Genomic DNA, 144,179 nt, shown 5'->3' with positions numbered 1-144,179 from the left:
CATATAGTACTGCCTCCCTATCCATAAATATATATTACAGGCACAGATAGTACTGCCTCCATGTCCATAAATACATATTACAGGCACAGATAGTACTGCCTCCATGGCCATATATAATTATTATAGGCACAGATAGTACTGCCTCCATGTCCATAAATACATATTACAGGCACAGATAGTACTGCCTCCATGGCCATATATAATCATTATAGGCACAGATAGTACTGCCTCCCTGGCCATATGTAATCATTATAGGCACAGATGGTACAGTCTCCATGTCCATATATAATCATTATAGGCACAGATAGTGCTGCCTCCATGTCCATATATAATTATTATAAACACAGATAGTACTGCCTCCTTGTCCATAAATACATATTATAGGCACAGATAGTACTGCTTCCCTGTCCATATATAATTATTATAGGCACAGATAGTACTGCCTCCATGTCCATAAATACATATTACAGGCACAGATAGTACTGCCTCCATGGCCATATATAATCATTATAGGCACAGATAGTACTGCCTCCCTGGCCATATGTAATCATTATAGGCACAGATGGTACAGTCTCCATGTCCATATATAATCATTATAGGCACAGATAGTGCTGCCTCCATGTCCATATATAATTATTATAAACACAGATAGTATTGCCTCCTTGTCCATAAATACATATTATAGGCACAGATAGTACTGCCTCCATGTCCATATCTAATTATTATAGGCACAGATAGTACTGCCTCCCTGTCCATATATAATCATTATATGCACAGATAGTACTGCCTCCCTGGCCATATATAATCATTATAGGCACAGATAGTACTGCCTCTCAGTCCATAAATACATATTATAGACACAGATAGTACTGCCTCCTTGTCCATATATAATTATTATAGGCACAGATAGTACTGCCTCCCTGTACATAAATACATATTATGGGCACAGATAGTACTGCCTCCTTGTGCATAAATACATATTATATTACAGGCACAGGTAGTAGTGCCTCCTTGTCCATATATAATTATTATAGGCACAGATAGTACTGCTTCTCTGTCCATATATAATAATTACAGGCACACATAGTACTGCCTCAGTGTCCATATATAATCATTATAGGCACAGATAGTACTGCCTCCTTGTCCATATATAATTATTATAGGCACAGATAGTGCTGCCTCCCTGTCCATATATAATTATTATAGGCACAGATAGTGCTGCCTCCATGTCCATATATAATTATTATAGGCACATATAGTACTGCCTCCCTATCCATAAATATATATTACAGGCACAGATAGTACTGCCTCCATGTCCATAAATACATATTACAGGCACAGATAGTACTGCCTCCATGGCCATATATAATTATTATAGGCACAGATAGTACTGCCTCCATGTCCATAAATACATATTACAGGCACAGATAGTACTGCCTCCATGGCCATATATAATCATTATAGGCACAGATAGTGCTGCCTCCATGTCCATATATAATTATTATAAACACAGATAGTATTGCCTCCTTGTCCATAAATACATATTATAGGCACAGATAGTACTGCTTCCCTGTCCATATATAATTATTATAGGCACAGATAGTGCTGCTTCCCTGTCCATATATAATTATTATAGGCACAGGTAGTACTGCCTCCATGTCCATATCTAATTATTATAGGCACAGATAGTACTGCCTCCCTGTCCATATATAATCATTATAGGCACAGATAGTACTGCCTCCCTGGACATATATAATCATTATAGGCACAGATAGTACTGCCTCTCAGTCCATAAATACATATTATAGACACAGATAGTACTGCCTCCTTGTCCATATATAATTATTTTAGGCACAGATAGTACTGCCTCCCTGTACATAAATACATATTATGGGCACAGATAGTACTGTCTCCTTGTGCATAAATACATATTATATTACAGGCACAGGTAGTACTGCCTCCTTGTCCATATATAATTATTATAGGCACATATAGTACTGCTTCTCTGTCCATATATAATAATTACAGGCACACATAGTACTGCCTCAGTGTCCATATATAATCATTATAGGCACAGATAGTACTGCCTCCTTGTCCATATATAATTATTATAGGCACAGATAGTGCTGCCTCCCTGTCCATATATAATTATTATAGGCACAGATAGTGCTGCCTCCATGTCCATATATAATTATTATAGGCACATATAGTACTGCCTCCCTATCCATAAATATATATTACAGGCACAGATAGTACTGCCTCCATGTCCATAAATACATATTACAGGCACAGATAGTACTGCCTCCATGGCCATATATAATTATTATAGGCACAGATAGTACTGCCTCCATGTCCATAAATACATATTACAGGCACAGACAGTACTGCCTCCATGGCCATATATAATTATTACAGGCACAGATAGTACTGCCTCCATGGCCATATATAATTATTACAGGCACAGATAGTACTGCCTCCATGGCCATATGTAATTATTATAGGCACAGATAGTACTGCTTCTCTGTCCATATATAATAATTACAGGCACACATAGTACTTCTTCAGTGTCCATATATAATCATTATAGGCACAGATAGTACTGCCTCCTTGTCCATATATAATTATTATAGGCACAGATAGTGCTGCCTCCCTGTCCATATATAATTATTATAGGCACAGATAGTGCTGCCTCCAGGTCCATATATAATTATTATAGGCACAAATAGTGCTGCCTCCATGTCCATAAATATATATTACAGGCACAGATAGTACTGCCTCCATGGCCATATATAATTATTATAGGCACAGATAGTACTGCCTCCATGTCCATAAATACATATTACAGGCACAGATAGTACTGCCTCCATGGCCATATATAATTATTATAGGCACAGATAGTACTGCCTCCATGTCCATAAATACATATTACAGGCACAGACAGTACTGCCTCCATGGCCATATATAATTATTATAGGCACAGATAGTGCTGCCTTCTTGTTCATAAATACATATTATAGGCACAGATAGTACTGCCTCCATGGTCATATATAATTATTGCAGGCACAGATAGTACTGCCTCCATGGCCATATATAATCATTACAGGCACAGATAGTACAGCCTCCCTGTCCATATATAATCATTATAGGCACAGATAGTGCTGCCTCCATGGCCATATATAATTATTATAGGCACAGATAGTGCTGCCTCCATGGCCATATGTAATTATTATAGGCACAGATAGTACTGCCTCCATGTCCATAAATAGATATTATAGGCACAGATAGTACTGCCTCCATGTCCATAAATAGATATTATAGGCACAGATAGTACTGCCTCCATGGCCATATATAATCATTATAGGCACAGATAGTACTGCCTCCATGGCCATATATAATCATTATAGGCACAGATAGTACTGCCTCCATGTCCATAAATAGATATTATTGGCACAGATAGTACTGCCTCCATGGCCATATATAATTATTACAGGCACAGATAGTACTGCCTCCATGGCCATATATAATTATTATAGGCACAGATAGTGCTGCCTTCTTGTTCATAAATACATATTATAGGCACAGATAGTACTGCCTCCATGGCCATATATAATTATTATACGCACAGATAGTACTGCCTCCATGGCCATATATAATTATTATAGGCACAGATAGTGCTGCCTCCTTGTCCATAAATAGATATTATAGGCACAGATAGTACTGCCTCCATGTCCATAAATAGATATTATAGGCACAGATAGTACTGCCTCCATGGCCATATATAATCATTATAGGCACAGATAGTACTGCCTCCATGGCCATATATAATCATTATAGGCACAGATAGTACTGCCTCCATGTCCATAAATAGATATTATAGGCACAGATAGTACTGCCTCCATGGCCATATATAATCATTATAGGCACAGATAGTACTGCCTCCATGGCCATATATAATCATTATAGGCACAGATAGTACTGCCTCCATGTCCATAAATACATATTATAGGCACAGATAGTGCTGCCTTCCTGTCTATACCGAATATTTCGGACGGTGCATAGTTTTTGCTATACTGTACAGAGTTTATATGAACAACATGTATTTCTTGGTGCACAGTTCAGAAATCCTCTTTTCCTCCATAATTGCCCCATTTTCTGCCTTAATGGCTGATGCATGAATCCCGCGATGTCATTCAGCTCAGCAGAACGGCATTAGAAGGAAAGTGAAAAAGTCATCTCCGATCAATAAAACTTTAAAAGGCACTTAAGGTCTCGGCGCGAGGATTCTCCTGAGCGCATGGAGTAAACTCCAGCGGAAGAGGCGCCGCAGCGATCGGTGCGGTTTCCTCCTCAAGTAGTTTGAAAGCTAAATTGCTTCTCTATATTAAGAAGCCGCTTTAGTGCTGCGCTCCCCGGATCCATGGCAACTGGCGGACCCCCTCCATTCAGGGGCTCAATACGAAGACTCGATGACAAAGCTCCCATCTCCAGCAGATCGTTATATGCGCAGCCGGCGGCAGCAGCAGCACGAGCCACCGGCAGCGAGAGCCGGAGACGGGAGGGTCTGGGGTGTACGGAAAAACTGCATCCTTATCAGCCTGATACTATCAGATCAGCACCAGAAACGGCAGAAAAGTAACTGGTGGCAAGATCACGTCCCGGCAGCACAGCCCACCCATGCCGCCTTTCTGGAGGCAAATATACGCACTTCCTAGTAGTCACAGCCACCTCCCACTTCCTAGTAGTCACAGCCGCCTCTCACTTCCTAGTAGTCACAGCCGCCTCTCACTTCCTAGTAGTCACAGCCGCCTCCCACTTCCTAGTAGTCACAGCCACCTCCCGCTTCCTAGTAGTCACAGCGGTCTATTACTTCCCAGTAGTTACAGCAGTCTCTCACTTCCTACTAGTCACAGCGGTCTCTCACTTCTTAGCAGTCACTGCGGTCTCTCACTTCCTAGTAGTTCCAATGGTCTCTCACTTCCTAGTAGTAACAGCAGTCTCTCACTTCCTAGTAGTCACAGCAGTCTCTCACTTCATAGTAGTCACAGCGGTCTCTCACTTCCTAGTAGTCACAGCCACCTCCCGCTTCCTAGTAGTCACAGCCGCCTCTCACTTCTCAGTAGTCACAGCAGTCTCTCACTTCCTAGTAGTCATAATGGTCTCCCACTTCCCAGTAGTCACAGCGGTTTCTCACTTCCCAGTAGTCACAGCGGTCTCTCACTTCCCAGTAGTCACAGCGGTCTCTCACTTCCCAGTAGTTACAGCAGTCTCTCACTTTCTAGTAGTCATAGTGGGCTCCCACTTCCTAGTAGTCACAGCGGTCTCCCACTTCCTAGTAGTAACAGCGGTCTATTACTTCCCAGTAGTTACAGCAGTCTCTCACTTCCTACTAGTCACAGCGGTCTCTCACTTCTTAGCAGTCACAGCGGTCTCTCACTTCCTAGTAGTTCCAATGGTCTCTCACTTCCTAGTAGTAACAGCAGTCTCTCACTTCCTAGTAGTCACAGCAGTCTCTCACTTCATAGTAGTCACAGCGGTCTCTCACTTCATAGTAGTCACAGCGGTCTCTCACTTCATAGTAGTCACAGCGGTCTCCCACTTCCTAGTAGTCACAGCTGTCCCCCACTTCCCAGTAGTCACAGCGGTCTCCCACTTCCTACTAGTCACAGAGGTCTCCCACTTACTCGAAGTCACAGCAGTCTCCTACTTCCTAGTAGTCACAGCAGTCTCCCAATTCCCGAGTACATACAGCTGCCCCCCCCCCCCAGTTCTCCTGTAGTCACGGCAGTCCTCTAGTACTAAGTCAAAAGTCTTAGTATCCCCTAGACCACCTAACCAGTCGTGGTTTCTTCCAGGCTCATTCCCCTATAAATCACAACAGCCTCCCGATTGCTCAGTAGCAGTCTCCAACCTCCAATTTGGTCAGAGCACCCCCCCATTATATCACCTGTGGTCTCTGCAGCCATCTAGCACTAAAGTCCTAATATTCTGCAGCCTCACCACCTCCCAACAGTTTCATCATGCCTCCTTATCTCCCTAGTAGTCACAGCAGTCCCAGCTTCCTGCAGAGAAGCCAATGTCGTCCCCTCACCACCTTGGTGAATGGCACTAAGCTGCCGCTCCAAGTACCGCTGCCCGGGCAGACGAGCTGCCCAGCCTGGTAAACTGGAAGGGATTGTCCTGATTGCTGGGGCAGCGGGAATGTGCGATTCCTGGAAATCCTCTGTAACACCCGAATAAAGGGAGATAAATGGCCGCCATAGTAATACACGGGCGTCCACCGCTGCTCGCAGTCTGCTCTCCATTCTGACTAATAGGGAGCGCTCCAGACATCCAAGTGCTACACGTTTTCTAATAGGGTCCATGGAGAGGGCTAGCCTTGATGAGACAACCCCTCTTAAGGGATCCGTCACATTCATCCATCACCGCCCCTTTATTGGGACCAGCGTGTTGTTATGCAAAAGTTTAAAAAAAAATTCTGCATTGCCAAAAAAAAACACGTTCTATTCTGTTATGCGTAGGAAGTAACCTCATATGTAGAAGAAACAGCGCCACTCCTGTACACAGGCTGAGGCTGGTATTGCAGCTCAATTACATTCACTTCAGTCAGGCTGAGTTGCAGTACCCGGTACAGACCAGGGTGGCGCTGTGTCTGAGAGAGAAAATAAAACCATTTTTCTTCTTGGACAGCCCCTTTTACCCCTTCATGACCAGACAATTTTTCTTTTTTTTTTCCAATATCCAGAACTGTTATTTTTCCGCTGAGGTCACCGTATCGGGGGCTTTTTTTTTTCAGGGACGAGTTCTCGATTTGATTGACACCATTCACGTCACCATAAAATGTTCTGGAAACAAGGAAAAAAAAAATCCCAGTGGGGTGAAAAAAAACACAATTCCCCCGTTGTTTTTTTTGTTTTCTCTTTACCCGTCCGTTGTACGGAGATTCTCTGGGGCGGCGCGATGACGGTGACTTTCTTTATTTTTGTATTTTACTGGTTAAAAGAGAAAAAAAGAGTTTTCCGTTCACTTTTACGGATGCGGCGAAAACTGAACGTTTATTCATTTTGGAATTGAGAAATGGGATGAGATTTAAGCTTTTATTTTTAAACCTTTTTTTTATTTTTTTATTTTTCTTTAATTTTTTAGGTCTCTAATGGGACTTGTACCTGCAATCATTTGATAGCGGCGGTGGCTTTTCCTCTCCGGGCCCAGCGTGGATCGAAGGATCGCAGGGCGGCATCGGAGGGGCCCAGTGCGGCATTGGAGGAGCGTAAGGCGGCATAGGGGACCCAGGGTGACATTGGAGGGGCCCAGCGTGGCATCGGAGGAGCGCAGGGTGGCATCGGAGGGGCCCTGTGCGGCATTGGAGGAGCGTAGGGCGGCATAGGGAGCCCAGGGTGACATCAGAGGGGCCCAGTGCAGCATCAAAGGAGCACAGGGCGGCATAGGGAGCCCAGGGTGACATCGGGGGGACCCAGTGCGGCATCAGAGGAGCACAGAGTGGCATAGGGGGGCGCAGTGCGGCATTGGAGGAGCGTAGGGCGGCATAGGGGGCCCAGGGTGACATCAGAGGGGCCCAGTGCGGCATCAAAGGAGCACAGAGCGGCATAGGGGGCCTAGGGTGACATCGGGGGGCCCAGTGCGGCATCAGAGGAGCACAGAGCGACATAGGGTGCCCAGGGTGACATCGGAGGGGTCCAGCGTGGCATCAGAGGAGCGCAGGGCGGCATTATAGGAGAGAGCAGGTGGTATCAGAGAGACAAAGTATCTTACACCATCCTTATTGAAAAAATAACCAACTATGGAATGGACAAGGCTATAGTGTTGAGCGAGCACTAAAATGCTCGGGTGCTCGAAGCTTGGGCCGAGCTCGCCGTGATACTCGGGTGCTCGACCCGAGCAACGAGCCCAATGTTAGTCTATGGGAGACCCGAGCATTTTTGCGGCGGCACCCCCGGCAGTCTGTAAAAAGCCTAAAAAGTGCCCAAAACGATAGGGACAGCATGGGAATCGCCCCAGGAAGCATTTCTGACCCCCTGGTCACTGCTGTCAGCAACGTGGTCAGAGGTATTAAGCCACTTTTACGGGCTCATAATAAAACGTTCAAAAATGAAAGTGAAACTTTTTTCCTGTGAAATATGTGAAGGAACTTCCTTTCCAGGGTAAAGACTTGTGTATAAGGTAAAATAAATGACCAAAAACGAAAATACTCCTCCACACCTTGGGCTCTGTTCACAAGTAGCATTTTTTATGCGTTTTTGCTGTAGCACCCCGAGGGCTCGGTTGCTACAGAGGTATTGCATCTCATCCAAATGTGCGATATCTCACTCTCAGGTAAGGATGGAGTGTGGATCAGGACCCCGACACCTGCATGCTTTACACCACATTTCCGGGGGGCAGGACGAGCGATATGCTCCAGGCAGAGCACGACAGTCCCTGTCCCTGGCTGGAGTGGAGGGAGGGAACACCGAGGAAGGGGGAACCCTGTAGTGCAGGAGCAGGGAGGAAGTAGTTCCTGGGTGCACCTAGAGGGAGGTATATAAGGTGGGCACCATCTTAGATCAGTGTTGAGTCCGAGTAGAAGGGACCGGGAGCAGAGGCTCTGCATGAGCTCTGCTCCACAGGCAGGCCTAGTAACTGAGGCCCAAGCCTGGAGAGGAAGAGGAAGGAAGAGGAGCGGAGAAGGCTCCAGGAACAAGGAACAAAGGGACCCCAGGGGTGTGGACCGGCTGGTAGCCACCACACGCCCGAATCTACCTGCGTAGAGGGGTCAGGCCAAAGGGGGGGACCGGTCCCCGAAATGAGTGGAGGCGGGGAACTACCCTCAGCTAGAAACCTGAGGCTGTGACATTTTATGTGGCGCAGCCCCTCGCTACACCCGCTAGGAAGGCACCACATAGGGTCAGGGAGACGGAGGCCAACGTTTACACGCCAAGGCCCGAGGCAGCCGGACAGAAGCGTGGTCACTGGTGGGGTATGACAGGCCAGAGGAAGAACACACAAAGGGGGTCCTGGGAAGCGCTCCAAAGTTATCTGGGAGTTGGCCGAGCCCCTTACCTGGTGAGCACAGTGTGACGCGGGACGTTATGACCAGCTGGAGTAACTCGGATAAAGAACTGTGATAAAAGATCCTGAACTGCATTACAGAGACTCTGAGTCATTACTCCCGCGCACCATCACTCCCAACATCCCCACTTGCTGCCCTGAGGTTATACTCCGCCCGTGGGGAGTTATACTACACTCTGCTGCGCCCACGACACCAGCCTCAGCGGTCTGCCCTGCAGCGGCGGTTCACTCTGACCGCAATCCACGGGTGGCGTAGTCGGACATTCAGAACGAATAGACTATCCCCTCTGGTTTGACCGCCCTGGGCACGGACCGGGTCGCCGCCACGAAGACTACAACCCCCAGCATCTCACTGAGGCCCGGCTCCGGGTATTCCCCTACACACACGGCCCAGGGGGCGCGTCATTGCACTTTTGTATTGCTTTCAACTGTGACAAATGCATTCACCGGGAAATGTCATTTTAATGTCATATTAACATTTTACAACCTTATCTGGCCATGTGCTGTGTAACACATGCATACAGTGCTGAAAAGACAAGGGAACAGCATGGGGAAGACCCCTGGAAGCATCTCTGACTCCCAGGTCACTGCCTAAAAGTGTGCCCATCAGAAGTGATCCTTGCCGCATCAGAAGATGCAGACTTGCAACTATCCCCGTGCAAGTTCTTGTCCCAGGGCAGTGTTCAATTGTACCTCCCCCATTCCTTGCAATGCAAGCGCAAATATGCAGCCAAGCACCCACCCACCCCCAGGCTGCAATACCATACTGCTAGGTTGCACTTGAAATGGGGCCTTTTAGTTTTGAGGAGGCCGAAGCTGGCCACTACCTCATGGCTGCTTCGGCAGCGAGGTATCCATACTCAGTCCCCAGCCGCCCGGCGGCCGGGTGTCCACGCTCGGTCCCCAGCTGCCAGGGGGCGGCCGGGTGTCCACACTCGGTCCCCAGCCGCCCCGCGGCCGGGTGTCCACACACGGTCCCCAGCCGCCTGGGAGCGGCCGGGTGTCCATAAACGGTCCCCAGCCACCCCGATTTCTCTGCGGAACATCCCCACACACTTTTCTTAGCCCGGCCTGCTTTAGGGCAGCATTGGACGAGCCCACCAGAGAACCAGACTCCTCCGGTGGGCCCTGGCTTCTCCATCAGGGGAGTTGAGAGTGCCAAGGTGAGGAGCATGATGAGGATGATAGAAGTTAGCATCTGCTTTGTTTTCAAGGAATGCAAGCGCATGTGTGACGCCCAGCTGTGCTTGGTATCACAGATCCTAGAAGGGTGTATTGATGGATTCCTCCACAAGAGGCCCCCATAACCATTCACACATCTCCACCTTCCACCTCAGACCACCAGAGGGAGCCCGTTAGGGATAGATAAATAGGGAAGGTGGAGCCAGGCAGCAGTCAGTTGGAGACAGAGTCTAGTTCAGTCTGGTTTAGCAGTGAGTCCAGTGCAGTCTGAGAAGAGTTACCTCAGAGGACAAAAGCCTGCTCCAGCTCCTGCAATCGCTATCCTGCAGTGGAGCTTATCCAGATCAAGACTCCTGGTAGCTCAGAGAGGTGAGCTTTAGGTGTGCCGGCGCCATAAGATCGGTGAAGCGCGGCGAGCTGCCGTTAGTGTGAGTAGCCTAGTGAGGGCCCGAGTAGGCCGAAGGCAAGAGGAGAGTTAGTACATAGGGGGCAGAGGAGCTTAATTGGCTCACCCCAAAGCAGTTACCAGACACCGGGTCCGAAGTTTAAAGGGATCTCTATGACCCAGTAGGATATAACCGGAATCCCTGGAGAACTACAAGTCCCAGGATCGCTAAAGTGCTGATACGTAACAGAGCCAGGAGACACATAGGCCCCGCAAGCTGAGGAGCGTGTACTCCAAGGAAAGGCCCTACCACAAGGTCAGCCAGTGCAGGACAGAGACAAAGTTAGGCCTAGCTCCAGGCAGGTCAGAAACTTACTACGCAGAGGCAAGAAACAGGAGGCCCAAAAACCCGCTCATTGGGGAGGATCCTGACATGCATCCTTCACCCTACAGTGCTCCGGGACGTGCCTGAATTTCCATCAGTAAAAGGTACTGAAGTGACTATCGTGTCTGTCCCTGTTCTTGCTCTGACCCGGCTCGGTCTCGCCTGTCCTGCATTCCCCGTCATACACTGCCCTGAGGCCCAGCTCCACCTGTGGGGAGCTATACCATCCAGCTGCCTTATCATCGGCCTTAGTGGACTGCGCAGCGCTGGTGATTCTCACCAGAAGCCACAGGTGGCGTCACAAACTCTTTTATTAACTTGACAAATTATCCACCCCTTTTAAGGAGCGACCCCAGGGTACGGGCCCGGGAGCCGACCATCGCGACATCCCTAAAAGGCCAGGCTAAAGGCCCAGGTACCGAGTCATCCCCATTCCCCTGGGCGGGTCATCTCCAATTGGCGTCACGAACAGGATTACGTGCCCACTGCAACGACGAAGTGTTATGCCCGTTGCCACCGGGTACTGTGCGCCTTTATTCTGAACTGTGTACGTAAAGTTGTGGTGAAGGTTGCCGCCATTGTTGGGACGCTGAGCGAGAAGAAGGGCGTAACCGCGGGAAAATTAGGGGCGTACCTGCAAAAGAGCGCGAAGTCCCAGACACGCCCCACGCCTAGATGTCAAATCGGGAAGCGCCAGGTCCTGTAAGGAACGTCGCTGAACGCTCTGACGTAGGACACAAGCGACGCAAGGTCCTGAAGACAACCGTCACCTGCGGAGCTGCGGCCTACCGGAAGAAAAGACAGAAGGTAGGCCACGGTTAACTAGGGGGGCGCCAAGATGTCCGATGAACAGCAGAACGCCGACCTGCCAGTCAATGTCCCTGAGGTTCAACCCGCGCCCGATGATGAGCAGGCCGAGGCCGCTGCTCCACCAGCAGCGCCTGTAACACTTGTTATTCCTATGACTTTACCGTACATTCCTGGAGCAAAGTGGCTCCCCCAGTACAACGGCAAACCAGATACCCTGTCTGGATTCAAACGGAAGATATGTGGTATCTTGGACATGTACTCTATGACCGGCAAACAAAGAGCTGCCGTTGTATTAGGACAACTAACCGGTGCTGCGGAACGGGAAGTGGAAACATGGTCGGCCGCAGACCAGGAGTCAGTGTCCACAATCTTTCAAAAACTACAGACTGTATTTGAGGACCTTACTGAGGCGGACCTCCGGATGAGGTTCTACAGCTGTTCCCAACAACCGGAGGACAATGTTTGGGACTATGCCTGGCGTCTTCAAGGGGCCCTGCGGGCTCTGAACCAAGTTAGTCCAACCAGCGTTAAGAATGAGAACAAAATGCTGAAGCAACAGTTTGTCCGGGGACTGAGGTCTCCAGAGGAAAGCAGGACTGTGCGTTGGTGGTCCCTGGATCATCCAGATGCCACCTTTGACAATCTCAAGGACATGGCTATAAAAGGACTGCAGCCCCTGGAAACCAATGCCATCCAATGTTACCAGGGTGGGGCTACCCCAGTGCCTGCTACACCCACCTTTTCCCCAGTGGCTGCTGAAGCCAAGGTTCCAGCAACGTCCCCTAGAGAACTGGACAGTCTGCGCTCTGAAGTGCGTCAGTTGAGCAAAACCCTGACCACTGTGCTGAGTGTTCTGCAGCTGCGGACGGAGCCCGAGGAAGGAGGGAAAATCCTGCTAGCCGATAGCCCTGAGGATGTCCCCTGGATACGAAGGAGGAGAAGGCCAACACCACCCTCACCGAGGACCAGTGACCAGCGCCGTCCACCGAAGGACCCAACCTGCTGCCGCAAGACCGGACACCTCGCCCAGAAGTGTCCTTTAAACGAGAAAACCCTGGGTCCGAGGGCCGACACCCAGGAGTAACCTCACCAGGCCCATCAGACTGGTACAACAGGTTCGTCGGAGGAAGACCTTTCCTGTCCATTGTGTTGGATGGGATCCCGACGCATGCCCTGCTGGACACAAGATCTCAGGTAACCATCATGCCTGATGTCCTCTACAAGAGGTTCTGGTCCATGGACGACCTACGTCCGCCAGCTCCAAATTTGTCTGTATATGCCTCAAATGGACACCCCCTTAACCTACTCGGGGTTAAGAATGTGACTGTAAAGGTGGGGAGAGTGGAGTTGAAGGACCAGGGACTAATTGTAGTAGAGACGAATCCTGATGACACTAATCCGTATATGGTACTTGGCACTAACATACTTGGTAACTGTTTGGGAGAGGTTGTGTTCTTGCTCCAACTGATAGCCGACACTGCCAGGCCGAGACAGAGGAGGGCGCTGCAGAAGGAAATCCGAGTCCTGATGTATCAACAGCAAGTAAGGTTAACAGACGGTGAAATCGGTAACGTGCGGGTGACGGACCCAATACCCATTGTCATCCCCCCAATGAGTGAAATGCTCATCTGGTGTAGAGCTGCTATAGGTCTTAGAGGACAGAGCTACCAGGCGGTAGTAGAACCCCTTTACTCCGAGCATAGACCCACGCTCTTAACCGCCAGGGGAGTGGTGGATGTACGTAATGGGAGGGTGCCCGTCCGTCTTCTCAATTTAGGGGAAGATGAGGTCAGACTGCCACTTTATGCCACTGTGGCCAAATTACATGCTGTCGATAACAACTGCATACATGAGGTGGAGTCCTTAGCCTCACCAGATGAAGTAGAGGATACTGACCCTGCAACCCAGGTGGAGGATTGGTGTCAACAGCTCCATGTTGGGACAGACACCACTCCTGCCCATCAGAAGCAGGGTGTACACCGGGTGGTTCAGGAATACTCGCAGGTGTTCAGTAAACATCCACTTGACTTTGGGAGGATTAAGGGGGTTCAGCATCATATCCCCACAGGCGACCAGTCCCCAATCAAAGACCGTTATAAGCCTATACCCCCAGCTCGCTACCAGAAGGCAAAAGAAATGCTGCATAACATGAGGAAGGCGGGAGTAATTAGGGATAGTTGTAGTCCCTGGGCACCTCCCCTAGTGCTGGTTAGGAAAAAGGACGGGAGCATGAGAATGTGTGTAGATTACCGACAAGTAAATCGCATTACACATAAAGATGCATACCCTTTACCACGCATAGAGGAGTCCCTAGCTGCCTTAAAGTCTGCAAATTACTTTTCCACCCTTGACCTCACTAGTGGGTACTGGCAAGTCGCTGTGGCTGAGGAGGATCGGGAGAAGACGGCCTTCACCACCCCGATGGGACTCTGCGAGTTCAACAGTATGCCGTTTGGACTCTGCAATGCCCCCGGAACGTTCCAGAGATTGATGGAGTGCTGCCTGGGACACCGCAACTTCGAGACTGTGTTACTTTACCTGGATGACGTGATAGTGTACTCCAGAAGGTACGAGGACCACTTGAAACACCTGGCAGAGGTATTTGAGTCACTGTCCCGGTACGGGATGAAGTTGAAGCCCTCAAAGTGCCACCTGCTCAAGAGGAAGGTACAGTACCTGGGGCACATTGTCAGTCCGGAAGGGGTAGCACCAGACCTGGAGAAAGTCACAGCCATCCAGAAGTGGCCGGAGCCGAAGAACCTCAAGGAGGTGCATCAGTTCTTGGGACTAGTAGGATACTACCAGAGGTTCGTAAAGGACTACACTAAGAAAGCAGCTCCTCTGCAAGACTTCCTGGTAGGACAGTCCCCCAAAGGCAGAAATCCCCCATTCCACTGGGGTAAGGAGCAAGCTGAGTTGTTTCAGGAGATGAAGGAGATCCTGACAGGTGATGAGATCCTAGCCTACCCTGACTACAGCCAACCATTCCTGCTGTATACAGATGCCAGCAACGAAGGGCTGGGCGCTGTTCTAAGTCAGAAGCAGAATGGCCAAGAAAAACTGATTGCATACGCAAGCAGAAAGCTCCGCCCAACTGAGAGGAACCCAGAGAACTATAGCAGCTTCAAGTTGGAGTTCCTGGCCTTGGTCTGGGCCATCACTGAGAGGTTCAAGCACTATCCAGCCTCCAGTAAGTTCACTGCCTTTACTGATAACAACCCCTTGACCCATCTTGAAACAGCTAAGCTCGGGGCACTTGAACAACGATGGATGGCTCGGCTGTCAAACTACCAATTTACAATTAAATACCGGGCGGGCCGCAAGAACGCCAACGCCGATGCCTTGTCTAGGATGCCTCACCAGTCAGACACAGAAGAAGAAGTGGATGACTTGGAAGAGATAGAGCTACCTGCCTTTCACCGGAGTGGGATGATCCATGAGCAACGAGCCTCCAGGAAGCAGCGTGGAAAGATGTTAAACCCCCTTCCTCACCACAGCTAGAAAGAGACCCAGGACAGTGACCCGGTTGTCAGCCGCATCAAGGAGCTGATAACCCAAGAAGGTGCCTCCCTGGAGAAAGAAGCGTCTCCGCAAGCAAAGCAGCTGTGGAACGAGAGAAGCCGGCTGTTTATCTACCGTGAGAAGCTGTGCCGGAGGTACGTTAATCCAAGAACTCATGAGATGGTATGGCAGATAGTGGTCCCGAAGACAGACATCCAAATGGTATTAGAGGTTTACCACGATCAGGTGGGGCACTTTGGCTGGAAAAAGCTGGAGACCCTGCTGAAGTGTCGATTCTACTGGGTAGGAATGCGCAGCTCCATTGAGAGGTGGTGCTGAGACTGTGGACCCTGTGGCCTCAGAAGAAAAGACTACAGCAGCCAGAAGGCACCCCTGCAACCCATCAAGACGACTCGGCCCCTGGAGATCATTGCCCTGGACCATGTCAAGCTGTCAAGCAGCAGGACAGGGTACTCCTATGCCCTGACCATGGTGGATCACTGCTCACGTTTCCTGGTGGTCGCCCCGTCAAAGACCTGATGGCAGAGACAGCAGCAAAGACATTCCAAGCGTACTTCTGCAGACCCCACGGATATCCTGAGCAGGTGCTGACGGACCAAGGCCCGGCCTTTGAGGCTGAGTTATTCAAGGAGTTCTGCCATTTGTATGGTTGTAAAAAGATAAGAACTACACCTTACCACCCACAAACAAACGGTCTCTGCGAAAAGATGAACAACATCATCATCGACCTGCTAAAGACCATACCACTTGAGGAGAGAAACCAGTGGCCAGACCTACTACCAGACCTAGTGGATCTGTATAATCATATACCAGTGAGTTCCACCAATTGCACTCCGGCATATCTCATGCGGGCAAGGCCAGGAAAGCTGCCCATGGATCTGGAGCTTGGTGTTGTTGAGCCTGAAGCTGATATGACCACTGAGGACTGGGACAAGACCAGACAAGAGCAGTACAGAAGAGTACAAGCTTGTGTCAAGGACAGTCTTACTTCGGTAAGAGAAAAGCAGGAGGTGCACTACAACAAAAACGCACCCGCAGAACCTTTCACACCTGGTGAAACAGTATTGAAAAGGAAAAGACGTAACCACAAACTTGATGACCAGTGGGAAAAAGAACCCTACACTGTGCTACCGTCAAGATTTGACAATAAGAAGACATGCATGATCAGTCGAGATGGAGGAAAAACGTCTACAACAGTGTCCAGGGACCACCTAAAGTTGTGTCCAGATTTACTGAAACCCCACGAAAATGAAGTGCCTCTCACAATCCCAGAAGAACCCAAAGAAACAGTGATCCACACTGACCTAGGAGACTTCCCAGCAGATTGGCCCCAGATAGGAGGAGCAGTAATCATCCCAGTACTCCAATTCTATGAACAGCCAGAAAACCCTCCACAGCAAGTTGAACCTGTAAGTGCTGCAGAAGAGCCAACTCAAGAAGTATCCCCGGATGAAGGATCCCAGGTAGGAGCAGAGCCAGAGGGCCCAGCCAATGGTAGACTTGCCAGTCCAAGAGAGAGGTTAAGGCAGTTTTACAACATGGTCACACGTAGAACTGGTAGAGTAACTGAGAATGCAGACACTGACACCCCACCAACCACCACACTACGCAGATCAGCACGTAGCACGAGAGGTAAACCCCCTGCTAGGTACACTCAGTAAGTAGTCAAACTGTTGAAAATGTAGATAGTTACCCCTGGAGTATTGTGTAATAAATTGAAATGTATTGAATTAATTGTGTATTTTCATGCATGTTTATCAATTTGTGCTTTACCTCATTAATTACTTTCTTATTCACCTAAGAACTGCGTGGCTGAGGACTGTGTGCAGCTCAAAAACTCTTTTTATATATAATTGCACTCCTTGGAGTGCCCTTTTTAGGTGACCTCAGAAGAAAAACCTGTCTGGAGTGGCTCTTTTGGAGGTCCAACTCGGGATCTTCATGCCCTGCAGCCACCCCAGGGCCTACGTAGAGGGCTTAGGACAGGTCCCTCAAAACCACCAAGTACTCTACTCTGTGAGATGGACATCCTTCTTGGGAACCTCACCATAGGAGACTTGGATTCTGAGGACACTCTGCTTAGTTATTGTTATGCAACGTTTAAAATTCGTGCCTTCCATAAAGGGAAGATTGTTTTTGTATTGCTTACGTTTACTATTGTTATTGTTATATAAAATGTACTTCATCCCGGGAGTGCTGAGTTTAACTAGGGGGGAATGTGACGCCCAGCTGTACATGGTATCACAGATCCTAGAAGGGTGTATTGATGGATTCCTCCACAAGAGGCCCCCATAACCATTCACACATCTCCACCTCCAACTCAGACCACCAGAGGGAGCCCGTTAGGGATAGATAAATAGGGAAGCTGGAGCCAGGCAGCAGTTAGTCAGTTGGAGACAGACTCTAGTTCAGTCTGGTTTAGCAGTGAGTCCAGTGCAGTCTGAGAAGAGTTACCTCAGAGGACAAAAGCCTGCTCCAGCTCTTGCAATCGCTATCCTGCAGTGGAGCTTATCCAGATCAAGACTCCGGGTAGCTCAGAGAGGTGAGCTTTAGGTGTGTCGGCGCCATAAGATTGGTGAAGCGCGGCGAGCTGCCGTTAGTGTGATTAGCCTAGTGAGGGCCCGAGTAGGCATATGAGATAGGGAAAGGGGAGAGTTGGAAAAGTGTGGATATAAGAAAATTAAATTAAAATACATAAACTTTATTGATTAGTTAAAATCCTATAAATGTGAAATTACTCATGCATCTATAGATGCATATAAGGTAACCACTTACTAGTTGAAAAAGTGGTACCCACTAATAGATCTGGCTGGATGTAGTGTAGGGCAAATTATGGGACACCTCAGTCAAGTCCCTCTAATGTAGGACCGAGGTTATATATATATGTTAACCCCATATATTGGAATAGCCTAAATATGAATGTCAGGTGAAACAACTAAAGACACATATAGTTGCTATAATAGCAAAATGTACATGTATCAATCTGCCATAGGGCATTACTATTCACCACCTGACAGACATATATATGTATATATGTATAGGCTCGCTTAAATCCAGTTGTTTTAAATATTAACAATGGGAGATGTCAGAAATCAGCACTCGCCTTCTGTTCAATCACACAATTGCACAGTACGTGTATTTAGGCTGCTATTAATGAGCCGGCACTGTTCAAAATCATTAGCAGGAGGAGATCACACTGACAAGCGATTGTCTCCTCTGTTACACTGAGGGGCCGTCCGCTGCACCGAGCGGCTCCTCACATGTCAGAGGTTAACGATCACACTGTGATTCAGCCTGTCCAGCTGTACAATTGATCGCCCGAGTGAGGAATAATATATTATCCCCTGTCTCATTCCCTGCACGCACGTGCCGGCATGCCCAGCACAAACAGCTGATCGCTGCAGTGTTGAGCAGTCCGCTGTCTCGTAGCTGCACACGTGTTTGATGTGTCCGACTCAAACAGCCGAACACTGCGGCTATACTCTATATAATCCGCTACAGCTAAGGGTGCTGACACAGTTCTCCCTTATTATAATGCTGCCATATTATGCATATTCCTAGGGTAGATTCTCATTCCCCCCTACACTATCATGCAGCTCAGATAAATTCCCTGACGCGCGTTTCGCCGGTATACCGGCTTTTTCCTAAGTTTATGTATTTTAATTTAATTTTCTTATATCCACACTTTTCCAACTCTCCCCTTTCCCTATCTCATATGACTACTTTGGTGGTGTACACCTGTGGATATAGATCTGATGAGAATAGACTATTCTTTTGATTAGGGCCCGAGTAGGCCAAAGGCAAGAGGAGAGTTAGTACATAGGGGGCAGAGGAGCTTAATTGGCTCACCCCGAAGAAGAATTTACCAGACACCGGGTCCAAAGTTTACCGGGATCTCTATGACCCAGTAAGATATAACTGGAATCCCTGGAGAACTACAAGTCCCAGGATCGCTAAAGTGCTGATACGTAACAGAGCCAGGAGACACATAGGCCCCGCAAGCTGAGGAGCGTGTACTCTAAGGAAAGAAGGAAAGGCCCTACCACAAGGTCAGCCAGTGCAGGACCGAGACAAATTTAGGCCCAGCTTCAGGCAGGTCAGAAACTTACTATGCAGAGGCAAGAAACAGGAGGCCAAAAACCCGCTCATTGGGGAGGATCCTGACATGCACCCTTCACCCTACAGTGCTCCGGGACGTGCCTGAATTTCCATCAGTAAAAGGTACTGAAGTGACTATCGTGTCTGTCCCTGTTCTTGCTCTGACCCGGCTCGGTCTCGCCTGTCCTGCATTCCCCGTCATACACTGCCCTGAGGCCTAGCTCCACCTGTGGGGAGCTATACCATCCAGCTGCCTTATCACCGGCCTCAGTGGACTGCGCAGCGCTGGTGATTCTCACCAGATACCACAGGTGGCGTCACAAACTCTTTTATTAATTTAACAAATTATCCACCCCTTTTAAGGAGCGACCCCAGGGTACGGGCCCTAAAAGGCCAGGCTAAAGGCCCGGGTACCGAGTCATCCCCATTCCCCTGGGCGGATCACATGTATGTAGTAGCGGCTAGGCCTGAGGTGGTCAGTGTTTTGGCGCATATCCTACCTCCTGCGAGGATTGCTGGATGTTTTCCTGCTACTATCCCAGTTCTATGACTCCCGTTAAAACAAAGCTTCAAGTGATGAATGATGGATGAGGTGGTGGCAAAGGAGAAAGAGCAGGAGGAACAGGGACCATTCACATCAATATCAGGCCAGTCAACCACACATGTCTTGTAGGATATGTTTCTGTAACAAAAGGAGCGGTTCGGCTACACAGTTATAGGGCATACAGTGAGTGCAATGCCTACCAAAAATTTTGAGGCACTCCAATGCCCCTTGGAAATGACATGGAGGTCAGAGGGCCTTAACTAAACCTGTTTTTCCATTTATAGCAACTGGGTCTCCTGTGCACTGTTGGCCTAAGCAGTGAATGGAAGGCTTTCCAAAAATTACGAGGAACTGCAATGCCCCTTGAAACAGATGTGGATTACAGCATACTAAAAACCTTCTACCCATTATTGGGGAGTGGGTCTCCCTTAGTTTTCGCCTTTGCATTGAAAAGCAAAAGCTGACTAAAATTAGGAGGAAATGCAATGCCCGTTGGAAGAGTCGTGGAGGTTAGAGGTAATTAAAAACAACATTTCAATGCCCCTTGGAAGAGCTGTGGAGTTCAGAGTGGCTTAAGAAGACGCTTTTAATGCCCCTTTGGAGAGACGTGGAGGTCACAGTAGCTTAACAAGACGGTTTTAATGCCCCTTACAAGAGCCATACAGTACAGCATCTTAAAAACATTATTCCCATTATTGGGGAGTGGGTCTCCCATAGTATTTGCTTATGCCTTCCAAGCAAAAGCTTCCAAAAATTAGGACGGAGCAACTTGCAATGCCCCTTACAAGAGCCATGCAGTACAGCATATTACAAACATTATTCCCATTATTGGGGAGTGGGTCTCTCATAGTATTTGCTTATGCCTTCCAAGCAAAAGCTTCCAAAAATTAGGACGGAGCAACTTGCAATGCCCCTTACAAGGGCCATGCAGTACAGCATATTACAAACATAAGTCCCATTATTGGGGAGTGGGTCTCTCATAGTATTTGCTTATGCCTTCCAAGCAAAAGCTTCCAAAAATTAGGACGGAGTAACTTGCAATGCCTCTTACAAGAGCCATGTGTGGCGCCCCTGAGGGTTCGGTCGCCACAGAGGTATTGCATCTCACCCAGAGATGTGGTACCTCACTCTCAGGTAAGGAATGAGTATGGCTCAGGACCCTAACACTACATCCACTACACCACATTTCCGGGGGACAGTGCAAGATTGCTCCTGCAGGAGAGCACAGTCCCTGATTCCTGGCTGGAGTGGGGAGGAACCACTTAGAGAGGGGGAACTATGTAGTGGATGGGTGGAGGACGTAGATCCTGGGAGCACTGGAGTAGGAGTATAAGTACGGGAGCCATCTTAGAACAGTGGGTTGAGTCTGAGCAGAAGTGACAGGAGCAGAGGCTCTGCATGAGCTCTGCTCCAGAGGCGGGCCGAGCCAGGAGGCCTGAGCCTGAGAGGAGAGGGAGCAGGAAAGGCTCCAGGAAAGAGGGGAGAAGGGACCCCAGGGGTACGGGCCGTGCAGCAAGCCACCCGTACGCCCGCCGCTACTAGAAAGTGGGGTGGTCAGGCAGATAAAGGGAACCGGTCCCTCAACTAGCATGGAGCTACAAGGCCCAACTAGGAAACCGGAGGCTGCAGCACTTCAAGTACCGCAGGCTACAAGTCCACACCAGTACACTAAGAAGGTAGCCACATAGGACCCAGGGGACGGAACACACGTCGCCCGCCAAGGCCCGAGGATACCGGATAGAAGTGCCACTGGGTGTGAGGTGCAGGGAGCAGGCCAGAGAGAGGACACACAGAAGGGGGTCCTGTTAAATGCTCCGGAGTTACCTGAGGGTCGGCCGAGCCCCTCACTGCGTGAACACAGGACGCCGTGGGCCCTTACACTGGCCCTGTATCTGGAACTGCTATAATCGTGAGTAAAGACCCTAGGACAGCACAATCTGACTCTGTGTTCATTACTGACTCCCTGCACTACAACTACCATCATCCACGCACACTGCCCTGAAGCTACACTCTTCCTGTGGGGAGTTACACTACCTTAACTGCTATACCACCAGCTTCAGAGGACTGTTCCGCAGCGGCGGTTCCTATTGACCGCATTCCACAGGTGGTGTACTCGGACATTTAAATTCATATACAAATACTACCCCTTGGATTGACCGCCCTGGGTCACGGACCGGGTCACCGCCACGGTGACTACAACCCTCAGCGTCTACAGGCCCGGCTCCGGGTACCCCATGGCCCAGGGGGCGCGTCACATGCAGTACAGCATATTACAAACATAAGTCCCATTATTGGGGAGTGGGTCTCCCATAGTATTTGCTTATGCCTTCCAAGCTAAAGCTTCCAAAAATTATGAGGAAATGCATTGCCCGTTCGGAGAGTCGTGGAGGTCCCAGTAGCTTAACAAGACGGTTTTAATGCCCCTCAGAAGAGACGTGGAGGTCAGAGTGGTATAACAAGAAGGTTTTAATGCCCCTCAGAAGAGACGTGGAGGTCAGAGTGGTATAACAAGATGCTTTTAATGCCCCTCAGAAGAGACGTGGAGGTCAGAGTGGTATAACAAGATGCTTTTAATGCCCCTTAGAAGAGACGTGGAGGTCAGAGTGGTATAACAAGATGCTTTTAATGCCCCTCAGAAGAGACGTGGAGGTCAGAGTGGTATAACAAGACGCTTTTAATGCCCCTCAGAAGAGACGTGGAGGTCAGAGTGGTATAACAAGACACTTTTAATGCCCCTCAGAAGAGACGTGGAGGTCAGAGTGGTATAACAAGATGCTTTTAATGCCCCTCAGAAGAGATGTGGAGGTCAGAGTGGTATAACAAGACGCTTTTAATGCCCCTTGGAAGAGCCATACAGTACAGCATCTTAAAAATATTATTCCCATTATTGGGAAGTGGGTCTCCCACAGTCTTTGCTTATGCCTTCCAAGCAAAAACTGACAAAAAAACAGGATGGAGGAACTTTCAATAATGGCAACACGGACCACGGTCACCCTGGTGGTATAGTGGTGGTGGAGGCTGAGGATAAGGAGAAGAGCATAAAACAGCCGAAATGAGGAAGCGTATACCCATGTGTGGGTGTGAAGCGGTGCATGTGAATACACCTCCCGAAATAACACAGTGGATTTGACTTTATGCTACTCTGCTGTCATTTGGTGGTGATGAGAAGTCTGGCCCAATCCAGCCCTTGTTCATTTTGATAAGGGTCAGCTTGTCAGCATTGTCAGTTGACAGGCGAGGGCGCTTATCAGTTATAATTCCCCCAGCGGCACTAAAAACACGCTCCGATAACACGCTAGCGGCAGGCCAGGACCTCCAAGGCGTACAGAGCGAGTTCATTCCAAGTGTCCAGCTTGGATACCCAATAATTAAAAGGCACAGAGGAATCACGGAGGATGCTGGTACGGTCGGCAAGGTACTCCCTCACCATCTTTTGAAACTTTCCACTCCTTGTGAGAGTACCCCGCGCCTCAGAGTCTGTCCGAAGGGAGGGTCTGAGAAAACTGTCCCAGAACGTTGACAGTGTTCCCCTGCCTCTGCTGGATTGGAGTTGAGTCTCTCTCACCTGTACGCCTTGGTTGGGCAACAACGAACTGTGACCTCTGCCGCTAGCGTGTTCAAATGTGAATTTTTTTAACAGTTCTGCAGCAAGGGCCTTCTGGTACTGCCCCATTTTTGTAGACCTCTCCACCTCAGGAATAAGAGAGTGAAAGTTCTCCTTGTAGCGGGGGTCTACAAGTGTCACCAACCAGTAATGACTGTCACCCAACATTTTGACAACGCGAGGGTCATGGTTAAGGCAGCGTAACATAAAGTCAGCCATGCGTGCCAGACTGGTAACGGGCAAGATTTCCGTGTCCTCACCAAGATGACGACTGACCATGCTCTCCTCCTCCTCCTCCTCCCCCCTGTCCTCAGGCCACCCACGCTGAACCGACGGTATGACAGTTGTACAGGTACTACCGTCTACAGCGCATGATACAAGCTCCTGTTCTTCCTCCTCCTCCTCCTCTCCCTCATTGTCCCCCAATGCATGTTGGGATGAGATGAGGCTGGGCTGTGTGTAATCGCCCACTACGGCTTCTTGATCCATCTCATCATACTCTGGCTGCAATGCCTCCTCTTTAATTCTCTGCAGAGAGCGTTGCAAAAGACAGACAAGTGGGATGCTGACACTAATGATGGCGTCATCGCCACTCACCATCTTGGTGGACTCCTCAAAGTTTGTCAGGATGGTACATATGTCAGACATCCAGGTCCACTCCTGTGGTCTTATGTGTGGAGTCTGACCTGAATATCGAAGGGGTTGTTGCAGCTGGTACTCCACAACTGCTCTCTTCTGCTTACAAATCCTTACAAATCACACACCAGTCGGTGTGCCGGAAGCTGCAAACGCTGCTGCAACACAGCAAGGGCGGCGGAAGCTGTAGCCGACTTGCGAAAATGAGCTGACAGGCGGCGTACTTTCACGAGCAGATCTGGCAACTCGGGGTACGATTTAAGAAACCGCTGAGCCACGAAGTTAAGCACATGAGCCAGGCATGGTATGTGTGTGATCTCGCCTCGCCTCAGAGCCGCCACCTGGTTACGGCCATTGTCACACACGACCATGCCTGGATGTAGGTTCAGCGGTCTCAGCCACAGATCTGCCTGCTCTTTCACAGCTGTCCACAACTCACAAGCAGTGTGAGGTTTCTCACCTAAGCTTATGAGTTTCAGCACAGCCTGTTGCCGCTTGGCGGAGGCAGTACTGCAGTGCTTCCAGCTTGTAACTGATGTGGTGATATCTGAGATGGAAGCTGAACATGAGGAGGAGGAGGAGGATGATGCGCAGGAGCTGTACACTGTGGAGGCAACTCTGACTGACATAGGGCCCGCAATCCTCGGTGTGGGGAGGATGTGTTCTGTCCCAAGGTACGACTGGGTCCCGGCTTCGACTATGTTTACCCAGTGTGCCGTCAGGGAGATGTACAGTCCCTGGCCACAAGCACTTGTCCACGTGTCCGTTGTCAGGTGGACTCTCCCAGTAGCTGCGTTGTTGAGGGCACGGCAGATGTTTTGGGACACGTGCTTGTGTAGTGCGGGGATGGCACGCCGGGCAAAATAGTGTAGGCTGGGGACCGAGTACCGAGGGACGGCCACCGCCATAAGGTTGCGGAAGGATTCCGTCTCCACCAGCCTAAAAGGCAGCATTTCCAACGCAAGCAGTCGTGAAATGTGCGAATTTAGGACTGTGGCCTGTGGGGCGTTAGCTGCGAATTTCCGCTTTCGTTCAAAGCTCTGGGATATGGACAATTGAACGCTGCGGTGGGACGTGGACGTTGATGCTGTTTCTTGAGAAACTGCCATAACAAGTGAAGACTGAGAGGAGGGGGCATCTTTACATGCAGTATGGACAGGGGATTGCCTTGCACTCACAACAGGGGGTTCTCTTACACGCACAACAGCAGAAGAAGCAGAGGTGACACCCGCTGACACTGGTCGTGGACCCTGGGGTTCGCCCCACAAAGTCGGGTGCTTTGCTGCCATGTGCCTGATCATGCTGGTGGTGGTCAGGCTGGTAGTTTTGTCACCCCTGCTGATGCTGGCATGGCAGGTGGTACAAATGGCCTTTTTGGGGTTATCAGCAGAGTCTTTAAAAAAATTCCATACTCTGGAAGACCTACCGCTTGTACTGGCAACGTCCCTCGTGTTGGTGTTACGGGGAACTGTTGCCCGCCTTCTGTCTGCGGCCACCACACTGCTTCTTCCTGGCTGTTGGGGTACTCTGCCTCCCTCACCCTGTGTGCTGCTGGCCTCACTCTGCATGTCCTCCTGCCTTGTTGGGTCAGTTACTAGATCATCCACCACCTCCTCCACTTCCACTTGCGCACCACGATCTTCCTCCTCACTTCCTGGGAATTGTGTCTCGTCATCGTCCACCACTTGTGACAAATTGCCAGCGTCGACTTCCTGTGGCCGTGGCTGTTCAAATATTTGGGCATCGCTACATGGGATCTACTCGTCCACCACTTCAAGCGGAGCAGGCGAGGGGCACAAATATGGAAATGGACCAGTGAACAGCTCTTCAGAGTGTCCAAGTGTGGGATCAGTTGCTGTCTGACTACACTCGGCATGGTGGGAGGAAGGAGCATCAGGGTGAGGAGGAGTATGCGGTCGAGACTCACGGCTACTAAGAGTCGACCGTGTGGAAGACAGACCGGAGGTGGTGGTGCCCAGGTAACTGGAAGTATTATCTGCTATCCAATTAATAACCTGTTCACACTGATCAGTTCGCAATACTGGTGTTGTTCTGTGCTTCCCTAGTAATTCGGTCAAGAAGTGGGAGCGAGAAGATGTGGCTGTTGGTTTTGGCACATTTTCACCTTGGCCACGGCCCCCGTCCTCTGCACGCACCATCACCAGAACGTCCAGTTCCACGTCCCTTGCCACGCGCCTTGCCCATTGTAAATGAAGTAAAATAGCTTACACTCGCACTATCAATGACAAAAGGGTAATAAAAAGTAGATTAGAACCGTGGAAGAGGAAAACCACAGTTCTATTTCTCTGGCCTACACCCGACTCTTTTAACTATTAGTTTTTCTTTACAGAAAAAATACCAAAACCTGAATAATGGAGATTTTTTACCGTGGAATGGCAAAACCACAGTTATAATTTACAGGGGTATACCATAAAATTTAAAATATATATATTTGCGGCTGAACAGTGAGCGACACACTCAAACTGTTTTTTTTAACATACAAAAGGCCCAAAACTGGATAATACAGAGATTTGACCCGTGGAACGGCAAAACCACACTTGGATTTGTCGGGCCTACACCTGACTATTTTCAACAGATATATTTGTGTCTGAAAAATCAGGGAGACACTATTATTTATTTTTTTTACGGCAAAAAATGCCAAAAGCAGGATAATAGAGATTTTTTTACTGTGGAACAGCAAAACCACAGTTATAATCTACTAGTGTATACCAGACTTTTTTAAATATATATATTTGCGGCTCAACAGTGAGCGACACACTCAAACTGTTATTTTTTTATATACAAATGGCCCAAAAGTGGATACTACAGAGATTTTACCCGTAGAACTGCAAAACAACACTTCTGTTTCTCTAGCCTACACCAGACTCTTTTCAACAGATATATTTGTGTCTGAAAAATCAAAGACACACTGTTTTTTTTTGGGGGGGTGGGGGACACCAAAAGGTTAATAAGACGGGTATTTGTACAGTGTGAAGGAGGAAAAAAAAAAAAGAGGATTTAGATGAAAAAAAAAAAGGATTTTTCCTGGCCCCCCGAGACCTGGAGCTAAGTCCAGCAATTTCAGCAACAGGAGCACACAGGACTGTAATGCAGCGTTTGTTGGTATAACCACTTCGTCTCCTATACAGCCTGCCTGCCTGATATGGGATGGATATTAGTCCTGAGAAGGACTGTTTGTTTGATCTGGCAGCCTTTACAGACCCTACACTAACTATTTCGCAGTATAAATCTCTCCCTAGCTCAGCAGCACTGACCCTACACTGTCTGATCCTGTGCGTCTGTGTCCAAGATGGCGGCGCCCGGTTTTAAATACTCGAGGTGACGCTGTGCGGCCAGCCAATCACTGTAATGCCCACAACCAACATGGCTGCAGCATTACAGTCACTGGCTGGCAATCCCTGCATGTTCATTGGCTCTGTAAAGAGCGCCAATCATGCAGGGCGGAGACCCGAGCTCCCGCCCGAGTAACCCGGAAATGCTCGGTGCTCGCCGAACATCCGGAGTAGTGAGATGCTCGGGTGAGTACCGAGCAGTGTCGAGCATGATCGCTCAACACTACAAGGCAACTGTTAGGTGGATTCATAACTGGCTTAGTGATCAGACACAAAGAGTGGTAATAAATGGTGGGACATCCAGCTGGATGAATGTCTCAAGTGGGGTACCACAGGGCTCTGTCCTGGGCCCTGTGTTTTTCACCATCTTTATCAATGATTTAGATGAAGGAATTGAGGGTAAACTGATTACATTTGCTGATGACACAAAGCTAGGAGGGATAGCTAATACTAGAGAAGAGAGAGAGAGGATTCAAAAAGACCTAAATAAACTGGAGCAGTGGGCAGTAACTAACAGAATGGTTTATAACAGGGAGAAATGCAAAGTCCTACATCTGGGCAATAAAAATGAAAAAAGCATAAACAAAATGTCAGGAATAGAGCTAAGCAACAGCACTTGTGAAAAAGACTTAGGTATACTAATAGATCACAGGCTGCACAGGAGTCAACAGTGTGATGCAGCAGCAAAAAAGGCAAATACAATTCTGGGATGTATTAACAGAAGCATACAGTCTAGATCACGTGAAGTCATTATCGGACTTTACTCCTCCTTGTTCAGACCTCATCTGGATACTGCGTCCAGTTTTCGGCGCCACATCTTAAAAAAGATATCGACAAACTGAAGCAAGTTCAGAGAAGAGCGACCAGAATGGTGACCGCTCTGCAAACCTTGTCCTATGAGGAATGGTTGAAGGATTTGGGAATGTTTAGCTGCAAAAGAGAAGACTGAGAGGAGACTTAATAGCCGTCTACAAATATCTGAAGGGCTGTCACGGTGTAGAGGGATCAGCCTTATTCTCATTTGCACAAGGAAAGACTAGAAGCAATGGGATGAAACTGAAAGGGAGAAGATACAGATTCGAGATTAGAAAAACATTTTGACAGTGATTTGATCAATGAGAGGAACAGGCGGCCACGAGAGTGGTGAGTTCATCTTCAATGGAAACAGAGGCTGAACCAGGGGTCTCAAACTCAGCTGGGCATATGGGCCGCACACGGAGAAACATTTAATTTGGGGGGCCGCATTATTTACATGAAAAAGTGAAATTTTTAGTGATACCATTTTATTTTCTATACACCTTTTGAACTGGTCCTCATCTTGCAGACATGTTCCCCCATCCAGGTCCCCCATATTGCAAACATGGTCCCCCATCCAGGTCCCCCATATTGCAGACATGGTCTCCCATCCAGGTCCCCCATATTGCAGACATGTTCCCCCATCCAGGTCCCCCATATTGCAAACATGTTCCCCCATCCAGGTCCCCAATATTGCAAACATGGTCCCCCATCCAGGTCCCCCATATTGCAGACATGTTCCCCCATCCAGGTGTTAGAACTCTCCTGTTAGGTTTTTTTTAGTTTGCTGGTCACATGACCATTTTTGCCTATTTAATCCGGCTCCGCCCTCCTGGCCTTGCTGGACTTCATTGTATTTACTACTCTTGAGCTAGCTTGGTGCTCTGTTGCCGTTCTCTGTTAGTTTTGCTAGGTCTTCTGACCTCTATGCTTTTTGTTGTGTGTTTGTCTTTGACTGCTACTATTTCTGCTAGGAGGTGTCCAAACTTATCCCAGTCCCTAGTTCTGGTAGGGATTCCTCCCTCACATCTATAGGTCTTCGTTCAGACTAGCCGAGGACTTTAGCGGGTCTGATCGCAGGATCAGGTTCCCCGTTACATCGTAGGGATCTAGTTTAGTTCTATTGTAGGGACAGTTCTCCTGTCTTTCCTTAGTCCCTGTAGCAGATCATAACAGTAAGTCCAGCCCTAAAAGAAAAAAAAAATTTTCTCTAAGGAAAGACCTCCAGTTTTCCATCATGGTCTCGGTTCAAGATTTGGCTCAACGGTTGCAGGGACTCTCTCTGGAGGTGGCCAAGCTCCAACAACACGTGAGTAGCTGTTCTGGAGCACATTTTGTGGAACCAAAGGTACGTCTGCCTGATTTATTTTTTGGCGAACAACAAGATTTTTTTTCTTTTAAAAATACTTGTTTATTGTATTTTCGTTTGAGACCCGGATCCTCTGGTGATGAATCACAGCGCATAGGGTTCATAATGTCACTTTTGCGCAAAGATCCTCAGGGATGGGCCTTCTCTCTCCAACCTAGTGATCCGTGCTTTAGATCAGTGGATAGTTTTTTTTCTGCTTTGGGTTTGTTGTACGATGATCCTGATCGTGTCTCATCTGCTGAGTCTGAATTGAGACGTTTGAGGCAGGGATCAGGTAATGTGGAAAAATATTGTTCTCACTTCCGTCGGTGGTCTGCCCAGGTGGGGTGGAACGATTCAGCTTTGAAAAGCTTGTTTCTTGCAGGGCTAGGTGAAAGGGTTAAGGATTTACTGATTGCTTATCCCACACCTGGAAACTTGCAGGAGGCAATGCAATTAGCTATACGGGTGGACAGGAGACTGCGTGCAAGGGTTAATGAGAGCAAATCCTCTGCTATGTCAGCTCCGAGTCTTGAGAGGGTCTGTGCTGACAATGGAGAGCCGATGGAGATTGGGGCGATGGCACCCCGCTCTCAGGAAAAAGATCGCAGACTTTCTGAAGGCTTGTGCTTCTATTGCGGAAATTCTGGTCATTTTGTTAAGAGCTGTGTGCTTCGTTTGAAGAAAGAAAAAAAAAAGGTCAGTCATGCCCGTATTGCCTGTTTAAATTCTAAGGGAGTATTCCTATCTGCCACTACTGCTGCTCAGGATGAATTAATTGAATTTCGGGTATTTGTGGATTGTGGTTCTACTCTGAATGTGATTGATGGGGGATTCTTGGAAAAACTTAGATTAGAACCTAAAACTTTGTCATCCCCTATTGCTGTGGTTTCTGTTGATGGCTCTCCCTTGAAGAGTGTTACTCATAAGGTCTGTGAATTTCCCCTCACTATTAATGGTATTCACCAAGAAAATTTGGATTTGGTGGTATTGGATAATTTGCCTTCTCCAGTAATATTGGGATTGCCCTGGTTAAAATTGCACAATCCTGTACTGGATTGGTCTACCAGTGAAATTAAGTCCTGGAGCCCTAAGTGTTATGACAAGTGTTGTAACGGGCGCATTGCTGCTGTGGATAAAGGGGAATTACCTGTACCTATTCAGGATTTTTGGAGAGTTTTTTCTGAGAAGGAATCGCAGGTTTTGCCTCCCCATAGAGACTATGATTGTACCATTGAATTTGTCCCTGGAGCGACTCTTCCTAAAAGTCGTTTATTTAACCTTACTATTCCTGAGAGGAAGGCTTTGGAGGAATACATACAGACAAGCTTGGCCGCCGGTCACATTAGGCCTTCCAAGTCTCCTGTGGCTGTTGGATTTTTTTTTGTAAAAAAAAAAGATGGCGGTTTACGTCCTTGTCTGGACTTTCGTGAGATTAATAAAATTACTGTACGCAATCCTTACCCACTGCCATTGATTCCAGATTTATTTAACCAGTTAGTGGGGGCCAAGTGGTTCTCTAAAATTGATCTCCGGGGGGCATACAATTTGTTGCGCATGAAGGAGGGTGATGAATGGAAGACTGCTTTTAACACTCCTGTGGGTCATTTTGAGAATCTGGTTATGCCTTTTGGTCTTACTAATGCTCCAGCATTTTTTCAGAATCTTATTAATGACATCCTTAGACCTTTGATCGGCAAAAATGTGGTTGTGTATTTGGATGACATTTTGATTTATTCGCCTGATCTGGAGTCTCATTGGCGGAGCGTACGTGAGGTATTACAGTTATTAATGGACAATTCGCTTTTTGCTAAGCTGGAGAAATGTGAGTTCGCTGTACAGAGAATTAGTTTTTTGGGCTACATTATCTCCAGTGAAGGTTTTGAGATGGATCCGGTTAAAGTTCAAGCTGTGCAGGAATGGCCTAGGCCTATTGGTTTGAAATCGATACAGAGGTTTTTGGGTTTCGCCAATTACTATAGAAAGTTCATAAAAAATTTTTCTATTATTGTCAAACCTCTGACTGATCTCACCAGGAAAGGTGCTGATGCGGTTCAGTGGTCTTCTGAGGCCATTGAAGCTTTTGTGTTTCTAAAGGAGAGGTTCACCTCTGCTCCCATCCTTATGCAGCCTGATGTGACTAAGCCGTTTTTGGTTGAGGTTGATGCTTCTTCTGTGGGGGTCGGTGCGGTGTTGTCTCAGGAAAACAAGGATGGAGTACAGTCATGGCCAAAAGTATTGAGAATGAGACAAATTGTAATTTTTCCAAAGTTTACTGCTTCATTTTTTGTAATGGCAATTTGCATCTACTCCTGAATGTCAAAGAGTGATCAGCTTAACAGTAATTACTTTACTTGCAAAGTCAATATTTGCCCAGAAAATGAACTTTAACCCCCAAAACACATTTCAACATCATTGCAGTCCTGCCTTAAAAGGAGCAGCTAACATCGTTTTAGTGATTGATCCATTAACACAGGTGTGGGTGTTGATGAGGACAGGGCGGGCGATCAATCAGTCATGATTAAGTAAGAATGACATCACTGGACACTTTAAAAGGAGGCTGGTTCTTGGTATCATTGTTTCTCTTCAGTTAACCATGGTTATCTCTAAAGAAACACGTGCAGCCATCATTGCACTGCGCAAAAATGGCCTAACAGGGAAGAGTATCGCAGCTACAAAGATTGCACCTCAGTCAACAATCTATCGCATCATCAAGAACTTCAAGGAGAGAGCTCCCATTGTTGTCAAAAAGGCTCCAGGGCGCCCAAGAAAGACCAACAAGCGCCAGGACCGTATCTTAAAACTGTTTCAGCTGCGGGATGGGACTACCAGCAGTGCTGAGCTTGCTCTGGAATGGCAGCAGGCTGGTGTGAGTGCTTCTGCACGCACTGTGAGGCGGAGACTCTTTGAGCAAGGGCTGGTTTCAAGGAGGGCAGCAAAGAAGCCACTTCTCTCCAGAAAAAACATCAGGGACCGACTGATATTCTGCAAAAGGTACAGGGAGTGGACTGCTGAGGACGGGGCAAAGTCATTTTCTCTGATGAATCCCCTTTTCGATTGTTTGGGACATCTGGAAAACAGCTTATTCGGAGAAGAAGAGGTGAGCGCTACCACCAGTCTTGTCTCATGCCAACTGTAAAGCATCCTGAAACCATTCATGTGTGGGGTTGCTTCTCAGCCAAGGGAATCGGCTCACTCACAGTCTTGCCTAAAAACACAGCCATGAATAAAGAATGGTACCAGAATGTCCTCCTAGAGCAACTTCTCCCAACCGTCCAAGAGCAGTTTGGCGCCCAACAATGCCTTTTCCAGCATGATGGAGCACCTTGCCATAAAGCAAAGGTGATAACTAAATGGATCATGGAACAAAACATAGAGATTTTGGGTCCATGGCCTGGAAACTCCCCAGATCTTAATCCCATTGAGAACTTGTGGTCAATCATCAAGAGACGGGTGGACAAACAAAAACCAACAAATTCTGGCAAAATGCAAGCATTGATTATGCAAGAATGGACTGCTGTCAGTCAGGATTTGGTCCAAAAGTTGATTGAGAGCATGCCAGGGAGAATTACAGAGGTCTTGAAGAAGAAGGGGCAACACTGCAAATATTGACTTGCTGCATTAACTCATTCTAACTGTCAATATAACCTATTGGTCCTCATAATATGATTGCAATTATATTTCTGTATGTGATATAAACATCAGACAAACACTAATAAAAACCAGAGGCCAGCAGATCATGTGAAAATATCATTTTGGTGTCATTCTCAAAACTTTTGGCCATGACTGTACATCCCTGTGCCTTTTTTTTCAAAAAAATTTTCTGAGACTGAACTTAATTACGATATTGGTAATCGGGAATTGCTGGCGATTAAACTCGCATTTGAACACTGGCGTCACCTCTTGGAAGGTGCTGAGTTTCCCATTCAGGTTTTCACTGATCATAAGAATCTGATCTATCTTGATGCTGCCAAGCGCTTGAATGCCCGTCAGGCTAGGTGGGCACTTTTTTTCTCGCGGTTTAATTTTTCCGTTACTTACATCCCGGGTACTAAGAATGTTAAAGCGGATGCTTTGTCTCGCAGCTTTTCTCCCATGGTCGGTGCTGAGGAGGAGGAGAGCATTTTACAAGAAGGTGTTGTGATTGCTGCTTTGGACTCCGTTTTGGAGGATGAGATTCTTAAAGATCAGGAGAATGCCCCATCTAACACTCCCCATGGGAGGTTGTTTGTGCCTAGGACCTTTAGGAGAGATTTGTTTGTTGAGTGTCATGAGTCTCGGTTGGCAGGTCATCCAGGAATTTCTGAGACCAAGAGACTTGTGGGTTGCAGTTTTTGGTGGCCTGGATGGCAGAAGGAAGTCATTAAGTGGGTGCGCCAATGTACTGTGTGTGCTAGATCTAAGTCTTCGCATGCTCCTGCTGCGGGGTTGCTTTGCCCTCTGGAGGTTCCTAGTGCACCTTGGACACATTTGGCTATGGACTTTATTACTGACCTTCCCCCCTCTGAAGGTTTCACAGTCATCTGGGTGGTCGTGGACCGTTTTAGCAAGATGTGTCACTTGGTTCCCTTCATCAAACTGCCTTGCGCTAAGACACTCGCTAAGGCCTTTGTCAAGGAAATTGTCAGACTACATGGTGTTCCTACTGACATTGTTTCTGATAGGGGACCTCAGTTCGTGGCTCGTTTTTGGCGTGCCTTTTGTGACAGGTTGGGAGTTCATTTGTCGTTTTCATCCGGATATCATCCTGAGTCTAATGGCCAGACAGAAAGGAAAAACCAGGATGTTGAGCAGTTCTTGCGTTGTTTTGTGGCAGACAATCAAGAGGGGTGGTCTGAGTTTCTGCCACTTGCTGAATTTGCTCTTAACAACCATACATCCTCTTCTGCTGGGTGTTCGCCTTTTTTTTTTTGTTCTGGGAGATGTAGCACCCTGAGGATTCGGCTGCTACAGGGGTATTGCACCTCAACCCAGAGGTGTGATATTCCACTCCCGGGTAAGGATGGAGTGTGGATCTGAGCTCGGTAGGCTGCATGCACTACACACATCCCATTTCCGAGGAGCAGACCGACGGTACTCCCACTTAGAAATGTGCAGGTACGACCGAGTCTGTTCCTGGCTGGAGTGGGAGGGGGGTGGTACATCCCAAGTAGTGTAGGGGCAGATAGGGGGAGCAGCCTGGGTAAAGATAGGAGCTCATTGGGTGCTGGTCACCTGAGCTCACACATAGAGGGTGTATATAAGGTGGGCACCATCAGAGATCAGGGTCAGTCTGTCAGAATCAGGAAGAGGAGCAGAGCAGAGCCCTAGAGAGAGAGAGAGTGGAGCAGAGAAAGAGAGACCCAGAGGGGGAAGCAGAAGAGAGGACTCCAAGATCCCAAATTAAAACAACGGGTGAAGAGCCGGCATCAGGGTACCGGAACCCAAGCTGGTGGGGGCAGAAACACACCCCAGCCAGAGACCGGAGGCCGTGGGCAGCGTCTGCCACGGCCACCCACCACATCCACCACGAAGGCATACCACGTGGAGGGTCAGGGAACCCAAGGCCAAGGGTGTCCCAACAGAAGGCCCGAGGGAGCTGGACCTGGGTGGATCACTAGTGGGGACGGCCAGAGAAAGGACTGAAGGAGAGCTCAGGGTCACACTCCGGACTCGCTTGGGGGTTGGCTGGATCCAGGACCTGGTGGACGCAGCACGGCTCGGGTGGTCACTTGAAGCTGGAGTGACCGGAACATCAGCAGTGAGTAAATACCCTAAACTGCACAACCCGACTCTGTCTTCCTTTAACATCTATGCTGCACCACCACAACCCCCATCCTCTGCACCTGACCCCCTGAGGCTATACCCCACCCGTTGGGGGTTATACCATCACAAGCTGCACCTACACCATCAGCCTCAGCGGACCCTGCTGCAGCGGCGGCCATAGTGACCGCAACACAACGGGTGGCGTAGTCGACATTAAGAACTTAATAACACCTGTAGGACTGCCACATACAACTGAGTTTGACACCCTGGGCACGGACCGGGTCACAGCCACTCGGAAGACTACAACCCCCATCTGATCCGGCTCCGGATATTCCCACTAACGAATATGGCCCAGGGGGCGCGTCAACTTTGGCGTAGTCGGCAGGATTACGTGCCCGCAACACCCGGGTACTGCGTGCCTGAAGAAAAGTGCAAGTTTACCTCAGAAAGAAGTCTCCCGCCGGTTCCGGAGGGTCCACGCCATCGGACTCCATCACCAGTCGTTTCCCGCCGATTGTCCGCCATTTCCAACTTGTTCCCGCCATCTGCAGAGTTTCCCGCCACTGGGCGACGCTTCCCGCCAAAACCGCAGATTTCCCGCCTTGGAAGAGCAGCGGACGCCATTATGGGCGTGCCAAAGGAGGGCAAGAGGCCACCTCCCATCGTGGGCCAGGACAGAAAATGGCGCCAAAAGTGGAAACCGCCCCCACCAACAGAGACTGTGATGCTGGAGGTGTCTGTCAGCGTGAAAGAACTACCCCTGGAGCTGACAGTCACCGAGTTGCCCCGGGACCGCCCTCGAAGTGGGAGGAGACGAGAGAAAAGAACGAAGATGGGTGCCGCCTGGAGCAGTCTGGAGCGAGCGCACCCGGAGGCAAGAAGTCTAACGAAGAGTATCGGAGGAGCTTACCCGGATATGGAGAGAAAGCAGAACAGCACCGGCCCGCTGGCCAGGAGTCTGCTAAAGACCGAGGAAGGAGAGCAGAGCAGCACCGGCCCGCTGGCCAGGAGCCTGCTGGAAGAAGAGCAGAGCAGCACCGACCCGTTGGTCAGGAGCCTGCTGGACACCACGACCCCACTAGGCCTAGTGGAGGTCCTTGCACAGCTCCCCCGAGACCGGGAGTGTGCACAGACTGCCCTGGAGGGCCTCGCACGGAGGATGGCCCGGGTACAGCGCGAGATACTGGCGGAGTGGAGCCGGGAGATGACCCAGCAAGCTGAGACCAGTCAACGGAGCACGCTACCCTGGAAGAGGAAGCAGACCGCCTCTGAGGATGGCGCGGGAGGACCCAAGGCCGGAGACGGCGCCGAGAAGGGAGCCGAACGCATGGAGGCAGGTAAAGGGGACGCCTATACCCCAAGCCGAGAAACCGCCCACCTGCCCCAGCTCCCCGTCGCAGAGCCCGAAAGTCCCCCTGCTGTGCCCGTAGCCGCCATGTCACCGCTATGGACTAGGCCCCGACCGGAAGCCGCCGCAGCGACCCCTGTGACGTCACGCGCCTCGACCCGGAGCGTGACAAAGCAGGAAATACCACCAGCCTGGTCGCAAGGCCTAGTACCCCCGGGCGCCGCATCACCAACAGCGCCCCCTACCTCCGCGGAGCCTCCGGCCTGGCCGCAAGGCCAGGTAGCCCAGGGTGCCGCCGTCCTAACGGTGCCCTTCACCTTCCAGGTGCCCCAGGCCTGGCCGCAAGGCCTGGGCAACCCGGGCGCCACCACCACCGCGCCCGCGCCCGTAAAACCAAGGGTGCCACACCTGGGGAAGGACTTGTTCAGCCAGCTCACATGGCCGGACGGGCGGCCCTTCATCTGGCCCGAAGGATACCATGAGCTGGAACGGCAGCAGAAACTAAGACCCCTGGATGAACCCCTGATTCCGGCTCCGAAGCCCGTGGCACGGATCTCGCCCCCGCTAGCGGAAGCACAGTTTGAGTGGGACCCCACCGGAGAAGATCTAATGGGGTTCACTCAGGAAACTAGGGCAGCTGCAGCAGAGCGCGCTGAGTGTTGCCGACAGCAGCTCGAAGAGTTCGCGAGGGAGCGGAGAGAGAGGCGGGTCCGGGAACAACAGGCCCAAATAAGGAGCGCCGAGCAAAAGAGCCGGACCAGGAGGGACCCCCGTGCAGCGCACAGTCCCCGTACCACCGGGACTGTAATCAAGTTTAACCAGCAGCACGGGTGGGGCTTTATCAGAGACAACAACACCCTCGGCGACGTCTTTGTCACGCGCAGAGACGTGGAGTCCCATCTGCCGGAGGGGCACAGAGGTCGTGACCTCTACATCGGAGACGAGGTCACCTTCACCCGGCACAAGTGTGCCAAAGGACCTTACGCCCTCCACGTACACCGCCTGACGGAGGAGGAGTTGCGGTGCGAGGAGGAGGAGCAAGAGGACCCGGACGGGTCTGAAGTTCAAAGAGCAGGAGGAAGACGCCGTTGAGTGCGGCAGAGCAAGTGATGTAAATAGTTACCCGACCGGGTACCAAAGAAACTGTTGATATATATATATATAGTCCCCGTTGGGACCAGAAAGAGTGAACTGTTTACCCGTTAACCCCTTAATCCCACAGGCTGAGGACTGTGAGCAGCCATTCCCTTCCCTCTACCTGGCCGAGGACTGAGAGCGGCCACTACCCCTTTTGTATATAGTTGCGCTTCCTAAAGCGCCCCCTACCGGTTTTATAGGAAAACCAGTTTTCTAAGAGACTGTCGTACTTTTCCCGGACACACGTTGCACAGTGTCCGGAGTAGGAACCTGAAACAAGAAACGACTACGAGAATGTTTATATGAAAAGTTTTATATGATGTTTTATATGTTTATGTTTAAAAAAAAAAAATTTGTATGTTTTATGGTGTTTTTGTCTTACAGCCCGAGGACGTGCTGTGATTTACCAGGGGGGAATGTAGCACCCTGAGGATTCGGCTGCTACAGGGGTATTGCACCTCAACCCAGAGGTGTGATATTCCACTCCCGGGTAAGGATGGAGTGTGGATCTGAGCTCGGTAGGCTGCATGCACTACACACATCCCATTTCCGAGGAGCAGACCGACGGTACTCCCACTTAGAAATGTGCAGGTACGACCGAGTCTGTTCCTGGCTGGAGTGGGAGGGGGGTGGTACATCCCAAGTAGTGTAGGGGCAGATAGGGGGAGCAGCCTGGGTAAAGATAGGAGCTCATTGGGTGCTGGTCACCTGAGCTCACACATAGAGGGTGTATATAAGGTGGGCACCATCAGAGATCAGGGTCAGTCTGTCAGAATCAGGAAGAGGAGCAGAGCAGAGCCCTAGAGAGAGAAAGAGTGGAGCAGAGAAAGAGAGACCCAGAGGGGGAAGCAGAAGAGAGGACTCCAAGATCCCAAATTAAAACAACGGGTGAAGAGCCGGCATCAGGGTACCGGAACCCAAGCTGGTGGGGGCAGAAACACACCCCAGCCAGAGACCGGAGGCCGTGGGCAGCGTCTGCCACGGCCACCCACCACATCCACCACGAAGGCATACCACGTGGAGGGTCAGGGAACCCAAGGCCAAGGGTGTCCCAACAGAAGGCCCGAGGGAGCTGGACCTGGGTGGATCACTAGTGGGGACGGCCAGAGAAAGGACTGAAGGAGAGCTCAGGGTCACGCTCCGGACTCGCTTGGGGGTTGGCTGGATCCAGGACCTGGTGGACGCAGCACGGCTCGGGTGGTCACTTGAAGCTGGAGTGACCGGAACATCAGCAGTGAGTAAATACCCTAAACTGCACAACCCGACTCTGTCTTCCTTTAACATCTATGCTGCACCACCACAACCCCCATCCTCTGCACCTGACCCCCTGAGGCTATACCCCACCCGTTGGGGGTTATACCATCACAAGCTGCACCTACACCATCAGCCTCAGCGGACCCTGCTGCAGCGGCGGCCATAGTGACCGCAACACAACGGGTGGCGTAGTCGACATTAAGAACTTAATAACACCTGTAGGACTGCCACATACAACTGAGTTTGACACCCTGGGCACGGACCGGGTCACAGCCACTCGGAAGACTACAACCCCCATCTGATCCGGCTCCGGATATTCCCACTAACGAATATGGCCCAGGGGGCGCGTCAGAGACATCCGTCTTTTGGGTCATTCTCCAAATTGGTTTCGGCTGTGCCTGAGGAGGAGAGTTTTTCCGGTGATTTGGAGAGAGTTTGGACGGATGTGCGTGAAAATCTTCAGGAGGCTAACAAAAAATCTAAGAGGTACTTTGATAGGAAACGGCAAGAGGTTTTGTTTGCTGTTGGTGACATGGTTTGGTTGTCCTCTAAGAATCTGCGATTGAGGATTCCTTCTAAAAAATTGGGTCCCAAGTTCGTAGGGCCCTTTAAGGTGCTTCAGATAATTAACCAATCTGCTGTTAGGTTGGAGGTTCCTACGTCCTGGAAGATTAACCCGGTGTTTCATGTTTCTCTGTTGAAAAAAGCTGATGTGTCTGATGGTGACACCTCTGCCACTGTTCCTCCGGTGGTGGAGGACGGGGAATATGAAATTTCCCGCATCCTAAATTCTAGACGGTATAGAGGGAGGTTGCAGTATCTCGTCGCTTGGAAGGGTTTCGGACCTGAGGATAACTCATGGGTGAGGGCGGATGATGTTTCTGCTTCCAGACTTGTCAGAGCGTTTCACAGGAGGTTTCCTGGTAAGCCTGGGCCTAGGGGATCCGGAGGATCCTCTTAGAAGAGGGGGTACTGTTAGAACTCTCCTGTTAGTTTTTTTTTAGTTTGCTGGTCACATGACCATTTTTGCCTATTTAATCCGGCTCCGCCCTCCTGGTCTTGCTGGACTTCATTGTATTTACTACTCTTGAGCTAGCTTGGTGCTCTGTTGCCGTTCTCTGTTAGTTTTGCTAGGTCTTCTGACCTCTATGCTTTTTGTTGTGTGTTTGTCTTTGACTGCTACTATTTCTGCTAGGAGGTGTCCAAACTTATCCCAGTCCCTAGTTCTTGTAGGGATCCCTCCCTCACATCTATAGGTCTTCGTTCAGACTAGCCGAGGACTTTAGCGGGTCTGATAACAGGATCAGATTCCCTGTTACATCGTAGGGATCTAGTTTAGTTCTATTGTAGGGACAGTTCTCCTGTCTTTCCTTAGTCCCTGTAGCAGATCATAACACCAGGTCCCCCATATTGCAAACATGGTCCCCCATCCAGGTCCCCCATATTGCAGACATGGTCTCCCATCCAGGTTCCCCATATTGCAGACAGGGTCTCCCATCCAGGTCCCCCATATTGCAGACAGGGTCTCCCATCCAGATCCCCCATATTGCAGACAGGGTCTCCCATCCAGGTCCCCCATATTGCAGACATGGTCTCCCATCCAGGTCCCCCATATTGCAGACATGGTCTCCCATCCAGGTCCCCCATATTGCAGACATGGTCTCCCATCCAGGTCCCCCATATTGCAGACATGGTCTCCCATCCAGGTCCCCCATATTGCACACATGGTCTCCCATCCAGGTCCCCCATATTGCAGACATGGTCTCCCATCCAGGTCCCCCATATTGCAGACATGGTCTCCCATCCAGGTCCCCCATATTGCAGACATGGTCTCCCATCCAGGTCCCCCATATTGCAGACAGGGTCTCCCATCCTGGTCCTCCATATTGCAGACATGGTCTCCCATCCAGGTCTCCCATATTGCAGACAGGGTCTCCCATCCAGGTCCCCCATATTGCAGACAGGGTCTCCGATCCAGGTCCCCCATATTGCAGACATGGTCTCCCATCCAGGCCCCCCATATTGCAGACAGGGTCTCCCATCCAGGTCCCCCATATTGCAGACATGGTCTCCCATCCAGGTCTCCCATATTGCTGACATGGTCCCCCATCCAGGTCCCCCATATTGCAGACATGGTCTTCCATCCAGGTCCCCCATATTGCAGACATGGTCTCCCATCCAGGTCCCCCATATTGCAGACATGGTCTCCCATCCAGGTCCCCTATATTGCAGACATGGTCCCCATATTGCAGACATGATCCCCCATCCTGGTCCTTATCTTGCAGACTTGTCCCCCATCCAGGTCCCCATGTTGCAGACATGTTCCCCCATCCAGGCCCCCCCCCCATACTGCGCACAGGGTCCCCGTCCCCCCCATACTGCGCACAGGGTCCCCGTCCCCCCCATACTGCGCACAGGGTCCCCGTCCCCCCCATACTGCGCACAGGGTCCCCGTCCCCCCATACTGCGCTCTGGGTCACCGTCCCCCCATACTGCGCACAGTGCCCCGTCCCCCATACTGAGCACAGGTCCCCTGTGCTGTATTTCACATGACAGAGAAAAAAAAACCCATTATGCTCACCTGTCCTCCGTTCCCTTGGCGTCCTTTCTGCACCTGTGGCCCGCAGGCACATAGACCCCGTAACGATCGCGGCCCTGTCCAGCAGCCGCCGACATCAGCGCTGTAGTGCAGTGTATTGCCGCCTAGAGACCGGCTCTTTGCACAGCAATACCAGTGTCAGCCGCCAGCCTATCAGAGGCCAGCAGCTGACATCTGCGCATGGCAGTGACGTCATACGCCGCTGCGCTGGGATGCGGATGTCAGCTGCTGGCCTCTGATAGGCCGGCAACTGGCACTGGTATTGCTGTGCAGAGAGACGGTCTCTGCGCGGCAATACACTGCACTACAGCGCTGATGTCGGCGGCTGCTGGAGAGAGCAGGTCCTCTCCAACTCTACCTTTCTATGTTTCTAGCGGAGGGCGGCATCAGGAGGGACCCAATGCGACATCAGAAGAGCGCAGGGAGGCATCAGAGGAGCACAGGGTGGCATAGGGGGGCCCAGGGCGGCAGCGGAGGGGACCAGGGAGGCATCGGTGAAGCGCAGGGCGGCATCAGATGAGGGCAGGGAGGCATCAGAGGAGCACCCGGTGGCATAGGGGGGCCCAAGGCAGCAGCAGAGGGGCCCAGGGTGGCATCGGTGAAGGGCAGGGCGGCATCAGATGAGCGCAGGTCGGCATCGGAGCACAGGGTGGCATAGGGGGGCCCAGGGTGCCATCTGGGGGGAGGGGCGTAGGGCAGCATCAAAGAAGTGCAGGATGGCATCGGAGGGGCAAAGGGCAGCATTGGAGGGGCGCAGGGTGTCATCAGAGGGGTGCAGGGCGGCTGATCCGGCAGCTCCAGAACTTTATTGGACACAGCTTGTAAGCTCTGCGCTTATTACCTAAAAGCCCGGCCATCACTGAGACAGCAGAGATGGCCGGTAACCTTGGCAACAAGCTGTAAACTACAGAATTAAAAATCTGGAGAACAGAGAGGATTTTAAGTAAGTCGTAAATTGCGCTTTTTACCTATTTATGATGAGACAACTCCTTTAAGGGGATCTACCTTCGATCGCTGTTGTACTGAGTTTACTCCCTCCTGATCCGGCTCCATACACCTGACATGAAACACACCAGTATGTCATATGTCGGGAAGGGGTTAAAGTGATTGTCCAGTCTAAGGGTCCGCTCACATTAGCGTCTGAATCGGACGAGTGCAATGCGGGAAAACATCACATCACTCGCACCAATGTTATTCAATGAGGCCGCGCTGATCTGTAACTGGACCTAGGACTAAATGTGCAGCTCGGCCTATATCGGACGAGACTCGCCAATGCAAGTCAATGGGTGCGAGAAAAAAAGGGACGACGCACGGAAAATGTGTATGGTGTCTGATATTCACACAAATCTCAAAGGAACCAAGAAATGTCATCAGCCGAGTGCAGTAAACTCACAGCCCGAACCGTCAGAATAGAGAGATAGATGATAGATAGATAATAGATAGATAATAGATAGATGATAGATAGATAATAGATAGATGATAGATAATAGATAGATAATAGATGATAGATAGATAATAGATAGATAATAGATAGATAATAGATAATAGATAGATAATAGATAGATAATAGATAGATAATAGATATAATAGATAGATGATAGATAGATAATAGATAGATGATAGATAGATAATAGATAGATAATAGATAGATGATAGATAGATAATAGATAGATGATAGATAGATAATAGATAGATAATAGATAGATGATAGATAGATGATAGATAGATAATAGATAATAGATAGATAATAGATGATAGATAGATAATAGATAGATAATAGATAGATAATAGATAATAGATAGATAATAGATAGATAATAGATAGATAATAGATATAATAGATAGATGATAGATAGATAATAGATAGATGATAGATAATAGATAGATGATAGATGATAGATAGATGATAGATAATAGATAGATGATAGATAATAGATAGATAATAGATAGATGATAGATAATAGATAGATAATAGATAGATAATAGATGATAGATAGATAGATAGTAGATAGATGATAGATAATAGATAGATAATAGATAATAGATAGATGATAGATAATAGATAGATAATAGATAGATGATAGATAATAGATAGATGATAGATAATAGATGATAGATAATAGATAGATAATAGATAGATGATAGATAATAGATAGATAGTAGATAGATGATAGATAATAGATAGATGATGGATGATAGATAACAGATAGATGATAGATAATAGATAGATAATAGATAGATAATAGATGATAGATAGATAGATAGATAGATAGTAGATAGATGATAGATAATAGATAGATAATAGATAATAGATAGATGATAGATAATAGATAGATAATAGATAGATGATAGATAATAGATAGATGATAGATAATAGACAGATAATAGATAGATGATAGATAATAGATAGATAATAGATAGATGATAGATAATAGATAGATAATAGATAGATGATAGATGATAGATGATAGATAGATGATAGATAATAGATAGATGATAGATAATAGATAGATAATAGATAGATGATAGATAGATAGATAGATAATAGATAGATAATAGATAGATGATAGATAGATGATAGATAATAGATAGATGATAGATAGATAATAGATAGATGATAGATAGATGATAGATAGATAATAGATAGATGATAGATAATAGATAGATGATAGATAATAGATAGATAATAGATAGATAATAGATAGATGATAGATAGATAATAGATAGATAATAGATAGATAATAGATGATAGATAGATAATAGATAGATAATAGATAATAGATAGATAATAGATAGATAATAGATATAATAGATAGATAATAGATAGATAATAGATAGATGATAGATAGATGATAGATAGATAATAGATAGATGATAGATAGATAATAGATAGATGATAGATAATAGATAGATGATAGATAATAGATAGATAATAGATAGATGATAGATAGATGATAGATAATAGATAGATGATAGATAATAGATAATAGATAGATGATAGATAATAGATAGATAATAGATGATAGATAGATAGATAGTAGATAGATGATAGATAATAGATAGATAATAGATAATAGATAGATGATAGATAATAGATAGATAATAGATAGATGATAGATAATAGATAGATGATAGATAATAGATAGATAATAGATAGATGATAGATAATAGATAGATAATAAATAGATGATAGATAATAGATAGATAATAGATAGATGATAGATAGATGATAGATAATAGATGATAGATAATAGATAGATAATAGATAGATGATAGATAATAGATAGATAATAGATAATAGATAGATAATAGATAGATAATAGATGATAGATAGATAGATAGATAGATAGTAGATAGATGATAGATAATAGATAGATAATAGATAATAGATAGATGATAGATAATAGATAGATAATAGATAGATGATAGATAATAGATAGATGATAGATAATAGATAGATAATAGATAGATGATAGATAGATGATAGATATATGATAGATAATAGATAGATGATAGATAGATAATAGATAATAGATAGATGATAGATAATAGATAGATGATAGATAGATAGATAATAGATAGATGATAGATAATAGATAGATGATAGATAATAGATAGATAATAGATAGATGATAGATAATAGATGATAGATAGATAATAGATAGATAATAGATAGATAATAGATAGATGATAGATAATAGATAGATGATAGATAGATAATAGATAGATAATAGATAGATGATAGATAATAGATAGATGATAGATAGATAATTGATAGATAATAGATAGATGATAGATGATAGATAGATAATAGATAGATAATAGATAGATAATAGATAGATGATAGATAATAGATAGATGATAGATAGATAATAGATAGATAATAGATAGATGATAGATAGATAATAGATAGATGATAGATAATAGATAGATAATAGATAGATGATAGATAGATGATAGATAGATAATAGATAGATAATAGATAGATAATAGATAGATGATAGATAGATAATAGATAGATAATAGATAGATGATAGATAATAGATAGATGATAGATAGATAATAGATAGATAATAGATAGATGATAGATAGATAATAGATAGATGATAGATAATAGATAGATGATAGATAGATAATAGATAGATGATGGATAGATAATAGATAGATAATAGATAGGTGATAGATAATAGATAGATGATAGATAATAGATAGATAGATAATACATAGATGATAGATAATAGATAGATAATAGATAGATTAAAGATGATAGATAATAGATAGATAATAGATAGATGATAGATAATAGATAGATAATAGATGATAGATAGATAATAGATAGATAGATAGATAATAGATGATAATAGATAGATGATAGATAGATAATAGATAGATAGTAGATAGATGATAGATAATAGATAGATGATGGATGATAGATAACAGATAGATGATAGATAATAGATAGATAATAGATAGATAAGTAGATAGATAGGTAGATAATAGATAATAGATAGATGATAGATAGATGATAGATAGATGATGGATGATAGATAATAGATAATAGATAGATAGGTAGATAATAGATAATAGATAGATGATAGATAGATGATCGATAATAGATAGATGATAGATAGATAATAGATAGATAGATAATAGATAGATAGATAATAGATAATAGATAGATAATAGATAGATGATATATAATAGATAGATAAGAGATAGATAATAGATAGATGATAGATAATAGATAGATGATAGATAGATAATAGATAGATGATAGATAACAGATAGATAGATGATAGATAATAGATGATAGATAGATAATAGATAGATAATAGATAGATGATAGATAATAGATAGATAGATAATAGATAATAGATAGATAGATGATAGATCAGTGTGACTTGGTGACTATGATGAGCGGTAATGTCTCGCGGAGAGCCGTGTGAGCCGGGGAGTGGCTGCTGCTAAAACCTATGGAGACTCAGAACAAGGCTCCATGGGCTTTACAGTATAAGAAGGATTTGGGGAACGTTGTGGGAGGCGCTGGACTATGTGGACCCTTATTTTATAATAAATTGGTGAATGAGGAGCAGCGTCTTTTTATTTCTCTTTATGTTTTTCAGGTTTCGATTTGTGGACTACGGTGGACTTGCATGTTTTTTTTTTTATAAGTTGGTGAACCAGGGATAGTGTGGGGGAGGGTATTTTTTTTAAATAAAGTATTTTTTTGTGTGTGTTTTTTACTTTTTTATTACTGGGTTAGTAATGGTTATGCTTGATAGCCCCCTCTCCATTACTAACCCCAGGGGTTGATGGCAGATGTGATTTTGGACAATTCACGGCTCACATCAGCCCCAACTACCATTACCCCGATTGTCACCGCACCAGGGAAGAGCGAAGGTGAGGCGCCAGAACTGGAGCGCGGGGTGTGAGGCGCCAGAACTGGAATACGGGGTGTGAGGCGCCAGAACTGGAGCGCGGGGTGTGAGATGTCAAAACTGGAGAGCGGGGTGTGAGGAGCCACAACTGGAGTGCGGGGTGTGAGGAGCCAGAACTGGAGCGCGGGGTGTGAGGCACCAGAACTGGAGCGCGGGGTGTGAGGCGCCAGAACTGGAGTGCGGGGTGTGAGGAGCCAGAACTGGAGTGCGGGGTGTGAGGCGCCAGAACTGGAGCGCGGGGTGTGAGGCGCCAGAACTGGAATACGGGGTGTGAGGCGCCAGAACTGGAGCGCGGGGTGTGAGATGTCAAAACTGGAGCGCGGGGTGTGAGGAGCCACAACTGGAGTGCGGGGTGTGAGGAGCCAGAACTGGAGCGCGGGGTGTGAGGCGCCAGAACTGGAGCGCGGGGTGTGAGGAGCCAGAACTGGAGTGCGGGGTGTGAGGAGCCAGAACTGGAGTGCGGGGTGTGAGGAGCCAGAACTGGAGCACGGGGTGTGAGGCGCCAGAACTGGAGCGCGGGGTGTGAGGCGCCAGAACTGGAATACGGGGTGTGAGGCGCCAGAACTGGAGCGCGGGTTGTGAGGAGCCAGAACTGGAGTGCAGGGTGTGAGGAGCCAGAACTGGAGCGTGGGGTGTGAGGCGCCAGAACTGGAGCGCGGGGTGTGAGGAGCCAGAACTGGAGTGCGGGGTGTGAGAAGCCAGAACTGGAGTGCGGGGTGTGAGGCGCCAGAACTGAAGCGCGGGGTGTGAGGCGCCGGAACTGGAGCGCGGGGTGTGAGGCGTCAGAACTGGAGCGCGGGGTGTGAGGCGTCAGAACTGGAGTGCGGGGTGTGAGGCGTCAGAACTGGAGTGCGGGGTGTAAGGCGCCAGAACTGGAGCGCGGGGTGTGAGGCGCCAGAACTGGAGCGAGGGGTGTGAGGTGCAAGAACTGGAGCGCGGGGTGTGAGGGGCCAGAACTGGAGCGCGGGGTGTGAGGCGCCAGAACTGGAGTGCGGGGTGTGAGGCGCCAGAACTGGAGCGCGGGGTGTGAGGCGTCAGAACTGGAGCGCGGGGTGTGAGGCGCCAGAACTGGAGCACGGGGTGTGAGGCGCCAGAACTGGAGCGCGGGGTGTGAGGAGCCAGAACTGGAGTCCGGAGTGTGAGGCGCCAGAACTGGAGCGCGGGGTGTGAGGAGACAGAACTGGAGCGCGGGGTGTGAGGCGTCAGAACTGGAGCGCGGGGTGTGAGGCGCCAGAACTGGAGCGCGCGGTGTGAGGCGCCAGAACTGGAACGCGGGGTGTGAGGCGTCAGAACTGGAGCGCGGGGTGTGAGGCGCCAGAACTGGAGCGCGGGGTGTGAGGCGCCAGAACTGGAGCGCGGGGTGTGAGGCGCCAGAACTGGAGCGTGGGGTGTGAGGCGTCAGAACTGGAGCGCGGGGTGTGAGGAGCCAGAACTGGAGCGCGGGGTGTGAGGCGCCAGAACTGGAGCGCGGGGTGTGAGGCGCCAGAACTGGAGCGCGGGGTGTGAGGCACCAGAACTGGAGCGCGGGGTGTGAGGCGTCAGAACTGGAGCTTGGGGTGTGAGGCGCCAGACCTGGAGCGCGGGGTGTGAGGCGCCAGACCTGGAGCGCGGGGTGTGAGGCGCCAGAACTGGAGCGTGGGGTGTGAGGAGCCAGAACTGGAGCGCGGGGTGTGAGGCGCCAGAACTAGAGCGCGGGGTGTGAGGCGCCAGAACTGGAGCGCGGGGTGTGAGGCGTCAGAACTGGAGCGCGGGGTGTGAGGCGCCAGAACTGGAGCGCGGGGTGTGAGGCGCCAGAACTGGAGCGCGGGGTGTGAGGAGCCAGAACTGGAGCGCGGGGTGTGAGGCGCCAGAACTGGAGCGCGGGGTGTGAGGCGCCAGAACTGGAGCGCGGGGTGTGAGGCGCCAGAACTGGAGCGCGGGGTGTGAGGCGCCAGAACTGGAGCGCGGGGTGTGAGGCGCCAGAACTGGAGCGCGGGGTGTGAGGCTTCAGAACTGGAGCGCGGGGTGTGAGGCGCCAGAACTGGAGCGCGGGGTGTGAGGCGCCAGAACTGGAGCGCGGGGTGTGAGGCGTCAGAACTGGAGAGCGGGGTGTGAGGCACCAGAACTGGAGCGCGGGGTGTGAGGCGCCAGAACTGGAGCGCGGGGTGTGAGGCGCCAGAACTGGAGCGCGGGGTGTGAGGCGCCAGAACTGGAGCGCGGGGTGTGAGGAGCCAGAACTGGAGCGCGGGGTGTGAGGCGTCAGAACTGGAGCGCGGAGTGTGAGGTGCCAGAACTGGAGCGTGGGGTGTGAGGCGCCAGAACTGGAGCGCGGGGTGTGAGGTGTCAGAACTGGAGCGTGGGGTGTGAGGAGCCAGAACTGGAGCGCGGGGTGTGAGGCGCCAGAACTGGAGTGCGGGGTGTGAGGCGCCAGAACTGGAGCGCGGGGTGTGAGGCGCCAGAACTGGAGCGCGGGGTGTGAGGCGCCAGAACTGGAGCGCGGGGTGTGAGGAGCCAGAACTGGAGCGCGGGGTGTGAGGCGCCAGAACTGGAGCGCGGGGTGTGAGGCGTCAGAACTGGAGCGTGGGGTGTGAGGCGCCAGAACTGGAGCGCGGGGTGTGAGGCGCCAGAACTGGAGCGCGGGGTGTGAGGCGCCAGAACTGGAGCGTGGGGTGTGAGGCGTCAGAACTGGAGCGCGGGGTGTGAGGTGTCAGAACTGGAGCGCGGGGTGTGAGGCGCCAGAACTGGAGCGCGGGGTGTGAGGCGCCAGAACTGGAGAGCGGGGTGTGAGGCGTCAGAACTGGAGCGCGGGGTGTGAGGCGCCAGAACTGGAGCGCGGGGTGTGAGGAGCCAGAACTGGAGCGTGGGGTGTGAGGAGCCAGAACTGGAGCGCGGGGTGTGAGGCGCCAGAACTGGAGCGCGCGGTGTGAGGCGCCAGAACTGGAGCGCGGGGTGTGAGGCGCCAGAACTGGAGCGCGGGGTGTGAGGCGCCAGAACTGGAGCGCGGGGTGTGAGGCGCCAGAACTGGAGCGTGGGGTGTGAGGCGTCAGAACTGGAGCGCGCGGTGTGAGGCGCCAGAACTGGAGCGCGGGGTGTGAGGCGCCAGAACTAGAGCATGGGGTGTGAGGCGTCAGAACTGGAGCGCGGGGTGTGAGGCACCAGAACTGGAGCGCGGGGTGTGAGGCACCAGAACTGGAGCGCGGGGTGTGAGGCGCCAGAACTGGAGCACGGGGTGTGAGGCGCCAGAACTGGAGCGCGGGGTGTGAGGCGTCAGAACTGGAGCGCGGGGTGTGAGGCGCCAGAACTGGAGCGCGGGGTGTGAGGCGCCAGAACTGGAGTGCGGGGTGTGAGGAGCCAGAACTGGAGCGCGGGGTGTGAGGCGCCAGAACTGGAGCGTGGGGTGTGAGGCGTCAGAACTGGAGCGCGGGGTGTGAGGCACCAGAACTGGAGCGCAGGGTGTGAGGCGCCAGAACTGGAGCGCGGGGTGTGAGGCGCCAGAACTGGAGCGCGGGGTGTGAGGCGCCAGAACTAGAGCATGGGGTGTGAGGCGTCAGAACTGGAGCGCGGGGTGTGAGGCACCAGAACTGGAGCGCGGGGTGTGAGGCACCAGAACTGGAGCGCGGGGTGTGAGGCGCCAGAACTGGAGCACGGGGTGTGAGGCGCCAGAACTGGAGCGCGGGGTGTGAGGCGTCAGAACTGGAGCACGGGGTGTGAGGCGCCAGAACTGGAGCGCGGGGTGTGAGGCGCCAGAACTGGAGTGCGGGGTGTGAGGAGCCAGAACTGGAGCGCGGGGTGTGAGGCGCCAGAACTGGAGCGCGGGGTGTGAGGCGTCAGAACTGGAGCGCGGGGTGTGAGGCACCAGAACTGGAGCGCAGGGTGTGAGGCGCCAGAACTGGAGCGCGGGGTGTGAGGCGCCAGAACTGGAGCGCGGGGTGTGAGGCGCCAGAACTGGAGCGCGGGGTGTGAGGCGCCAGAACTGGAGCGCGGGGTGTGAGGCGTCAGAACTGGAGCGCGGGGTGTGAGGCACCAGAACTGGAGCGCAGGGTGTGAGGTGCCAGAACTGGAGCGCGGGGTGTGAGGCGCCAGAACTGGAGCGCGGGGTGTGAGGCGCCAGAACTGGAGCGCGGGGTGTGAGGCGCCAGAACTGGAGAGCGGGGTGTGAGGCGTCAGAACTGGAGCGCGGGGTGTGAGGAGCCAGAACTGGAGCGCGGGGTGTGAGGCGCCAGAACTGGAGCGCGGGGTGTGAGGCGCCAGAACTGGAGCGCGGGGTGTGAGGCGTCAGAACTGTAGTGCGGGGTGTGAGGCGCCAGAACTGGAGCGCGGGGTGTGAGGCGCCAGAACTGGAGCGTGGGGTGTGAGGCGCCAGAACTGGAGCGCGGGGTGTGAGGAGCCAGAACTGGAGCGCGGGGTGTGAGGCACCAGAACTGGAGCGCGGGGTGTGAGGCATCAGAACTGGAGCGCGGGGTGTGAGGCACCAGAACTGGAGCGCGGGGTGTGAGGTGCCAGAACTAGAGCGTGGGGTGTGAGGCGTCAGAACTGGAGCGCGCGGTGTGAGGCACCAGAACTGTAGTGCGGGGTGTGAGGCGCCAGAACTGGAGCGCGGGGTGTGAGGCGCCAGAACTGGAGCGCGGGGTGTGAGGCGCCAGAACTGGAGCGCGGGGTGTGAGGAGCCAGAACTGGAGCGCGGGGTGTGAGGCACCAGAACTGGAGCGCGGGGTGTGAGGCATCAGAACTGGAGCGCGGGGTGTGAGGCACCAGAACTGGAGCGCGGGGTGTGAGGCGCCAGAACTGGAGCGCGGGGTGTGAGGCGCCAGAACTGGAGCGTGGGGTGTGAGGCGCCAGAACTGGAGCGCGGGGTGTGAGGAGCCAGAACTGGAGCGCGGGGTGTGAGGCACCAGAACTGGAGCGCGGGGTGTGAGGCATCAGAACTGGAGCGCGGGGTGTGAGGCACCAGAACTGGAGCGCGGGGTGTGAGGTGCCAGAACTAGAGCGTGGGGTGTGAGGCGTCAGAACTGGAGCGCGCGGTGTGAGGCACCAGAACTGTAGTGCGGGGTGTGAGGCGCCAGAACTGGAGCGCGGGGTGTGAGGCGCCAGAACTGGAGCGCGGGGTGTGAGGAGCCAGAACTGGAGCGCGGGGTGTGAGGCACCAGAACTGGAGCGCGGGGTGTGAGGCATCAGAACTGGAGCGCGGGGTGTGAGGCACCAGAACTGGAGCGCGGGGTGTGAGGCGCCAGAACTGGAGCGCGGGGTGTGAGGTGCCAGAACTGGAGCGCGGGGTGTGAGGCGCCAGAACTGGAGCGCGGGGTGTGAGGAGCCAGAACTGGAGCGCGGGGTGTGAGGCACCAGAACTGGAGCGCGGGGTGTGAGGCATCAGAACTGGAGCGCGGGGTGTGAGGCACCAGAACTGGAGCACGGGGTGTGAGGTGCCAGAACTAGAGCGTGGGGTGTGAGGCGTCAGAACTGGAGCGCGGGGTGTGAGGCGCCAGAACTGGAGCGCGGGGTGTGATGCGGCACTTCTGTGGCGGCGGAGGGCTGATATTTTTAGGCTGGGGAGCAGGGACACACTGAGACTGAAATTCAGCCCTGGCATTTCAAATGCTGTCCCTGCCCCCGAGGACCAGATGGCGATATATTACTAATATTACCCTGCCTGGAGGAAATCAAGCTTTACTACAAAACCAATATTTTTAATAATACTGCTATATACGATTAAATAATTATAATATCAAAATAATAATATTGCAATGTTACAGACAAATACGAACAAACCATAAGCAGATATTACCACATATATCATAGAATCATAGAATCATAGAATGGTAGAGTTGGAGGGGACCTCCTGGGTCATCTGGTCCAACCCCCTGCTCAAAGCAGGATTCACTAGATCATCTCAGACAGATGTCTGTCCAGCCTCTGTTTGAAGACGTCCATTGAAGGGGAACTCACCACCTCTCGTGGCAGCCTGTTCCACTCATTAATCACCCTAACTGTCAAAAAGTTTTTTCTAATATCTAATCTGTGTCTCCTCCCATTCAGTTTCATCCCATTGCTTCTAGTCTTTCCTTGTGCAAATGAGAATAAAGATGATCCTTCTACAATGTGACAGCCCTTGACATATGTGTAGACAGCTATTAAGTCTCCTCTCAGTCTTCTTTTTTGCAAGCTAAACATTCCCAAATCCTGCAACCGTTCCTCATAGGACATGGTTTGCAGACCAGTCACCATTCTGGTCGCTCTTCTCTGAACTTGCTCCAGTTTGTCTATGTCTTTTTTAAAATGTGACGCCCAGAACTCTACACAGTATTCCAGATGAGGTCTGACCAAAGAGGAGTAAAGACCGATAATGACTTCACGTGATCTAGACTGTATGCTTCTGTTAATACATCCCAGAATTGTATTTGCCTTTTTTGCTGCTGCATCACACTGTTGACTCATGTTCAGTCTATGATCTATTAGTATACCTAAGTCTTTTTCACATGTACTGTTGCTTAGCTCTATTCCTCCCATTCTGTATATGCTTTTTTCATTTTTATTGCCCAGATGTAGTACTTTGCATTTTTCCCTGTTAAAAACCATTCTGTTGGTTGCTGCCCACTGCTCCAGTTTATTTAGGTCTTTTTGAATCCTCTCTCTCTCTTCTCTAGTATTAGCTATCCCTCCTAGCTTTGTGTCATCAGCAAATTTAATCAGTTTACCCTCAATTCCTTCATCTAAATCATTGATAAAGATGTTGAACAATACAGGTCCCAGGACGGAGCCCCGTGGTACCCCACTTGAGACATTCATCCAGCTGGATGTGAAGCCATTTACAACCACCCTTTTATATAGTATAGATAATTCCACCATACTGATCGTTAAAGGGGTTGAGGTTAAAGTCTATGTAACTTCAGACTTCCGATTCCTCATAGCGCACGCTGAGGATTCTCCGGTGCCGGCGTTGGGAGCGGCCGTCACATGACCGGACGTATGGGATTTTCACTCCTCCGGCCACATTCCGACTAATTGTACTCGGCTTTGCTAATTTTACTTGTATTGAGGCAGGCCGTTCAAGACTAGTTAGCATGTGACCGCATGTATGGAAATCACATACTTGCCGTGTAACTACAGTAGGTGCGAGGGTTGCAATCACACATGGGCCATGGAGCCTAGGGGGCCCCAGAAGTCCCTTTGGCCTAAATGAAAAGACTAATGCTATTAAGGATTTGTAATAAAACTCCCAGCGCCAGCATCGGAGAATCCTCACAATGTGCGAGCCATAGAGTCACTGCAGACTTCAACTTCAAGCTTGGACAACTACTTTAAAGAAGTTGTCCACTACTTTGACATTGATGCCCTAGGATAGGGCATCAATCTCAAAGTAGTGGACAACCCCTTTAACCAAATACACTGTACTAAGACTGATATCACCACCACATAGTGACCGCATAATGGTAATATCAGGTCTACACCAATGCTCTGCAGTGGTATATTGTGCAGCTTCTCACCAGTGATGTCTCCCTGATTGTTGTCATTCATTTTCCCTTTTCCTTTGCATTCGCTCCAGACCTCCATGACCTCTTCTTCCGTCCATATCTCCTCCCTACAAAATGTATCATATAGACATCTTCACTTTACTGATTTTCCAGGACCCTCCTCACATTCCCCCACCTCTACAAAGACCACAACTTGTGGCACCTTATAAGAATTCCCCTGTGCCCACTTTAATAATGCCCCCCCTTGACCTCTTATAATAATGACCCTGTACCTCCTTATAATAATACAAGTTTCCCCTGTGATTTCTTATATTAACAATAATGACTCCTAGTTTCCCCTAAAATGATAACAATCCCCCCTTGTGCCTTCTTATAATAATGACCCTCATTGCCTCTTCATTGTAATAATGCTCCTGAGCAGGGGCGTACATAGAAATAACAGGCGCCCCCATAGAAAAAGTCCTATCATGTCACAGTCAAAGAAGAGCAAATTTCCAAACATTTTAAGAAATGGAGAAGGAAATGTATTGCAGCACTTAGACAGTTATTTTGCCCTTACTGAAGCCCCTAAGTGGTCTCACTCACTATGAGCCCGTTTCATGACCCCCATAGAGTATTATGCCCCCACACAGCGTGATTGCCCCACAAACCTTACACAAAGTAAGATGTCCCACAGCACCCTGCACAGTAAGATAGTCACCACGGCCTCCCATACAATATGGCATCCACCGCAGCCCCCAGTATACAGTATGAGAGGCATTACAGACCCCCACACAGTTTGATGTCCACCACAGGCCCCTATTTAAAGTGTGATGTCCACCAAAGCCCCCCCCCCGTACAGTATGAGGACCCCACAGCTCCCATACAGTTTGATGTCCCCCATAACCATCCCATACAGTATAATGTCCACCACAGCCACCCCGCACACTATGATGTCCACCACAACCACAATACACTGTAAGATGATCCCCCACAGCCACCCCACACAGTATGAAGATCCCCATAGCCCCTATACTGTATGACGGTCCTCCCACAGCCCCTATATAGTATGATGGTCCACATCACAGCCCCCATGTAATATGATAGTCCCTCCAACAGTCCCCTATATAGTATGATGGACCACCCAACACCCCCTATATAGTATGATGGTCCACCCAACACCCCCTATATAGTATGATGGACCACCCAACACCCCTATATAGTATGATGGTCCACCCAACACCCCCTATATGGTATGATGGTCCACCCAACACCCCTATATAGTATGATGTTTCACCTCATAGCCCCCTATATAGTATGATGGTCCACCTCACAGGCCCCCATATAGTATGATGGTCCACCTCACAGGCCCCCATATAGTATGATGGTCCACTCAATACCCCCTCCATATAGTATGATGGTAAACCCCACAGCACCTTATATATTATGATGGTACCCCTCACAGCCCCTTTATAGTATGATGGTACCCCCAACAGCCCCCTATGTAGTATGATGGTCCTCCAAATAGTACACTATATAGTATGGTGGTCCACCTCACAGCACCAATTATTGTGTGCTGGTCCCCCACAGTCCCCCAAAAATTAAAAAAATTCCCTATACTCACCTAATCCAGACACCTCGTCCTCCGCAGCGTCTGTCTCCTCTTCTGTCCATTCTCGCAGTGGATGCTGGTGATGCGATGCAGTGATGTCATTGCTCCGCTGTCCACGTCCCCCGCTTGGTGCCGGCCTATGGCAGGTCGCAGGCAGAAGGGGCGCTCCAGCAGCCGGTGGGGTAAGTGATGGAGCCAGCGACTTTATGCTCTGTTACTACTGTTAACAGTATGGGCGTCTTGAGGATGCAGATTGTGATAAAAATGTAGCAGACAAGGCGGCCCACGACCTGACAGGCCCAATTGGCAGATGGCCAGTCCGGCCCTGCTGGGAAGGGCCCAATAACCAGGGACCTCCCCAGCTTAATATTATCAGCCCCCAGCTGTCTGCTTTACCTTTGCTGGTTATCAAAAACAGGTGGGAGGGGGACCCCACGTCATTTTTTTCATTTATTCACAACGTTAACCACGCCTAAAAACTGTAGAATAAACTCCAAATGAAAGGCACTAAAGGGGGCAAGAGTATAATATGTGGGGGGGGGGGGGGTGAAATCATATGTCTGCAGGAGATCTATCATCTATCTATTATCTATCTATCATCTATCTATTATCTATTATATCTATCATCTATCTATCATCTATTATCTATCATCTATCTATTATCTAACTATTATCTATCTATCTATCATCTATCTATTATCTATCTATCTATTATCTATCTATTATCTATCATCTATCTATTATCTATCTATCTATCATCTATCTATTATCTATCTATCTATTATCTATCTATTATCTATCATCTATCTATCATCTATCTATTATCGATCTATTATCTATCTATTATCGATCTATCATCTATCTATTATCTATCATTTATCTATCATCTATTATCTATCTACTATCTATCTATTATCTATCTATTATCTGTCATCTATCTATTATCTATCTATCATCTATCATCTATTATCTGTCATCTATCTATTATCTATCTATCATCTATCTATTATCTATCTATCTATTATCTATCTATCATCTATCTATTATCTGTCATCTATCTATTATCTATCTATCATCTATCTATTATCTATCTATTATCTATCTATTATCTATCTATCATCTATCTATTATCTATCATCTATCTATTATCTATCTATCATCTATTATCTATCTATTATTTATCTATCTATTATCTATCTATCATCTATCTATTATCTATCTATTATCTATCATCTATCTATTATCTATCTATTATCTATCTATTATCTATCTATCATCTATCTATTATCTATCAATTATCTATCTATAATCTATCTATTATCTATCATCTATCTATCTATCATCTATCTATTATCTATCATCTATCTATTATCTATCTATCATCTATCATCTATCTATTATCTATCTATTATCTATCTATTATCTATCTATCTATCATCTATCTATTATCTATCTATTATCTATCATCTATCTGTTATCTATCTATTATCTATCATCTATCTATTATCTATCTATCATCTATCTGTTATCTATCTATTATCTATCATCTATCTATTATCATCTACTATCTATCTATTATCTATCTATTATCTATCTACTATCGATCTATTATCTATTATCTATCTACTATCTATCTATTATCTATCATCTATCTATCATCTATCTATTATCTATCTATCATCTATCTATCTATCATCTATCTATTATCTATCTATCAATTATCTATTATCTATCTATTATCTATCATCTATCTATTATCTATCTATCATCTATCTATCTATCATCTATCTATTATCTATCTATCATCTATCTATTATCTATCATCTATCTATTATCTATCATTTATCTATCTATCTATTATCTATCTATCATCTATCTATTATCTATCATCTATCTATCATCTATTATCTATCATCTATCAATTATCTATCTATTATCTATCATCTATCTATCATCTCTGTTATCTATCTATTATCTATCTATCATCTATCTATTATCTGTCATCTATCTATCATCTATTATCTATCTATTATCATCTACTATCTATCATCTATCTATTATCTATCTATCTATCATCTATCTATTATCATCTACTATCTATCTATTATCTATCTATTATTTATCATCTATCTATTATCTATCATCTATCTATCTATCATCTATCTATTATCTATCATCTATTATCTATCTATCATCTATCTATCATCTATCTATCATTTATCTATTATCTCTCTATCTATTATCTATCATCTATCTATTATCTATCTATCTATTATCATCTACTATCTATCATCTATCTATTATCTATCTATCTATTATCTATCTATCATCTATCTATTATCTATCTATCATCTATTTATCATCTATCTATTATCTATCTATTATCTATCTATCATCTATCTATTATCTATCATCTATCTATTATCTATCTATCTATTATCTATCTATTATCTATCTATTATCTATCATCTATCTATCATCTATCTATTATCTATCTATCTATTATCTATTATCATCTACTATCTATCATCTATCTATTATCATCTACTATCTATTATCTATCTATCATCTATCTATCTATTATCTATCTATTATCTATCTATCATTTATCTATTATCTATCTATCTATCTATTATCTATCATCTATCTATTATCTATCTATCTATTATCTATCTATCATCTATCTATTATCTATCATCTATTATCTATCTATCATCTATCTATTATCTATCATCTATCTATCATCTATCTATTATCTATCTATCTATTATCATCTACTATCTATCATCTATCTATTATCATCTACTATCTATCATCTATCTATTATCATCTACTATCTATCTATCATCTATCTATCTATTATCTATCTATCATTTATCTATTATCTATCTATTATCTATCATCTATCTATTATCTATCATCTATTATCTATCATCTATTATCTATCTATCATCTATCTATTATCTATCATCTATCTATCATCTATCTATTATCTATCATCTATCTATTATCTATCTATTATCATCTACTATCTATCATCTATCTATTATCATCTATCTATCTATTATCTATCTATCATCTATCTATTATCTATCTATTATCTATCTATCATCTATCTATTATCTATCTATTATCTATCTATCTATTATCATCTACTATCTATCATCTATCTATTATCATCTACTATCTATTATCTATCATCTATCTATTATCATCTACTATCTATTATCTATCATCTATCTATTATCATCTATCTATCTATTATCTATCTATTATCTATCATCTATCTATTATCTATCATCTATCTATTATCTATCTATCTATTATCTATCTATCTATTATCTATCATCTATCTATTATCTATCATCTATCTATTATCATCTATCTATCTATTATCTATCTATTATCTATCATCTATCTATTATCTATCATCTATTATCTATCATCTATCTATTATCTATCTATTATCTATCTATCATCTATGTAATATTTCTATCTCTTTCTATGATTGCTTTATTACTTTTGTAGACGAGTCGTCAGTTGCATAGAGTATCATTATACCATGTAACAGATGTTCTAGACCCGTCATACGGACGCTAGGTGAGAATGAGCTCACGCATGACATACGGAATGACATACGCCTGACACGCGTCCAGCTTTTTGGCCCGATCATCAGAGTGATTTTTAATCCACAGATGTGGCGACCCCTAAAGGACAGCTGATCAGTGGAGGCCGGTGAGGGTCTGACACCTGACGATTACCCGCCGTAAGCTCCAGCCGGGGTCCACTCCTGAGCACAGGAGCTGCGCTGTGAAACCAATCATAGCACAGCTTTCAATTTTCTAGATCTTCTAAAGACTTGAAAGCTGAGCCCTGATTGGTTACTATGTCTAAGAACAACCAATCACAGCACAGCTTTCATATTCGTAGCGCTGGTATGGAATTAAACGCTGAGCTCTGATTGGTTCCTATGGACATGTATTTTTTTAATAGTACAGAATCACCCGGCGTTTTGCTGCGCTCCCAGCTTTCTTCAGCCTGAGGCGATGACCCTGACCCCGGCCTCCATTACTATCGATCCCCGCGCACTCATTGCCATTGTCGCAGTCTGATGATATTAGCGCTCAGTGACACAGACGAGCGCGTTATTGTCGCCCCTGCTGTGACCTCCCCCTCCCCACGGCTCAGTGGTCCAGCCCATTACTGGTCGCCTCATGCTGCCCCCTGCTCTCCCCGCCCCCAAGACCGCCTGTGGATCCTCCCGGAAGTGCCGCCATTTTGGATCCTCTGCGCGTAGAGAGAAGACGAGAAGAGCGTGTGACCCGAGGCTGCGAGCGGTGAGTGACGGGAGGGCGCCGGGGGGTGTGGGGGCCGCTCACCGGCAGGGGCTGGAGTGCTGGGCCCGGCGGCGGGATGGTGACGTGAAGATTGCGTAAGCGGCGGGTAACGGGATCCTAGCGGCCGCCCCACCCTCCGCTCTGCCGGGCTGGTGAGGAGCCGGGCGGGGATAACGGCGCTCTGCTCCGAGCCCGCTACCCGCACGTGGCCGGCAGCCTCAGGGTGAGGTCCGGGGAGAGGCCGGCGGGGGGCGAGCTCCAGGGTAGAGGCCGGCGGGGGGACGCAGGAGGGGGGCGAGCTCCAGGGTAGAGGCCGGCGGGGGGACGTAGGAGGGGGGCGGCACAGAGGCCGGCGGGGGGGCGAGCTCCAGGGTAGAGGCCGGCGGGGGGACGCAGGAGGGAGTCGGCACAGAGGCCGGCGAGCTCCAGGGTAGAGGCCGGAGGGGGGCGAGCTCCAGGGTAGAGGCCGGCGGGGGGACGCAGGAGGGGGGCGAGCTCCAGGGTAGAGGCCGGCGGGGGGACACAGGAGGGGGGCGGAGCTCCAGGGTAGAGGCCGGCGGGGGGATGCAGGAGGGGGGCGAGCTCCAGGGTAGAGGCCGGCGGGGGGACGCAGGAGGGGGGCGAGCTCCAGGGTAGAGGCCGGCGGGGGGACGTAGGAGGGGGGCGGCACAGAGGCCGGCGGGGGGGCGAGCTCCAGGGTAGAGGCCGGCGGGGGGACGCAGGAGGGAGTCGGCACAGAGGCCGGCGAGCTCCAGGGTAGAGGCCGGAGGGGGGCGAGCTCCAGGGTAGAGGCCGGCGGGGGGACGCAGGAGGGGGGCGAGCTCCAGGGTAGAGGCCGGCGGGGGGACACAGGAGGGGGGCGGAGCTCCAGGGTAGAGGCCGGCGGGGGGATGCAGGAGGGGGGCGAGCTCCAGGGTAGAGGCCGGCGGGGGGACGCAGGAGGGGGGCGAGCTCCAGGGTAGAGGCCGGCGGGGGGACGTAGGAGGGGGGTGGCACAGAGGCCGGCGGGGGGACGCAGGAGGGAGTCGGCACAGAGGCCGGCGAGCTCCAGGGTAGAGGCCGGCGGGGGGACGCAGGAGGGGGGCGAGCTCCAGGGTAGAGGCCGGCGGGGGGACGCAGGAGGGGGGCGAGCTCCAGGGTAGAGGCCGGCGGGGGGACGTAGGAGGGGGGCGGCACAGAGGCCGGCGGGGGGGTGAGCTCCAGGGTAGAGGCCGGCGGGGGGACGCAGGAGGGAGTCGGCACAGAGGCCGGCGAGCTCCAGGGTAGAGGCCGGTGGGGGGACGCAGGCGGGGGGCGAGCTCCAGGGTAGAGGCCGGCGGGGGGACACAGGAGGGGGGCGAGCTCCAGGGTAGAGGCCGGTGGGGGGACGCAGGCGGGGGGCGAGCTCCAGGGTAGAGGCCGGCGGGGGGACACAGGAGGGGGGCGAGCTCCAGGGTAGAGGCCGGCGGGGGGACGTAGGAGGGGGGCGGCACAGAGGCCGGCGGGGGGGCGAGCTCCAGGGTAGAGGCCGGCGGGGGGACGCAGGAGGGAGTCGGCACAGAGGCCGGCGAGCTCCAGGGTAGAGGCCGGTGGGGGGACCCAGGAGGGGGGCTGCACAGAGGCCGGCGGGGGGGCGAGCTCCAGGGTCGAGGCCAGCAGGGGGGGGCGAGCTCCAGGGTAGAGGCCGGCGGGGGGACGCAGGAGGGAGGCGAGCTCCAGGGTAGAGGCCGGCGGGGGGACGCAGGAGGGGGGCGAGCTCCAGGGTAGAGGCCGTCGGGGGGACGTAGGAGGGGGGCGGCACAGAGGCCGGCGGGGGTCGAGCTCCAGGGTAGAGGCCGGCGGGGGGACGCAGGAGGGGGGCGAGCTCCAGGGTAGAGGCCGGCGGGGGACGCAGGAGGGGGGCGGCACAGAGGCCGGTAGAGGCCGGGGGGGGCGAGCTCTAGGGGAGAGGCCGGCGGGGGGGGACGCAAGACGGGGGCGGCACAGAGGCCGGCAGGAAGGGGTGGCACAGAGGCCGGTAGAGGCAGGAGGGGGGCGGCATAGAGGCCGGCGGGGGGACACAGGAGGGGGGCGGCACAGAGGCCGGCGGGGGGGGGCGAGCTCCAGGGTAGAGGCCGGCAGGGGGGGTGGCACAGAGGCCGGCGGGGGGCGAGCTCCAGGGTAGAGGCCGGCGGGGGGACGCAGGAGGGGGGCGAGCTCCAGGGTAGACGCAGGAGGGGGGGGGCGACCTCCAGGGTAGAGGCCGGGGGGGGAGCGCGAGCTCCAGGGTAGAGGCCGGGGGGGGGCGCGAGCTCCAGGGTAGACGCAGGAGGGGGGGGGGCGAGCTCCAGGGTAGAGGCCGGCGGGGGGGACGCAGAAGGGGGGTGAGCTCCAGGGTAGATGCAGGAGGGGGGGCGCGAGCTCCAGGGTAGAGGCTGGCGGGGGGGACGCAGAAGGGGGGCGAGCTCCAGGGTAGACGCAGGAGGGGGGGCGAGTTCCAGGGTAGAGGCAGGCCGGAGGGGGGTGGCACAGAGGCCGGCGGGGGTCGAGCTCCAGGGTAGAGGGGGGCGCAAGGTGGGGGGGTCAAGCTCCAGGGTAGAGGGAGGCTTGGGGGGGTACAGAGGCCAGGTGCGGGGTCGAGCTCCAGGGTAGAGGCCGCCAGGGGGACGCAAGGGGGGTGGCACAGAGGCCAGCGGGGGTCGAACTCCAGGGTAGAGGGGGGGCGCAAGGGAGGAAGGTGGCACAGAGGCCGGCGGGGGTCGAGCTCTAGGGTAAGGGGGGGGCGTGGTACAGAGGCCGGGGATGGGGTGGAGCTCCATGGTAGAGGGGGGGGGGGTGGAGCTCCATGGTAGAGGGGGGCACAGAGGCCGGGGGGGTCGAGCTCCAGGGTAGAGGCCTGCGGGTGGCACAGAGGCCTGTGGGGGTGGAGCGCCATGGTAGAGGGGGGCACAGAGGCCGGGGGGGTCGAGCTCCAGGGTAGAGGCCTGTGGGTGGCGCAGAGGGGGTGGCACAGAGGCCTGTGGGGGTCGAGCTCCAGGGTATAGGGGTGCGCAAGGGGGTGGTGGCACAGAGGCCGGCGGGGGTCAAGCTCCAGGGTAGAGGGGGGTGCAAGGGGGGTGGCACAGAGGCCTGTGGGGGTGGAGCTCTAGGGTAGAGGGGGCGCAAGAGGGGGGTGACACAGAGGCCGGGGGGGGGGTCGAGCTCCAGGGTAGAGGTGGGGGGGGGGGGGTGGCACAGAGGCCGGAGGGGGTCGAGCTCCAGGGTAAAGGGGGGCGTAAGGGGGGGTGGCACAGAGGCTGGCAGGGGTCGAGCTCCTGGGTAGAGGCTGGCAGGTGGCACAGAGGCCGGTGGGGGTTGAGCTCCTGGGTAGACGGGGGTGCAGGGGGGGGGGGGCTGGCACAGAGGCTCGTTGGGGTCGAGCTCCAGGGTAGAGGCTGGCAGGGGTCGAGCTCCAGCGTAGAGGCTGGCGGGTGGCACAGAGGCTGGCAGGGGTCGAGCTCCAGGGTAGAGGCTGGCGGGGGGTTGAGCTCCAGGGTAGATGCTGGCGGGTGGCACAGAGGCCGGCGGGGGTTGAGCTCCAGGGTAGGGGGAGGGGCACAGAGGCCGGGGGGTCGAGCTCCAGGGTAGAGGGGGGGGGCGCTGGCGGGGGTCGAGCTCCAGGGTAGAGGGTGGCACAGAGGCCGGCGGGGGTCGAGCTTCAGGGCAGAGGCTGGCGGGGGGGGGGGGTGGCACAGAGGCCAGCGGAAGAAGTTGGGGGGGGGGTGAGAGTCAGGGTAGAGACGGCGGGAGGCATGGGGGCGGGAGATGAGCGTCTGCGTACACCCCCCCTACGAGGGAGGGAAGATGGGGAGGAGAGTGTGTACACGCCCCCAAGGGAAGATCAGGGGTCAACCCACACACCCCTGAGGGGATATGTAGTCTGCGTAAGAAATGGGGGGCAGGTGGCTGCGTACACCCTACCGAGGTAAGAAATGGGGGGCAGGTGGCTGCGTACACCCTACCGAGGGAAGAAATGGGGGGCAGTGGCTGCGTACACCCCCCCGAGGGAAGAAATGGGGGGCAGTGGCTGCGTACACCCCCCCCCCGAGGGAAGAAATGGGGGGCAGTGGCTGCGTACCCCCCCCCCCCCCCCCCGAGGGAAGAAATGGGGGGCAGGTGGCTGCGTACACCCCCCTGAGGGAAGAAGCGATGGGGGAAGTGGCTGCTTACATCCCCTGAGGTAAATGGGAGGGTGGCTGCGTACTCCCCCCACCCCCCCATCCCGAGGGGAGAAATGCGGGGTGGGGGAAGGCTGCGTACACCCCCCTGAGGGAAGAAATTGGGGGGGGGGGGGCACAGATTAGGCCTCTTCGCGCCGTCCGGCTTCACCATTTCACTTAGGCTGTGTGCCCACGATGCTTTTTTTAAGCGTTTCCGCAGCGGCAAAAACGTTTAAAAAACGCTTGGTAGAAGGCCTGCCATGTCCCCCAATGATAATCCGCAGGCGCTGAGTTTTTGCCGCCATTGACTTGCATTGAATCGCTTGGATTCCACATCACTGCATCTGTACATGCAGAATCCATGCGTTTCAATGTGCGGATGGTACCCGGGTCTAGAGGACAGGAGACTCTCCTCCGGACCCGGGTACCATAGAAACTGTAAAAAAAAAGAATAAAATAAATATTATACTTGCCTTCTGATGACCCCCAGTCTCCTTGTCTTCACTTGCCGGCAGATTGCGGTGGACAGAAGGACCTGTGCTGACGTCATAGTCATGTGACGGCAGGTCCTTCAGTGTACTGCGAGCTGCCGGCAAGACTGCGGGGGCCATCGGAAGGTAAGTATATATTTATTTTTTACCATTCTTTACGGTCACACTATATATGCCAGTTGCATGGATTTATATAATGTGACCAAGTTGTCAAGCACTTTCCAAGTGATGCTAAAATCGCTTGGAAAGCGCTTGTCAACCCGCATGCGGAAAGGCAAGTGAAGAACGCTTCACATCCGCATGTCCCGGGCAGGAAAAACGCATGCACAATCCGCATGCACAATCTGCGCGCACAATCCGCATGTGTATTTTCTGCCAGGGAGATGCAGGAACGCTCAGGAAAAAATCCGGAGCATTTCTGCGTCGTGGGCACACAGCCTAACAGTTTAGTTCATGTTCAGCCGCCCGCACTGACCCGTTAATAAAGGCGCCATCACTCATCTGTGGCCACCGCCGGGGCAGATTGGACGTTTTAAAGGGATTTCCCATCCTTCATACTAATGTCTGATCTCCAGATGCCGTAGGAGTGCCAGTATGTCCTCATTGTTGAGGGTCTTCTCTGGGACACATTGGCAGAGTTTCTTGCAGGGGGGCTCGGACATTCCCACCATAAGAGGATGTGGAATTGTCTGTTTCATGTCAGAAACCAACCCCAGAGTTAGGCTGTGTGCCCACGTAGCGTTTTACAAGCGTTTTTGATGCGGAATTTCCGCAGCGGAAACGCTTGTAAAACGCTTGGTAACCCGCACCCCATGATCCCCAATGGGTTTCCGCAACTTCTATGCACATGCTGCGGATTTTTCCGCAGCGTTTATGCCGAGTTCAAAAATCCGCAGCATGTCATTTAATTTTGCGTTTCCGCAAGCGGAATTGCCTTTGTCCAATGCATAAAAAACGCAAGGCAATTCCGCATGTGGAAGACGTGTGATAAACGCGCGAAAAATGCGCGATAAACGCGTGCGGAATTCCGCATGCGTTTTTCCGGGAGAGGACTTGCATTTATGCAGCAGAAATTTTCTGCTTCATAAATGCAACGTGGGCACATAGCCTTAACCCCTTCCGGCCACTGACAATTTTTATTTTTTCTTTCCCTTTTTCCAAAATCTATATATATATATATTTTTTTTTTCTGTCCTCATCGGCGTACAAGGGCTCGTTATTTGTGGGACGAGTTGTACTTTTGATGACACCGTTCACTTTACCATATAATAAACTTAAAAACAGGAAAAATACAAAATGCAGTGGAAAAAAACACAACTGCGCTGATGTTCTTCGGGTTTAGTTTTTGCCGTTTTACTCGGTGTACCCCGTTTCTCCGGGTCCGTGCAGTCACCACGATTTCTACTGTTTTATTTTTGTTTGTTTTTTTTAATGGCGAAAAAAAAATGTAGAAAGTTGTGAATACTAGTCTTTGCATTGCGTGGCCATTCTTCTGTCGGTGGAGCCGTGTTGGGGCTTGTTTTTCTGCGAGGTGAGCCGATGGTTTTATTGATAACATTCTGGGTGACATTCGACATTTTGATTGATTCTTGTTGCATTTATTTTAGGGAGGTTTGATCGAAAAGCAGCAACTCTGCCGTTTTTATTTTTACGGGGTTTGCTCTGAGGATTTTTTGGCTATTTTTTTTTTTTTATAGATCAGACATTCAGGGGGGCAATGGCGGCCAGTAAGATCACACCCTGTCGGTGATTGACAGCAGCATTTATAAAGTTCACCGTAGCAATCAGAGCCAGACCTGATCTCTGCTGGCACATGCCGGCTCCATATGTGGTGAACCCAAGTGGGATCTATTAGTACATCCTACTACTGGAAGGGGTTAAATGGATCAACTGGCTCCTATGACAGTCCTAGTACCATCTGTGCTGCCCGCATGTTGGTTTTTATATCCGAAGTTATAAAATTCTGCCACTCTGTGAGAACAAATGTCGGTCAGGGGCGAATTGGAGAACCCCCATATAAATAACATAGTCGCTGGGTCCCACAAAACCAGCAGCTTCAGCTGACGCCTGTGTGAGCCGCTGACTGACCCGGTGGTCTGCCTGTCATTGCAGTCCTCTCCGCCCGGCCGCCATTTTTGTCCCGGTCAGGGAGAGTTTCCTGACCGCTCAGTCGTCTTCGCCTGTTTTTTTTGCAATTTCTAGGTGTTTTTTTTTTTTTTTTTCTCCAGTGTTTCCTCACTTCTCACGGCAGACACTAAACATACTGCCCCCCTCCTCCCTGCGGACAGCTGTTTAGTGCATCGCACCCCTCCTGGGTCGCCCAGTGTTTGCTCATATAATGGCCGTGACGATGCCATGTTCCCGTCCTGGCGCTGCTCTGATAAGAGCCGGGAACGCGGCAGAAGTAATGCGGGAACACATGGCTTCCCTGCAGCCGATTACTCGCCAGATGTAGTGATTATACCCCGAGCATGTGATCAAACTTTCCAAGTCTTACTTTGTAGCTGGCGTTGTATAAGAACATGTGTCGTGCTATGAAGCGCCAGCATTTGCTGCTGCTGTTATTGGCCTGGGTGGGTGCAGATTGGGGTCATGCATTTACACAGGCTGATCTCTGCCCCATCGAATGTATAACCATACGCGTAGGGCTGTTTATCAGCCCCTTTTACACCGGCCGATGCAAACTGTTGGGGGGGGGGGGGGTCGATTGTTAAAACAATTCTTGCGCACACTGGGAGATAAGTGGCGCTGACTGTTACATTGGCAGATGCCAACCTAACGTGCAAACCTCCCCGGTGCCGTGTCGTCCGCGCCGCTGCCCTCCAGATAGATGTGAGCGGGGCAGGAGAGCCCCTGTGATGCGGTTGTTCAGACCCCATCCAGTTGGCACATTGTCAGCAGTCGTCCCCTGGTGATTACACATGGAGACGCGAAGCCGACTACGATTATTTTTAGGCTGCACGAACGATGCAATAAATCAATCCACAAGCGTTTTGCTGCCCTGTTCACACAGGCCAATGATTGGCAGCGAGCATACTTACAAACATTCGTCCCACCCGATGACGGACCGTGTAACGGTGCCTGGACCCCTGAAATGTCACTTAAGCTGCACATAATGGAGATGCATATTATTAATTCCTTTTTTTTTTTTTTCCCCCCTCAGGCACCACATAGGATATAAGGGTCTCCCAGACTCCGGGCCGCTGCTTGCCTTTCAAGAGACAGAACGTTCATGTAAGTCTCTAATTTCTCCAACATAATTTCTATGAATGTATTCAGCACTTTGCGGGGCTTTATTTTTGCACCGTGGTGTTGGATTCGGACAGGCTGTGAGGACTGACAGCATCGCCCCCCAAGCCCTTCTCTTTCACACGGAGAATGGAGGACAGTGTGACTGGTGACGTCTCGTCCTGACGAAGCACAGAAAGGGGTCAGGCCACAAAATCTCCTTGGGCGATCCTCTTCTGGGGGGGCTGTAAGCCTGCACCCACACACAAGCTGCTGAAAGTCAGTGTCGAGATCTGAGCCTCCACCGCTGCTCCTGGTCTCCATTATTGTCTGCAGCGCTAATGTCAGGTCAACAGCGCTGCATCCAATCATTGAGCTCCGCGCTTCTGCCAAGTAGGCGGCATGAGCCGCTGAACTCACTGATTGACTGCAGGGCTGACAGCTTGACGTCTGTGCTGCAGACAATAATGAACACCAGGAACAACAGAGGAGACTCTCCGTTGGACCCAAGGAGAGTGAGTAAAGCACAGTTTATATTTAAAAAAAGAATAAAAAAAAAAGTGCAAGCGGGGGACACAGGTTTTCCAAAACAAAAAAAAATCCTTTTAAGATGGGTCAGCAATTTGTGGCCGGATAGCTGCAGCATGTTGGGAGTTGTAGTTTCACAACAGCTGAAATGCCGCATGTTGCTGACATCTATTCATAAAAAAATCTATAGAACTTCTTCAGCATCTTTTATACTAATGTCTGACTGCCGGCAATTGCAGCGCTGCCTCCGATCACCGGAAGGTGAGACCAGGCCACTCATCATGGCAAAGGTCGGTCCATCTCCTCCCCCCCTGAATGGCATTGTTATCCCAGATGGCAGCGGCTATGAGCCAAACTGGAGGCAGTTAGTAAGGATGTGAGATTTTGCGTGTTTCCAGCCGTGTGTCCGTCGTCTTCCACCCGCTTCATTTGCAGCCGTCTTATTGGATTTAATTCTTGCATATCTAGGAGCGAGTGCTTTATTTGGTGTCTGGTGGGTTTACAGGTGAGAAATTTGCTAGGTAAAAAGTTTTCTGTGTCCGAACACGAGCAGTACTTTTACTCATTGAGGTTGCATTACCCTGGATAGATTTACTGCCTGTACATTGCTATGGTATGTGCTGCCAGGTGTCATCTTCTCCGATTACTCTTACAGGTCACCAGAGAATGGTGCGTCTGCTGCACCAAATGTTGTCATGTAGCCCCCCAGCAGTGTCCGCCTGACCCGTGCGTCATCTGTATATCTATATCTCCCAGCACACTATTACCGGGCCCAATGCAGAGATCCTTCTTTCCAGATCTCTGTATGGCCGGGCCCAGCCCTCAGCGCGGGGTCTCGGGACCCTTACTTTGGTCATGTTGTGCTTGGAGTGGCTAGCACGCCGTTTGTAGCTTTTACACTGAGATCAGTGATGCAGAAGTCGCTTTGTCTTTTTGGCTTTTATCATCGCTAATGAGGATCAGCATTTATAAATCAGAAGATTCGACTAAACATTTCGGAGTCAGACTGGCGGGACGGCGGCAATCTGTCCCGACTCCCATATAGACGTTCACACTCTGAGTAACCCACCATTGGAAAGGATTGGTTATGAGGGGTTTTAGGTCAGCGGTGCCTGCGTGTGTGGCAGGAGCGCCACTGTGAGGCGGGATGCAGTATTAAATTAGGGCTGCGCCCCCTTTCATTCTCGGCCTACTTTTCTTGGGTTTGGTGTAATGTTTCATGTCGGGTTCCTAAATGGACGCTACTGATCGCCAAGATTGCAGATTTCTGAAGGCACTGTGATCGGTGGCTCAGTGGTTAGCACTGTGATCGGTGGCTCAGTGGTTAGCACTGTGATCGGTGGCTCAGTGGTTAGCACTGTGATCGGTGGCTCAGTGGTTAGCACTGTGATCGGTGGCTCAGTGGTTAGCACTGTTGCCTTGCAGCACTGGGGTCCTGGGTTCAAATCCCACCAAGCACAACATCTGCACTTTTCCTCCCACACTTCAGACAATGTGATAGGGGATATAGATTGTGAGCCCCAATGGGGTCAGCGAGTATGATGATATCTGTAAAATCTCTGCAGAATATGACGGCGCTACTTAAGCAAATAAAATAATTAATACGTGTGTTTTACAATATTTCTTTATTTCCATGAAGACTTAAGTGTTCAAGGTTTTTTTTTTTTTTCAACATCACGTTTGGCTTTAATTGCAACTTGCTGGAGAAAACAACCAACTTTGCAATTTGCTCCTCAATAACGGAGGGATGTAGAATTTTATAGCTCGCAGTTCATTACCTAGGTTATCAGCCACCTTTGCAGTTTATCAGTGGAGGCAAATATGCGAAGCAAGGAGTGCAGCGCTTACAAGCTTTTTGCTTTTGAGCGTGCAAGAACCGCTGTGAGCTGATGGATGGTTGGATTCTGGTGTCACCGCCCCCTGCGCCTCTTCCATGCTTCATTGGAGAGCATGCATGATGTACCATGCCACCCATCAGGATTGTCCGGGTATGTGCCCACGATCCGGAGCTGCTGCAGGTTTGAAGCAGAGTATTTATGCTCAGATGTTACAGCATAGGGGATGGTATTTCTAGAAATCCCATGTCCACTATGCGTCTGTGCACCTGCGAATCATCCGTGGAAACGGACCTGCAGCGCGTCTTTCGGACCTGCAGCGCGTCTTTCGGACCTGCAGCGCGTCTTTCGGACCTGCAGCGCGTCTTTCGGACCTGCAGCGCGTCTTTCGGACCTGCAGCGCGTCTTTCGGACCTGCAGCGCGTCTTTCGGACCTGCAGCGCGTCTTTCGGACCTGCAGCGCGTCTTTCGGACCTGCAGCGCGTCTTTCGGACCTGCAGCGCGTCAGTTTCTCTTGCAGGTCCTCGTGTGGACTTTCCCCATAGACTAACATCAATGAGGGTGGCAGCAGCTGGGCTATCCCGCGGGGCTGCAGCCGGCTCCTGATCGCGAGCACATACCCTCAAATCTTTTTGAGTGCGCCGTCCCCCTGCTTCTGAGACTTCATTCACACCTGAGCTGGAGTCTCTCTTGTAGTTACTCTCCCCAAACGTTTGTGGAAAATAGCGCTCCTCCACTGTAGTTGTTGGGGGTCTGCTTGCCGCATAGAATATCTGATCAGTTTCTCCAACTTCTGAAAAGTTATCCATGCAGCATGTAACACACAGAGAAGCGGCTCATTATTATGGGGGGCCTCTATCATATTGACTATATGCCGTAACACTGCCCCTCCCCCACTCCATCTACCTTTCCAAATAATATCCAACATCCTGAATCCCCCTTGCTGCCACCGGCGTCCGGTCATTAAGGTGTTAAGTTTTTAGTCTGTTGGGAAAGAAATGCTAAGTTTCCTGTGTCGGAGCAATTACCTGGCACGGGCTTCGTCATGTGAAGGAGGCGGATAAGGAGACGTGGCCTCGGGCGCTGTGAGGTTACATGTACCGGAGAGCTGTGCAACCCGTGTAGGACCTGCAGAAAGCTCACGGTGATGGCAGTGGCGGCACTACAGTGCGCTTTTATTATGGAGTCATGAAATTCTGTAATGGTTTACACAATTATTATTATTTATTTCTTTTTTAGTCCAATAACTCTGGCTGACTGTTGAGAAGGCCCCGGTTATTACAGTCCTATAGACAGGACGATTATATCTCCTCCTGACCCGTCATGTCTGAAGCATCTGGCATTTTTGCCCGTGCAGCCGCCTCTCCGTCGGCGCTGGCAGAGCTTTGCTTCAGTCATCGGTGGTAAGGGGCACTGGTGCCAGTCCTGCCCCTGATTTTTGGGAAAGGGGCAGGAAATGTCTTTTTTTAATACACAGACCTTTTAGGCTATATTCCCACGTTGAGCTTTTTGGTGCGTTTTTGATTATACTGATTTTCTGCACCCGGTTACTTGCATTTAAAAAAAAAAAAAAAATAGCGTCAAAGACTCATCGTGGAACGATTCACCTTTTTTTCAGCCTTTGGTGGTGATATAATTCCTGAGATCTTTAGTATGGTCTGGATCGTTTAACCCTTGGGTGTCATATCTGCGGTCGGGTTCTGTGAACGTTTCGCCCATCGGTGGCAGCAGCGGACGGAGGGATCTGTTTATTGTCCAAGATCACGTTCTGGGGAACACCCTTCTCGGAGATCGCAGCCCCTCGCCATGTTACTCCGCTCGGCACCTTGCTGTGGTTTTTATCTTCCTTCGTTTGCGAAGAATGAAAGCTGTACAGTTTTGCGCTGCCCATAGACTTGAGATCTGTGCGGATCCAGCTCGTCTTGCGGATCCAGCTCGTCTTGCGGATCCAGCTCGTCTTGCGGATCCAGCTCGTCTTGCGGATCCAGCTCGTCTTGCGGCGCCAGCTCGTCTTGCGGCTCCAGCTCGTCTTGCGGCTCCAGCTCGTCTTGCGGGGCCAGCGTTGTCCACGAGGTCAGATTGTCAGGAGATCTGCCGATGTGGCCGCCATACACATTGTATGACCCTTTGCTGAGCCCACAGGTTTCAGCAGGACTGGTCGATCTCCTGGTTTGCACGGTCCTGTCCCGACTCTTCCGTCCCTTTTATAAGAGGTCAGCAGAGACCAGTATGGAGGGTTTACCAAAAACTGCCTCCTCGTCCCTATTAAATCGGAGTGTCCTAAAAGAGCCTGTCACCAGAGGATAACGGTCCCGGTCAGATGTTGTATGGAGAATGGCCCCTGGGTTCACATGATTTGCGCTCCTCCATGCCTGCTGGCTATTTGGAGGCAGGAGCGGCTTTTGCTTTTTTTTTGGGATGACCCCTCTCCCCCCTCCTTCCCCAATGTGCATTAGGTCCAAAGCCAGAAGGAACCAGTAAATACATTCCTGTGCAGTGCGGATCTGTCCACGTCTGGAGGCTGCACAGAAACGTAATCCTGCTGCGGCTCCGGTCACTCCGGGGATTCATGTCAGCCATGACTATAAATATGTGACCCACCTCCTCCAATCCGACACCTGCTTTCATTTTCTCCCCTGCAGGGCACAGATTAGGTTTGTGAGCCGCCTGCACCCTTACCTGTTAAGTCAGTCCAAGCTGGAGGCACCCCGGGGCAATGTCTGACAACCAGGTGACCCTTCAGACAGCTATCTGCAGTGTATGGGGCAGTCAGGAGCAATGTCTGACAACCAGGTGACCCTTCAGACAGCTATCTGCAGTGTATGGGGCAGTCAGGAGCAATGTCTGACAACCAGGCGAGCCTTCAGACAGCTATCTGCAGTGTATGGGGCAGTCAGGAGCAATGTCTGACAACCAGGCGAGCCTTCAGACAGCTATCTGCAGTGTATGGGGCAGTCAGGGCGTGAAGATGAGAAGCAGACGAGCGCTCTATATCCATGGCCGCCTTGGCTCGTGCACCCCACTGCATTACTAAGACGCCCCTACGTTATATTTTACAGTTTCCAGCTTGCAGCCACATTGCAAGACAAAATCTAAAAACTATTAAAGTGACTTGTGCCGTTTCTCCCTGCACATCTGCTAATTGTCGGCCCCGTACACATCAGTTCCTGTTGCCTCGTGTGTGTGGGCACCTCTAGGGTGGCACCGGGGTCTCGGTTTGGCATCTGATTGTTTGTAAGTCGCTGTGTCCTGGTGTCTGTGATCGGCACGAGCCCCTGCGGCTGTGCGTGGTGCCGGCGGCGGCTGTGCGTGGTTGCGGCTGTGCGTGGTTGCGGCTGTGCGTGGTGCCCGAGCTGCAGGTAAATCGATGTCGGTGCCGTCTGCCGCCTCCATCTTTCCTGGGCAGCTCATTATACCTGGTGCTATAATTTGAACTCTGGATTCGGTGGGGAAAAAATAGAAATTTCTGGTCGGCATGGAAACCGTGCCTGAGCGAGCGGCGGGCGGTGCCAGCTCCGAGTTTTAGACATTTTATTTGGGAAAGTTACTTCATGCAGAAACGCTTCCAGAATGACAAGAAAATGTATTTTTAGGGCTGAGCGGCGGAGCGACTTGTCACCTCGTCCCCTGGTCACACGTTGTAGGGTTTTGCCATATACAATCCCCCCTTACATAAGTGGCCATACGGCCCGGCTTTATGGCAGTCCCATGGAAATGCAATGGAGCACAACCGCTGACCACAGGGGTCTCTGGTGGTGTATGGGGGTCCCGGTGGTTGCTGTTCGCTGATCGTTCTCTGTCCTGCTTTTGGGTGATAGCTGGTCACATCCAGAATTCAGGGTCATAAGAGGGTGATAACGCTCCGCACCGTGCGCTTGTCGCAGTGTCAGCCGGCAGCACTTGGACTCTGATTTTCCACATTTCTCTTGCGGACGTTGCTGGTTGTAATGATTTCCGAGCTGGCGACGTGCCATGCTCCATCTTTAGCCTCGAGGGCACAACGTTGTCACCCAGGGAACCCGGCAGTGGTGGCGATCGATGCAGATGGATGTGCGGAGATCGCCCTCTCCAGCTGTGTGATGTAACCGGGTCACTGCGTGTGGACGGATAGCGTCATGCACTCGCTCAGAGCCATAATATGCTTTGTAATATGGGAATGGGAAAGCTAAAGTACACGGGCCGTCTGGAGGAAGACCATTTAGTTGACTGGTGTCTGACCTGGGAGACTTCCATATAGGCCGGCCGACCAGTCCAGCTAATGATGACCTATGTATATTGGTCGCTGTGCTCCCAGTGCGGGTGCCTCCGTCACTTCTGACTTCACCTGTTTGATTAAAGGGTGTAAAAGTCACCAACGTTACAATTCACCTCTTAAAAGTTCTTCTGAGTTGTGGAGAAAGGAGGCATTTTTAATGTTGTTTTCTCATCGCCTAGGTTACTGTCACCTCTGCCAGTGGTGGACGGTTTCCTAGGCAAGGCTTCTGTGTGACTAGCAGGCTCTGCTTTCAGGCGGCCCGGATCGCTGGATCCTCCGCTCCTCCAATGTTGGTGGTAAAGCTGCTTCTAGCATTGGAGAGCGTGCAGGTCAGACCACCATACTACAGGTCTGGACTGTCAATCTTCAAGACCGTCCCCTGACAAGCAGGGAGGCCGGGGAGCAGTGCGCTCCTGAATAACAGCGTGATGGCCGCACACGCCGCTTCTTTCATCGGCTGTGGGGCTGCCAGCAATCAGCCAGTTACCACCTACCCCGTGGATGGGTGGCAGCCTGCTGGCACTGCACTTTTAAGGCTAAAGATTTGTATCTCAGACACTTGTGGACTCCTTTCCTTGTACAGTGATCCAGTCCATAGGGTCACAGCCATCGTCTCCCACCATAGTCTGATCTGCTGGTAAAATGCCGAAAATGTATTAAACCCTGCTCATGTCTTTATAGATTTGGTGCACTGTGGACAGCACAGGTATGGCTGCAAAAACTGGTGCAAGGCCCCTGAGTAATGTCCCCGTGTATGCGAGCGGGCCCTCGTCTCCTGCAGCCGGTGTCCTGATATCGGGCTCTGGAGCTGCAGGAAGGCTCGGGCCTGCACGCCCCAGAGTCGCTCGGGCTCGGGTCTGCATGCCCCGGTGGCTGCGGCGGGCGGGTGTTTTCTTTTATTCCGCTCCGTCACTCACCCCTATCTCTATTGATCTGACACGCTGTTTATCTGATGCTGCACTCAGTAATGCTTCGCCAGGGAAAAACACACAAAACAAGCTCCGTGCATCAGCATTTTCATTGTGCCCCGAGCTGAGCCTCCCTTCACATGGTAACATCCCCTTTCAAATCGCACACAAACTTTTTTTTTTTTTTTTTTTTTTTTTTTGTATTGCGTCCCCCCGTGCCTCTCCTCCCCGTCCATTCTGTGTGTCTCGTCCAATGCTGGGTTGACGGCGGAGCCGGCTCGTGGTCTCTCGCTCGTGGTCTCTCCCTCGTGCTGTGCGATGTTCCTCCTGTGCCGCCGCTCTCTGTAGTGTCTTCATCTGTTCTCCGCGCTCTTGTCGGGGCGGAGCTGAGCTCTGTCTGCTTGTGTCTATTCCAGGGGGGCTAATTAGACCATGGCTTCATTTAAACTTGATTTCCTGCCCGAGATGATGGTGGATCATTGCTCTCTGAATTCCAGTCCTGTGTAAGTGTTTTCGAGCCGTAGACGTCAGAGCTATCGCTGCTTTTACGTTTTTTTTATTCTTGTGCCTTTATCGTGAGATCTGCTCCTTGTCACTATGTATCTGTGTGCTGTCACCTTGAGATCCGCTCCGTCTCACCTCCACCTGTCTCTGAGCTCATGGCTGTGACTGGCCGGTGCCGAAGTCTTAATCTTCCGGAGTCGGCCATTTATTTTTTTTTTGGATGGTGCTGATATTCACGTTCCTGTGTGTGGTGTATCCGTCCTGTGCATAACACTGGATTAACTCCTGATTTTGGAGCTTTAAGTGTACTTATAAGTTCTGTGTGTATTTTCCGCTGGCGGCGGCGGCGTACTGGTTGACATCTACCATTTGTCATTGGTCATTTTAGATCCAAGAAGATGAACGGCACCATGGACCACCCAGACCATCCGGATCCAGATTCCATCAAGATGTTTGTGGGTCAGGTTCCTCGCAGCTGGTCGGAGAAGGAGTTGAGGGAGCTGTTCGAGCAGTACGGCGCCGTGTATGAAATCAACGTCCTGCGGGACCGAAGCCAGAACCCTCCGCAGAGTAAAGGTGAAGCTTCCCGCCAGTCCGTGTTGGACCCCGGGGGGTCGATTGTAGCCGTTGTCTCATCTTGTTGCTTTGTTTCTTGACTCCAGGATGCTGTTTTATCACTTTCTACACACGTAAGGCTGCATTAGAAGCACAGAACGCTTTGCACAATATGAAGATTCTTCCTGGGGTGAGTAAACTAGGAGGGGGGGCTGGTGGTAAACTAGGAGGGAGGGCTGGTGGTAAACTAGGAGGAGGGCTGGTGGTAAACTAGGAGGGGGGGCTGGTGGTAAACTAGGAGGGGGGGCTGGTGGTAAACTAGGAGGGGGGGCTGGTGGTAAACTAGGAGGGGGGGCTGGTGGTAAACTAGGAGGAGGGCTGGTGGTAAACTAGGAGGAGGGCTGGTGGTAAACTAGGAGGGAGGGCTGGTGGTAAACTAGGAGGGGGGGCTGGTGGTAAACTAGGAGGGGGGGCTGGTGGTAAACTAGGAGGGGGGGCTGGTGGTAAACTAGGAGGGGGGGCTGGTGGTAAACTAGGAGGGGGGGCTGGTGGTAAACTAGGAGGAGGGCTGGTGGTAAACTAGGAGGGGGGGCTGGTGGTAAACTAGGAGGGGGGGCTGGTGGTAAACTAGGAGGAGGGCTGGTGGTAAACTAGGAGGGGGGGCTGGTGGTAAACTAGGAGGGGGGGCTGGTGGTAAACTAGGAGGGGGGGCTGGTGGTAGCATTTTCAGGATTGTACATGCTCTAACGTCATCTTGATTGTGTGCAGATGCATCATCCGATACAGATGAAACCGGCTGACAGTGAGAAGAATAACGGTATGTCACCTACCTCTGAGAGCCGTGCTCACTTTTTTCACACTTATAGCTATAGCAAGTCTATAGGTCTGTGAAAAAAAAAATCAGACTTCACTCTGATGCCATCCGTGTGCTGCTCATTGATGGGATGAACTGGGGGGAATCCGCCATCAGTTAGTCTGGAGGACGGACCGTGGAACTGCCGAGTACGAACTATCCCTCGCCCCTTGTCGGTTTATTCCCCGGTCGGTGGCATCTTATAGGATCTAATGTCACATTTTGTCTATTTTCTTTAAAGCTGTTGAAGACAGAAAGTTGTTTATCGGCATGGTGTCCAAGAAGTGTAACGAGAACGACATCCGGGTGATGTTCTCTCAGTATGGGCAGATAGAGGAGTGCAGAATCCTGCGGGGGCCGGACGGGTTAAGCAGAGGTAAGTGAGCCATGGGCTGGACACCACCTGCACATTTTTATTTTTTTTATTGCTGGCTCTTTTGGAGTATTTTTTATTTTATATATTATATATTTTTTTCTTATTAAACTGCAGGTTGTGCGTTCATCACATTTACAACCAGATCTATGGCACAGAATGCAATCAAAGCCATGCACCAAGCACAAACCATGGAGGTGAGTCCTGGTAATGTTCTCTTAAAGGTTCAGGTAAGCGCCCCTTTTATGTGGAAACAATGATTTAATGAGGCTGGCCAAATCCTGATTGCTTTAGTGATGAAATAGTCAACTGTGGTGACCGGGTTTTGCTTCCAAATGCAAGAAGCTTCGTGCACCGGCTGGCAATACACTGCTTGCATGTCGCCCCTGCCAGCTGAGGGGGGCAGGATTGTTACTGTGGCTATTGGGGAGGGCTTCTTCTATGGCTATCAGGGAAGTGGTGGTATTTGATGCAATCACTGCAAAAAAAAAAAAATGCAACTTGTTTTAGACTAGCTCATCTCATGTTCCTGCTTGCATGTATAGCCGCCGCTAGCCCTGACTTCTGATTGTCCGGGCCGGTGTCTGCGTGATTGCAGCGCTTCAGTTTCTCATCTTGGGCTTTCTTTTATATATATATATATATATATATTTTTTTTTTGCAGGGTTGCTCCTCACCAATTGTCGTGAAGTTTGCAGACACCCAGAAAGACAAAGAACAGAAACGAATGGCACAACAACTCCAACAACAGATGCAGCAAATTAACGCCGCCTCTGTGTGGGGGAACCTGGCGGGACTGAACAGTCTGGCCCCACAATACTTAGCAGTAAGTGTCGCATGGTTTCAGCTCCTCCACTTTGGTTCTGTAAAACCTCCGGTGGTGGAGAAAACCACCTTGTCTTTGTGAAGTGAGGGTTGCGCTGATTCTTCTGCCCTGACTTGAGCTGAGCATCTAGAACAAATCTCACCGGCGGCTTCTGTACACGATTCTTTGGGAAGGTCCCACTGACCTACACACAAAAAAAAAAAAATCTAATTTCCTCGGCCATTGATCATCCAGGTGAACAAATTTCTGATTTCGCCAGTTCTGTTGCCAGCTCAGTCCTCGGGCAGTGCGGTGGCTTGGCATCAGCTAACCCGTTTTGCAGTGGAAACACATAATTGTTTTCTCTTTTTTGTGATGGTGTTTGTTCTAACTCACCCGGGCCCTTCCCGCTCACTCCCGTCTCCCGTTGTGCACCCCGTGGATATCTGTGGTGTGAAACGTCTTCTCCCCGGACCGGAACGAGCCCTCACTCTCCTTCTTGTTTTGTTTTGGTGTAATGTCTAGCTTTATTTGCAGCTCCTCCAGCAGACAGCCTCCTCCAGCAACCTCAACTCCCTAAGTGGCCTCCATCCCATGGGAGGTGAGTACTCCATGGGGAGAACATCAGGTGTGTGTGCTTTTATTACTCTTTATTTTTTTATACTTTGATTAAAAAAAAAAAAAAAGTCTGCATTTTATTATCAGTTACAATTAACATGTGCCGTCTCCTTTTCTTAAAAAAAAAATAAATTAAATTAAATAAAAATGAAATATAAAAATTAGATTTGAGCGTTTTGGCTGATGCACATGTGGCGTTCTCATGCCTGTGTTACAGGACTCAGTGCCATGCAGATACAGAACTTGGCAGCTTTAGCAGCAGCTGCCAGCGTTACACAGACCCCAAGTGCAGGCTCGGCACTCACTACATCCAGCAGCCCCCTCAGCATCCTGACCAGTTCTGGTGAGCTGCACATGTTTTCTGCGAACTGTCTGTGTCCAACTCAGGACAAGTTTCTGACGTTTCTATTCCAGGGACAGAACTGCGCCAGAAAGACTGAATAGGGAACATTAATGTCACAAAGGAAATTATACCTAATGGGATAGATACAAGACTGGGGGGAGAGCTGCACAGGGTGCTCCAGCCAGCTGTAATGGGAAAGACTGGGGAGAGAGCTGCACAGGGTGCTCCAGCCAGCTGTAATGGGAAAGACTGGGGAGAGCTGCACGGGGAGCTCCAGCCAGCTGTAAGGGGAAAGACTGGGGAGAGAGCTGCACGGGGAGTTCCAGCCAGCTGTAATGGGAAAGACTGGGGAGAGCTGCACGGGGAGTTCCAGCCAGCTGTAAGGGGAAAGACTAGGGGGAGAGCTGCACTGGGAGCTCCAGCCAGGTGTAAGGGGAAAGACTAGGGGGAGAGCTGCACAGGGTGCTCCAGCCAGCTGTAATGGGAAAGACTGGGGAGAGCTGCACGGGGAGCTCCAGCCAGCTGTAAGGGGAAAGACTGGGGAGAGAGCTGCACGGGGAGCTCCAGCCAGCTGTAAGGGGAAAGACTGGGGAGAGAGCTGCACGGGGAGTTCCAGCCAGCTGTAAGGGGAAAGACTGGGGGGAGAGCTGCAGGGGGAGCTCCAGCCAGCTGTAAGGGGAAAGACTGGGGGGAGAGCTGCACAGGGGGCTCCAGCCAGCTGTAAGGGGAAAGACTGGGGGGAGAGCTGCACGGGGAGCTCCAGCCAGCTGTAAGGGGAAAGACTGGGGGGAGAGCTGCACGGGGAGCTCCAGCCAGCTGTAAGGGGAAAGACTGGGTGGAGAGCTGCACGGGGGACTCCAGCCAGGTGTAAGGGGAATGACTGGGGGGAGAGCTGCACGGGGGGCTCCAGCCAGCTGTACTGGGGCCTCCAGCCAGCTGTAAGGGGAAAGACTAGGGGGAGAGCTGCACGGGGGGCTCCAGCCAGCTCTAAGGGAAAAGACTGGTGGGGAGAGCTGCACGGGGGCTCCAGCCAGCTGTAATGGGAAAGACTAGGGGAGAGCTGTACTGGGGGCTCCAGCCAGCTGTAATGGGAAAGACTAGGGGGAGAGCTGCACGGGGGGCTCCAGCCAGCTGTAATGGGAAAGACTAGGGGAGAGCTGTACTTGGGGGCTCCAGCCAGCTGTAAAGGGAAAGACTAGGGGGAGAGCTGTACTTGGGGGCTCCAGCCAGCTGTAAAGGGAAAGACTAGGGGGAGAGCTGCACGCAGGGCTCCAGCCAGCTGTAATGGGAAAGACTAGGGGAGAGCTGTACTTGGGGGCTCCAGCCAGCTGTAATGAGAAAGACTAGGGGGAGAGCTGCACGGGGAGCTCCAGCCAGCTGTAATGGGAAAGACTAGGTGGAGAGCTGCACGGGGAGCTCCAGCCAGCTGTAATGGGAAAGACTAGGTGGAGAGCTGCACGGGGGGCTCCAGCCAGCTGTAATGGGAAAGACTAGGGGAGAGCTGTACTTGGGGGCTCCAGCCAGCTGTAAAGGGAAAGACTAGGGGGAGAGCTGCACGCGGGGCTCCAGCCAGCTGTAATGGGAAAGACTGGGGAGAGAGCTGCACGGGGAGCTCCAGCCAGCTGTAATGGGAAAGACTGGGGAGAGAGCTGCAGGGGGAGCTCCAGCCAGCTGTAAGGGGAAAGACTGGGGGGAGAGCTGCAGGGGGAGCTCCAGCCAGCTGTAATGGGAAAGACTGGGGAGAGAGCTGCACTGGGGGCTTCAGCCAGCTCTAAGGGGAAAGACTGGGGGGAGAGCTGCACGGGGAGCTCCAGCCAGCTGTAAGGGGAAAGACTGGGGGGAGAGCTGCACAGGGGGCTCCAGCCAGCTGTAAGGGGAAAGACTGGGGGGAGAGCTGCACGGGGAGCTCCAGCCAGCTGTAAGGGGAAAGACTGGGGGGAGAGCTGCACGGGGAGCTCCAGCCAGGTGTAAGGGGAATGACTGGGGGGAGAGCTGCACGGGGGGCTCCAGCCAGCTGTACTGGGGCCTCCAGCCAGCTGTAAGGGGAAAGACAAGGGGGAGAGCTGCACGGGGGGCTCCAGCCAGCTCTAAGGGAAAAGACTGGTGGGGAGAGCTGCACGGGGGCTCCAGCCAGCTGTAATGGGAAAGACTAGGGGAGAGCTATACTGGGGGCTCCAGCCAGCTGTAATGGGAAAGACTAGAGGGAGAGCTGCACAGGGGCTCCAGCCAGCTGTAATGGGAAAGACTAGAGGAGAGCTGCACGGGGAGCTCCAGCCAGCTGTAAGGGGAAAGACTGGGTGGAGAGCTGCACGGGGAGCTCCAGCCTGCTGTAATGGGAAAGACTGGGGGGAGAGCTGCACGGAGAGCTCCAGCCAGCTGTAAGGGGAAAGACTAGGGGAGAGCTGCACGGGGGGCTCCAGCCAGCTGTAAGGGAAAAGACTGGTGGGGAGAGCTGCACAGAGAGCTCCAGCCAGCTGTAAGGGGAAAGACTGGGGGGAGAGCTGCACGGGGGGCTCCAGCCAGCTGTAAGGGGAAAGACTGGGGGGAGAGCTGCACGGAGAGCTCCAGCCAGCTGTAAGGGGAAAGACTAGGTGGAGAGCTGCACGGGGGCTCCAGCCAGCTGTAATGGGAAAGACTAGGTGGAGAGCTGCACGGGGGCTCCAGCCAGCTGTAATGGGAAAGACTAGGTGGAGAGCTGCACGGGGGGCTCCAGCCAGCTGTAATGGGAAAGACTGGGGGGAGAGCTGCACGGAGAGCTCCAGCCAGCTGTAAGGGGAAAGACTGGGGGGAGAGCTGCACGGGGAGCTCCAGCCAGCTGTAAGGGGAAAGACTGGGTGGAGAGCTGCACGGGGGGCTCCAGCCAGCTGTAATGGGAAAGACTAGGGGAGAGCTGTACTTGGGGGCTCCAGCCATCTGTAAAGGGAAAGACTAGGGGGAGAGCTGCACGGGGAGCTCCAGCCAGCTGTAAAGGGAAAGACTAGGTGGAGAGCTGCACGGGGGGCTCCAGCCAGCTGTAATCGGAAAGACTGGGGGGAGAGCTGCACGGGGGGCTCCAGCCAGTTGTAATGAGAAAGACTAGGGGGAGAGCTGCACGGGGAGCTCCAGCCAGCTGTAATGGGAAAGACTAGGGGGAGAGCTGCACGGGGAGCTCCAGCCAGCTGTAATGGGAAAGACTAGGTGGAGAGCTGCACGGGGAGCTCCAGCCAGCTGTAATGGGAAAGACTAGGTGGAGAGCTGCACGGGGGGCTCCAGCCAGCTGTAATGGGAAAGACTAGGGGAGAGCTGTACTTGGGGGCTCCAGCCAGCTGTAAAGGGAAAGACTAGGGGGAGAGCTGCACGCGGGGCTCCAGCCAGCTGTAATGGGAAAGACTAGGTGGAGAGCTGCACGGGGGGCTCCAGCCAGCTGTAATGGGAAAGACTAGGGGAGAGCTGTACTTGGGGGCTCCAGCCAGCTGTAAAGGGAAAGACTAGGGGGAGAGCTGCACGGGGAGCTCCAGCCAGCTGTAATGGGAAAGACTGGGGGGAGAGCTGCACGGGGGGCTCCAGCCAGCTGTAATCGGAAAGAAAGGGGGGAGAGCTGCACGGGGGGCTCCAGCCAGTTGTAATGAGAAAGACTAGGGGGAGAGCTGCACGGGGAGCTCCAGCCAGCTGTAATGGGAAAGACTAGGGGGAGAGCTGCACGGGGAGCTCCAGCCAGCTGTAATGGGAAAGACTAGGTGGAGAGCTGCACGGGGAGCTCCAGCCAGCTGTAATGGGAAAGACTAGGTGGAGAGCTGCACGGGGGGCTCCAGCCAGCTGTAATGGGAAAGACTAGGGGAGAGCTGTACTTGGGGGGCTCCAGCCAGCTGTAAAGGGAAAGACTAGGGGAGAGCTGCACGCGGGGCTCCAGCCAGCTGTAATGGGAAAGACTAGGTGGAGAGCTGCACGGGGGGCTCCAGCCAGCTGTAATGGGAAAGACTAGGGGAGAGCTGTACTTGGGGGCTCCAGCCAGCTGTAAAGGGAAAGACTAGGGGGAGAGCTGCACGGGTAGCTCCAGCCAGCTGTAAAGGGAAAGACTGGGGGGAGAGCTGCACGGGGGGCTCCAGCCAGCTGTAATGGGAAAGACTAGGGGGAGAGCTGCACGGGGGGCTCCAGCCAGCTGTAATGGGAAAGACTAGGGGGAGAACTGCACGGGGAGCTCCAGCCAGCCCTGTGGCCTTAAATGTGTAGTCAGGGGGCCTTTGTGCAAGGATCACTAGTGAAAGGCATGTCGGCACTATATCTGCTCCATTCCCAGGATCTGGGGGTCCCAGCGGTTGGATCATGAACTGATGGCATATCATCCATATTAATACATTTTAGAGGGGTTGTCCGAGATTTGTAAAATTCTGCTGTAACACGAAAGCTAAATACTTGCCCTCTGTTCCCACACTGCACCCCAGTTTATATTGACTGCAGAAGTCACGGTCTGTATACCTCACTAGGCCTTCGGGGTCTTTGGCCATATACCAGTGAGACCAGTGAATGGCTGCCGACGTCACGTCTGGTATACGGGCAGTGACCTCTGTACCCAACCCAATCAGTGCCCCGTCCAGGACCCAGCACTGCACAGCAGGGTGAGTATTTCCTCATTATAGCTGTCGCCTGCGTGCAGCGTTTTATACATCTCGGACCACCCCTTTAAATGACCACATTTTATTTATTTTTTTTAATGTTGTAAAAATGACAATTACTAGTTGTGACGTTTACACCTGAGCCATTTGCAGACCAGTTTTTAGTTAGTTCTGCTGTCCCAAATGACAAGAATGGATTTGCATCTCTGACAATCATTGTCGCCCTCTTATTTGTACCCTTCAGCGTTACACGGGGGGATTATGGATGAGCTGCACGTAGTACCTGGCCTGCCAGGGTCTCCAGATGTGTATTATGTACTGCTGTCCTTGTTTGCACGGTTTAGATCAGCGGTCTCCAGCTTGCGCCCCTCCACTAGCTGTGAAACTGCAGCACTCTGCCCGGTGGCTTTCTAGTCATGGTGGGAGTTGTAGTTCCTCCACTCGTAAATATAAAATGAGAATTTGTGTGTGACCTCCATAACCTCCTGCACTCGCCTGTAATAATGCCTTGGCCTAAATCTACATAAATACGTGATGAATGTACGAAGGGGTCTACAAAAAGGGGGTCTGGTAAATACCGATCTCTCCCCTAAAACTCTGTAATCCCTGCAAGGCTGAAACTGCACAAACTCTGGGTCTCCGGGTGCCGTGATACGAGGGTCCGTCGTACAATAAAACATAAGTTGTGTTGGTCCGTCATTAATGTAAGTGAAAACTCATCGACTCACAGGGGTCCGGGGAGCGGAGCTACTAGTAGATGTTTGATGGACTCTCATAAGAGACGCTTAAAGAGGTTGTTTGGTGAAAACGAGTTATTGCCGATCCACGGGGATGGGGATAACTTTATCCGATGGGATCCGGCCGCTGGGAACCGCAACGATCGGCAGAACGGGCACTAAGAGTAGAGTGTCAGAGCACGCACCCGACCGCTGCGCCCCTCATCCTCTATGGGGCTGCTGAGAGTTCTGCGTTTTTCGGCAGCTCTATAAAGAATGAATGGAGAGGTGGTCGGACGTGTGCACTGCTGCTCTACTCTTATGGGGGTAAAAGTCCTCCCTTCAGACCGTCGATGCGGGGTCCAGCAGTCAAACACCCAAGTTATAACCTTTCCTGTGCAGAGCTTGTTTTTGCCAGACAGACCCCTTTGAACGCTGCCAGATAAGCGATGGCGGCAACACTGTGGTCACTGACAGCCTCCTTGTACTGTACATGGTAAAGTAATGCTGAAGACTGGGGAAGCCAGAGGGACTGTACTGTCAGCTGCCAGAGGGGGAAGTAGACTGATTCTGTCCAGAGCAGCACAAAATAACACGGAAGAGATATTTGCCCCCGATTCCTAAAACTCATGTTTCCCGGTTCCTACACTAACTTCGCTCTTAATTTGGTGGATTTTAGTCTTTGTGGTCATTAAACGAATGTGAATCGTCCAGATTTTTTATCTGTTACACGAGTCAGATATTTTTCTGTTTTTGTCAGGTTCGTCCCCCAGTTCCAATAACAGTTCATCAGTCAACCCCATGGCGTCTCTCGGAGCTCTGCAGACCTTGGCCGGGGCCACGGCAGGTCTCAACGTTGGCTCTCTAGCAGGTAAGTCGCCAATGGCCTCAGTAGCTTTATAATCGTGAAGCGTTAGGCCATGTTCAGACGTGAGATGTAATGTATGAGTGAAATAAGCTGTAAATTGTGTTCCTGATTTTGCTTTTAGATACGAGACAGATTCCGGAGCTCAATTTGGACACTTTCTTTCCGATAGGTATGGCGGCTTTAAATGGCGGTCTGGGCAGCAGTGGCCTCTCAAATGGCACTGGCAGCACAATGGAGGCCCTGAGCCAGGCTTATTCTGGCATCCAGCAGTACGCAGCCGCGGCATTGCCCTCCCTCTACAACCAGAGCCTGTTATCACAGCAGGGCCTGGGCGCTGCGGGCAGTCAGAAGGAAGGTATGTCCTCAGGTAGGGCTTACAAGAAATGGTGGCGTACTGGAGAGTGACTGACGGCTCCTGCACAAACTGAACTGTTGTCATTGAAATGTTTTCTCCTCCACATTATGGCTGCAAGTCTGGGCCTGAACAAACAGTCTCATCTGCAGATATGACGCTGCCCGCTCAGTTCACGGGATCTGCAGACCGGCTTGGACTTGCGGACGTCATATGGACAGAAAGATGTGTGAATGAGCCCTAACTTTTGTAAGGCTAATATGACATGTTAAAGCCAATCCTTGGTCTGTCAGTGGGAGGTTTATAGATGGAAATGGTGGATTATCTTCTTGTGGTCACCTTGTTGCATATGTACTAAAGAGAAATGATCCTAGGAATGGGTCCTCAATATAAGATTTGTGGGGGTCCGACACCGATCAGCTGTGGCTGGAGAAGCCGGACCAGCGCAGCTCCATACATTGTGTAGTGGCTGTTCTCGGTACTGCAGCTCAGCTCCTATTGAAGTGAATGTGATCTGGTGTTCTTGCTCCACGCGCCATATCCGGCCACAGTGAGAGCTGATAACAGCCGATTGGTGGGGGTGCCTGGCGTAAGACCCCCATCGATTTTAGATTTTTTTTTTATCAAATCATTTTTATTGAAAGACTCCATATACAAATTTTTCATCTGTGAAATAACATAAATGACATTAATTCCATAGTATAAACAAAGGATCTCAACTTCAATTTCCTAACCCAAATCCCAACATTCCAGAGAAACTTTTCCATTACCATCGATTTAGATATCGATGGCCTAAGGATAAGTCAGCAATACATAAAGTCCTGGAATTTAAGCAGCGTATAACTAGGCAAGACTGCAGAAGTGTCAGTGGCATAAGTTTCATACATTTGGTGGGTCTTGCTCGCCACGACAGACCCCCTTCAGCTGCACCCAGAAATGTCGCTTTCAGTCCGAGTTCTTGCTCCTTCTCATTAGTGAATCCCCCCTATGTCTTGGTGATTTTGAGGTACGGGTGATGGGGTGCACATGATTATGTATGTGGATCCCGTCCACCGTTCTGTCTGACCAGTGGCTCTTTGTCTCATAGGCCCCGAGGGCGCGAACCTCTTCATATACCACTTGCCCCAGGAGTTCGGGGACCAGGACATCCTGCAGATGTTCATGCCATTCGGAAATATTGTGTCTGCCAAAGTTTTCATTGATAAACAGACGAACCTCAGCAAATGTTTTGGTGAGTGTTTCCTTGTCCACCTTGTCTAAACGCCTGGTCCCCGACCTGTGCCTCTCTACGAACTGCAAATCCCAGCAAGCCCTAACAGACGGGCGACACCTGAAGGGAATGCAGGTCGGAAACCAGCGATGTAAAACATCTAAACTCGTTTTCAGGACAAGTTGGCGGTTTCTGGGTTTTACATAATAATTTTTTTTTTTTTTATGTTTGGGCTTTTCCCTTCCATTCTTTTACCTTTTCAATGTTTTTTTTTTTTTTTATTTTGCCCCTTTTTTTTTCTTCCACGCTTTTCTGTCCCATCCCCCCCCCCCCCAACCCACTGTGCTTGTCTCGAGCAGGTTTCGTAAGCTACGACAATCCAGTTTCCGCTCAGGCTGCTATCCAGTCCATGAACGGCTTTCAGATCGGAATGAAACGTCTGAAAGTTCAGCTAAAACGCTCCAAGAATGACAGCAAACCCTACTGAACTGTACTGCCCTGGGGAAGTGAGCGAGAAGGATGTTCTGGTAAGTGTGGGATGGAAAGGCCAAGCCAGGACGTGTGCCTGGAAGAGAGCACTTAGTGAGGACACAGACTATGCTGTCTTTTCTGCAGCCCCAAAGCATCTACTTAACGCCAGAAGCCTCTTTCCCTCGTAAAAGACTCTGGGTACAACTTTTTGTTGTGAAAATTATTTTATTTTTATTTTATTTTTTGCTTCATATGGAGAAACGGCTTGTACTACTTGTTCCAAGTGTTTTCTTTTGGAGTTTAGGTGCCATATCAGTGATTTTTATGATTAATATTATTTGGACTTTGCTGTGTTTTGTACAAATGTGTGTGGATGTCCCAACACCAGCAGAACCCCCTGGAAAAGGAGAGAGCGAGCGGCCCTGGAAAGCCGCCTGTCTTGCTCACTGCTCCGCCTGCCATTGCTCTGCAATCACTGAGGCTGCACATTTTTCTACGGTACGACAAACCTTTTTTTTTTTTTTCTGTATTATGCTCCCGCAGTCGTCATTTTTCCTACCTTCATGTAATCTATTTAAAAAGGCACCACATGTAACCCAGTCATTTTAGGGCTGATAGATACTGCCCATTAGACGACCCCTGCAGCACACTGTTTCTGCATTGTGTGCATTGAGGCCCGTTGCAGGTCGTACACTTGCTGCATATGGAGCCGGGGCAATCCTGCGCGTCCGTGTAACGTTTGCAGTGCAGAGTTTTGTCTGCAGTCTTTACCACAATGCAATACGATAACTTTTTTTTTTTTTTATATATATATATATATATATATATTCTTTTTACCAGGTGATTAAGTTTACTGGTAAGTTTTCTTGCCCTCCATGGCAGGCGGGGCACAGGGACGACAGCGCAGCAAGCGGGCTGCTCCTCTCGCACATTCGTGGGCTGGCGTCCGGTGTTGTGTGGTAGAATAGACAAGTACTTCATATGCCTGTGTGTGTACCCGGGTGCATACCGACATACACGGATCGTGATTTACATGACGAAGATGAACTGCTAAAACTTGAATAATGTATACTCAGAGATAAAAGTGTTTTTGATTTGGAATAATGTGAATCATATAGAGGCTTCCAGGCTCCTGATAAAAAAAAAACTTTTATACAAGTGTAAAATCAAAAATCAGAACTGACTTAAGACAATTGAAGGAAAACTAAGCCTGTAAGAATGTCATTTCTATTTTTATAGAGGTTTTATACAGCTCGGATGAGTGAGCAATATTTATTGGCTAAATTATTTCACTGGGAAGAGATTTTGTAGAATTTGGAAGATGGCGACTTTATTTTGTGTTTTTTTTTATTTTTTTTTTAAATACAGATTATTTTGCATCGTGTTTTAGGTAAAACGATGTGCGGAGAGGGGACATACGCGGGGCGCCCGGCCGAGGCTTTAGTCCGCCCGGGGATATAAATGTGAAAAACAGTTCTCTTCCTGATCTTGTCAGTATTTTTTAAGACTTAATTTTTACTCCAAAAAGTTTACAGTTAACCAAGGCGGCGTCTCCGCTCTGGTTCTCAAGACCCCCCTGACTACACGACTGACCGACCACCAGAGAAGGTGAACGAGAAGCAGCTGGAAAAGAGGCAGGCAGAATTTATTGCAAGGAGAGGGGGGGGGAGGTGAATGCTATCCATGACAGTCCTAAAGTTAAATGGCATTAGTCTATGGTGAAAGTATTGAAGTCATAATGTCTGATACACCTGCGTTGATGAGAAAATCTATTTAAAGGAGCTCTGCATGCAGCTCATACCAGTAATGCAAACTGCTGGTCCTGGGGGGTAGTGCATGCTCGTGCAGGTCTGCAGCAGAACAGGTAAATCATGGCTTGGATTTGCTGCAGATTTCTCTGTAAAATCCCCTGCAAAATGCTTAAGATTGCATTGCAGAGGGTGAAAATCCCCAGCATAAATTGATGGGCTGCGGGTGTAATATCTGCAGCGCCGCTCAGTTTACTCCGCGGATTTTAAATGGCGCTGTGATATCAGACCTGTGTGAACATATCCTAAGCCTTTGATGTTGCTGTCCTTAGGAGTTCATGTCGGAAATGTGAACACGCCCAAAGTCGACATTGGTTTGCACTTTATTTGTTAGTCTGCTGTCGTCACGTAGTAATTGACTGCAACCTCTATCATCACAGAACATTTAAAACCTATAGTAAATGGCAAAGTTTAGTTTTAGACAATCAAAATAAATCTGTTGGGGTACTAATGAATAGTGGGCAGATCATGAACTTTGAGGTTTACATCACACATAATCATTAAATAAAAATGCACATAAAAGCTCAGACTGCATCTGCTCAATCGGCCATAAATTTAATATAGGAAGCTGATAACTAGAACTCAGGTGCTGCCTGCTGTATATAAGGGGGAGTTGATAACCAGAGCTCAGGCACTGCCTGCTGTAATATAGGGCAAAGCCGATAACCAGAGCTCAGGCACTGCCTGCTGTAATATAGGGAGAAGCTGCCAACGAGAGCTCAGGCACTGCCTGTTGTAATATAGGGGGGAGCTGATAACCAGAGCTCAGACACTGTCTGCTGTAATATAGGGGGGAGCTGGTAGCCAGAGCTCAGGCACTGACTTCTTTAATGTAAGAGGGCGCTGACAATCAGAGCTCTGGTACCGACTACTTTTATTTAGGGCAGGCTGATAACCAGAGCTCAGGCACTACTATAATGTATGAGGAGGCTGATAACCAGAGCTCAGGCACTGCCTGCTATAATATAGGGGGAAGCTGATAGCTAGAGCTCAGGTACTACTATAATGTAGGAGGAAAAAACCCTAGATAAAAACATTTAGCAAAAACCCTGCAGTAAATAAACAGAAATAGTGCATGAAATAATATATAGGGTGCTTAGCTAACATTTTGATCTAAAGAAAAAAAATGTAAAAGCCATCCCACCACGTCATGATGACCCAATTCGGGACGGTCCTAACCTCTAATATTAAAAAAATAAGGAGGCAGATAACCAGAGCTCAGGTACTATTATAATGTAGGAGGAGGCTAATATCCAGAGTTCAGGCGCTGACTTCTTTTATGTAGGAGGAGGCTGATAACCAGAGTTCAGGCGCTGACTTCTATGTAGGAGGAGGCTGATAACCAGAGTTCAGGCGCTGACTTCTATGTAGGAGGAGGCTGATAACCAGAGTTCAGGCGCTGACTTCTATGTAGGAAGAGGCTGATAACCAGAGCTCAAGAGCTGACTGCTTTTATGTAGGGGGAGGCTGATAACCAGAGCTCAAGAGCTGACTGCTATTATGTAGGGGGAGGCTGATAACCAGAGCTCAAGAGCTGACTTCTTCTATGTAGGGGGAGGCTGATAACCAGAGCTCAGGAGCTGACTTCTTTTATGTAAGAGGAGGTTGATATCCAGAGCTCAGGAGCTGACTTCTTTTATGTAGGGGGAGGCTGATAACCAGAGCTCAGGCGCTGACTACTTCTATGTAGGGGGAGGCTGATAACCAGAGCTCAGGAGCTGACTTCTTTTATGTAGGGGGAGGCTGATGACCAGAGCTCAGGCCCTGACTTCTTTTATGTAGGGGGAGGCTGATAGCCAGAGCTTAGGCGCTGACTGCTTTTATGTAGGGGGAGGCTGATAACCAGAGCTCAGGCGCTGACTGCTTTTATGTAGGGGAAGGCTGATAACCAGAGCTCAGGAGCTGACTTTTTATGTAGGGGGAGGCTGATAACCAGAGCTCAGGCGCTGACTGCTTTTATGTAGGGGGAGGCTGATAACCAGAGCTCAGGCCCTGACTTCTTTTATGTAGGGGGAGGCTGATAACCAGAGCTCAGGAGCTGACTTCTTTTATGTAAGAGGAGGTTGATATCCAGAGCTCAGGAGCTGACTTCTTTTATGTAGGGGGAGGCTGATAACCAGAGCTCAGGCGCTGACTCTTTTTTTTTTTTTAAATTTAATATTTTTTTTTCCTAAATACACATTGCGTTGCCAAAAAAAAAAAGAAGCAAAAATAACCCATCCCTGGCTCATGGACAGCTTAGGGCACGGGCCTCGTGATAGGAGTGGCACAATCTAAAGCCTCCGCTTCTAATAGCGTTGTGTCGGCCAATAGTCTTTTCTTTTTGAGGTCATCTGTTAGGTTCCATATTGTCTTGTATTCAGAGCGTAGATGTCAGTGGTGTCGGAGGGGCTAGTGGAGGGGGACCGCAGACGCCCATAGTTTACATTGGGGGGGGGGGGGGGGGGCGGTTTGGGTTCTGCCGGCCTCCACACTGCCGCTCCTGTCATGTCAATGTCGGGTGCTGGGCTGACTCCTTTTTTTTTTTTAATTTCTATTTCATATTTTTTTTGCATGGTGATTCCAGTCTGTGTAATTTTCTGTCTGTCGGGTGTCGTGTCCTCCCGGAGCCTCTCACAGTCCTGTGTACATGCGTGTGACATGTGTCGATCGTCCTCCCTTCCCCCCCCCGCTCCTGGGCGTCCTCTGCATGTCTGTAGGGCCGGGCCCCGGAGCCCAGGCCGCGTCCGTCTCTCTGTGATTTGATGTATTGCGTTGTGTAACTCAGTGCTTCTCCTTGTTTTCTCTGGTTTGTTTTGTTTTCTAGATCCCTTCCTGCCATTTGTCCATCATTGTGCCTCTAAAGCATGTCGGTGTGGCGTTCAAGTACATCGTCCAAATCCTTGTTTCTTCAGCTTCTTTGATGCTTGAACTCTCACCTCTGAACTTGTGTTTTTGACTTTTTTTGTTTGTTTTTTTTTGATGCTAATATGTTGTATTTTTACCATGTTGTTGTTGTTGTTGTTTTTTTGTGTTTTTTTTTTTTGTTTTGTTTTGTTTTCCTTTATTTTCTTGCGTGTTGCCAAATCGGCTTTGCTACAAAGACTGCGAAGAGGGACACAATATTTAAAATCTCGCATTTGATGATTATTATTAAAAAAAAAAAAATTAAAAAAAAAAATTATATAAATCTATTTTTCTAGAAATTGATAAAGTAACCACTTAATTTTTTTTTTGGGGGGGGGGGGGATGCTACTTTATACCTGATCTTTTCGGCGGGCCTAGCTGGCACACCTTGTTTAATATTTGTCCTTTTTCTGTTGTGTTTCTACCAATCGGATTCAGCCTGTCTCCTCTGTGCCGGAGCTATTGGGGGGGTCGGGGGGTCTTTTATTTTTTACCTACGTAATTGGAATCTGAAAGACCAGTCACATTTTGCTGTCCGCGAGGGGCTTCTTTGTGTATCGCCCCTCCTTGCATTTATATTGAGTTCAGCTTGGCCGATCTCCCATTACCTCCCCCCGTTGGGTGGGCCGCGTCTTATTTTTAAGAAGCCGTCTCTTCAGCAGAATGTGACTGTTTTTTTTTTTTGTTTTGTTTTTTTTTGTTTTTTTTTCATTCAATGGATTGTGCCAAAAATTCTCTTTATATCTATATATATATCTATGTTTCTGCCTTGTCCTCTGTCTGTTTCTCACCGCGGCTCAGCCATTTCAATACCCCCCCAACGAGGGGCTCGCTGAGCTGAGTTATTTGTGTTTTTAGAGGTAAAACGTGCAAAGCAGGGCTGTAAAATTTCATTATTCTTTTTTTTTTTTTTTTTTTTAAAGCATAAATTGATATAGCCGCGTCCCTTTTTTTTTTTTTTAAGAAAAAAAAACTTTGTGTTTCTTTTTGATGTTTATGAGACGTGCAGTACAAGGTATCGGCGGCGTGTTCAGGCTGCGCCCGCGGCCTCTTGCCCCTAACTTGCAGGGTAATCGCGCCGTCCGACGACGGTGCGGCATTTTGTGGTTGGCGTCGTAAACGCAACATAACTGGTCATCAACACAGGGGGCTCGTTCTGGCGGCTCCCAATCAGAAATCCTCTCATCCGATGAATTAGAAAAATATATATTCAACTTTCAAAAAAAAATTCACACTATATAGACCCCCGAGTTGTCTTCTGTCCTTTTTTTTTTTTTTTTTTATTATTCTAGGAAGGACAATAATTGCCTCCATCTTTAAGGTTGCATGTCACGTCCTTGCGAGCTGTCTAGTTTCTACAGAGATGCTTCTTTTGTAAGGGAGCCATAATGCTCGGCCGTGTCGGAAGTCCCATAACTTTATTTTTTTTTTTTCCTAAATTCCTTGCAAAAAAACCCCCCAAAAAACTGACCCCTTTTATCCCTTTTATTGCAGTAGTGGACTATTCCCTATGCATGCACCATTCATAAACGTGTGCCATATGTTTCTCGGTCTGGGCGACCTCCTTTCCTCTGGATTGGGGTGTAAATTCTGGGTAGTAAGGCCGTGCACTGCCTCCTCACCCCCCTGTACATACCCATACGATGGTTGCACCCCGCGCTCATATGAAATGCATTGTGGGAACGAAAGCCGCGGCAGCATTCCCACCTCATTATATAACCGCCAGTGTTCCCTATGGTGCTTGTCTTGTCCACAGGGTATAACCCCCGGCCCATACATAACGGGGGCATCCCGGGGCTTGGTATTCAACTTTTTTTTTGTACTTTCGAGGCAGGACCCCCGGTACCGCCTGAACACGCCGCTCCGCGCAGAAGGGAGCGACGACTCCTCTGTATCCTCACAAACCTACGTCTTGACCGGTAGACTGACGCCGTAACCGAAAGAGCCAACAAATGCCAAAAATCGGCTTCTTCTGACTACTTTTTTCTTTTTTTTTTTTAGACTACAAAGAAAGGGGGGAAAAAAAATCTATATATAAAATGTGTAAGTTCTGTGGTGACTTTATGCATTGCCATAGCGTCACCTCTGCCTTCCTAATCGCTGCCTGCTTTTTTTGTGAATAATTCTATATAAAGTTTAAAAAAAAATAAATAAAAAAAACAAAAAAAAAATCATTTTGGAGACAAACCTGTGGGCTTTTATATTGGTACAAACTGATTGTAGTTAACACTAGGATTTTGTACAGTTTTGTTTTTTTTTTTTTGCCTTTTTCTACTAGGAGAAAAAAAAAATACAATGTAGAGTGATTTATTTCACAATGTGAAGTCAAAAAAATAAGAGAATTTGCCACTATCTGACCAAGTTGTCCTTCTGTGCTGCCGTGACCGGACTCATGAAATCTCCACTCTCCCTCACAGATGCTTGTTTTGTTTTTCTTAATTGTCTTTTGAATTTATTTTTATTTCTCATGAAATCTCCACTCTCCCTCACAGACGCTTGTTTTGTTTTTCTTAATTGTCTTTTGAATTTATTTTTACTTTTTTTTTTTCTGATTTGCAAAGCAAAAACTTTAGTTTTGTGTTTATATTTTTATTTCTTTGTTTCATAGTTTTGTGTTATTTTTTTCGTGTGAAATTGTTATTGTAAAATGTAGAAAAATATAAAGTTTTCTTTAATGGTTTAAGAGGAGAAAAGATTAAAAAAAAAAAAAAAAAGAGAGAAAAGGTAACCACTACTGCGTAGCTGATCGCTAAAGTTTGTGGATTAAAGACTTCTCCGAGTTTGAAGCCAGCGTGTCTGTGTTAATGATTAACCTTTTGTAATCTTTTCTTTCTATCCCCGTCCCCTTTCCTTCCAGCTATTTACAAACTGTTTTAATTGTGCACACACATACACAAACACAAAACCGACTAGAAGTCATTTTGTAACGTGTGGTACCTTCCTTTGTTTGTTTGCTATTAAATTGTTTGAGAAGAGCGAGTGTGGTCCGGTTATTTCACCGAATGCGCGGAGCCGACAACGACCTGGTCATTGTGGGACCGATGGAGATGGCCGAACACTGGGCTCACTCCATATAGTGTGAAACTAGAAAGTATGTGCCCCCCACATCCACCTCCAGGGGCTTCTCTGTCCTCATCTACATCCATAGACATTAATATGGAGAAAAGTATGTGCCCCCCACATCCACCTCCGGGGGCTTCTCTGTCCTCATCTACATCCATAGACATTAATATGCAGGAAAGTATGTGCCCCCCACATCCACCTCCGGGGGCTTCTCTGTCCTCATCTACATCCATAGACATTAATATGCAGGAAAGTATGTGCCCCCCACATCCACCTCCGGGGGCTTCTCTGTCCTCATCTACATCCATAGACATTAATATGGAGAAAAGTATGTGCCCCCCACATCCACCTCCAGGGGCTTCTCTGTCCTCATCTACATCCATAGACATTAATATGGAGGAAAGTATGTGCCCCCCACATCCACCTCCGGGGGCTTCTCTGTCCTCATCTACATCCATAGACATTAATATGGAGAAAAGTATGTGCCCCCCACATCCACCTCCAGGGGCTTCTCTGTCCTCATCTACATCCATAGACATTAATATGGAGTCGTCCTCTGCAGATATAACGGCTCTCGCTCTTCTGGGATTTCTGCAAGATTTTGGAGGCGTCTGTGGGAATTATTGGCCATTTGTGGGGGCAGACCCTGATGTTGGGGGGATGCCGGGCTCATAGTCTCCATTATAGGATGGGGTCGGAGTCCGGGCTCTGTGCGGCCGCTCATGTTCTCCCCCCATGTCTGTATGGAGCTTGTGCACTGGGCACAGTCATGGGGGACAGATAAGGGTCTTCCCCAAACTGTTCCCACAAAGCTAAAGCTATAATTGTCCACAATGTCTCGTGCTGAAGATGAAGATTTCCCATCACTGGAGCTGAGAGTCCGCGGCCGCCCCCTGGTAACAGCCCATAGCATTATCCTCCTCCACCATCTGTACAGGGGGCACAATGCAGTCAGGGGGTAACGTCCTCCTGGAATCACCAAACCCAGACTCCTCCATCAGACGCAGATAGAGAAGTGCGATCCGTCACTGCACAGAACACGTCTCCTCCAGAGTCCGGTGGCGGCGGTTTTACCCCACTCCATGCGATGCTCAGCATTGTGCTTGGTGATGTACGGCTGCAGGCAGCTGATCGGCCATGAAGCTCCTGGTGGGGGGGCGCAGTCTTTGTGATGAGACCAGAGGAGGTCTGGACTCTGCAGTTATGGGGTCAGTAGAGCGGTGGTGACTCTTCTGCCCTCTGATCCTCAGCATGCAGCCCCCCACTCTGTAACGTTACGGGGTCTCCACTTCATGGCTGCAGTAATATCACTCTCAGGTGATGGCGGAATAAATGTCATGGATGAACTTGTTACACCGGTGTCTCCTATTACAGGACTGCACTGGGAGCTCTGCACCACCGGCCGCTCTGCCACATGCTAGTAAAAGCAGATGGCATGGCGGGAGCCGAAGGTTAAACACTGGGGGGGGCAAGGGACTGGACATTACATAACGGGGACGGAGGTTATCCTCGGGTAGGGGGCTGGAAATTATACACGGGTGCAAAATTCATTATGAAACCAAATTACAAAATTAACTTTTAGCCTAAAATACATGCACTTAAGCAGAAATTCCTGATTGGGGCCCACGGTCTGTCCAGCCTTGTTCACATGATCAGTGTTTTATAAGGTTTTAGATGTGGATTCGTTTTTCTAATATTCTGTATCAGGGGCAGCAATTGCTGTACATTACTCCCGAGTCAGAAGAAAATTAATTCTGGACGTTTTTGTATCCACAGTGGGACGAATGTGTGGGTCCTATAAGAAGCAGCGTAAATTTACAGGATTGGATGGAGAAATCCGAGGCTGCGGAGCAGTTCCCTTGAGGGACTGTCCACACGGATCTACAAGTGTAACTTAGGATCATTAAGAGTTCACGTGATCCCCATCCCTACTGGGGATCAGTAAACGAGCAAAATCTTAGTTCCAGTCCAACAAAATTGAGGTTATGGAGCGGCCAGGTGGATCCCCAGACCTTAATCCGATAGAACATTTGTGGGGTGACATCAAAAATCCAGTTTCTGAGGCAAAGCCGACAAATGCCGAAAAATTATGGGATGTAGTCAAAGCATCCTGGGCTGGAATAACGGGTGACAGGGGCCAGAAGTTGGTTGACTCTATGCAACGTAGATGTGAAGCAGTTCTAAAAAAGTTTGGGTAAGGCTGTGTGCCCACGATGCGTTTTCTTAAGCGTTTTTGCAGCGGCAATTCCGCTGCAGAAACGCTTAAAAAATGCTCGGTAGAAGGCCATGTTCCCCAATGAAAAAAAAACGCAGCACTACCAATTATTTTGCGGAAGTGCTGCGTTTTTGCCGCCATTGACTTGCATTGGAACGCATGGAATCCGCATCACTGAATCTGTAGATGCGCATTCCAAGCGTTTCAATGTGCGGATGGTACTCGGGTGTGGAGGACAGGAGACTCTCCTCCGGACCCGGGTACCATAGAACCTGTAAAAAAAAGAATAAAATAAATATTATACTTACCTTCTGATAGCCCCCGGTGCGTTTGTCTTCGCTTGCCGGCAGATCGCAGTGGACTGAAGGACCTGCGCTGACGTCATTTAGTCATGTGACTGGTCACGCGACCGCTGACGTCGGCAGGTCCTTCAGTGTACCGCGAGCTGCCGGCAGCCAGGACAGAGCGAATAAAGACTCCGGAGGCCATCAGAAGGTAAGTATAGATTTGTTTTTTACCATTCTCTCGGTCACACTATATAAATCCCATGCCGTTTGCATGGATTTATATAGTGTGACCAAGTTGTCAAGCACTTTCCAAGTGATGCTAAAATCTCTTGGAAAGCGCTTGTCAACCCGCATGCGGAAATGCATGTGAAGAGCGCTTCCCATCCGCATGTCCCTGGCAGGAAAGCGCAATTTTTTAGACCAGCCCAATGTTCATTTTTTGTTATTTTCTGTAAAGTAGTTAAAAAATTATCTACATTTCTCTTCATGATTAGAATTAGAAAACAGCGAGCGACGTCCCCAATGCACAGTAATAACTAGTAGAAAGATTTTGCGCTTAACTCATGTTTTTGGACACACTGCTATTATTTTCAACACTACTGTATAATAATATGAGCGATAATAATGCAACGATGGGTGAAAAGTTATACAGTGGGATCAGATCCAGAGAGGGTAATGGAAGAAGAGGGGGTGTGGGGTTCGGCTGGTGTCAGTAGAGCAGGCTGGGGGGATACATCTGGCCACTTGTTACCCATAGGCTCTTGTCCTGTACTGCGCAGCCGCGTTACTGCCACGAGAGGATGTAAATTCAGATCATTGCCAGGGTAGGGTCGGTCGGGACTTTATAGTTTTAAGGTTGAAAGTAGACAGTAGTCCAACCTGTAACTTAACATGCTGATCCAGATGAAGATTAAAAATTCCACAAGGCAGCTTCTAGTTGCCCTGTATTAGGCGAAAAATCCCTTCCCAACTCCAGACGTGACGTGCATCCATAATACATCTATCTGAATGAGGGGGGGGGGCCTATCAGGACTTAATATGGGCTCATAGCATCTCCATGTGCAGCCATATTGTCTGTCCAGATGGTGCAGCCCCTCCAAATCTAGAAAATCTCCCATCCCCAAGCTTGAGATTCAGGACCCCATCTCTGGTCTCTGGAGGGTCCCAAGCTCATGATACCCACATGTCTCTGGAGGGTCCCAAGCTCATGATACCCACATGTCATCTGGTGACATCGCGTGCTGGGCGAAAGTACATTTTTCTTAACAAGTTCCCTTGTCGCCTTCTAACCCGAGTAGGTGAAGATTTATCGAGGTAGTGGTCCTGTAGGGTAAGATTTGCCATCTGCCACTGAGTCTTGTTTTTTTTTACATTTTTGGCTGCTCTTACACCCATGCCCCTTTGACAATCACCAGATAATGACACGGCAGAGTTTACCAGATTGAATGACTGACTCCTACTTGCACTTATAGGGGATTTTTTTTATGATTTTCCTAATTCCATGTTTCACAATGGGCATCCTGGCGAAGGGTTTGGGTGGAAACCTTCGTTTCTGGTGGGATGTTTTGTTAAGGCCCCGTCACACATAGCGAGATCGCTGATGAGTCACGGTTTGGTGACGCAATAGCGATCTCACTAGCGATCTCGTTATGTCTGACAGGTAGCAACGATCAGGCCCCTGCTGTGAGATCGCTGATCGTTACAAAGCTTCCTGGACCATTCCTGGGTCGTTGCGCTCCCGCTGGGCAGTGTGCATCGCTGTATTTGACACCTTGTCAACGACCTCGCTAGCGATTCAGAACTGAGACACATTGAGGTGCATAAATTGGACTTTTCTGCGTTCATCGTCCCTGATTGGTGGTCGCTACTGCGTCCTTGTTTTTTCAGATCCCACCAGCGTTCTCCGGCTGTGACTCCACTTTGAACAAATCAGACATCTTTAGCGAAGTAGGTATTGTTTGGGGTCTCAAATGAGTTTCCATTTTTAATTCATTTATAGGACATCTACCAATTATCTGCTATCATTGCTCTTCAGGGAGGGAGGGCTTGGCTTCAATAGCGATTTCGTTAGCGATCTCGTTATGTGTGACGGGGCACCAGGACCGTTAAAATACTGGCAGCAGTTGTCGCGGCAGGTCTTCGCATCATGGGTGTTTCTGCCATGTCCCACTGGTTGAAGGCCTGCAATTGCAGGATCGTTTGCACGCTATTCACCGAGCTCCACTTCCCCATTGGCTCGGTCCACAGAGTCCACAAAGCCAGGCGGACAGTACGTAATTGCATCACGTCGACGAAGAAAGTTTTGAAGCGTGCAACAGGCCAAAAGAACAGAGTCTATTGATTTAAGCTTCATGTTAATTGGCGTATGAAAAACTCTGAAGCGGTTGGCCACGACAGCGTGTCAGAAAACGTGCTGTGTGGGTGTGTGTGCACGAGACCCCTAAAATATCTGCCCATGCAAAAGCATATATATACACAGATAGAAGCCAAGCCCTCCCTCCCTCCCTGAAGAGCAATGATAGCAGATAATTGGTAGATGTCCTATAAATGAATTAAAAATGGAAACTCATTTAAGACCCCAAACAATACCTACTTCGCTAAAGATGTCTGATTTGTTCAAAGTGGAGTCACAGCCGGAGAACGCTGGTGGGATCTGAAAAAACAAGGACGCAGTAGCGACCACCAATCAGGGACGATGAACGCAGAAAAGTCCAATTTATGCACCTCAATGTGTCTCAGTTCTGAATCGCTAGCGAGGTCGTTGACAAGGTGTCAAATACAGCGATGCACACTGCCCAGCGGGAGCGCAACGACCCAGGAATGGTCCAGGAAGCTTTGTAACGATCAGCGATCTCACAGCAGGGGCCTGATCGTTGCTACCTGTCAGATATAGCGATATCGCTAGCGAGATCGCTATTGCGTCACCAAACCGTGACTCATCAGCGATCTCGCTAGCGATCTCGTTATGTGTGACGGGGCCTTTACTCTCCCCGGCTTGTATTTTTTTTTTTTACTTCTTAGTAACGTTCATCACGAGGGCGACATTACTCCATCTAATTGACTCCACAGTAGTCCTGCATGCAGAAATATGTAGCAGGCTGTTACGGAGGATCGTTAATAGCCTGGGAAGCAGTCAGTATGGGCACAGTCGTCTTAGCCCAGGACATTCCTGTTGCTGCTCCAGTTGATCGTTTGTCTGTCTTGGGGATATTTTTATACGGCTTGTTCTCTCCTTTGGGAGGGGTAGCGCAATGCAGAATTAAGCCCGCTCCGATACTGGTGGTGGTGGTGGTGGTGGTGGGGGGATACCATGAGGCCTTTTACATTTGGATCTTGCTGCTTGTTTCTGTTAATGGGTAGAGGGGTGGGTTTCTGGTGCGATCTCCCTCTCTGACCTTGAGTCACTAGTACTGGCATTCCTTTGAAGAGACGAGTCTGAGATTGGCAGGGACAGCTGTGCCCAGCAATGGGGGCAGGGGCTAAATCTGGGAGTCTCGCACAACCCAGGCGTATGCATTTTCCCTGACACTCTGGGTACCTCTATGTTATCTTATCACAGTTCTTATGCTTGTTCAGTTGCGAGTCAGGATCGCGAGCTCCCTTCGGGAAATCTATATCTCCTGGTTGGGTTTAACACCTGTCCATACGCCTCGATACCTCCGGAAGCTCAAATTCCTGGGAAACTATGGGCGGCTAGCTTTCTGTAGCCTCAGCCTTCATCTGGATTCTACGTGGCAGCTTGCTGTATTTAGGTACTTAGGATTTTATGAACCTTCTGGGCGTGGTAATGGGTCAGGACCAAACCAAACAGCAGATCCAAAAAGGACTTCAGCTTTACCAGTCCAACCAAACGGAGAAGGCTTTACAGGTTTGGACTAAGGTTTTGGAGAAGACCACCGATGCCGCCGGCAGGTTTCGGGTCCTTGGATGTCTGATAACAGCTCATTCGGAGATGGGAAGGTATAAAGACATGTTGAAGGTAATTACAGAATTTTTTTTTGGACGTGTGACCGTGAATGCTGATCTTGAATGTCCACATCTCCCAGGGACCAAGACTTGCTGATTCAAGGAAATGGTGAGGGGCTAGTATGGGGCGTCTCAGAAGACCCTATAATGCGAATCCCACTTTGTTTGATAAAGTTCGGGCCGCGTCCACAACCATTATCCCTGTGGTTGGTCAAAGCAGCAAATTATCATTGTTTTGGCGGCCGACAGTAGGGAGCTGATATAGATAAAGGCTTCCTTATTAGTTTAAATATATTAGGTGGGCCTCAAAATGGCATTGGTGTTGGTCCATGTCACCATGCAATCTTCGTAAGACGGTTCAGGGCGTGTTGGAAAGTAAAGGGACTTGTGGCCCTTGGGCTGTTTTGCCGTTCTCCCTTATGGGGTCCTGGTAGAGAGGGTGCATGGCGCGGGGGTCTACACCATTCAAAGAGAAGAACCTGATTTTGTGATATGTTGAGCGCAATGTTTTTAAGGGTACTTGCCCACGACCTTTTAGAAAAGTACTAAAAAGAATGAACCTATACACTGTAATATAAAAACGACTCGCTGAGCACATGTTCAGTCTTCTGAGCTACTTTTATTGGCTAAACAATTGTAAAGAGATTAAAAGAAGTGATCTGACCATTCTTCAGGCGGTTTTTATACTATTTTATATAATAAAAGCAAAAAAAAAAAAAAAGCCGGCAGCGACGACGGTGCAAAACACTACCTAAAAGACGTCGTGTGCCCATACCCTTAAAGTGCAACCAAAATAACTTCCCCTGTGGAGTTGGAGAAGGAAGACATCTCGCCCCCCCCCAGTATGCTGCCGCCTGAATTTGTGTTATGCAAGAAAGTTCTTAAAGTGACAGCATCACAATGGCATCATTTCAACAATGCAACCTGTCACTTTCTTTCTATTGCAAAACTCCAACACCTAGTATGCCCTGAATGCGGCTTGCTGGGAGTTGTAGTTTGGAAACAGCTGGAGAGCCATCGGTAAGTTCCTTTGTAGGCAACAAAAACATTTGTGTGCTCCATAACGGGAAAATAATTATTTGGAAATTGATCTATGAATTCGGAGGATTGATTCCAGCCTTTAGACTAATATATATTTATTTTCCATATTTCGGACCTCCATGTTTCTACTGGGGCCCCTGGGAAGGTCCATCTGACACTGGCCTGGTCTCAATAACGTATGATAAGTGTCAGGATGGAGTGGGACCGGCCCACTGGGATCCCCCCTTTAATTTAAAGGGCTCGGGCTCTGCTCACTGGAGACATCTTGCTCTCGGTTAGAGGTTTCCTTGACTCCCATTGATTTCCATCCCACTGGATATATATTGTGACTGCCAGGCCTAGAGCGATTCAACATTTCTGACAAGTCTGAATGACATAACTGCAAAACACACATCATAAAAAAGGGCATTTACAGCCGAAAAATAAATGAATTAACCCTCCGCAGTGCTGCACTAAAACGAGGCATTTCTGAAAATATATAGGGAATTTTTACATGTGCAATTCTGTAATATTTAGTATAAAGGAGATGATCGATCCGGCCAGGTTCATTACTCATTTCTGGGAAGACCATGCAATGCACTTGTATTACAGGACCGTCCAATCTGCTGTGGGACACAGGTGAGCATGGGGGGGGGGGTACATACTTTTGCAGATGTTCCCAGCACTGAGGATCCTGTGAGTGGGAAGCACAGCTGTGTTTTTATAGCTGCTGGTAACATCTTTATTACCTACTCCCATTATCACAGCTGGAGGCATTGACTTATAGTCGTAAGAACTGAGCCATAATTGCTCATCCCCGATCATTGGGTGTAAACATGGCGGCGATCATCAAACACTTGATCTTCAGCTAATTGGATCGTTTCTGCTGGCATGGAAATCATAAATGGGGGATGCAGTTTCATGAAGGAAGTGGCACAGGGGTATTTGTTCTGGGCACCAAATTCTATGAAGGGGCACAAAATTTCAGTGGAATGATCCAGGACTGGCCAAAGCTGATTCTTCTCAGAGCAGCATCCGGGCACGGTGCCGTCTTTGTCATCTTGGTGGCTGCGCTCTGCATAGGCAGGAACTGTACTGATTCATGTGCACTGCACTGTGTTGGTCTTCTGCAGCACCCTGCATGTGTCCCCGGCCACTGTGAAAAAAAAAAAAACACTAACATGATAGTACATATTACATTTTGACCTACTTTTTCCTGGCCAGGGTTAGGGTTAAGGCTATGGTTAGGGCTAAGGTTAGGGTTAGGATAATGAAATTATTGCCTATACTAGCAACATAAAAAGTAAAAACAAATATAACTGTATAACTTAGGGGTTCATTATTGAACTGGGGGAAGGAACACACAATTCTTGCCTTACTAAGTCACTAGGGAAAGTGCTGCCAGCAATGAGAAAACGATATGAGCGCAGAATAATTGTTTATTCCCCATACAGTTTGTATCAGTCATGTAATAGGGCATTAAACGAGCCTCTTGTTATTTTATTGACTGGTGCTCATAGGGGCAGACGTCTGACCATATAAACCCAGACTGAATGCTACTTTATCAAGCAAAGCGGCGACCACTGTTCCTTCTTCATAGGGTTGACCCCCGGCCCGTTTCCATGATGTATTAGTGCATTCGGACCCCTGGAAGTCAGAGCACAAAGATCAGCCCCTACTATTGAGATCTGGGTGCAGCCTGCTATTATATGGTCAGGGGGCACCATGCGATACCACAGCGGAAATGTGGATATTCTGGAATGTGCCCGAGATGCCTGGCACAACCTATGAGATGTCATGGCGGCCAGAAGCCGAGGGGGTCAAAGAGGCCAAGGAAGGAGAAAGTGAAGAGGTAATGGCATTAACATGGAGACAGGATGACATGACGGAGGAGGAATGCAGTCGGGGGAATAGGTATATAGAGCACAGACAGGAGAATCTCATCATGGCGTATAGATGTAGCTGAGTTTCACAAGATTTTTACCTGCAGTCCTATGTAAAACCAGAGATAGGAAATCATGAATTATTCTGTGCTAAATATTCACGTTTAATCATTAAGCCATAACCTTTTCATAATCGCAGGTGAAGTCCGTGGCCACGTGAGCCCCCATTCGAGGCCTATGACTTGTAGATATTCCCATCTCGGCCATTCATGACAACATTGGGTTTGTCATATCAAGGTGCGACGGCTGAAGGAGTCTGGGATTATGGAAACCACTGAGCGGGCTGCGCTAATCCCATCCACTTCTGTCTCCGTGATCCCGTCCATCTGTGGCCGACGCTTATAGACAGAGACCCCCATTACCAAGAGTCCTCCATAATGGTAAAAATCAAGCAAGCCCAAGATTGAGTCCAAGCTTCATGGAAATCGGTAAAACGAGGTCCTTTGCGATAACGATATTCATCCTAAAATCATGGAAATGTAAAATGCCCTGTGATAAAACCTACGCGGACCTATGTGGGGGATGTGACAATTTTCTGAGCATGTCACCCTTGATACACGGTGCCTACTGCGATGGGGGCACTGTGCCTGGCACTATAATGGGCACAGCTCAGTAGGATTACGGCCATACAAAACTCCAAGAGATCATTTTTCATTTAAGTGGAGAAAAAAAAAATACAGAAATAAAAAAAAAGCTAAAAAAAAAATAATGTTATGGCTGCCATTTTCCAAGACTTGTAACATTCTTATTTTTCCATCGATTGAGCTTATTATTTTTTTGGTGTGATGAACTGATGGTTTTATTGATACCAATTTGGGGTAGATACAACGTTTTGATCTCTTTTTATGACAATTTTTGGGAAGATTGGTGATTGAAAAAGTGCAATTCTGGCTTTTTTTTTTTTTTTGCTATGGCTTTTATTAATTAATTTCATATTTTCTTAGATTGGACTTTTATGAATGCCACAAATATGATGATTTTTTTTTTAATGGGAGATGAGTGGGGCTATTCAAACTTTTATATTTGTTTAATTGTTTTTTTATAACTTTTTTTTTTTTTACTTTATATTTTAGTCCCCACAGGAAACTTGCGATCGTCCGATTGCTTATACTATGTATTATAATGCCACAGTATTGAAGTATATAGTGAAAATATCGCTCTTCTAAGGAGCTCAGCATATAGCTGGGGGTCTTCAGTAAGCCCCCTATTGTCATGGTAATCCACCATCGCCCTGCGATTGGATCACAGGATGCCTTTCATATTGACAGCGGTGTTTATATGGTTAATGGCCTGTATATAGCCGATATTTGCCGCGTGTGGAGATTTCTCAGCTCCTCAGCCCTCTCCACACGCAATCATCTACATGTATGTGATATTGCGCTAAGGGGTTAAAGTGAGCCCCCTCGTCGCTTAGTAACAGCGGCCATCATGTTGATGAAAATGGCAATGGCGTCCTCTCTGTTATTGCTCCAATGGGAACAATGGTGATATTTTTCAGGCTGAACGCCATACTGTCAAATAGAATCGCACCAGGCCACGAATATAAAGAATACGTTTGGATATGTTTCATTGTTGATGTGGCCATGTTGTGATCACACGCTGCTGAAAGTGGGTGACGTAATTAATAGCAATTAGCTAATGTCACCTTCCATTGACTGAGGGAAGAAAGTGACAGTTTTATTGTTTTACTGCTATTACCACCCTCATGTGCTGGTGTTACTGGTCTGTAACCGGTCAATGCTTATTATCATGTCACCTAATGTGTTAATGAAGCCACAAATAGGCCTCAACCTTAAGGTAAACAGAGACAGGCCGTGTTGCCTATAGCAACCAATCAGAGCTCAGCTTTCATTTTGCAGACAACCCTGGAAATATGTAAGCTGCGTTGTGATTGGTTGCTAAGGGCAACAAGTTGAATTTTCCTTTGATCAGTGAGGCCTAGTCGTGTGGCCTTAGATGGTGGCACCATGGGGTGACAATGGCAGACAGCCATGTTTTATGTGGCGATACGGCTTTGTCACCCACTGACGAGATAATCAATGTGCCACGAATTGTAACATGAAGTTTCATGTTCCCAATAAATTTGTATCAGTGTCCTCCTCTATTATGTGCCATTTATAATACTAGTGTCTTATGTGGCAGCGGTGTCGGGGTCTGAGTGCGACTGCTCCCTGTGTATCCCCTATAGCAACGTCCCACCATGCGCCACCGCTACGTATCCTGAATCCTGATTCTTTACACAGCGCTCGTCTTCATCACCTCTCATCATGACCGTCGTCTTCATTACCAGTGATTTATTGCCCTGGAATGATACTTCACATTTGATTCCTGGTGGGCATCTTGCCCATATCCGCACTCATTGGTATATACTGTACGGTACATTCCCTTCTATATATATATATATATATATGGGGATGTATATTTTTTACATACAGAGGGTGACGCGCCCCTGGGCCTGTGCTGAGTAGCGTTGCGCACGCGGGGGCCTACCCGGAGCCGGATCTGATATGGGTAGTAGTCTCGTGGCGGTGACCCGGTCCGTGCCCAGGGAGTCAAGCTGAGTGGCAGAGTTTAGCAGAAGATGGTACGGTGTTCGACTACGCCACCCGTTGAATGCGGCTATGAAGCCGCCGCTGCAGGGCAGACCGCTGAGGCCGGTGGTAAGGTTGTGCAGCGTAGCTGGTAGAACCCCCAACGGGAGGGGTATGGCCTCAGGGCAGCCGACGTGTTTGAAGGGGGTAGCAGGAACCACTCAGAGACGGTGCGGTGTAGTTTTGGGTCTTTACTGGTGACAAGGTAGACCCTCCCGGAGTACTGGCTAGCGATCGGGGCCTGGTCAGTCCGTGAGCTGACGGGATCTCCCCGTGAGCTGACGGGATCTCCCCTGGCCAGGCGGAGTTGTAGGCCTCCCCAACTAATCGTACTCTTCTGGCTACCTTGCTAGAGGCGGGTAAAAGTAGCCCACGTCCCTGAGTGTACCGTGTGGTGCTCACCCGTATGGCCGGTGACTCGGGGCCTTTTGGTAACTTCCGCTCCACGTCGCGGTGCTGGTCCCTTGCGTGTGACCGTGCCTTCGGGTTTCTTGGCCAGAGGGCCTGAAATCCCCTGCCGGGCGGTTTCTGCTGCTGGGTAAGGATTAATCCCCACAGCCTCGGACTCCGGGTCCGGTAAGAACTCTTCAATCAGGGCGAGCTCTACAGCTTCCAGCCCCTGATCTCTTTTAGCACAGCTCCCACAGAGCTCCTGATCTTTCTTGTTCCTAAAGCTGCTCCACTACAGACCAGACTGTGTCTCTGTCTGTGTTCTCTGCTCTTTTTCTCCAACCCTGCCTCAGCCCCAGCTTTATATAGGGGAAGTTCTTTCCCTCCCAGGACTGGGCAGGAGGTGTGGCATGCATAGGATGTCTGACCAGGAAACCTCCCACCTGCTCACAGACGTAATATTGCTATTACTGTGGGAACCAGACCCCTGGGGTGCCACATTCCCCCCTAGTGAAATTTAGTACTCCGGGACTAAACATATTTTTGTAAAACATAACAAGTAAAAACAGAAATGGTACAATAAAGAAAAACACATTAAGATGGTCACGGCATGTCCGCAACCGGGTGCAGTCTTTGAAGAAAACAAAGGTGTCCATTTCACCATGAGACCGGGAGCCGTAACCAGGTAGGGGTCTGTCCTACCCCGAGTCCTTAACAGTCTTAGTCCTTTCCTGGGTTACGCTCCAAACATATGTACAAAGGATTCCGGATAATCCATAAACGACATCTATAAAATAACTAGAAATACACAATTATTTACAAGTAACAGAAAACAGATAAATACAAATAAACAGTCTAAACACTTAGATCCTCCAACGTACGGGCAACTGGCCTCTAGTGGCTCTAGTGGACCTACGGAGCTGACTGACTGGTCCTGAGCTACCAGGTGTAGGAGCTGTCAAAGGTAAACTGGGCAGCTGTCTACGGGCTCTTTGGCTCACTAGGGGTACGGCAGGCTCACTATAAGCAGAGGGTTGATCCTCCTGGTCTGCTTGTGTGGGGTCTTCTGCCTCCTGGACCGGCTGCTCTTCCAGCTCTACCTGTTTCTCCGTAGGTACTTGAGATGCTGGTTGGAGGAAGGTGAGGACGGGTACCACAACAGCGCCATTGACTTGAGTCCAAGACCGAGGGAAGTCTCCGAGCACAGTACTGACCATATCTTCCCTTTCCTCTGCGGGTCGAGGGTCTTCCTGTTCTTCTTCAGGGTTCCGTAGCTGTTCGGGACACTTCTTCAGGTGATCTCGGGATACAATGGCTGTGGTTTCTCCTCCATCCTTACTGATTGTGCAGACTTTCGGGTTCTCATGGCTTGAGGGCAGTACGGTGTACGGGTCCTTCTCCCACTGGTCGTCCAACTTGTGGAGCCGTCTCTTCCTCTTCAAGACCTGCTCTCCAGGTACCAGGGGAACAGCGGGAGCATACTGGTTGTAAGTCTTCTCCTGTCTTTCTCTAGCTTGACAGAGACTTCGCTCCACGCTCTCCTGTACCTTCCGGTACTGCTGCTGCCTTTCTGTGTCCCAGTCTGCTTCTGGTGAAGTGTCCTCGGGTGTCAGGACTCCCATCTCCAGATCAACAGGAAGCTTACCAGGTCTTGCTCTCATTAGGTAAGCCGGGGTACAGTTGGTAGAACCTACCGGGATGTGGTTGTATAGGTCCACCAGATCAGGCAGTTTCTCAGGCCACAGACTGCGTTCTTCCAGGGGCAATGTTTTCAGAAGATCCATCACCACCTGGTTCATTTTCTCGCAGAGCCCATTGGTTTGCGGATGATAGGGTGTTGTCCTTATCTTCCGGCAGCCATACAGAGTACAGAACTCCTGGAAGACTTCCGCTTCAAAGGCAGGTCCCTGGTCCGTCAGCACCTGCTCCGGGTATCCGTGTGGACGGCAGAAGTGCTGCTGGAAGGCTCTAGCTGCTGTTTGAGCCGTTAAGTCCTTGACCGGGACCACCACCAGGAACCGGGAGTAATGATCTACGATTGTGAGGGCGTAGACATACCCAGATCTGCTTGGAGCCAGTTTCACATGGTCCAGGGCTACCAGTTCCAGTGGCTGTCGGGTGATGATGGGCCGCAAGGGAGTCTTCTGGCTGGCACGGTCCTTCCTTCTTAGGTGGCACGGTCCACAGTCTCTGCACCACCTCTCGATGGCTCCTCTCATGCCTACCCAGTAGAACCGCTCACGCAATAAGAACTCCAGCTTCTTCCACCCGAAATGTCCTGCTCCGTTGTGGTACGCCTCCAGAATCATAGCCGCGTCTCGTCTGGGGACCACTACCTGCCAGGTCAACTCATGTGTTCGAGAGTTAACAATTCTCCGGCACAACTTCTCCCTGTAGAGGAACAGCCTACTTTTCTCCTTCCACAGTTGCTTAGTCTCCTCCGGAGCGTCTGGGTCAAGGCGGGCATCTGGCTGAGTCAACATCTCCTTCACCAGTCGGACGGCGGGGTCACTGTCTTGCGTTTCCGCCCAGTTGTAATGAGGTAAAGGGTTGAACGTAGCGGATTGCTTACCCCTTACACGGTGGGAATACTGGGTAGTCCCATGCCGGTGGAACGCGGGAAGTTCAACTTCTTCCAGTCCCTCTGGATCTTCCCCCACGTCCGGTAGGTTTGGCATTCTGGACAAGGCATCCGCGTTGGTATTGGAGCGTCCTGCCCGGTATTTGATTGTGAACTCAAAGTTGGACAGGCGGGCCATCCATCTCTGCTCCAGGGCACCGAGTCTTGCCGTATCCAGGTGTGTCAACGGGTTGTTATCCGTGTACACAGTGAACCGGGAAGAGGCGAGGTAGTGCTTAAAGCGTTCGGTGACTGCCCACACCACTGCCAGGAATTCTAGCTTGAATGAGCTGTAATTCTCAGGGTTTCTTTCGGTGGGTCGCAGTTTTCGGCTGGCGTAAGCAATTACCCGTTCTTTCCCCTGCTGGATCTGGGACAGTACGGCTCCTAGCCCGATGTTACTTGCGTCGGTGTAGAGGATAAAGGGCTGGCTGTAATCCGGGTATGCCAGGATTTCATCCCCCGTGAGGGCCATCTTCAGCTGGCGGAAGGACTCTTCTTCCAACTTCTCCCATCTGAAGGGCGGCTTCTGGTTCTTGGCCTTCCTGGACTGGCCTATCAGGAGGTCCTGCATAGGAGCTGCTTTTTTGGTGAAACCGGGAATGAATCTTCGGTAGTAGCCTACCAACCCGAGGAACTGCCTCACTTCCTTTACGCTGGAGGGGCTTGGCCATTCCTTAATTGCGGTGATCTTATCAGGGTCGGGAGCCACTCCGTCAGCACTCACCACGTGTCCCAGGTACTGCACCTTTGGTTTCAGGAGGTGACACTTGGAGGGTTTCACCTTTAGGCCGTAGTTTGCCAGGGCTTCGAACACTTCTGCCAGGTGTTTCAGGTGGTCCTCGTAGGTCTTGGAGTAGACGATGACATCGTCCAGGTATAACAGGACCGTCTCGAAGTTTCGGTGTCCCAGACAGCATTCCATCAATCGTTGGAAGGTTCCTGGTGCGTTGCAGAGTCCGAACGGCATGCAGGTAAACTCGCTAAGTCCCATCGGGGTGGTGAATGCGGTCTTCTCCCGGTCCGCCTCTGCTACAGGAACCTGCCAGTACCCGCTAGTGAGATCCAAAGTGGAGAAGAAGTTAGCAGATTTTAAAGCAGCCAAAGACTCCTCTATCCTTGGTAAGGGGTACGCATCTTTGTGTGTGATACGGTTGATTTTCCGGTAATCTACACACATTCTCATGGTGTTGTCTTTCTTTTTAACCAAGACTAGTGGAGCTGCCCAGGGGCTACAGCTATCCCTGATTACCCCAGCCTCCTTCATGTCTCTAAGCATCCCCTTGGAGTGTTGGTAGTGTGCAGGGGGTACGGGTCGGTATCTCTCCTTTATGGGAGGATGGTCTCCCGTGGGGATATGGTGTTCTACCCCCTTTACTCGCCCGAAGTCTAACGGGTGTTTACTAAACACTCTCTCGTACTCTTGAACCACCCGATAGACTCCTTGTTTCTGGTGTGAGGGAGTGGAGTCAGTACCCAGATGTAGTTGCTGACACCAGTCCTCCATTGGTTTCTTAGAGCCGTTACCTTCCTCTGGTTGGGATGGAGGTAAGGGTTCCACGGCCTGTACAGAATTCTGATTGATGGTATACAATTTGGCTAGCGTAGCATACCGGGGCAGGTACACTTCCCTTTTCCCGATGTTTATTATGCGAACGGGCACCCTCCCATGGCGTACATCAACCACCCCCCGTGCTGTCAAAATGGTGGGCCTACTGTCTGAGTAGACGGGTTCTACCATTGCTTGGTAATCTCTACCTCTTAGACCAATAGCTGCCCGGCACCAAATCATCATTTCACTTTTTGGGGGCATGGCAATAGGGAAAGGGTCACACATTCTCACGCTTCCAATCTCACCACCGGAGAGTTCCACCTGTTGCCGCCGCATCAGTGCCCGGATCTCTTTTTGGAGCACTCGCTGCTGGCCGGAGCTGGCGTTCTTGGCAACCTGCTGTAAAATGAAAATCACCTCTGCAAGACAATTTTCAATCACATTAGTTCCTAGAGTTATCTTTGGGTGACTCTCGCGCTTGTCAATGTCTACAATGATCAGTCCCTGTGCTGCCAGTTCGACTCTACCGACTTTAATGGTCATCTCTTTGAATCCGATCTGTGGCACGGGTTGACCATTGCTGGCGATGATACTCAAGTCGTCGTCAGGGTAGCGGGTTATATCCGAATCATTCCAGTACTGCTTAAAGAGTACGTACGGGATGGTGGTGACCTGTGACCCGGTGTCCAGTAGGGCACTCATAGGAATGCCATCCAGTACTACAGGCAAGACTGGACGTCCTCCCACGTATTTGTCACGCCAGTTCGATGGGCCTGGTGATCTTATTCCTAGGGGTTGGCCCTCTACCCCAGGTTGTGCCAGTTTAAAGGACAGTACCTTGCCATATGTCCGGGTTGATTGCAGCGGCGGCAGATGGGTTGTCCGTCCTCGTTGTATCGGTCGCTGGGTCTTCCTCTGGCCGGTGGGGTCCTCCTTGGTCGACGCCACGGGATGTCCTCCGGTCCGGATGCCAGCTGGATCTTCCCTGGAGCAGCAACCTGTAAAGACTGCACAGTTCGGGTTAGCGCAGCAACGCTTTTAGTTAGCTCTTGGACCTGATGGTGCAGGTCTGTAGCCGGGTCATTGTTTAAAGCCTGCGCATCAGCTCCCACAGGCCCTGCCGACAAGGGCGCCGCCTCCTGGTGGTAAGTGGTAGTAGGGCGCCTGTGGGCCACAACGCCACCCGGTGCCGGTTCTCGGAGCACCCGGATGGCTCTGTCCTTGAACTGTGCAAAGTCCAGATGAGGATCCTGTAAGGTCATTGCCCGCAACTGGGTTCGGTGGGCATTGCAATATAGTCCCTCTATAAATTGTTCGGTCAACAGCCTGTCCTCTTTTCCCACGCCGTCAGGGTCGGTCTGCTTAATGGCTCTCAGGGCCTCTTGTAGGGTTAATGCATAGTCCCGTATATTCTCATGTGCTCGCTGTTTGCACCCGTAGAATCTAAGCTTAATCTCGGCTGAGGTGCGGGTATCAAAGGTGTCCTTCAGCCGGTTTAATATCCCTGCGACAGTCCTCCTCCCAGGTGGCCCGGACTTTACCTCCCTTTGGGCTGCCCCGGTTAGTTGGGCCACCAGGATGCTCACTTTTTGCTCTTCTGTGAGGGGGTACACCTGGAAGAGGCTATCCAGCTTTTCTCTAAAGTCATTCAGGGTATGTGACTCCCCTGAGTACTGGGGTAGCCAGGCTGCCCCCGGGATATAGGGCATCGTGAAAGGCATGACCGCAGCAGCGGTGGCGCTGGCGGTGGCTGTGGCAGTGAAGCTCTCCTCCGTATCCGACATCTTCCTCCCCCCTAGTGGACCGTGGCCTACCTTGCGATGATCCTCTTCCGTAGGCCGCGGCTCCGCAGTGGATCGTCAGGGTCGAGGACCTTCCGTCGCGCTCCTATGACGTCGGCGTCTGCTGGGCTCCTTCCAGGACCTTACGCAACGTCCGGACGTGAGGCGGGGCTTCAGTTCTCGCGCGCTTTCAGAGTCCATGCCCCTCTTCTTCCCGCGCGGCGTCTTCAAGATGGCGTCCAACGGCGGGAAAACTCCACGGATGGCGGGAAGAAGGCAGAAGATGGCGCCGGATGGCGGGAAAACTTCACGGATGGCGGGAAGAAGGCAGAAGATGGCGCCGGATGGCGGGAATCTTCACCACAGGTAAGTTTAAAAGTCTCTTTTTCAGGCACGCAGTACCCGGTGGTTGCGGGCACGAAATCCTGCCGACTACGCCAAAGTTGACGCGCCCCTGGGCCTGTGCTGAGTAGCATTGCGCACGCGGGGGCCTACCCGGAGCCGGATCTGATAGGGGTAGTAGTCTCGTGGCGGTGACCCGGTCCGTGCCCAGGGAGTCAAGCTGAGTGGCAGAGTTTAGCAGAAGATGGTACGGTGTTCGACTACGCCACCCGTTGAATGCGGCTATGAAGCCGCCGCTGCAGGGCAGACCGCTGAGGCCGGTGGTAAGGTTGTGCAGCGTAGCTGGTAGAACCCCCAACGGGAGGGGTATGGCCTCAGGGCAGCCGACGTGTTTGAAGGGGGTAGCAGGAACCACTCAGAGACGGTGCGGTGTAGTTTTGGGTCTTTACTGGTGACAAGGTAGACCCTCCCGGAGTACTGGCTAGCGATCGGGGCCTGGTCAGTCCGTGAGCTGACGGGATCTCCCCGTGAGCTGACGGGATCTCCCCTGGCCAGGCGGAGTTGTAGGCCTCCCCAACTAATCGTACTCTTCTGGCTACCTTGCTAGAGGCGGGTAAAAGTAGCCCACGTCCCTGAGTGTACCGTGTGGTGCTCACCCGTATGGCCGGTGACTCGGGGCCTTTTGGTAACTTCCGCTCCACGTCGCGGTGCTGGTCCCTTGCGTGTGACCGTGCCTTCGGGTTTCTTGGCCAGAGGGCCTGAAATCCCCTGCCGGGCGGTTTCTGCTGCTGGGTAAGGATTAATCCCCACAGCCTCGGACTCCGGGTCCGGTAAGAACTCTTCAATCAGGGCGAGCTCTACAGCTTCCAGCCCCTGATCTCTTTTAGCACAGCTCCCACAGAGCTCCTGATCTTTCTTGTTCCTAAAGCTGCTCCACTACAGACCAGACTGTGTCTCTGTCTGTGTTCTCTGCTCTTTTTCTCCAACCCTGCCTCAGCCCCAGCTTTATATAGGGGAAGTTCTTCCCCTCCCAGGACTGGGCAGGAGGTGTGGCATGCATAGGATTCCTGACCAAGAGACCTCCCACCTGCTCACAGACGTAATATTGCTATTACTGTGGGAACCAGACCCCTGGGGTGCCACAAGGGCACAGTGTATATGACGCGCCCCTGGGCCTGTGTCGCGCTGCGTTGCGCACGCGGGAGCTTACCCGGAGCCAGATCTCTTGAGGGTTGTAGTCTCGTGGCGGTGATCCGGTCCGTGCCCAGGGAGTCAGACTAAGTGGCGCTGTATCAGCGGTAGATGATGGACGACTACGCCACCCGTTGAATGCAGCTATGGAGCTGCCGCTGCAGGGCAGACCGCTGAGGCCGGTGGAAGGATGGTGCAGCGTGGATGGTATAACCCCCAACGGGAGGGGTATGGCCTCAGGGCAGCCGACGTGGATGATGGGGGTAGCAGGAACCACTCAGAGACGATGCGGTGTAGTTCAGGGTCTTTACTGGTGACAAAGATAGACCCTCCCGGAGTACTGGCTAGCGGTTGGGGCCTGGTCAGTCCTTGAGCAGATGGGATCTCCCCTGGCCAGGCGGAGTTGTAGGCCTCCCAAACTAACGATACTCTTCTGGCTACCTTGCTAGAAGCGGGTATAAGTAGCCCACGTCCCTGAGTGTACCGTGTGGTGCTCACCCGTATGGCCGGTGACTCGGGGCCTTCTAGTAGCTTCCGCTCCACGACGGCGGTGCTGGTCCCACGCGTGTGACCGTGCCTTCGGGTTTCTGGGCCAGAGGACCTGCAATCCCCTGCCGGTCGGTTTCTGCTGCTGGATAGGAGTTAGTCCCCACAGCCTCGGACTCCGGGTCCGGAGATAACTTCTCAGTCAGGGCGAGCTCTGCAGCTGCCAGCCCCTGACTCCTTGTAGTACTGCTCCCACAGAGCTCCTGATGTTCTTTCCTATATCTGCTTCTCTTCTCTGTCTCTACTTCTTCTCTACTCACTAACCCTGCCTCAGCCCTAGGTTTATATAGGGGAAGTTCTTCCCCTCCCAGGACTGGGCAGGAGGTGTGGCATGCACAGGATCCCTGACCAAGAGACCTCCCACCTGCTCTCAGACATAACATTGCTGTTACTGTGGAAACCAGATCCCTGGGGTGCCACATTCCCCCCTAGTGAAATTTAGTACTCCGGGACTAAACATATTTTTAGAAAAACATAACAAGGTATAAACAATAATAATAGTACAATAAGAAAAACATATAAAGATGGTCACGGCGTGTCCGCAACCGGGTGCAGTTTTTGAAGCAAAGCAAGGTGTCCATTTCACCAAAACAGGGAGACGTAACCAGGTAGGGGTCTGTCCTGCCCCGAGTCCTTAACAGTCTTTAGTCCGTCCTGGGTTACGCTCCAACTATACACAAAGGATTCCCGGTAAATCCACCAAAGACTCCTGTAAATAACTAGAAACACAAAATTATACACAAGCAACAATAACAGACAAACATTAATAAGATAACTTAAACACTTAGATCCTCCAACGTGCGGGTAACTGGCCTCTAGTGGCCCTAGTGGACCTACGGAGCTGACTGTCTAGCCCTGAACTACAGGGTGTAGGAGCTGTCAAGGGTAAACTGGGCAGCTGTCTACCGGCTCTTTGGCTCACTAGGGGTACGGCAGGCTCACTATAAGCAGAGGGTTGATCCTCCTGTTCTGCTTGTGTGGAGTCTTCTGCCTCCTGGACCGGCTGCTCTTCCAGCTCTACCTGTTGCTCCGTAGGCACTTGGGATGCTGGTTGGAGGAACGTGAGGACGGGTACCACAACTGCACCATTGACTTGAGTCCAGGACCGAGGGAAGTCTCCGAGCACAGTACTAACCATATCTTCCCTTTCCTCTACGGGTCGATGGTCTTCTTGTTCCTCTTCAGGGTTCCGTAGCTGTTCAGGACACTTCTTCAGGTGATCCCGGGATACAATGGCTATGGTCTCCCCTCCGTCTTTACTGATGGTACAGACTTTCGGGTTCTCGTGGCTTGAGGGCAGTACGGTGTACGGGTCCTTCTCCCACTGGTCGTCCAACTTGTGGAGCCGTCTTTTCCTCTTCAAGACCTGCTCTCCGGGTACCAGGGGAACAGCGGGAGCATACTGGTTGTAAGTTTTCTCTTGTTTTTCCCTAGCCTGACAGAGACTTCGCTCCACGCTCTCCTGTACTTTCCGGTACTGCTGCTGCCTCTCTGTGTCCCAGTCTGCTTCTGGTGAAGTGTCCTCGGGTGTCAGGACTCCCATTTCCAGGTCAACAGGTAACTTACCAGGTCTCGCCCTCATTAGGTAAGCCGGGGTACAGTTGGTGGAACCTACCGGGATGTGGTTGTATAGGTCCACCAGATCGGGCAGCTTCTCAGGCCACAGACTGCGTTCTTCCAGGGGCAACATTTTCAGGAGATCCATTACCACCTGGTTCATTTTCTCACAAAGTCCATTAGTTTGCGGATGATAGGGTGTCGTCCTTATCTTCCGGCAGCCATACAGATTGCAGAATTCCTGGAAGACCTCCGCTTCAAAGGCAGGTCCCTGGTCCGTCAGCACTTGGTCCGGGTACCCGTGTGGACGGCAGAAGTGCTGCTGGAAGGCTCTAGCTGCTGTTTGAGCCGTTAAGTCCTTGACGGGGACGACAACCAAGAACCGGGAGTAATGATCCACAATGGTTAACGCGTAGACGTAGCCACTTCTGCTTGGGGTCAGTTTTACATGATCCAAGGCTACCAGTTCCAACGGCTGCCGGGTGACGATGGACTGCAGGGGAGTCTTCTGGCTGGCACGGTCCTTCCTTCTTAGGTTGCACGGGCCACAGTCTCTGCACCACCTCTCGATGGTTCCCCTCATGCCTACCCAGTGGAACCGCCCACGCAGCAGGAACTCCAGCTTCTTCCATCCGAAGTGTCCTGCCCCGTCGTGGTATGCCTCCATCACCATGGCTGCGTCTCTCCGTGGCACCACTACTTGCCAGATTAGTTCATGCGTCCGGGAGTTAACCATTCTGCGGCACAACTTCCCCTTGTAAAGGAACAGTCGACTCTTCTCAGCCCACAGTTGCTTGGCTTCCTCCGGAGCGTCTGGGTCAAGGCGAGCCTCTGGCCGAGTCAGCATCTCTTTTACCAGCCGGACGGCAGGGTCACTGTCTTGCGTTTCCTCCCAGTCGTAGTGAGGCAAGGGGTTAAACGTAGCGGCTTGCTTACTCCTTACCCGATGGGAATACTGGATAGTCCCATGACGGTGGAACGCGGGGAGTTCGACTTCTTCCAGTCCCTCTGGATCTTCTCCTACGTCCGGTAGGTTTGGCATCCTGGACAGGGCGTCCGCGTTGGTATTGGAGCGTCCTGCCCGGTATTTGATTGTGAACTCGTAGTTGGACAGACGGGCCATCCATCTCTGCTCTAGGGCACCGAGTCTTGCCGTGTCCAGGTGTGTCAACGGGTTGTTATCCGTGTACACGGTGAACCGGGAAGCAGCGAGGTAGTGCTTAAAGCGTTCGGTGACTGCCCACACCACTGCCAGGAACTCTAGCTTAAATGAGCTGTAATTTTCAGGGTTTCTTTCGGTGGGTCGCAGTTTTCGGCTAGCGTAAGCGATTACTCGTTCTTTCCCCTGCTGGATCTGGGACAGTACGGCTCCTAGCCCGATGTTACTTGCGTCGGTGTAGAGGATAAAGGGCTGGCTGTAATCAGGGTACGCCAGGATTTCATCCCCCGTGAGGGCCATCTTCAGCTGGCGGAAGGACTCTTCTTCTAACTTCTCCCATTTGAAGGGTGGCTTCTGGTTCTTGGCCTTCCGGGACTGGCCTATCAGGAGGTCCTGCATAGGAGCTGCCTTTTTGGTGAAACCGGGGATGAATCTGCGGTAATAGCCTACCAACCCGAGGAACTGCCGCACTTCCTTTACACTGGAGGGACTTGGCCATTCCTTAATTGCGGTGATCTTATCAGGGTCGGGAGCCACTCCATCAGCGCTCACCACGTGTCCCAGGTACTGCACCTTTGGTTTCAGGAGGTGACACTTGGAGGGTTTCACCTTTAGGCCGTAGCTTGCCAGAGCTTCGAACACTTCCGCCAGGTGTTTCAGGTGGTCCTCATACGTCTTGGAATATACGATGACATCGTCCAGGTACAACAGGACCGTCTCAAAGTTTCTGTGGCCCAGACAACACTCCATTAATCGTTGGAAGGTTCCTGGTGCATTGCAGAGTCTGAACGGCATGCAGGTAAACTCGCTAAGTCCCATCGGGGTGGTGAATGCGGTCTTCTCCCGGTCCGCCTCTGCTACAGGAACCTGCCAGTACCCACTAGTGAGATCCAAGGTAGAGAAGAAGTTAGCAGATCTTAAAGCAGCCAAAGACTCCTCTATCCTTGGTAAGGGGTACGCATCCTTGTGTGTGATACGGTTGATTTTCCGGTAATCTACACACATCCTCATGGTGTTGTCTTTCTTTTTGACTAAGACTAGTGGAGCTGCCCAGGGGCTACAGCTATCCCTGATCACCCCAGCCTCCTTCATGTCTCTAAGCATCCCCTTGGCGTGTTGGTAGTGTGCAGGGGGTACGGGTCGATACCTCTCTTTTATGGGAGGATGGTCTCCCGTGTGGATGTGGTGTTCTACCCCCTTGACTCGCCCGAAGTCTAACGGGTGTTTACTAAACACTCTCTCGTACTCTTGAACCACCCGATAGACTCCCTGTTTCTGGTGTGAGGGAGTGGAGTCAGTACCCAAATGTAGTTGCTGACACCAGTCCTCCATTGTTTCTTTAGAGCCGTTACCTTCCTCCGGGGAAGATGGAGGCAAGGGTTCTACGGACTGTATGGAATTTTGATTGATGGTATACAATTTGGCTAGCGTAGCATACCGGGGCAGGTACACTTCCCTCTTCCCGATATTTATTATGCGAACGGGCACCCTCCCATGGCGTACATTGACCACCCCCCGTGCTGTCAAAATGGTGGGCCTACTGTCTGAGTAAACTGGTTCTACCATTGCTTGGTAATCTCTACCTCTCAGACCAATAGCTGCCCGGCACCAAATCATCATTTCACTTTTTGGGGGCATGGCAATAGGGAAAGGGTCACACATTCTTACGCTACCAATCTCACCACCGGAGAGTTCTAGCTGTTGCCGTCGCATCAGTGCCCGGATCTCTTTCTGGAGCACTTGCTGCTGGCCGGAGCTGGCGTTCTTGGCAACCTGCTGTAAAAGGAAAATCACCTCTGCAAGACAATTTTCAATTACATTAGTTCCTAGAGTTATCTTTGGGTGACTCTCGTGTTTGTCAATGTCTACAATGATCAGTCCCTGTGCTGCCAGTTCGACTCTACCGATTTTAATGGTCACCTCTTTAAATCCAATCTGTGGCACGGGCTGACCATTGCTGGCGATGATACTCAAGTCGTCGTCAGGGTAGCGGGTGATATCCGAGTCATTCCAGTACTGCTTGAAGAGCACGTACGGGATGGTGGTGACCTGTGACCCGGTGTCCAGTAGGGCACTCATAGGAATGCCATCCAGTACCACGGGTAAGACTGGACGTCCTCCCACATATTTGTCGCGCCAGTTCGATGGGCCTGGTGATCTTTTTCCTGGGGGTTGGCCCTCTACCCCAGGTTGTGCCAGTTTAAAGGACAGTACCTTGCCATATGTCCGGGTTGATTGCAGCGGCGGCAGATGGGTCGTCCGTCCTCGTATCGGTCGCTGGGTCTTCCTCTGGCCGGTGGGGTCCTCCTTGGTCGACGCCACGGGATGTCCTCCGGTCCGGATGCCAGCTGGATCTTCCCTGGAGTGGAAACCTGTAAAGACTGCACAGTTCGGGTTAGCGCAGCAACGCTTTTAGCTAGCTCTTGGACCTGATGGTGCAGGTCTGGAGCCGGGTCATTGTTCAAAGCCTGCGCATCAGCTCCCACAGGCCCTGCCGACAAGGGCGCCGCCTCCTGGTGGTAAGTGGTAGTGGGGCGTCTGGGGGTCACAACGCCACCTGGTGCCGGTTCTCGAAGCACCCGGATGGCTCTGTCCTTGAACTGTGCAAATCCCAGATGAGGGTCCTGTAAGGCCATTGCCCGCAACTGGGTTCGGTGGGCATTGCAATATAAACCCTCTATAAATTGTTCAGTCAACAGCCTGTCCTCGTCTCCCACGCCGTCAGGGTCGGTCTGCTTAATGGCTCTCAGGGCCTCTTGTAGGTTCAGGGCATAGTCCCTTATACTCTCATGTGCCCGCTGTTTGCACCCGTAGAATCTAAGCTTGATCTCGGCTGAGGTGCGGGTATCAAAGGTGTCCCTCAGCCGGGTTAGTATCCCTGCGACAGTCCTCCCCCCAGGTGGCCAGGACTTTACCTCCCTTTGGGCTGCTCCGGTTAATTGGGCCACCAGGATGCTCACTTTTTGCTCCTCTGTGAGGGGGTACACCTGGAAGAGGCTATCCAGCTTTTCTCTAAAGTCATGCAGGGTATGTGACTCCCCTGAGTACTGGGGTAACCAGGCTGCCCCCGGGATATAGGGCATGGTGAAAGGCATGACCGCAACAGCGGTGGCGCTGGCGGGGATTGAAGCGGTGAAGCTCTCCTCCGTATCCGACATCCTTCTCCCCCCTAGTGGACCGTGGCCTACCTTCCGATGATCCTCTTCCGTAGGCCGCGGCTCCGCAGTGGATCGTCAGGGTTGAGGACCTTCCGTCGCGCTCCTGTGACGTCGGCGTCTGCTGGGCTCCTTCCAGGACCTTACGCAACGTCCGGACGTGAGGCGGGGCTTCAGTTCTCGCGCGCTTTCGGAGTCCACGCCCCTCTTCTTCCCGCACGGCGTCCTCAAGATGGCGTCCAATGGCGGGAAAACTCCACGTATGGCGGGAAGAAGGCCGAAGATGGCGCCGGATGGCGGGAAAACTCCACCGATGGCGGGAAGGAAGCGGAAGATGGCGCCGGATGGCGGGAATCTTCACCACAGGTAAGTTTGAACAGTCTTTTTCAGGCACGCAGTACCCGGTGGTTGCGGGCACGAAATCCTGCCGACTACGCCAAAAGTTGACGCGCCCCTGGGCCTGTGTCGCGCTGCGTTGCGCACGCGGGAGCTTACCCGGAGCCGGATCTCTTGAGGGTTGTAGTCTCGTGGCGGTGATCCGGTCTGTGCCCAGGGAGTCAGACTAAGTGGCGCTGTATCAGCGGTAGATGATGGACGACTACGCCACCCGTTGAATGCAGCTATGGAGCTGCCGCTGCAGGGCAGACCGCTGAGGCCGGTGGAAGGATGGTGCAGCGTGGATGGTATAACCCCCAACGGGAGGGGTATGGCCTCAGGGCAGCCGACGTGGATGATGGGGGTAGCAGGAACCACTCAGAGACGATGCGGTGTAGTTCAGGGTCTTTACTGGTGACAAAGATAGACCCTCCCGGAGTACTGGCTAGCGGTTGGGGCCTGGTCAGTCCTTGAGCAGATGGGATCTCCCCTGGCCAGGCGGAGTTGTAGGCCTCCCAAACTAACGATACTCTTCTGGCTACCTTGCTAGAGGCGGGTATAAGTAGCTCACGTCCCTGAGTGTACCGTGTGGTGCTCACCCGTATGGCCGGTGACTCGGGGCCTTCTAGTAGCTTCCGCTCCACGACGGCGGTGCTGGTCCCACGCGTGTGACCGTGCCTTCGGGTTTCTGCTGCTGGATAGGAGTTAGTCCCCACAGCCTCGGACTCCGGGTCCGGAGATAACTTCTCAGTCAGGGCGAGCTCTGCAGCTGCCAGCCCCTGACTCCTTGTAACACTGCTCCCACAGAGCTCCTGATGTTCTGTTCCTATATTTGCTTCTCTTCTCTGTCTCTACTTCTTCTCTACTCACTAACCCTGCCTCAGCCCTAGGTTTATATAGGGGAAGTTCTTCCCCTCCCAGGACTGGGCAGGAGGTGTGGCATGCACAGGATCCCTGACCAAGAGACCTCCCACCTGCTCTCAGACATAACATTGCTGTTACTGTGGAAACCAGATCCCTGGGGTGCCACATATATATTTTTATATTCAGGGTGTACTGTGTATATATTTGTTTGTATAGTAAATTAATTTGGCCATTTATATATATATAAAAAAATAATAATAGGGGTGCCACAAGGTAATTTTTTTTTTTTTTCACCAAAGGGTCCTTTAGGGCCAAAAAGGTTGGGAAACATTAGTTTACCGTAAGGTGCGCCTACCACTGCCAGACACTTTTTAATAACTTTGCAGAACGTTGTGCTTGGGCTGCAGTCTCTGGGTGCAGACTCACAGGTTGCAGACCCCTGAGGCCTCCAGGATGGTATCCGCAGCTCCAGGGGCGAACATACCAATGGTGCGACCTGTGCAGCCCCCCAGGGGCCCAAGAGGTAAGGGGGCCGCTACCACCTCCAAAGATATTGGAATTGTGCATTACGATGAGCTAAGGGCCCATATATTGCTCTTGCACAGGGGCCCCCTCGTGTCTAGGTCCACCACTGCGCAGCTCATTATCTATGGAATTGAGGTTTATTCTCCTCCAGGGTCGCTCTACGTATTAATGTCTTACACCGGTCTGTCTTCAGTTTGCAGTGATCCAGATCGACACAGCCCGAGAACTGGAGGACCCCGACTTCTTGACTGAGAGCTACCTTAACCTGGCCCGCAGCAATGAGAAATTGTGTGAGTTCCAGAAGACCATTTCCTACTGCAAGACCTGTTTGAACATGCAGGGAACATCTGTCAGCTTGCAGCTGAATGGACAGGTGTCACTAAGCCTGGGGAATGCCTATCTCGGCCTCAGCGTGTTCCAGAAAGCCCTGGAATGCTTTGAGAAAGCTTTAAGATATGCCCATAACAATGACGACAAGATGCTGGAGTGCCGGGTCTGCTGCAGCCTTGGAGGTCTTTACACGCAGCTCAAGGTTAGAAACCTAAGACGTATGGATGTTCAATGCTATCATGTCTACCTTCCGCTTAATTAAAGGGAACTGACACCAAGGTCCTGTGTTAGCCGTGGGCTCCACAACCTAATATTGGGGGTGGGATGGTCATATTCAGCTCTGTATAAAACCACTTCATCTCAAAGTGATCATCCCGTGGCTTCCAGCATCAAGATCACCACAATTGGCAGGTCTTAGGTAAAGTCTTAAGGAAAGTTCCCGGGAATGTATCGCGGCCGTCTTTACCCGATCAGCGGAAATACGCTTTAATATGAAGAGTTTTGGTTTTTTTTAGCTTTTTCTTTTTTTTTTTTCTGGAGAGTTTTTGAAAATCACCTGGTAGGGAGAAAAAAAAAAAAAAGTGCATGTTACTACTGTGAAGGAGATCCTGACTTAAACCTCTCCAAACTAGGAACTGTCCAATCAGAAAGAACACTTCTGAAAAAAAAAAAAGCTTCCAAAACTCTTCAAAACCGCTTCAGGAAAATAAAAACTCTCGAAGTGTTTCCTAAAGTGGTTTCACACTTCTGAAAAAAAAAAGCTTCCAAAACTCTTCAAAATCGCTTCAGGAAAATAAAAACTCTCGAAGTGTTTCCTAAAGTGGTTTCACACTTCTGAAAAAAAAAAAAAAAAAGCTTCCAAAACTCTTCAAAATCGCTTCAGGGAAATAAAAACTCTCGAAGTGTTTCCTAAAGCAGTTTCACACTTCTGAAAAAAAAAAAAAAAAACTTCCAAAACTCTTCAAAACCGCTTCAGGAAAATAAAAGCTCTCCCCAAAAAGAAAAAAAAAAAGTGTTTCCTATAGCGGTTTAAGCTTCAAAAAAATAATTTTTAGTTACTCAAAATCATGGTCTAAAGAGAGTGTTCTCACTGAATTTTTTGATTTGCTTAGTTTTTGAGGAGTTGGAAAAAAAAAAACAAGAGCTTTCATTGGTAGTTAGAGAGTTTCTGCTCCAAAAACTCAGCAAAAATAACTCAGTGTGAACATACCTTTAGGCAATGTGCAGACAGAGCTTTTTTGATAGGGTCAGAAACCACAGTAATGTCTTCTGAGATGGGAGAATATCTGTCGGTCGGCCTATAAATCACCAAAGCTTCTTGCTCCGAGATATTGGGGTGCAGAGTTCTGAACCAGCTCCAGGGGAAAAGGGGCATTTAGATTTTTGCTCCCCTTGCTTAGTGTAAGCCCTCTGTAGTCGTGTCAGAAATGTATTTTTCACATTACCTTTCTACTTTTTCATAACTTGAGATTTTTTTTTTTTTGCAATTTAATGCTGTAATTAAATTTGCACGAAAAGTTGTGGTGTTCTCTTCCCGGTTGTTATCACAGCATTTCTCCCGCTCCCTCTTCCGCGTCTTGCAGGACTTCGAGAAGGCCCTTTTCTTTCCATGTAAAGCAGCTGAACTGGTCAACGACTACGGGAAAGGCTGGAGTCTGAAATACCGAGCCATGAGCCAATACCACATGGCTGCTGCGTACCGAAAACTTGGCCGCTTAACAGATGCAATGGAGTGTTGTGAGGTACGGGACGGACGGAGGACGTATACATGGTGCTTGTAATACCGGGGGTAATGTCTGCGCTATAGGAATGTACACAATTTCTGGTCATTATATGACCTGTATCTGGCATTTTTTCACCATTTGTCTCTCTCTGCTGTCTCTATCTCTAGTTTTCAGTTGTCTCTGAGCTAGTGGGGAGACAAGTTGCCATGATGTCTTCCATACACAGCACACACAGACATGAGAGATTCCTGCTCGTCTTTCTCTATGTATCACACATGTACAGTGGCAGCATGAAGGGCATTATATAATAGCACTGAGCTGTGTAGCTGTGAATCCACGACTGGCGTGAGATAAACACTTACTAGAAAGCAGCAGAATCATTGAGGAGATTATATAGCTGTACTGAGCACTGTAGATGTTTGCCCAGCACAGGGGTGATATAAAACACTTACTAGAAAGCAGCAGTATGGAGGACATTGTACAGCAGGGTTGAGCAGTGTAGCTGTGAATCCACTTTGGTGAGATAAAACACTTACTAGAAAGCAGTGTAGCTTTGCACCAGCTTGTGGCTCTAGATGTGAGAGTGCTGCTCTGGATGAATGTCTCTGTAAATATAGCAGGTATTTATTTCATAGATAGATCCCAGGATCCCCCTTGGTCTTGTGTGGTTCTTGTTTTTTTGGGAGGTAACAGGCTTGTAATAGGATTTCTTGGATCATAGGAGTCTATGAAAATAGCGATGCAACACGGTGACCGACCGCTTCAAGCGCTTTGTCTTCTGTGCTTCGCGGACATTCACAGGAGCCACGGAGACATTGAGGTGAGTGTTCCACTTTCACTGCCTGAAGCTAGGCATTCCTTGGCTATGCGGGTATTCCTTGGCTGTGTGGGCAATCCTTGGCTATGCGGGTATTCCTTGGCTATGCGGGTATTCCTTGGCTGTGCGGGCATTCCTTAGCTATGCGGGCATTCCTTGGCTATGCGGGCATTCTTTGGCTGTGCGGCATTCCTTGGCTATGCGGGTATTCCTTGGCTGTGCGGGCATTTCTTGGCTGTGCGGCATTCCTTGGCTATGCGGGCATTCCTTGGCTGTGCAGGCATTTCTTGGCTATGCGGGCATTTCTTGGCTGTGAAGGCATTTCTTGGCTGTGCGGGCATTCCTTGGCTGGGTGGCATTCCTTGGCTGTGAAGGCATTCCTTGGCTGTGCGGCATTCCTTGGCTGTGCGGGCATTCCTTGGCTGTGCGGGCATTCCTTGGCTGTGCGGCATTCCTTGGCTATGCAGGCATTTCTTGGCTATGCATGCATTCATTGGCTATGCGGGAATTCCTTGGCTGTGCGGCATTTCTTGGCTATGTGGGCATTCCTTGGCTGTGTGGGCATTTCTTGGCTGTGTGGGCATTCCTTGGCTGTGTGGCATTCCTTGGCTGTGTGCGCATTCCTTGGCTGTGTGGCATTCCTTGGCTGTGTGGGCATATATTGGCTGTGTGGCATTCCTTGGCTGTGTGGCATTCCTTGGCTGTGCGGGCATTCCTTGGCTGTGTGGGCATTTATTGGCTATGCGTGCATTCCTTGGCTGTGTGGCATTCCTTGGCTGTGTGGGCATATATTGGCTGTGTGGCATTCCTTGGCTGTGTGGCATTCCTTGGCTGTGCGGGCATTCCTTGGCTGTGTGGGCATTTATTGGCTATGCGTGCATTCCTTGGCTGTGCGGGCATTCCTTGGCTATGTGGGCATTCCTTGGCTGTGCGGGCATTCCTTGGCTGTGTGGCATTCCTTCATTCCTTAGCTATGTGGCATTCCTTGGCTGTGTGGCATTCCTTGGCTGTGCGGGCATTTCTTGGCTTTGCGGGCATTTATTGGGTTTGTGGACATTTATTGGCTATGCGGGCATTCCTTGGCTATGCGGGCATTCCTTGGCTGTGCGGCATTCCTTGGCTGTGCGGGTATTCCTTGGCTGTGCGGCATTCCTTGGCTATGCGGGCATTCCTTGGCTGTGCAGGCATTTCTTGGCTATGCGGGCATTTCTTGGCTGTGAAGGCATTTCTTGGCTGCGCGGGCATTCCTTGGCTGGGTGGCATTCTTTGGCTGTGAAGGCATTCCTTGGCTGTGCGGCATTCCTTGGCTGTGCGGGCATTCCTTGGCTGTGCGGCATTCCTTGGCTATGCAGGCATTTCTCGGCTATGCAGGCATTCATTGGCTATGCGGGCATTCCTTGCTGTGTGGGCATTTCTTGGCTATGTGGGCATTCCCTGGCTGTGCGGGCATTTCTTGGCTGTGTGGGCATTCCTTGGCTGTGTGGCATTCCTTGGCTGTGTGGGCATATATTGGCTGTGTGGCATTCCTTGGTTGTGTGGCATTCCTTGGCTTTGCGGGCATTCCTTGGCTGTGTGGGCATTTATTGGCTATGCGTGCATTCCTTGGCTGTGCGGGCATTCCTTGGCTGTGTGGGCATTCCTTGGCTGTACGGGCATTCCTTGGCTTTGCGGGCATTTATTGGCTGTATGGCATTCCTTGGTTGTGTGGCATTCCTTGGCTGTGCGGGCATTCCTTGGCTGTGTGGGCATTCCTTGGCTGTGCGGCATTCCTTGGCTGTGTGGCATTCCTTGGCTGTGCGGGCATTTCTTGGCTTTGCGGGCATTTATTGGCTTTGTGGGCATTTCTTGGCTGTGCGTCATTCCTTGGCATTTCCTGTGCATCATGGCAAACTAGGACGTAGAGATCAGCGGGGATAAACATCCGGATAAGAGTGATGGGTGGTCGATGAGAAGGAGAACAACTTATTTTTCTTTCACTGTTCTCTAAAAGTTGCTAAAATAAAATCCAATAATCAACTCCCCAAATTCCCAGCAAGAAAAATAAATGTTTTTCATACAGTTTTGCAACAGACCTTCACCCTTCACAGGACAATTTCAGGAAAAAAGTCCCGTTGGAAGGAACACAAAACCTAGAAAGAAATATGGAAACAAAAAAATCTAATTGCAACGTTTGTTTGTCGAAAAATTTTTCTGTCAGTTTTGTGGAAATCCTGCAGAGAACACAGGGACAATCTTCTGCTCATCAGGTCCAAATTTGGTGAACGCTCCTCCCCCTGGGTCAAGAGGGCAGGACTCTCTGATCTTTAGTCCTGCTGTAGTCGCTGCAGAGGGGGGAGGCTCCTGCTGCAGCCATATATCTCACAGCCACTCACAGGACAGTGAGGAGCATACGGGGAGACGTGGCCGAACTTCTGGGACGCAGATACAATTCCTTAAATATTCAGCAATTTCTATTTGTGCTGGAGACTAAATAGGATAAGGGAGGACGTGCTGGAGACTAAATAGGATAAGCGAGGATGTGCTGGAGACTAAATAGGATAAGGGAGGACATGATGGAGACTAAATAGGATAAGGGAGGACGTGCTGGAGACTAAATAAGATAAGGGAGGATGTGCTGGAGGCTAAATAGGATAAGGGAGGACGTGCTGGAGACTAAATAGGATAAGGGAGGACGTGCTGGAGACTAAATAGGATAAGGGAGGACGTGATGGAGACTAAATAGGATAAGGGAGGACATGATGGAGACTAAATAGGATAATGGAGGACGTGCTGGAGGCAAAATAGGATAAGGGAGGACGTGCTGGAGACTAAATAAGATAAGGGAGGATGTGCTGGAGGCTGAATAGGATAAGGGAGGACGTGCTGGAGACTAAATAGGATAAGGGAGGACGTGCTGGAGACTAAATAGGATAAGGGAGGACATGCTGGAGACTAAATAGGATAAGGGAGGACATGATGGAGACTAAATAGGATAAGGGAGGACATGCTGGAGACTGAATAGGATAAGGGAGGACGTGCTGAAGACTAAATAGGATAAGGGAGGACGTGCTGAAGACTGAATAGGATAAGGGAGGACGTGCTGGAGACTAAATAGGATAAGGAAGGACGTGCTGAAGACTAAATAGGATAAGGGAGGACGTGCTGAAGACTAAATAGGATAAGGGAGGACATGATGGAGACTAAATAGGATAAGGGAGGACGTGCTGGAGACTAAATAGGATAAGGGAGGACATGATGGAGACTAAATAGGATAAGAGAGGACGTGCTGGAGACTAAATAGGATAAGGGAGGACGTGCTGAAGACTAAATAGGATAAGGGAAGACGTGCTGGAGACTAAATAGGATAAGGGAGGACGTGCTGGAGACTAAATAGGATAAGGGAGGACATGATGGAGACTAAATAGGATAAAGGAGGACATGATGGAGACTAAATAGGATAAGGGAGGACATGATGGAGACTAAATAGGATAAGGGAAGACATGATGGAGACTAAATAGGATAGGGAGGACATGATGGAGACTAAATAGGATAAGGGAGGACATGATGGAGACTAAATAGGATAAAGGAGGACGTGCTGGAGACTAAACAGGACAAGGGAGGACGTGCTGGAGACTAAACAGGACAAGGGAGGACGTGCTGGAGACTAAATAGGATAAGGGAGGACGTGCTGGACACTTTCTAATATCATGAGTTGCATTATGAACGGACTTATTGATCTTTTTGTTGTTTTTCTTTTGCCCTTAGAAAGCGATTCCTCGATACGACTCCTCCATGAGCATCATGACGGAGATCGGGAACCGGCTGGGTCAGACACAAGTGCTGATGGGAGTTGCAAAATGTTGGCTGCACCAAAAAGAAATGGACAAGGTGCTGTAATATAAGAGGAGCAGGAGAAAAGGGGGATAAAATGGGGAGAATCCTGGCTTATTGCTGCCTGGGATCTAAGGCCGAGCTGCTGCTGACAGATCTGTTATTGAGTGTCCCCATCTCTCCAGTGATGGAGCATGGCTGGGACCAGTTATCATGCTGGTGCCGACTCTCGAGGCCTCACCTGACCAAATAGTGGCCAAATAACACTGCCCCGTCCATAAACCACGAAACGTATCTGCCCTCCCAAAGTATTTGGGCACTAAGAGCGGGATCTGAGACACCAGCTTGGGGTTATCCTGCCAGCAGGGCCGATGGCGCCCCCACTCAGTAGTGATAGGTGATGACGAGCCTATTGCAATTATAGACCAAGAGGTCATCTGCCCGGACCAAAGACTTGCAGAGTGTCATGGAGGAACCTACAACATGTATCAGCCGACACCTCCCGCTGGGATATTTGCGTGGATGTATCTCGTGAAGTATTTTGCAATACTACGCTGCGCGGGGGGCAGGCTGGGGGGCCGGGTGGGATTCTTGTATATTCATGTCATCTGTGGGTACAGCGATTACACAATCTGAAATATTTGCTTCTCTGTTTAATTCGCAGGCGCTGGACGGACTCCAGAAAGCCCAGGAGATGGCGGAAGAAATCGGCAATAAGGTGAGTCTATGAGGATTAATGGAGAGCTTTCCCCCCATCACCCATCTATGAGGAACAGTGCCAGGAGGAACTGTAGAGGCTCCCAGAAGAGCCAACAGGAGGCGCTAGTAAGCTCTGCATGTACAGAAACTACATGGGGTCCGCAAATCACAGAAAAGAATGTAACTAAGACATTGATGAAAGAGCGACGCGTTTTTACCTCGACTCAGGGTCTTCATCAGACTCCAAATATTGAGTCCCGAGATGCAACAATGGATTGCTAAGCATGCTGAGAGTTGTAGTGTGTATCATCTGCATTGTGTTCCTTCGTGTTGTGGTACTGTTTTAGCCAAATAGTAAGAATCTCTACTGGGTACCGATGATTAGATGGTGTCATTATTGTGAAATGTGCATATGGTCATTGGAGATTGTGGCACAATGAATGTCTTAAGACTTAAGTTAAAGGGGATGTCTCATCTTGGACACTTATACCTATCCAGATGGTTAGCTCCGCATGTCTGATAGGTGTGGGACATCACCTATATTGAGAACTGACCCCAGACTTGTGACGCTGGGATTGGACAGGTGGCCACACAATCTCGGCTTTCTCCATTGACTTCAATGGGCATTCTAGAAATAGCCAAGCAAGCATGGGACCCACATCTATCCTGCAGACCAAGATGGGACAACCATTTAAGCTTCTGGCCCCAGCGCAAAATCTATGCCCAGACCCCCACCTGCCAGGTGTGACTGCTCCCTCCCCATGGCTGCACTGCTCTCACCGGTTACTTACGGCATTTCTTCTTTCCACAGCTCTCCCTCTTAAAGGTTCACTGTCTGAGTGAAATCATCCATCGTACCAGGCAGCAGCAGCGCGAGCTCCGAGCCCACGTGGTCCGATTCCACGAGTGTGTGGAGGAGATGGAGCTGTACTGTGGAATGTGCGGAGAGTCCATCGGAGAGAAGAACTGCCAGCTGCAGGCGCTGCCGTGTTCACACGTCTTCCACCTCCGGTATGGGAGCCATCATGGTAGATGTAGAGGGTTCATAAATGAAGACCCCCATATGGGGTAAGAAAGTGACAGTCTCTCTGAGGACAATCTTTGCTGCCAAGCTTACGGGGCTTTATTAGCAACTTTTTACGGCACAACTTTTTGAACCTTGATTTTTTTGAGGGAGGAGACATGGTGGCCAAAAGAAAGGTAATTCTGACCATTTTTTTAATGGAGTTTACAGTATGGGATAAATAATCCTATATGATATTAGCAAAAAAAATCACACCCCCCATTACAGAAGTAGATTTTTCCCACTCAGGGAGTAGCGGGAAATTAATTTCTTAGGTCTTAAGGCCTTTCCCCTTTGGCCAATTCTTCTCGTTCTCACCAGCTGGGTTGTAGGACAATTCAGAGTTGGAGCCCTCTCTCCTGGGGCCCCTCTATGGCTGGGAACTGAACCATATGATATTAGCAAAAAAAATCACACCCCCCATTACAGAAGTAGATTTTTCCCACTCAGGGAGTAGCGGGAAATTAATTCCTTAGGTCTTAAGGCCGTTCCCCTTTGGCCAACTCTTCTCTTTCTCACCAGCCGGGTTGTAGGACAATTCAGAGTTGGAGCCCTCTCTCCTGGGGCCCCTCTACGGATGGGAACTGAACCATATGATGTTAGCAAAAAAAAATCACACCCCCCATTACAGAACTAGATTTTTCTCACTCAGGGAGAAGCGGGAAATTAATTCCTTAGGTCTTAAGGCAGTTCCCCTTTGGCCAATTCTTCTCGTTCTCACCAGCCGGGTTGTAGGACAATTCCCTCTACGGCTGGGAACTGAACCATTTGATGTCATCCAGTCACATTTTCGGCCACATTGATTATAAATCCAGTAAAGCTTCAGGACTGAATTATTGACGTTCCTTCGTTTTTCTAATCCCAGGTGTCTCCAAACCAACGGGTCTCGCGGGTGTCCTAACTGTCGCCGATCGTCTGTGAAACCTGGATTTGTGTGAGGAAGAGAAAGCGAAGGAGAACGGATGGATCTGCTTAATATTCACCTGTATACCAGGACCAGCTGGCAAATAGAGCTGCGGTGTGGGCAGCATTGGTCACTAGACACGTGGTCGAGGGGTAGAGAATCCAGGTGGCACCATCATTGGCACCACCGAAGTGACTAGCAATGAAAAGAGGTCGGAAAACCCTTGCAATATGTGTATGCAGGACGGGTTCTCCATGATTTTTTAAGTCTATTTTATACTTTAAGGCATATTAATATCCTATGTACTGGATGGGAGGAGTTTGGGTGTTTTTGCAACCATGGCTTACCGATTCTGAGAAATTCATCTTATGTATTTGTGGTGGAATTTTTTTTTTGTATGACCAGTATGGCCCAGCATGGTGAGGCCCAGCATGACCCACATATCATACCATGGTGTGAGTCTAATGACCTGTGTGGCACCAACATGGTCATATGGCACATCAGCCTGAGGACGAGTGTGAGGTGTATGGCACATCAGCCTGAGGGCGAGTGTGAGGTGTATGGCACATCAGCCTGAGGGCGAGTGTGAGGTGTATGGCACATCAGCCTGAGGGCGAGTGTGAGGTGTGTGGCACATCAGCCTGAGGGCGAGTGTGAGGTGTATGGCACATCAGCCTGAGGGCGAGTGTGAGGTGTGTGGCACATCAGCCTGAGGGCGAGTGTGAGGTGTATGGCACATCAGCCTGAGGACGAGTGTGAGGTGTATGGCACATCAGCCTGAGGGCGAGTGTGAGGTGTGTGGCACATCAGCCTGAGGGCGAGTGTGAGGTGTATGGCACATCAGCCTGAGGGCAAGTGTGAGGTGTGTGGCACATCAGCCTGAGGGCGAGTGTGAGGTGTGTGGCACATCAGCCTGAGGGCGAGTGTGAGGTGTGTGGCACATCAGCCTGAGGGCGAGTGTGAGGTGTGTGGCACATCAGCCTGAGGACGAGTGTGAGGTGTGTGGCACATCAGCCTAAGGGCGAGTGTGAGGTGTGTGGCACATCAGCCTGAGGGCGAGTGTGAGGTGTATGGCACATCAGCCTGAGGGCAAGTGTGAGGTGTGTGGCACATCAGCCTGAGGACGAGTGTGAGGTGTATGGCACATCAGCCTGAGGGCGAGTGTGAGGTGTATGGCACATCAGCCTGAGGGCGAGTGTGAGGTGTGTGGCACATCAGCCTGAGGGCGAGTGTGAGGTGTATGGCACATCAGCCTGAGGGCGAGTGTGAGGTGTGTGGCACATCAGCCTGAGGGCGAGTGTGAGGTGTGTGGCACATCAGCCTGAGGGCGAGTGTGAGGTGTGTGGCACATCAGCCTGAGGACGAGTGTGAGGTGTGTGGCACATCAGCCTAAGGGCGAGTGTGAGGTGTGTGGCACATCAGCCTGAGGGCGAGTGTTAGGTGTATGGCACATCAGCCTGAGGGCGAGTGTGAGGTGTGTGGCACATCAGCCTGAGGGCGAGTGTGAGGTGTGTGGCACATCAGCCTGAGGGCGAGTGTGAGGTGTATGGCACATCAGCCTGAGGGCGAGTGTGAGGTGTATGGCACATCAGCCTGAGGGCGAGTGTGAGGTGTGTGGCACATCAGCCTGAGGGCGAGTGTGAGGTGTGTGGCACATCAGCCTGAGGGCGAGTGTGAGGTGTGTGGCACATCAGCCTGAGGGCGAGTGTGAGGTGTGTGGCACATCAGCCTGAGGGTGAGTGTGAGGTGTATGGCACATCAGCCTGAGGACGAGTGTGAGGTGTATGGCACATCAGCCTGAGGGCAAGTGTGAGGTGTGTGGCACATCAGCCTGAGGACGAGTGTGAGGTGTGTGGCACATCAGCCTGAGGGCGAGTGTGAGGTGTATGGCACATCAGCCTGAGGGTGAGTGTGAGGTGTGTGGCACATCAGCCTGAGGGCGAGTGTGAGGTGTATGGCACATCAGCCTGAGGGCAAGTGTGAGGTGTGTGGCACATCAGCCTGAGGACGAGTGTGAGGTGTATGGCACATCAGCCTGAGGGCGAGTGTGAGGTGTGTGGCACATCAGCCTGAGGGCAAGTGTGAGGTGTGTGGCACATCAGCCTGAGGGCGAGTGTGAGGTGTGTGGCACATCAGCCTGAGGGCGAGTGTGAGGTGTGTGGCACATCAGCCTGAGGGCGAGTGTGAGGTGTGTGGCACATCAGCCTGAGGGCGAGTGTGAGGTGTGTGGCACATCAGCCTGAGGGCGAGTGTGAGGTGTGTGGCACATCAGCCTGAGGGCGAGTGTGAGGTGTGTGGCACATCAGCCTGAGGGCGAGTGTGAGGTGTGTGGCACATCAGCCTGAGGGCGAGTGTGAGGTGTGTGGCACATCAGCCTGAGGGCGAGTGTGAGGTGTGTGGCACATCAGCCTGAGGGCGAGTGTGAGGTGTGTGGCACATCAGCCTGAGGGCGAGTGTGAGGTGTGTGGCACATCAGCCTGAGGGCGAGTGTGAGGTGTATGGCACATCAGCCTGAGGGCGAGTGTGAGGTGTGTGGCACATCAGCCTGAGGGCGAGTGTGAGGTGTGTGGCACGTCAGCCTGAGGACGAGTGTGAGGTGTATGGCACGTCAGCCTGAGGGCGAGTGTGAGGTGTGTGGCACGTCAGCCTGAGGGCGAGTGTGAGGTGTGTGGCACATCAGCCTGAGGGCGAGTGTGAGGTGTGTGGCACATCAGCCTGAGGGCGAGTGTGAGGTGTGTGGCACATCAGCCTGAGGGCGAGTGTGAGGTGTGTGGCACATCAGCCTGAGGGCGAGTGTGAGGTGTGTGGCACATCAGCCTGAGGGCGAGTGTGAGGTGTGTGGCACATCAGCCTGAGGGCGAGTGTGAGGTGTGTGGCACATCAGCCTGAGGGCGAGTGTGAGGTGTGTGGCAGATCAGCCTGAGGGCGAGTGTGAGATGTATGGCACATCAGCCTGAGGGTGAGTGTGAGGTGTATGGCACATCAGCCTGAGGGCGAGTGTGAGGTGTGTGGCACATCAGCCTGAGGGCGAGTGTGAGGTTTATGGCACATCAGCCTGAGGGCGAGTGTGAGGTGTGTGGCACATCAGCCTGAGGGCGAGTGTGAGGTGTATGGCACATCAGCCTGAGGGCGAGTGTGAGGTGTGTGGCACATCAGCCTGAGGGCGAGTGTGAGGTTTATGGCACATCAGCCTGAGGGTGAGTGTGAGGTGTGTGGCACATCAGCCTGAGGGCGAGTGTGAGGTGTGTGGCACATCAGCCTGAGGGCGAGTGTGAGGTGTGTGGCACATCAGCCTGAGGGCGAGTGTGAGGTTTATGGCACATCAGCCTGAGGGCGAGTGTGAGGTGTGTGGCACATCAGCCTGAGGGCGAGTGTGAGGTGTGTGGCACATCAGCCTGAGGGCGAGTGTGAGGTGTGTGGCACATCAGCCTGAGGGCGAGTGTGAGGTGTGTGGCACATCAGCCTGAGGGCGAGTGTGAGGTGTGTGGCACATCAGCCTGAGGGCGAGTGTGAGGTGTGTGGCACATCAGCCTGAGGGCGAGTGTGAGGTGTATGGCACATCAGCCTGAGGGCGAGTGTGAGGTGTGTGGCACATCAGCCTGAGGGCGAGTGTGAGGTGTATGGCACATCAGCCTGAGGGCAAGTGTGAGGTGTGTGGCACATCAGCCTGAGGGCGAGTGTGAGGTGTATGGCACATCAGCCTGAGGGCGAGTGTGAGGTGTATGGCACATCAGCCTGAGGGCGAGTGTGAGGTGTATGGCACATCAGCCTGAGGGCGAGTGTGAGGTGTATGGCACATCAGCCTGAGGGCGAGTGTGAGGTGTATGGCACATCAGCCTGAGGGCGAGTGTGAGGTGTGTGGCACATCAGCCTGAGGGCGAGTGTGAGGTGTATGGCACATCAGCCTGAGGGCGAGTGTGAGGTGTGTGGCACATCAGCCTGAGGGCGAGTGTGAGGTGTATGGCACATCAGCCTGAGGGCGAGTGTGAGGTGTGTGGCACATCAGCCTGAGGGCGAGTGTGAGGTGTATGGCACATCAGCCTGAGGGCGAGTGTGAGGTGTGTGGCACATCAGCCTGAGGGCGAGTGTGAGGTGTATGGCACATCAGCCTGAGGGCGAGTGTGAGGTGTATGGCACATCAGCCTGAGGGCGAGTGTGAGGTGTGTGGCACATCAGCCTGAGGGCGAGTGTGAGGTGTATGGCACACCATCCTAGGAGCTACCACGGACTTTTGGCACACCATCCCAGTAGCCAGTGTGACCCATATGGCACACCATCCTGAGAGCCTACATGACCATTCTGCCCCATACATGACCTGCATGGCACATCATGGTGGGACCTGTGCTTTAACGACAGGCTGGAGACCCAGTCTGATGTGGTGTCATTTGTTGAACCCTTTCTATCACTTCGAGTCATTTGCTCATTTATGGTCCTCTATGGTTGCTTTTGTCTGGAAGTATATGGAGCGGCAAAGAATAACCGTTCACAACGGGCTTGGTGCTCAACTTTACTGGAAACCCAAATTGAAAGAACGGCTCGCTAATGTGTTATTCAACATCTCTACGGGGTCTGAGGATCTCGTCTTCTCGTCTTCACGCGCGTCACTGGGAGGATGTTCCACGTTTCGACGTCTTTCACTGATGAAGGGGATCTTCTTTTCCATGAACCTGTACATGCTGTATTACTGTATGACTTGTCTCGTTCTGGCGTTTTCTGTATGGTCGTTCCCCTCCTAGTAACATGTGACCATTTATTGATTATTGCATTTTTTTATCTTGTCACTTGAACGATGTTTCCACCACAAGACAATAAAGTTTTATCTCGATGGATCAAGTCATGGTGGGGAAAAGTGTTTTCTTAACTTTAGAAAGCCACAAAAAGTTTATAAACTTTGTAAATATATTTTATTACTTATCTGATCGTGATTTACCGGCTGTGTTACACTCCAGAGCTGCATTCATAACGCTACTGTTTGTTCATGGAATAATACCCCCATACAGTGCTCTGATAACACCCCCATACAGTGCTCTAGTAACACCCATATACAGTGCTCTGATAACACCCCCACACAGTGGTCTAATAATACCTCCATACAGTGCTCTAATAATACCCCAATACAGTGGTCTAATAAAACCCCCCAAACAGTGCTCTAATAATACCTCCATACAGTGCTCTAATAATACCTCCATACAGTGCTCTAATAATACCCCAATACAGTGCTCTAATAATACCTCCATACAGTGCTCTAATAATACCTCCATACAGTGCTCTAATAATACCCCAATACAGTAGTCTAATAATACCCCCAAACAGTGCTCTAATAATACCTCCATACAGTGCTCTAATAATACCCCAATACAGTGCTCTAATAATACCTCCATACAGTGCTCTAATAATACCCCAATACAGTGCTCTAATAATACCTCCATACAGTGCTCTAATAATACCTCCATACAGTACTCTAATAATAGCCCAATACAGTGGTCTAATAACACCCCAATGCAGTGCTCTAATAATACCTCCATACAGTGCTCTAATAATACCTCCATACAGTACTCTAATAATAGCCCAATACAGTGCTCTAATAATACCCTGATGCAGTGCTCTAATAATACCTCCATACAGTGCTCTAATAATACCCCAATACAATTGTCTAATAATACCCCAATACAGTGGTCTAATAACACCCTGATGCAGTGCTCTAATAATACCCCAATACAGTGCTCTAATAATACCCCAATACAGTGCTCTAATAATACCTCCATACATTGCTCTAATAATACCCCAATACAGTGCTCTAATAATACCTCCATACATTGCTCTAATAATACCCCAATACAGTGGTCTAATAATACCCCAATACAGTGGTCTAATAACACCCCAATACAGTGGTCTAATAACACCCCGATGCAGTGCTCTAATAATACCTCCATATAGTGCTCTAATAATACCCCAATACAGTGGTCTAATAATACCCCCCATACAGTGCTCTAATAATACCTCCATACAGTGCTCTAATAATACCCCAATACAGTGGTCTAATAATACCCCCCATACAGCGCTCTAATAATACCCCCCATGCAGTGCTCTAATAATACTCCCCATACGGTGCTCTAATAATACCCCAATACACTGGTCTAATAATACCCCCCATACAGTGCTCTAATAATACCTCTATACAGTGCTCTAATAATACCTCAATACAGTGGTCTAATAATACCCCCCATACAGCGCTCTAATAATTCCCCCCATACAGTGCTCTAATAATACCTCCATACAGTGCTCTAATAATACCCCAATACAGTGGTCTAATAGCACCCCAATGCAGTGCTCTAATAATACCTCCATACAGTGGTCTAATAACACCCCAAATGCAGTGCTCTAATAATACCTCCATACAGTACTCTAATAATACCCCAATGCAGTGCTCTAATAATGCCCCAATACAGTGCTCTAATAATACCTCCATACAGTACTCTAATAATACCCCAATGCAGTGCTCTAATAATACCTCCATACAGTGCTCTAATAATACCTCCATACAGTGCTCTAATAATACCGCAATACAGTGCTCTAATAATACTTCCATACAGTGCTCTAATAATACCTCCATACAGTGCTCTAATAATACCCCAATACAGTGCTCTAATAATACCTCCATACAGTGCTCTAATAATACCCCAATACAGTGCTCTAATAATACCTCCATACAGTGCTCTAATAATACCCCAATACAGTGCTCTAATAATACCTCCATACAGTGCTCTAATAATACCTCCATACAGTGCTCTAATAATACCTCCATACAGTGCTGTAATAATATCCCAATACAGTGGTCTACTAACACCCCAATACAGTGCTCTAATAATACCTCCATACATTGCTCTAATAATATCCCAATACAGTGGTCTAATAACACCCCGATGCAGTGCTCTAATAATACCTCCATATAGTGCTCTAATAATACCCCAATACAGTGGTCTAATAATACCCCCCATACAGTGCTCTAATAATACCCCAATACAGTGCTCTAATAATACCTCCATACAGTGCTCTAATAATACCCCAATACAGTGGTCTAATAATACCTCCATACAGTGCTCTAATAATACCTCCATACAGTGCTCTAATAATACCTCCATACAGTGCTGTAATAATATCCCAATACAGTGGTCTAATAACACCCTGATGCAGTGCTCTAATAATACCTCCATACAGTGCTCTAATAATACCCCAATACAATTGTCTAATAATACCCCAATACAGTGGTCTAATAACACCCCAATACAGTGCTCTAATAATACCCCAATACAGTGCTCTAATAATACCCCAATACAGTGGTCTAATAATACCCCAATACAGTAGTCTAATAACACCCCAATACAGTGGTCTAATAACACCCCGATGCAGTGCTCTAATAATACCTCCATATAGTGCTCTAATAATACCTCCATATAGTGCTCTAATAATACCCCAATACACTGGTCTAATAATACCTCCATACAGTGCTCTAATAATACTTCCATACAGTGCTCTAATAATACCCCAATACAGTGGTCTAATAATACTCCCCATACAGCGCTCTAATAACACTCCCATACAGTGCTCTAATAACACCCCCATACAGTGCTCTAATAACACCCCCATACAGCACTCTAATAACACCCCCATACAGCGCTCTAATAACACCCCCATACAGTGCTCTAATAACACCCCCATACAGTGCTCTAATAACACCCCCATACAGCGCTCTAATAACACTTCCATACAGCGCTCTAATAACACCCCCATACAGTGCTCTAATAACACCCCCATACAGCGCTCTAATAACACCCCCATACAGTGCTCTAATAACACCCCCATACAGCGCTCTAATAACACCTCCATACAGTGCTCTAATAACACCTCCATACAGCGCTCTAATAACACCTCCATACCGTGCTCTAATAACACCCCCATACAGTGCTCTAATAACACCTCCATACAGCGCTCTAATAACACCTCCATACCGTGCTCTAATAACACCCCCATACAGTGCTCTAATAACACCCCCATACAGCGCTCTAATAACACCCCCATACAGCGCTCTAATAACACCCCCATACAGCGCTCTAATAACACCCCCATACAGCGCTCTAATAACACCCCCATACAGTGCTCTAATAACACCCCCATACAGCGCTCTAATAACACCCCCATACAGCGCTCTAATAACACCTCCATACAGCGCTCTAATAACACCTCCATACAGCGCTCTAATAACACCTCCATACAGCGCTCTAATAACACCCCCATACAGTGCTCTAATAACACCCCCATACAGCGCTCTAATAACACCCCCATACAGCGCTCTAATAACACCTCCATACCGTGCTCTAATAACACCCCCATACAGCGCTCTAATAACACCCCCATACAGCGCTCTAATAACACCCCCATACAGTGCTCTAATAACACCCCCATACAGCGCTCTAATAACACCTCCATACAGCGCTCTAATAACACCCCCATACAGCGCTCTAATAACACCTCCATACAGTGATCAATGTCTAAATCTACTGCTATATAATTATTCCTTTGGGGTCGTCACCAGCCACAGGTGCCAGGAGATGTTCCCTTCAGCCGACCACCATCGGCCCCGATTGTCCTGTCCCAGGTGTAAAGACGACATTTTCTAGGATAAAGGTGAATCCAGAACAGACAACGGTGAATTCACAGAGCAACAACGAGCTGCAAGATCCAAGAACCTCGAGGGAGGAGCAGAGCACTGCTGGCCTACAGCACTCCACACAGCAGCATCACGCACAAGCAGCGCGACACTCACTTCTGTAATGTCACCATGTGCCTATACAGGTGTCCATCACAGGCATACTTTAATACAGAAATGATTTTCTTGCAGAATAATGAGTGCAGCTCTGGAGCATAATACAGGATGTAACTCAGGATCAGTAATGTATGTACACAGTGACTGCACCAGCAGAATAGTGAGAGCAGCTCTGGAGTATAATACAGGATGTAACTCAGGATCAGTAATGTAATGTATGTACACAGTGACTGCACCAGCAGAATAGTGAGTGCAGCTCTGGAGTATAATACAGGATGTAACTCAGGATCAGTAATGTAATGTATGTACACAGTGACTGCACCAGCAGAATAGTGAGTGCAGCTCTGGAGTATAATACAGGATGTAACTCAGGATCAGTAATGTAATGTATGTACACAGTGACTGCACCAGCAGAATAGTGAGTGCAGCTCTGGAGTATAATACAGGATGTAACTCAGGATCAGTAATGTAATGTATGTACACAGTGACTGCACCAGCAGAATAGTGAGTGCAGCTCTGGAGTATAACACAGGATGTAACTCAGGATCAGTAATGTAATGTATGTACACAGTGACTGCACCAGCAGAATAGTGAGCACAGCTCTGGAGTATAATACAGGATGTAATTCAGGATCAGTAATGTAATGTATGTACACAGTGGCTGCACCAGCAGAATAGTAAGTGCAGCTCTGGAGTATAATACAGGATGTAACTCAGGATCAGTAATGTAATATATGTACACAGTAACTGCACCAGCAGAATAGTGAGTGCAGCTCTGGAGTATAATACAGGATGTAACTCAGGATCAGTAATGTAATGTATGTACACAGTAACTGCACCAGCAGAATAGTGAGTGCAGCTCTGGAGTATAATACAGGAGGTAACTCAGGATCAGTAATGTAATGTATGTACACAGTAACTGCACCAGCAGAATAGTGAGAGCAGCTCTGGAGTATAATACAGGAGGTAACTCAGGATCAGTAATGTAATGTATGTGTTCAGTGACTGCACCAGCAGAATAGTGAGTGCAGCTCTGGAGTATAATACAGGAGGTAACTCAGGATCAGTAATGTACTGTATGTACACAGTGACTGCACCAGCAGAATAGTGAGAGCAGCTCTGGAGTATAATACAGGATGTAACTCCGGATCAGTAATGTAATGTATGTACACAGTGACTGCACCAGCAGAATAGTGAGTGCAGCTCTGGAGTATAATACAGGAAGTAACTCCGGATCAGTAATGTAATGTATGTACACAGTGACTGCACCAGCAGAATAGTGAGTGCAGCTCTGGAGTATAATACAGGATGTAACTCAGGATCAGTAATGTAATGTATGTACACAGTGAGTGCACCAGCAGAATAGTGAGTGCAGCTCTGGAGTATAATACAGGATGTAACTCAGGATCAGTAATGTAATGTATGTGTTCAGTGACTGCACCAGCAGAATAGTGAGTGCAGCTCTGGAGTATAATACAGGATGTAATTCAGGATCAGTAATGTAATGTATGTACACAGTGACTGCACCAGCAGAATAGTGAGTGCAGCTCTGGAGTATAATACAGGAGGTATCTCAGGATCAGTAATGTATGTACACAGTGACTGCACCAGCAGAATAGTGAGTGCAGCTCTGGAGTATAATACAGGATGTAATTCAGGATCAGTAATGTAATGTATGTACACAGTGACTGCACCAGCAGAATAGTGAGTGCAGCTCTGGAGTATAATACAGGAGGTATCTCAGGATCAGTAATGTATGTACACAGTGACTGCACCAGCAGAATAGTGAGTGCAGCTCTGGAGTATAATACAGGATGTAATTCAGGATCAGTAATGTAATGTATGTACACAGTGACTGCACCAGCAGAATAGTGAGTGCAGCTCTGGAGT

At 49.8% G+C, this 144,179-nt stretch overlaps 2 protein-coding genes across 18 annotated transcripts; both read left to right on the top strand.

Annotated features, from left to right (window-relative positions):
• Positions 1 to 60,498: 60,498 nt before the first annotated feature.
• CELF1 (CUGBP Elav-like family member 1) lies at positions 60,499 to 95,952 on the top strand. 17 transcript variants are annotated; one of them, XM_073658968.1, is made up of 16 exons: positions 60,499 to 60,621; positions 68,433 to 68,503; positions 76,440 to 76,526; positions 76,916 to 77,103; positions 77,190 to 77,272; positions 77,851 to 77,899; positions 78,177 to 78,311; positions 78,426 to 78,505; positions 78,973 to 79,134; positions 79,651 to 79,714; positions 79,949 to 80,074; positions 86,143 to 86,253; positions 86,420 to 86,605; positions 87,690 to 87,833; positions 88,172 to 88,339; positions 92,898 to 95,952. In XM_073658968.1, exons 3-15 carry the CDS (start codon positions 76,456 to 76,458, stop codon positions 88,297 to 88,299), a joined length of 1,527 nt encoding a protein of 508 aa, XP_073515069.1. In that variant the 5' UTR covers positions 60,499 to 60,621; positions 68,433 to 68,503; positions 76,440 to 76,455; the 3' UTR covers positions 88,300 to 88,339; positions 92,898 to 95,952. The 17 variants fall into 17 exon arrangements, with proteins under 17 accessions (XP_073515069.1, XP_073515076.1, XP_073515063.1 ...); XM_073658975.1 differs by having other exon boundaries at positions 86,420 to 86,617; XM_073658962.1 differs by having other exon boundaries at positions 86,372 to 86,617.
• A 5,918-nt stretch (positions 95,953 to 101,870) lies between these two features.
• Positions 101,871 to 134,065, top strand: RAPSN (receptor associated protein of the synapse). The gene is made up of 8 exons (XM_073659559.1): positions 101,871 to 102,521; positions 124,313 to 124,651; positions 126,033 to 126,191; positions 126,895 to 126,993; positions 130,735 to 130,857; positions 131,465 to 131,518; positions 132,311 to 132,510; positions 133,428 to 134,065. The coding sequence occupies exons 1-8, from the start codon at positions 102,309 to 102,311 to the stop codon at positions 133,498 to 133,500; spliced, it is 1,260 nt and encodes a 419-aa protein (XP_073515660.1). The 5' UTR covers positions 101,871 to 102,308; the 3' UTR covers positions 133,501 to 134,065.
• The last annotated feature ends 10,114 nt before the right edge of the window (positions 134,066 to 144,179 follow it).

The sequence above is a fragment of the Phyllobates terribilis genome, unplaced genomic scaffold (assembly GCF_046119375.1).
Source record: "Phyllobates terribilis strain yellow unplaced genomic scaffold, ASM4611937v1 Scaffold_13__5_contigs__length_258822181, whole genome shotgun sequence".
Lineage (NCBI taxonomy): Eukaryota > Metazoa > Chordata > Amphibia > Anura > Dendrobatidae > Phyllobates > Phyllobates terribilis.
Note: the sequence above shows the minus strand (reverse complement) of the source record. Positions and strands in the feature narration are given on the sequence as shown.

What these genes read in the sequence shown, in the direction of transcription:
- CELF1 (XM_073658958.1), top strand. Translation starts at nt 76,456, where the DNA reads ATGGCTTCATTTAAACTTGATTTCCTGCCCGAGATGATGGTGGATCAT. An exon ending in GCCGGACGGGTTAAGCAGAG is followed by an intron (nt 78,312 to 78,425) that starts GTAAGTGAGCCA and finishes ATTAAACTGCAG; the next exon opens with GTTGTGCGTTCATCACATTT. An exon ending in CAACGTTGGCTCTCTAGCAG is followed by an intron (nt 86,254 to 86,371) that starts GTAAGTCGCCAA and finishes TTTTGCTTTTAG; the next exon opens with ATACGAGACAGATTCCGGAG.
- RAPSN (XM_073659559.1), top strand. Translation starts at nt 102,309, where the DNA reads ATGAACCTTCTGGGCGTGGTAATGGGTCAGGACCAAACCAAACAGCAG. An exon ending in GGTATAAAGACATGTTGAAG is followed by an intron (nt 102,522 to 124,312) that starts GTAATTACAGAA and finishes GTCTGTCTTCAG; the next exon opens with TTTGCAGTGATCCAGATCGA. An exon ending in GTCTTTACACGCAGCTCAAG is followed by an intron (nt 124,652 to 126,032) that starts GTTAGAAACCTA and finishes CGCGTCTTGCAG; the next exon opens with GACTTCGAGAAGGCCCTTTT.